The sequence below is a fragment of the Dendronephthya gigantea genome, unplaced genomic scaffold, assembly GCF_004324835.1.
Source record: "Dendronephthya gigantea isolate DGI-Jeju-01 unplaced genomic scaffold, DenGig_1.0 000082F, whole genome shotgun sequence".
Classification (NCBI taxonomy): Eukaryota; Metazoa; Cnidaria; class Anthozoa; order Malacalcyonacea; family Nephtheidae; genus Dendronephthya; species Dendronephthya gigantea.
Window position 1 is genome coordinate 51,039 of NW_021163092.1, and position 142,823 is coordinate 193,861.

The window sequence follows — 142,823 nt, forward strand, 5'->3', positions numbered from 1 at the left end:
GACACACTAAAATAGAAACGGAGCTAGTGAGCTTAATTTGGGGAACCGAGGAATTTTTATATATTAATGTTCAAATATGCGTAAAAACAATCGATATCAAAAGAAATAAGTAAGGCAAAAGACAAATTTATGAATATTTCCCCCCCCCCAAAAAAAAAATAGTTATACAAATAATTCTGCTAAGGACAATTACTTTCTTAGGCTAAATTAAAAACAGAAATGGTTAAACGTGATTCACAAATGGCATCTAAACAAAAAGCTCTTGAAATTTGTCTGAAGAAATATGGAGAAGATCATCCCAACACAGCTAACTGCTACAACAACATTGGATACGCACAAAATAAGATGAAAGATTTCAAGTCAGGATTAGTTTCGGATCAAAAAGCTCTTCACATCAGATTGAAACTATATGGAGAAGATCATCCCGACACAGCTAACAGTTACAACAACATTGGATACGATCAAAATGGGATGAAAGATTTCAAGTCAGCATTAGTTTCACATCAAAAAGCTCTTGACATCAGATTGAAACTATATGGAGAAAATCATCCTGACACAGCCATCAGTTACAGCAACATTGGATACGCACAAAATGAGATGAAAGATTTCCGGTCAGGTTTAGTTTCACATCAAAAAGCTCTTCACATCAGATTGAAACTATATGGAGAAGTTCATCCCGACACAGCGAACAGTTACCACAACATTGGATATGCACAAAATCAAATGAAAGATTTCAAATCAGCATTTGTTTCACATCAAAAAACTCTTCACATCAGATTGAAACTCTATGGAGAAGATTATCGCGACACAGCTATGAGTTATTACGAGATTGGATGCACACAAAATGAATTAAAAAATTTTAAGTCAGGATTAGTTTCGCATCAAAAAGCTCTTCACATCAGATTGAAACTATATGGAGAAGATCATCCCGACACAGCTAACAGTTACAACCAGTGGCGTCGCCAGGTTGCTCAGACTGGGGGGGACGAGGCACCAAAGCGCAAGACCTCTAGGGGGGTTCGGGGGCATTCACCCCCGAGAAAATTTTTATTTCTAGGGTCTCTAAAACGCTATTTCCCGCATTTTCAGCCAAGTTTTATGACAATCCGAAAGCCACAGATCGGAGATTTTTGTTATAAACAAACAGTTTTTACAAGGGGAACTTTTTGTTGTTAGCTAATCAGCCTAATCTAAATGTGTCAACAAGAGCATCCAACTCAATTTTATCAGCAATGTCTCTTTCTATATGCTGACTATGTTATTCTAATGCTATTCTTTACGTGATCAAAAGTAATGTTAATTCGAAAATTTCTTTATTTACTCTGCTGTTGGAAATTAGAATCATTGTACCCCCCCCCCCCTTTTCTCTTCAGATTTAGAAAAATCCCAAAAGTGGTCTTTAGAATAAGTGGGGGGGACGAGTCCCCCCCAGTTCCCCCCCTAGCGACGCCACTGGTTACAACAACATTGGATGCACACAAAATGAGATGAAAGATTTCAAGTCAGCATTAGTTTCACATCAAAAAGCTCTTCACATCAGATTGAAACTATATGGAGAAGATCATCCTGACACAGCTAACAGTTACAGGAACTTTGGATACACACAAAATAAGATGAAAGATTTTAAGTCAGGATTAGTTTCATATCAGAGAGCTTTCGAAATCAGTTTAAAACTATTTGGAGAAGATCATCCCAAGACAGCAAGTAGTTACTCCAACATCGGCTTTACACAACATGGGATGAAAAATTACAAGTCAGCGTTAGAATCGAAACAAAAAGCTCTCGAAGTCAGATTAAAAATATCTGGAGAAAATCATCCAGACACCGTAGAGACGTATCGTGCGATTGGTGTCACACAACGTTCAATGAGGAACCTCCACGCAGCACTTGACCTGCATCAATATGTCGTACAGGCGCGACTGAAAGTGCATGGTGAATACCACGACGATACTGTTGTAAGTTATCGCAGCCTTGGAATCACACAACGCGAAATAAAAGATTACAAGTCTGCTTTAGAATCGCATGAACATGCTCTGAGAATCAGTTTGAATTTACATGGAGAGAATCATCCTGACACTGCTGGTATTTACGGCGAGATGGGAGCCACACAATGTGACATGGGAGAATACAAATCTGCATTAGAGTCGCACCACAAATCTCTTCAAATTAGATTGAAATTGTTTGGAGAACATCATCTCGACACAGCTGATAGTTATACCCAAATTGGGATCGCACAACAGGAAATGAAGGATTACAAGTCAGCATTAGAATTTAAAGAGAAAGCTCTACAAATCCTAGTAAAACTCTTTGGAGAAGATCATCCTGAGATGGCTGAATATGATCTCGATATTTCTCGGGTAAAAGGTCTTTTGAATAATAAGGCCAGCCCTGGACAGATACAAAGGAGACCGCCAGTTTGGAGTGATTATTTGTAGAGAAGAGCATCTGAACATTAAAAAAAATTCAACTACATTTTTTGTTTCTTAAGCAATATTAGAATATATACAGAGTATCTTATCTAAAAATCAATCTAAATCCCAATTTTTATTCGCCAATGTTAGTTTATATACTCGCCCATATCTATTAGAATTCTGTTATGGTCCTCTCTAAGATTGTGTTATATGCAGCAGAAATGTCATGTACGAGCGCATGTGAGGTAAATTATATATGTGCAGATGACACGCACATAAATGAGACAAGAAGAGAGATGTAATACGAGTAGATGTCAGATACTGGTTAAAGATATCGGTTGTTGATTTAGAATGTTGATTCAGATTCTAATAATAGAAATAAGGTATTGGAGTAAAATGTTGATTATTGTGTCCAACTATACCATAACAACCTGTGGCCATGAGGCTGACACATGCCAATAAACAAACTATTATTAGTAAATATATAGTGTTGAGTTGAAATACAGAGTAACTAAATTTGTAACATAAACTTTTTAGGTTGAAATACATAGGGTAGAACATATCATATTATCGCACAAGAGTAGTACTCCTTGTTTTTCGTTGTTAAGAATTATACTGTTTTCTCTCTTGATTAGTTTGAGTGCATGGGATTCCAAAAACATTTCGAATCAGATTATTCATCAGTACCTAAATGAATTTAGTGGATTGTGTAAAATAACTCGCAGGTAGGCATGCAGCTGCTGATGGGGGTTTGGAGCGAAATGTCACAACACCTATGTTTAACACAACTATCTTAACTTCTATTTTTTTATCAATTACGATCTTTCCAAAAATAAGGCGTCAACTACGGTAAAAAATTACGATTGCATAAGCTCTTTTATAAATTTTAATATTGCTTGCACTTTCACAGATATACAAATTCAAAAATCACGTATGCCTCCAATATTTGCCTACGCCGTGTGGTTTGGGGTTTTCCCCCATGAGGGAGGATGGCAATATCGGCACAATTTAGAAAGGATTCTAGTTTGTCGTTTACATGTGGAGAAAAAATTGAGATCGATGTGACGGATGTTGATATCATCCAGTCATAATTAACGTGGGTAAAAGCCCTCGTGTCAGTAGCATGTGCGGAACAGATTGTATTTGTCTGCCAGACAGACTCTATGAAATGCGTTCAGGAATGCGTTCAGAATTGCCAGTTCTCCACCACCATGCATCATAAAATTTCTTGTCTTAGATCGATCTATTTTTGATCAATTTCATTTCTGTAAAAACAACTAAACTGAAATTGGTTGTTTATCTGAGAGAACCAAATAAATTGGTTATGCTGTTTTTATAGTGTGCATTACTTTCCTACCTTCTTTCGTACCTCTCCCTATCTTTCGGACCTCTCGTTCCAATGTATGTAAATTTGAAACAGTTCTTACCGAGCAAACAACACTCGCAATAAAATTAAAATGTACCTGCATTTCTATAGCTTCAACTGCCCGACTCATTTTCTGTATGATACGAAAATAAATTTTGATACTCTGACCGCGAAAGCCTTGCTGATACAAGTTCAAAGATTATCCTTTTCCCTCACGCAGCGGCGCAACTGCAGATCATGAACATAATCGCCCCTGCTTAGAGAAAATACGTGGGAAAATACGAGATGAAAGATTACAAATCAGCTTTAGAATCTCATGAAAAAGCGGCTGTTGAAATCAGATTGAAAGTGTATGGAAATGATGACCTTGCAACATCCGACAGTTATTACAATATTGGATACGCACAACATGATATGAAAAATTTCATGTCAGCATTGAAGTCAGATTATCCTGAGACAGTTGACAGTTACTATAGTATTGGAGTCACACAACATGAGATAAGAGAGTACAAATCAGCATTATAGTCATATCAAAAAGCGCTTGAAATGAGATTAAAAATTTAGGGAAAAGATCATGCGGCAACATCTGATAGTTATTACAATATTGGAGTCACACAGCACGAGATGAAAAGTTAGCATTACAAGTCAGAATTATACTCAAATCAAAAAGATCTTGAAATTAGATTGACACTATATGGAGAAGATCACCCTGACACGGTTCAAATCTATTACACAATTAGTGCGATACAGCGTGAGTTCCAAAAAACATCAAATTCAAACGAGAACAGTTACTAAAATCAGTTTTGAGAAACTAAAATAACCGCAGGACGAAAAATATTGTCTGAGGGGTGTAGCGGGGTGCTAAACCCCCTAGTTTTGGCAACGTGGTGGGTTAAACGCGACGTCGGTCGGTAAAAAGTAAATTTTTTTTCAACCTGCTTAGTTGCTTGCAATAATTTGACAAATCGTCTTACTCGTCTGCTGATATATCGTCAAACAGATTCTCAAGCTTTTGCATGTAGCTAATGTCCAATCAAGAATTATTTGCCAGTATAGTATTGACTTTACTAGTGATATCGAAACATGCTACAGTTTAAGTAAGTGGATAATATTTATATACACTATATATATAGCTACTTAAGCAATTTATTTTAATCTATAATAACTAATGATAATAACTTTTAATCTCTGATAACTAATTGAAACTTGCACCAATCGACCAACCAAGAGGCTATAATTATATGCTTTCTTTATAGACGCGCTTTACGGGTTGCACTCCCAAGTTAAGGTAGTCACGTTACGTCACTGGAGGAAGATCTCCAAAAAATTCACCATGAAAAAAGTTAGTCAAATGACCTCGTTATATACTGAGAAAACAGCGTCAAAGTCATATAAATTGACCATATATGAAACCAGTACTGGATTATTTCGAACAAGTTTAGGTGTTAGTCTTATTTAAAAAAGACCAAATAAAACTCCGCATAGAAGGAGCTCACCAAAGTTCAGGATCACATGACCTCCCTGAATCCTATCTCGCTCGCCATCTGCCCCCCCCCCTCCCGCTTAAGGAAAGAGAATGACTTACAGTCACAGATAGTAGTCTCAGGCATTATACTAGAAGTAAACATTTTTTGTGGGCCAAAAATCTGTAATGGAAGTCTGCGTGTAAAAAGTCTGTCTCTTGCTGGTCAATTTGTGGATTGAAATTATAAAGAGACTGATTAGAAGTGCAAAGATTTATAATGCAACAGCCGAAAATGTAAAAATTTATATCTAATATATATAGCAATATATAATTATATCAACACTCGTAGAAAAAGATGGAAGAATTTCTCCGTTGAGTCCTTTCTCATTTCGACTTTTGCGGTTATAACAATATTTTTCGGAAACATTGGAGCCACATAATGTGAGATGGGAAACTACAAATCTGCATGGAGTCGCACAAAAAAATATATATATATATATATATATATATATATATATATATATATATATATATATATATATATATATATAAATATATATATATATATATATATATATATATATATTTATATATATATAAACGTTGCGGCCAACGTTTTTGCAAATGGGTGTATATATATATATATATTTGTATATATATATATATATATATATATATATATATATATATATATATATATATATATAGTTCTTCTTGTTGCAGGTCATTATATAAAAGTCTATTTGTATTATAGTAAACCAGTCTATCTACACAGTATATATATACACACAAAAACACACAAGTTGTGACAAATGCAGCAGAGTAGCGTCTATAGCAACAACGGATTCTACAACGGATTATTCTAACAAGCTGATATCAAGTTGTGTTCGAAGTTCGAACACAACTGTTGACAATGGCTACAAACCCGCAGCAGGCTAGCTACAAGCTTGTAGACTCTGGCGAGAGATTTGAGACAAGATGGGAGATTTTTACATGTGTACGTCAAAATAACCAGTGCATTTAGTCACGAGTATAAACACGTGATATGTAATTTAAGACTTGATGTTGTAGACAGTCGTCGAGAATAAACAATATTATTATGCTCTCAAGACTGAGAAAATCATTCCTAATCGACGCTCAAATGCAATATGATCGACATTTGAGGTATCATTTTATAGTATGTATTTGCGTGAACAGTATATAGCATTTTGGTCGGATATTTTAGTTTTTTGCAACAATTTTGAGAGTACTTTCATTTATATAATATTCCTTGTTGGAGTTCAAATGTATTTCGAAATTGTCATATTTCAGAGGTCATAAATATGATGGAATCTCAAAACAACATTCAAATTACAGTATTTTCGTAATATCCATGCCATTTGGATTGCATCAAACCGCAGCTCTTTGTAATGGTGGTTTAGACATAGAAATATTTTGATATATAGATCGGGACAGAGCTCGCCGGATTACATTCTCTTTGAAGCTACAATTCGTGTCCGATGAGCTTTATATGTTTACCGTAATGTTCTCTATAATTTTGCTAATAATATAAACTTTGCATAATTTGAAGTATAAATGTTACCAAGTTTTCGTTAATATTATGTGCCTGCTTCACAGTTAACGAGCTATAGCGGACCGAACAAATTATTTTTCAAAAAGATTATCGCCAGAGCCAAACATTTTAGTCAAGCTGATGGCACGCTTGCATAATACGATAATTACAATAGAAATTTTTGATATCAAATTCCGATCAACGATAATATACAGGGATAATTATTATACAAAACTATTGAAATCACCTATAACAATGTAATAGTTAAAGTTTGAGTGCCCAAGCACCCTGTTGGGACCTACAAGTCTATTAGTGTTTGGCATAATCAATTTTATGCATGACGACAATAAAATTTTTTTGTAACCACATATGATCACAGGTAGCCCGCTATTGGATTTCATTTTAGTTTTAAAATATTAAATAAATTCTATGCAAAACGACATGAAGTGTCACCTTCCTTCATTCACTACTGACATATTATCGCAGGCGCCAATTCGTGCGGTGCAGTGTACCTTTATGTATATATTAATATAAGGTTGGCAACTCTTTGTCGTTTTTTCACATTTACGAATTACATACACAAACTTACACATAAAAATACTTGTATTTAAACACAAAAATATACGCAAAAAACTAAATCTATGTGGGAACTGACTCTTCTAAAACATTTCCGAAACATTTGTTTGTCTTTAAAGCCATTGCAAATATGTGAAATTTACGAAAATACAAACACCTTTTGGTTGAATTTTTTGAAAAGCCGTCGGGATCCCATCACCCTGTCCTACGTCACAGCAAACACGCAATATGATTGGCTTAGCTTTGAATTTGAAATTTGTTTACGTTAACGGGACTCAACCAGCGATATGATTAACAATATTTACCAATATGGATAACAAAATTTAAATTTACAACTCCAGTACGATGACCTTCATTGAACATGTCCCTTATCTGTGGCAATTTGTTTGCATCATGAGTATTTTATCATGAGTTGCATTAATCCTCAAAGGGAAAAATTCGCGAACAAGTCATTCAAATTTTAACAATAAGTGTTAATGATTTCAATGGTTTTGGGATTTTTTGGGACACCATGTTTTCCTCCTTGCAAGACTAAATCTTAGGCTAGGCAATAGTTATATCTAAGAAAACTTTGTTTACGTCAACGATAAATACTGCTCTACCATAATATTTGGTATTCTAAATGCAGCATTGTCGCTAGTGTTATCTTATGCGTTGAAATACATATCTACTGATCTACATTATAGCAGGTGTTATGAAACTTGGTCATTTCAAAATACAACCATACGCCTTACGCTAAAGTACTAACCTTGTTTGTGGTAAAAGTCAAAATTCCAAACGCGTGTAGAACAGATCGATTCAGCAGCTTTTTTACAGTCAATCAATTCAACATACAATCCGTGGCTGTCAACCTAGAGCGATATAAATTACAATTTGCAACTCGTAAGGGCTATTACTCAAACTACTGTCCACGAAACTGGCAATAAACTGAAATGTACCAGTATTTCTTAAATTCGAGCCTTTGTTTGATGTTCTCAGCTTTACAGTAGCTACGTCAATAATATTTTGAAAGTCTGAAATACACGATATTTTGATGCCTCGCTTCTCCCAGTTATACATGTGATCATCCCTAGTCCCTAGCGCCGTCAGCAAAGTGCCAGAGCAGGCCTGGGCTCTAATTAGTCGCTATTGTCGTAAACATCTCATTGATGTCAAGGTGGCCGATGTAATGGAAAATTTCTACTTAGGTGCATTTGAGGACGACAGATTTAATCCTGTTAAATATAAAGACTAATTACTTCGCTATGGCTGCATTAATTCAACCGGTACCAGATTCGTTTGTCACGACAGCTTCGTTTGCCCTTACGAAGCAACGATTATTACCAAGTGATTATTAATTTATTGTATTTCGCGGCTATATTTATTCAGATCTCGGACTTTAAAAATATCCACTGTCTTTTTTTAACTTCAAAATTTGACCTGTTCTGGTCCGATTATCACTGTTAACAGTGATAAACTTTCAGAATATTAAATTGTAACTCTTAAATATTAGACTGTAGTATGGCTTAGAAACTTTGGTAGAATTTCGGGTTTAAAAACAGGTAAATATGGGCAATTTCCATTCAAATCGTAGCTACTTTATATCTGGTCGACGGTCGTTCTGCATGATAATTCTGTAAGGATGCATGTGAATTGTTCGGTGGTGAGTGAATTTGAACTTTGCTTCATTGGTGATTAAGAGCGCACAGTTTCAAAATCTTTGTCTAGAAATAGACAATTTTTCTAAGGATTTTCATAAAATACAGTACCAATTGTGTTTTGTATTCTCTTACAAAAATACAGCCAGACTTCCACATGTAAAGAGAAGTTTAATCTTTATACAAAGCTGTGCATATAATGCACAAGTGCATATCAACAAATCCATTTTCCAATTCACAAGATATCATTTATTGTAAATTAAAAAAAATATTATCAGCTGGACTCAGACTTTTGACCCCCACTGTTTATTATTATTGTCAAAATACCAAAAATTAAATCTTGTAGGTGGGTTTGCTGTAACATATTAGTTTTTATTTCTGAAAATAAAACCAGCGATATGTTGTAGTATATTTTGTAGTATAATAGTGTTGCTCAGTATACGTATAAAATCATTACGAAAGCAGAAAAAGCAGAAAATATTTCAAGGATTGTATAAAGTAATTCTGAGTTCCTCCGATGACGTGAGGTAGCGCCAAATGTCTCACACAAATTCTTTACGCTCTGAACTTCTCTATTGTTTTTTAGTTTGTTGTCTCGAATATCCTGAATGGCAGTTCTTCGGCAGTTAGACACGTTATACGAGGGGGCGGATCCCTTTTCGGTTTAAAATTTTTTTTCCATATCGAGACAGACAATGTGGAAGTGGTAGATAAATTTGAACACAGTCAAACTAGGTCTGGGTCTCGGCGCTCTGTATGCTGGTTATAAATTACTGAGACCATTAGTGGACCTTGCAGTGCAAAATGCTCTTGGTGGCAACCACGATGGTCAAGATCCTCCTGACGTTAAACCTGGATCTTTGCGTGTTGTGTTACATTGTTTCACAGACATCAGGTTTCTGGAAGTCTTAGAGGATTATGAATCAGGAAGAATTAAGGAACGCTTGCAAGAAGAGTTTTCCAAAGTTGGAATTAAAGTGGAAGGACTGAAGGTGAAGATTGAAAACATTGAGGAGGTGAATGAAACAAAGGAAGTAATTATGAAGAGGTAAATGTCTGATTATTACGAAATTATTATGCAATCTATTACCGAGAATAATTTATAGCCCAATGGACGATTCGCGCTTTAGACTAATTTTTGATCGAAGTAACAAGAAAATAAATCATCACATGCAGTTAAAAAGATCTTTCTTAAATTAGTGCAAATGCAAAGTTTATCTGCGAAATTTTGTAAAATACGGAAAATATAGGCATGCGAAGATGGCATATTTTCTATGCTTTTGTATTACGTGCATGGAAATGCGTAACTAAATTAGGGACACACTTCCGGCCGTATCAGAAAGTATACAAAATTCGTAAACTTCGCATGGCTATATTTTCCGAAATTTACAACAATTCGCAGCCAAACTTGGCAGTTTTACTAAGTTTAATGAGTTCTTTCAGAAAATGTCCTTTTTATTGCCGAGGTGATAAATTTGTCTAAAGCGCAAGTCGTCCAATATAGCCCATATTTTTCTTGGAAGGGGTGGGGAGAAGGGTGGTGACAACGAAATGCTTTGTAACTATATGTATAATGAATAGCATGGTTTCGAGTTCAATTTGGATATAACATGAATATACACGAGTGAGTTTTTCAAAGTCACAAGAAACTCCGATTTGAAATTTTGAACCACCCAAGTAACAAATCTCTCGCACATTCCCTGATAAGGCCATATTAAACAGTGTAATTTTTATGCAACTTGCATTACAATTCATGATTTTAATGGATTTATATATGGCAATTGCGGAAGTTTTGCGCTTATTACACTACTGTTTTTAGACTACAATGACTTTTCGGTAATTAACATTTCGTAGAAGCAGAATTACGTTGCGAGTGCATCGAACCGCCGCAGGGGGCATTAAACCATGTCACACTTTAATAACTCTTACATAAAATATAACCACAAATTATGCATGTCACAATCAGGCAAAATGCCCTGGGTACGAGGTGGTGTCACAATGCAAATTATGCACGCTTAATTTTTGGAACGTAGGCAAAAGAAATTGGCACCATGCACAGTGTGTTTAAACGGAATTTTTCTTTCTCATCTCGCGCGCCACAAAATCCTAAAAGCGCTCAATATGATACTTTTGGCACCCATAACCAAACGCCGTTTCTATATATATAAGTCAGCCGTGCACTACCATTCTCTGGCAGGAAACTTAAATGGTGGGTATTAACAACGCAGAGAAGCAACAATTAAATCAAATAGCCATGGCTTAATTGAGGAAAAGAAGGAATTGGAGACAAAGCTTTAGGCCATGGAGTAAAAATGTGATAAAATCATGCGTTGTTTAAAAAACAAATCTCTTTGTTTTAGTTTCGGTGTTTTTGTTTATCATAACGTGTTGAATGACTTCGTTACCCCAAGCTTCTATTGAATCCTTCGTTTCCACATCCGACCATTTTTTTCCCCTGCTGTTCTTTGCGTTCCTTTTGCCGGGCTATTTTTGGCTTTAAAGTATCTTTACAATGTTTAGATACACCCGTTATAAATAGCTTTGAGAAAACGACTGTCATGATGTTAAGTGCTTCCGGAAGTCAAGTCCGTATGTAAACAAACGGTTCGTTTGAAATTTGAGCATCATACTCTTTATATCTAAAATTATTTAGGTTCGTTACGTTACGAAACATTGGAACTTTCACGCACTCACATGTTGCGAGCAGAACCGATGCCCAGAACGGGCTTCACCTCCACTTTAAAAGGACAGCTTGGTATATTATCAGCTACTATACGAGGTAGCTTGACCAAACAATAACGCGCTAACTTTCTTAATAGAGAATTACACTGTTCGAAGTATAGTACATACCACTTATTAACCGAATTTGAGGTCTGTACAAGAAAAATATCAGACCGAGGTCTTGACAGTATGGACCGAGCGATAGCCAGGTCCGTACATAAAAGACCGAAGTCTGATATTTTTCCAGTACGGACCGAATGTATTCGGTTAATAAGGGATTTATTATATGGCATACAGTATTTAGTTTATTTATTTATACAATGCGCTGCAACATTCTTGCCGGCTCTTTCGCCAGCCAGTCGCCAAGCAAGAACTGAAGTGGCTTCCAAAACTTTGTTTTTTACTCGTTAAATAAGAATGGTACAGTAATATAAACAAAAATCAAAGATGAATAAATATAATATTCACATGTACCAAAATTAATAATGCTCTTCTTCGTCCATTCTCCGTCGATATTTTTCGGGTCAAAAATGAAAGTGCAAGCTTGTTTTTGTTCAATAATATGAGAGTTGGACCGTTACCACGACAACAGTCTAATATGGGGGCATTCCAGACCGGCAAAGAACCAATCAGCGCACGCCATTTAGTCACAAGACCGCGTGCCATATAATAATATATTATAGTCGATATTGTAATTTTTAACTTCATCTATTCATAATAAACGCAGGTCCCGGACCAAGAATATTTCTGTTAGCGACATCAAAAGTCTTGTTATTAGTGATGTGGAGGATGGTAATAAAGATAAAGAGGTAGGAAAACTGAAGGCAGTTAAATTTTGCGATTGTTTTCTTATAACCGATGAGTGTGTTAGAGGAATCTTCGAGCCTAATTGCGGGGAGGGAGAATTTTTTACATATTAATGTTGAAATAGGCGTAAAAACAATCGCTATGAAAAGAAATAAGTGAGGCACAAGACGAATTTATGAATATTTAACCCCCCCCCCAAAAAAAAGTATACAAAAAACTCATCTAAGGGCAATTACTTTCTTAGGCTAAATTACAAACAGAAATGGTTAAACGTGATTCACAACTGGCATCTAAACAAAAAGCTCTTGAAATTAGTCTAAAGCAATACGGAGAAGATCATCCCGACACAGCTAACAGTTACAGCAGCATTGGATGCACACAAAATGCGATGAAAGATTTCAAGTCAGCATTAGTTTCACATCAAAAAGCTCTTCACATCAGATTGAAACTATATGGAGAAGATCATCCCGACACAGCTAGCAGTTACCACAACATTGGATACGCACAAAATGAGATGAAAGATTTCAAGTCAGGATTAGTTTCACATGAAAAAGCTCTTCACATCAGATTGAAACTATTTGGAAAAGATCATCCCGACACAGCTGACAGTTACAACGAGATTGGATATGCACAACATGAATTAAAAGATTTTAAGTCAGGATTAGTTTCACTTCAAAAAGCTCTTCACATCAGATTGAAACTATATGGAGAAGATCATCCCAACACAGCCAGCAGCTACAACAACATTGGATACGCACAAAATGAGATGAAAGATTTCAAGTCAGGATTAGTTTCACATCAAAAAGCTCTTCACATCAGATTGAAACTATATGGAGAAGATCATTCCGACACAGCTAACAGTTACAACGAGATTGGATATGCACAACATGAATGAAAGATTTTAAGTCAGGATTAGTTTCACTCAAAAAGCTCTTCACATCAGATTGAAACTATATGGAGAAGATCATCCTCACACAGCTACAGTTACACAACATTGGATACGCACAAATGAGATGAAAGATTTCAAGTCAGGATTAGTTTCACATCAAAAAGCTCTTCACATCAGATTGAAACTATATGGAGAAGATCATCCCGACACAGCTGATAGTTACCACAACATTGGATGCACACATAATAAGATGAAAGATTTCAAGTCAGGATTAGTTTCACATCAAAAAGCTCTTCACATCAGATTGAAACTATATGGAGAAGATCATCCCAACACAGCCAGCAGCTACAACAACATTGGATACGCACAAAATGAGATGAAAGATTTCAAGTCAGGATTAGTTTCACATCAAAAAGCTCTTCACATCAGATTGAAACTATATGGAGAAGATCATTCCGACACAGCTAACAGTTACAACGAGATTGGATATGCACAACATGAATTAAAAGATTTTAAGTCAGGATTAGTTTCACTTCAAAAAGCTCTTCACATCAGATTGAAACTATATGGAGAAGATCATCCTCACACAGCTACCAGTTACCACAACACTGGATGCACGCAAAATGCGATGAAAGATTTCAAGTCAGCATTAGTTTCACATCAAAAAGCTCTTCACATCAGATTGAAACTATATGGAGAAGATCATCCCGACACAGCCAGCAGTTACCACAACATTGGATACGCACAAAATGCGATGAAAGATTTCAAGTCAGGATTAGTTTCATATCAAAAAGCTTTCGAAATCAGATTAAAACTATTTGGAGAAGATCATCCCGACACAGCTAACAGTTACAACAGCATTGGAGTTACATATCATGAGAAGAAAGATTTCAAGTCAGCATTAGTTTCATATCAAAAAGCTTTCGAAATCAGATTAAAACTATTTGGAGAAGATCATCCCGACACAGCAAATAGTTATTCCAACATCGGCTCTACACAACATACGATGAAAAATTACAAGTCAGCGTTAGAATCGAAACAAAAAGCTCTCGAAGTCAGATTAAAAATATATGGAGAAAATCATCCAGACACCGTAGAGACGTATCGTGAAATTGGTATCATACAACGTTCAATGAGGAACCTCCACGCAGCACTTGACCTGCATCAATATGTCGTACAAGCGCGACTGAAACTGTATGGTGAATACCACGACGATACTGTTGTAAGTTATCGCAGCCTGGGAATCACACAACGTCAGATGAAAGATTACAAGTCTGCTTTAGAATCGCATGAACATGCTCTAAGAATCAGTATGAATTTACATGGAGAAAATCATCCTGAAACTGCCGGTATTTACGCCGACATTGGAGCCACACAATGTGAGATGGGAGACTGCAAATCCGCATTAGACTCGCACAACAAATCTCTTCAAATTAGATTGAAATTGTTTGGAGAACATCATCCCGACACAGCTGATAGTTATACCCAAATTGGGATCGCACAACAGGAAATGAAGAATTACAAGTCAGCATTAGAGTCCAAAGAGAAAGCTCTACAAATCCTAGTAAAACTCTTCGGAGAAGATCATCCTGAGATGGCTGAGTATGATCTCGATATTTCTCGGGTAAAAGGTCTTTTGAATAATAAGGCCAGCCCTGGACAGATACAAACGAAACCGCCAATTTGGAGCGATTATTTGTAGAGAAGAGCATCTGAACATTAGAAAAATTGAACTACATTTTTGTTTGTTAGGGCATATTAGAGGATATACAGAGCATCTTGTCTAATATGTAATCTAAATTCCAGTTTTTATTCGCAAATGTTAGTTTAATAGACTCGCGCATATTTATTAGAATTCTGTTATGGTTCCTCTATATGATTGTGTCATATGCAGCAGAAATGTCATGTACGAGCGCGAAACAAGCATGGTTGTCATTGAGAGTTGTCATTAATTAAGTATAAGTATAGATTAATAAGCGCATTAGATAGCTAGACGGTGCATGTGCGGTAAATTATATATGTGTGCAGATGACACGCACATAAATGAGACAAGAAGAGTGATGTAATACGAGTAGAAGTCAGATACTTGTTGAAGATATCGCTTGTTGATTTAGAATTTTAATTTAGATTTTAATAATAGAAGTAAAGTATTGCAGTAAAATGTTGATTATTGTGTCCAACTATACCATAAAAACCTGTGGCCGTGAGGCTGACACATGCCAATAAACAAACTATTATTAGTAAATATATAGTGTTAAGTTGAAATACAGCGTAACTAAATTTGTAACATAAACTTTTTAGGTTCAAATACATAGGGTAGAACATATCATATTATCGTACAAGAGTAGTACTCCTTGTTTTTCGTTGTTAAGAATTATACCGTTTTCTCTCTTGACTAGTCTGAGTGGGATTCCAAAAACATTTCGAATCAGATTATTCATCAGTACCTAAAAGAATCTAGCGGATTGTGTAAAATAATACCATGATCACCTCGGGTTCTTTTGTTCTCACCAGGTGGTTTAATTGCGAAATTCCCGGCTTTAGCGGGCAGAACTCGAAATCTCCCGGCAAAGCCGGGCAGATTTCTAATTTCTCCCTGATTAAAATTCATGAGCCAAAATTCGAAGACACGACAAAGAGTTTTCTTAATACGTTTTACACAACAAAGAAAATAATTAAACCACAATGTTAATGACACTAAGATAAAGTGTTAATTACCCTATATACTGATTAATATTCACTTTTCACTAAACATTTCACACAATTATATCATAAAGACAGTGATTTATTTACTGATATTAATGTTGATGTTCACAGTTCCACAACTAGCTCCTTGTAGTAGCCCGCTGAAATCTAGTTTCGAACTTGCACGTTCTTCATAATCTATACAAGCCTTAATTGCTTATTCACAAACAAATTTCCAAACAATGGAAAATTGTACAATACATCACTGATCATGCATTGTACTACACAATACTCCTACTATCAATTAATTATGAAAACACTAGTTTCACCTCGGTGATCATGGTATTACAAACTAATACCATGGTTTTTAAGAATATAGTGATTAAATCTCTCGCAAACCGAGGACTGTTAGTGAAAGTCCCTCGGGACGCCTTTGGGCTTCGCCCGCTGGCTTTCCCTCGGGACTTTCACAAACAGTCCTCGGTTTGCGGGAGATTTAATTACTATATTCTTAAAAACCATGGTATTACTTATAATAACTCGCAAGTAGGCATGCAGCTGCTGACGGGGGCTTGGAGCGAAATGTCACAACAGTGACAACACCCACGTTTAATACCATTATGTTAACTTCTATTTTTTATTTACGATCTTCCCGACTACGGTCACAAATTACGATTGCACAACATCTGTAGGAAGCTCTTTTATAAATTTTAATATGCATGCACTTTAACAGATATATAAGTTCAAAAATCGCATATGCCTCCAATATTTGCCTTCGCCGTGTGGGTTGAGGTTTTTCCCCATGAGGGAGGATTGCAATATCAGCACAATTTAGAAAGGATTCGAGGTTTGTCGTTTACATGTGGAGAAAAAATTGAGATCGATGCGACGGATTTTGATATCATCCAGTCATAATTAACGTGGGTAAAAGCCCTCGTTTTAGTTGCATGTGCGGAACAGATTGTATTTGTCTGCCTGACAGACTCTGTGAAATGTGTTCAGGAATATGTTTAGGCGCGGGCCTTTCGGCGCAATGACTACAATTGCCAGTTCTCCACCAACATGCATCATAAAATGGGTTGTCTTAGATCGATCCCTTTTTGATTAATTTCATTTCTGTAAAAACAACTAAACTGAAATTGGTTGTTTATCTGAGGGAACCAAATAAATTGGTTATGCTGTTTTTACAGTGTGCATTGCTTTCGTACGTTCGTTCGGATCTCTCCCTATCTTTCGGACCTCTCGTGCCCATATATGTAACTTTGAAACAGTTCTTACCGAGTAAACAACACTCGCAATAAAATTAAAATGTACCTGCATTTCTGTAGCTTCAACTGCCCGACGCATTTTCTGTATAATACGAAAATAAATTTTGATACTCTGACCGCGAAGCCCTGCTGATACAAGTTCCAAGATTATCCTTTTCCCTCACGCAGCGGCGCAACTGCAGATCATGAATATAATCGCCCCTGCTTAGAGAAAATACGTGGGAAAATACGAGATGAAAGATTACAAATCAGCGTTAGAATCCCATGAAAAAGCGGCTCTTGAAATCAGATTGAAAGTGTATGGAGATGATGACCTTGCAACAGCCGACAGTTATTACAACATTGGATACGCACAACATGATATGAAAGATTACATGTCAGCATTGAAGTCAAAGCGAAAAGCTCTTGAAATTCGATTAGGACTACGTGGGGAAGATTATCCCGAGACAGCTGACAGTTACTATAGCATTGTAGTCACACAACATGAGATAAGAGAGTACAAATGAGCATTAGAGTCATATCAAAAAGCGCTTGAAATCAGATTAAAATTTACGGAAAAGATCATGCTGCAACAGCTAACAGTTATTACAATATTGGAGTCACACAACACGAGATGAAAGATTACAAGTCAGCATTATCAGGGCCGTAGCTAGAAGCTTAATTGGGGGGGTGCATATTCATATATTCGTCATATGCCCGAATGATTTCTTTTGTATGCTATTGTTCCTATGGTATATAAACATGAATATATGAATATACACCCCCCCAATTAAGCGGTCTAGCTACGGCCCTGAGCATTATATGCGAATCAAAAAGCTCTTGAAATCGACACTATATGGAGAAGAATACCCTGAATACCCCCCCCCCCCATTATATTAAAATAGACAGTAATAGACTAATAGTCAACCGTAGAATAGCATAGAGTAGCATCGAAGGATCTCGAGAACAAATAAACTATACCGGGGGAATCTTGACACAGGTTAAAGTTATTCCGATGATGGATACACTGATCGAACAATGGCCAGAAGGGCACGGACTTGGAATATGCAGATTGCCGTAAATAATTTGTTCAAATATCTTTCAGTTGCGGCACCATAAATTACATTGCGCATTTTTAAATTTGAGAAATTCATTGAATTTTTACATTTTGCCCTGTTTGTTTCTTGTAAATCAAGGCATACCAAAGTTCCTCCAGGTAATATTTTGCCAGCGCTCAGCATGGGTTTTTAGCAAATCCGCAATTTTAGTTTATTTTTACCAAACTTATTTGTATATTATTCGACGTGATTAATGGTTAAAATTTTGGCTTGGAAAAGCAGGACGAATACTATTGTCTGAGGGGTGTGGCGGGGTGCTACAACCCCTAGTTTTGGCAACGTGGTGAGTTAAACGCGACGTCGGTCGGTAATAGCACACAAGCGTTGGTAAAAAGTATAACTTTTCTCAACTTGCTTAGTTGCTTGCCGTAATTTGACAAATCGTCTTACTCGTCTGCTGATATATCGTCAAACAGATTCTCGAGCTTTTGCATGTAATGTCTAATCAATAATTATGTGCCAGTAATAATATTGACTTTACTAATGATATCGAAACATGCTACAGTTTAAGTCAGTGAATAATATTTATATATACTATATATAGCTACTTAAGCAATTTATTTTAATCTATACTAACTAATGATAATAACTTTTAATCTCTGATAACTAATTGAAACTTGCACGAACCGACCAACCAAAAAGCTATAATTATATGCTTTCTTTAGACGCGCTTAGAATTCCCCGGGTTCGCCGGTAAAACTTAGAGGTTGCACTCCCGAGTTAAGGTAGTCACGTTACGTCACTAGAGGGAGATCTCCAAAAAATTCACCATAAAAAAAGTTAGTAAAATTACGTCGTTATATACTGAGAAAACAGCGTCAAATTCAAATAAATTGACCAAATATGAAACCAGTACTGGATTATTTCGAACAAGTTTTGGCGTTAGTCATATTTAAAAAAGACCAAAAACTCCGAATGGAAGGGGGTCACCAAAGTTCAGGATCACATGACCTCCCTGAATCCTAGCTAGCTCGCCACCTGCCCCCCCCCCCGCTTGAGGAAAGAGGATGACTTACAGATAGCAATCTCAGGTATTATACTAGAAGTAAACACTTTTTGCGGGCCAAAAATCTGTAATGGAAGTCTGTAAAAAGTCTGTCTAATGCAGGTTTATTTGTGGATTGAAATTATAAAGAGACTGATTAGAAGTGCAAAGATTTATAATGCAACAGCAGAAAAGTATGTATAGCTATATATGATTATATCAATACTCGTAAAAAAAGTTTGAGAATTTCTCCGTTGAGTCCTTTCTTCATTTCGACTTTTGCGGATATAGCTAACAATATTTTACGGAAACATTGGAGCCACACAATGTGAGATGGGGGACTACAAATATGCATTGAGTCACACAACAAATATCTTCAAGTCAAAGTGAAATTGTTTGTAGAAGAATATCGTCCCCAGACACGGGGTGACATGTGCGTTCAGCTTTAGTCGAGCAAAGTTTAATTAATTCATATTTTGCATATCTCGTATTTTGCATATTTTAGAGACATTCCGAAATGGTTACCGATTTTAAAAAGTAGGTAATATCCCTAGATTTTCTTTCAAAATATAACTATAACATATCAAAATCTAAGCAAGTATTTCAACTAGTTCTTCTTGTTGCACGTCATTATATAAAACTAAAATAAAAGTCTATTTGTATTATAGTAAACCAGTTAATCTACACAGTATATATATATATATATACACACAAAAGACACAAGTTGTGACAAACGTAGCAGAGTAGCGTCTATAGCAACAACGGATTCTACAACGGATTATTCTAACAAGCTGATATCAAGTTGTGTTCGAACTGCTTTGTTGACAAGTTGCTACAAATCCGCAGCAGACTAGCTACAAGCTTGTAGACTCTGGCGAGAGATTTTAGACAAGATGCGAGATTTTTACATGTGTACGTCAAAATAACCAGTGCATTTAGTCACGAGAATAAACACGTGATATGTAATTTAAGACTTGATGTTGTAGACAGTCGTCGAGAATAAACAATATTATTACGCTCCCAAGCCAGAGAAAATCATTTCTAATCGACGCTCAATGCAATGATCGACATGAGGTACCATTTATTGTTAAATTTGCGTGAACAGTATCATTTTAGTTTTTTGCATGAATTTTGAGAGTACTTTCATTTATATAATATTCCTTATTGGAGTTCAAATGTATTTCGAAATAGTCATACTGTATTTGAGAGGTCATAAATATGATGGAATCTCAAAACAACGATAAAATTACAGTATTTGCGTAATATCCATGCCATTTGGATTGCATGAAACTGCAGCTCTTTGTAATGGTGTAGTGTAAATATAGAAATATTTTGATATATAGATCGGGACAGAGCTCGATTACGGATTACATTCTCTTTGAAGCTACAATTGTGTCAAGCCAGTATACATAATACATTTCAAAGCTTAAAGGGGAAGTCATTGCTCAGGACAACTTAGGCTCAGATGAAAGATAATATCATTCTTACTATACATACGAAGTTTTAAATCGCAAGGTTAAATAAAATTCAAGATATAAAGCAATAAAAACGCAACTTTTGCCATATTTGCCGCAGAAATTAAATACATGCGAGCGAACCTGCGATCTGGCAGCGGATTTACTCCGTGACGTCACTGCGCGGTTTCGCGGGAGCGCTTCATATTCAAATATAAACAAAGCTATAAAATACAGCAACATTTTACAAGCGATTTCTAAAATTTCAAAAAATGCCATATTGTATGGTTCCGGGTTCTACGAACTGCTCGAAGAAGACGAAAGGGAGCGAGGTATCGTACCATCGTTTGCCAAATGAGTTGCGCAAAATATGGCTCAGGCGGATTCGACGCGACAACCTACCGAAAGCAAACTCATGCTATGTTTGTAGCGCGCATTTCGCCCCTGAATGTTTCGAAAGCTCTCTTAAAGAGTTATTTGGCATGAAAACAAAAAAAGCACTGAAAGCTGGAAGTGTACCATCGATATTTCCATTTGTACATCGAAAACCAGGACGGGAATCATCACAAAAAAGGGAAATAAACAGAGAGAAAATTAGAAGAGTCGAGGTACGTACTAACTACATTATTACAAGGCCTTAGCTCTTTATATGCTAATCCCAATATTTTTTTAATCCCAATAAATATTAGTAAAAATTCCCAAAATTGTAGGCAAAGTATCCTATAAAGTAAATACTGGGTTAGTTAGTCTTTCACCCTAATTTATAAATTAGTTGGTTTTACAGGAAGTAGCAACCTTGTTAAACACTGAAGAAAATGATGAGTTCACTGACACAAGCACTGAACATGACACTGGTGGATTTTCAACTCGAGATGCAGAAACATATTGTGATCATATTATATTGCTTGATGCAGAAACTCAGTGTGAGAAGCCATTACAGAGGTCCATTCAGGTACAAACTCTTGCCATACGGAAGAAGAAATCCACACCCATGACACCTGCCCAGGCAAAAAACAACAGTGGCATTGTCACTCCACCTACAACACCTATTACCATTCTTGAAGCAACCGCTTCTACTGAATCAGAACAAGATGCGGAATACAGTTCAAGCAGCACAGATGAGTTTTCAGATAGTGATGATGACTATGTCTGTCCAAAACTGAACACCAGTGATGACTCTGAAGCTGAAGACCAAAAAAATGAAAGAAAATTTATTGTGTTTGAGAGCATGCTAGATCAATTGTTTATTTCATGTAGAACATGTGGCTCCTTATGTGAGATTGAAAAATCTAATAAAGGTGCATGGTGACAGTTAAAGCAACATGTTTAACAACCATACTTACCAGTGGAATTCACAACCAGAGTTGCACAACAAGCCAGCTGGAGACATTTTGATCCCTGCTGCAACTGTAATCACTGGTGGTTCCTATGAATCGACCAAACAGTTTGCTAGTGCCCTCAATCTCAATTTTGTCAACAAACAACAGTTCTATAATGTACAAAAGGAAATTGTTTTTCCAGTAATCAAAAAAGTTATAAGAGGCAACAGAAAGAAATTGTGGAAAGTATAAAGAAGGAGAATAATCCAATTGATTTATGTGGCGACGGTCGATCGGACAGTCCAGGTCATAGTGCTAAGTATGGCACATACACATTGATGGATGAAACTTCAGGGAAAATTGTTGATTTCTCACTTGTTCAAGTCTCTGAAGTTTCATCCTCTAATGCAATGGAGAATGAAGGGTGTCAAAGCTCCATAAACAAAATAACTGGTCAAGGCATTAAAATCAGATCTTTGACAACAGATCGGCACACACAGATTACAGCAGAGATGAGAAAAAAATACCCGCAAATAGTTCACCAATATGATGTTTGGCATCTTTCAAAATGGGTGACAAAAAATTGACAAAAAAAGCAAAAAAGAAGGGGAATGAGATCTTACTGAAATGGATTCAGTCAGTGTCCAATCATCTGTGGTGGTGTGCACAGACTTGTGCTGGTGATGCTGAAGTGCTTCATGAGAAATGGGTGTCAATCTTGTACCATGTTGTAAATAAGCACAGATGGAGAAATTGCAAGCACTTTCGTAAATGTGTACACGGGCGCTTATCTAGAAACAAGGAACGTAAAACCAAATGGTTGCAGGCTGGATCTGCCCACACATAGCCCTGGAAGAGGTGGTATTAAACAAAAAACTATTAAAGGATATTGCCAAACTTACTGAGTTTCACCATACAGGTAACCTGGAAGTATACCACTCCTTGCTGCTGAAGTATGTTCCAAAACGCACCCACTTTTCATATCCGGGAATGGTAGCTAGAACGCAGTTGGCGGTAATTGACCATAACTCCAACACTGGAAGAAACCATGCAACTGTTAAACAAGGGAAAAACAAGGGTGAGAAGAAATATAAGATCACATTTCCTAAAGGTCGCAAGAATTGGGTCGCAAAACCAGTGTTGGAAAATAAGGCATTTAATTTCATTCAGCATTTGATGGATGATGTGATGTTATTTCAGCAAGACCTGACGGAAAAAACACCTAGCATCATTCCAAAGAACATTGCACCTCCAAGGCCTGACAAAGATGATGTGATTGCAGCACATAGATCACGTATGGGGAAAACTTGAAGCAGATAACTACCATAAACAGTTGAGGTAGATACCTACCATAAGCTCCATTCGCAGCCTGCTGGTTATGATTATGGCACAATCTGAATAAAAAGCTAGCTGAATAAAAACTCAACAACTTACCATATTATTCACCTGCATGTCTAAAACCTTCAAATACCATATCATCTTCCAACCCTGGTGGTGGGAAATGTGCTCTAATGCAGCTTACTGCACAAGAAGGAAGAGGAACCCTTATTTCTTTACCTATTATCCCAAAACACCACCGAACAAGCTGCCTGTAGGCAACATGTCTATGTTTTTTGTGTTCTGGTCCCTCATAGGCACTTGTGCCATATTGTTGTTTGTACTGATTCCAGGCAGTCTGTAGCACCCAGTAATTGAGGCATACAGCCTAGAATCCTGAGTTATCAGTGATACAAGCTGGAATGGGTGTATTTTCAAACTGTGCCACTTCTTCATTTTTTCCAACACATGCTGAGACCTCTTGGCAGCATACACATTCCTCTTCTCTGTCCATAATCTGGCAGTTACTACAAAGACACCTGAAAGCCACAATAAATTTTTAGAGCGGTTTCATTATTTTATGGTAATTTGGGTGTATTTAAACGTTCTAAATATACGACAAACAGTATTATATTGGAAGAAACAAAATGACGGTTCATGATTGTATTTATAGTATATATTAAAAACGCCAACATATTGTAAATTATCAACTCATAATTATAATTCACCACTACGATTCCTACGGTTTTTTAAAATATAGAGTAAAATTACCAGTCTTTGTCTATATCCGCGAGTCTGCTTGTTACATTTCCAGATCCCGATTGTGATGATTCATCATCAATAGCCATGTTGTCTGACTCCGAATCTGTTTCTTCAACGGGCTCAAATGCGTACGGTTGAATTATTCCTTCATGGTCTTCAACTTGGAACTCGTCCCTGCTGTCTTCTGAACCAGAACTTAATGAGTTTTCGCTTGAAGATCCGTTTGAAATATCCATTTGTTCTTTTGTAAAGCTTTTTCAATAGAAGCAACTTGGCGTGGACTCTTAGTTATGTTTTCAACCGCGCAGTGACGTCACGGAGTAAATCCGCTGCTAGATCGCAGGTTCGCTCGCATGTATTTAATTTCTGCGGCAAATATGGCGAAAGTTGCGTTTTTATTGCTTTATATCTTGAATTCTATTTAACCTTGCGATTTAAAACTTCGTATGTAAAGTAAGAATGATATTATCTTTCATCTGATTCTAAGCTTTTCTGAGCAATGACTTCCCCTTTAAAATTCACAAACGAGCCATACAAATGTTTATGTTTCGACCTAGGCTTAGCTCTAAACCGTGACCATGTGAACGCATGGGTGTTTTTCAGTTCGTCGATTTTATGCCAAATAGCTCTCAGTAGAATTCCTATATTGTTTTTGTTAGATTATATGGTTTATTTAGAATAATAATGTATAGTATACAGCGTGAGTAAAAAAACCTGACACCTTTGAAATTCAAATTAGGCTGTAATGTGACAGAAGTTGCCTAAAATACCTCATGGGTATACGACGAATATCAAATAATTCAACTAAAACATAAAGTTTGTTCCCTTTGGAAGTTAATTAAAAAGCATTCTAAGCTCTGTAAATAAAAAATATTTTTTTAGCACACGCGCCAGGTTGAATTAGTTTAATTGGTTTAAACACTTTCGCATTAATTAACCACGTCCTGTTGATTGTACACATGGTTCTGTCATGGGAATTGTCAAATTCCAGCCATAAGTTCGCGGCGAATTTGAATTTCAAAGGTGTCAGGTTTTTTTACTCACCCTGTATTTAACACAATTGTCTTTTGTTCCCGCTAACAAACAATGTTCGATAATGGCGGACAATTAGCGTTACAGCAACGTACGATAAACGTGTGCGATGAGCTTTATATGTTTACTGTAATGTTCTCTATAATTTTGCTAATAATATGAACGTAGCAAACAACGTTTATTTTTCAAATTATCGCCAGAGCCAAACATTTTAGTCAAGCTGATGGCATGCACGCGCATGCATAATAAGATAATTATAATAGAAATTTTTTAGATCAAATTCCGATCAACGATAATTATACAGGGGTAATTATTATACAAAACTATTGAAATCACCTATAACAATGTAATAGTTAGAGTTTGAGTGCCTAAGTACTTGAGTGTTGGGACCCACAAGTGTATTAGTGTTTGGCATAATCAATTTTATGCATAACTCACAATGCAACTCCACTCATGCAGGCAAGCTGCGTAGTACATATATAGTGTGTGTTACCACAGGCAGCCCGGTCACTGCTGTTACGTCATGCTATTATATAGGTATATAATTACAATAAGGCAAAAAATATAATACATACATTAATACCACCGCTTAAAACAAAAATACTACGCTAGTTTCTTAAAAAAAAAACAGATACAAAACACCTTGGATATATTGACTATATTTATCTGTCGTTTTTAGACTTGAAAAAAACTCTAAAATGCTGAAATTTTGCGAATTAAAAGTGTATTCTCGTTAAAATTTTGCGAAACAGAGGCGGGATGCAATTTACTCGACAAACGTCATCATCGGAGAATTCGTCGGCAAACTTCTGATTGGCTGTGGCAAGTTCGGAAAATTACGAAGGTCAACTCAATCAAGAAAAAAGATCTTCGTAATTTTCCGAACTTGCCACAGCCAATCAGAAGTTTGCCGACGAATTCTCCGATGATGACGTTTGTCGAGTAAATTGCATCCCGCCTCTGTTTCGCAAAATTTCAACGAAAATACACTTTTAATTCGCAAAATTTCAGCATTTTAGAGTTTTTTTCAAGTCTAAAAACGACAGATAAATATAGTCAATATATCCAAGGTGTTGTATCTGTTTTTTTTTTAAGAAACTAGCGTAGTATTTTGTTTTAAGCGATGGTATTAATGTATGTATTATATTTTTTGCGAGGGAGTTGCCAGCCTTATTACTCGTGCTCTAGGAGGGCACGAGTCTAGGTTTCGTCGTGTGTCGGTCGCGTTTTGGACCCCGATGACCCAGAATGCATTGCGCGCTTGACCCAGTAATGTATGACGAAATGTAATTATTCGACAATACAAGCCACTTTTACAAACAATACGGCAAAATATATTGCACAGAAGACATTACTACGGTGCGCGATGTATATTACGAGATATAATTATCCGACAATACAAACCACATTTTACAAACAATACGAAGGATGCAAAAAATATATGCATAGAAGACATTACTACGGTGCAACATTTAATGCATATTCCTTGGTGCGATGTATATTTTAAATTCCTATATGAAAGCAAGATATATGATCGATGTTTTCGCTGTTTTAGACCTACAAATGCTTATAAATCACACTTATTAATACCTAAATGTTTGAACCGTCGACTGACATTACGAACAATGCGAATCAATACCATTACAACTAGATTTTTGAAAGCTTTCGTCGGAACTAAAACACTGCAGTCTGCAGTCAATATATAATAGAAGCATTGACACAGTAATATGTCACGCCGTGCGGATTGTTTATGGGCTACCTATAATCGGCATTTGTGAATTGTGATAATAATGTAAATGTATTATTTTATACTTGTGTGATACATTTTTGTCGTGTAAGTCCTCCCAGGCCCAGGGTAACCACAAAGCCTTAACTTACGCTATAGGTTCCCACAACACGCCATAATTGTGTCCCTCAAGTAATGCTATTAAATCCCTAGAACACAATCCCTAGAGCACGAGTGTACGCCTAAACCGGCGTCTTGTTGTAATTATATACATATATAATAGCATGAAGTATAACAGCAGTGACCGGGCTGCCTGTGGTGTTACTGGGATTTCTTCATCATGGTAAGCCTTATTCTGATACTATATCATTTGTGATGTCGTGGTGCTATATCATTTGAATATTGACTGGTTTAGTGCTTTATGATTCAAGATAATACATTTCTTTCTTTTAGCAGTTCCTGTTTAGCCATGCATTAAAACTCAAAGTATATACTGGTTTCGTGTTCACCGCGATTGGACTGCATCATATTCGACAATATTGACTTAAGTGTGGTATGTATATAGACAATAGTACTGTATTTCTTTAACTGAAAATACGGAATACGAATCAGAATTAAACAATAGTAGCTAAATACAGAAATTTTAGCCAAACTCTGTATAAATAATACAGGCAATTTTCGGGCAATTAAAATGACTGAATAAAAAACATTTATTTTAAAGCATCGAGGGAATTTCGGTTAAAATTAAAAGAACTAAACTTGCGGTGATGTACAGCTGAAAATATGTGTTTCGAAGTTCGAACATGAAGTCTTACTGTAGATTCGGACACTAATAAAGTCGTCGTATAGGCCTGAACTATACAATAATACTATGCCGTAAATAATAATAGTAATAATTTAATACTATACAGGATTTAACTCCGGCTAGCGTGACACTCTTGTCTGAAAAATAGCAAAGATGGGCACCCGCCCCTGTTGTTACTGATTTACGATTTGCAGTGACATTAATGGGCTTCACTGAAGAGCTATCATCAATAGGTTTATTTACATCTGTGTCCATTGCTCTGTAACTTCTGTGCTTTATTTGATAGAAAATCCTTAAATTAAGATTGACCAATTAAAGAGCTGGGTGACTACCACGTGATCATGAGGTTTGGAAAATTAAACCCTGTTTTTTTAGCCGGGGCATGCAATTTAAAGGTGAATTACCCGCGAGGGCGGGTGATTCCATTTTAAATCACCTACAAAGCTTTCATCCCTGCGGGTAATTTCTCGTGGTATCACTCTCGTTCCAGGTTGATAACTGATAAAAATAAGGACGGTGGCGGAATTAATCCAAATAGTTTATCCTATATGCTAAAAATTGTGGAAAGTATTGCGAAGTCGTTTTTATTTCAAGTAACAATATATCGTATACATGGAATCACGCCATCATCGCATCGAAACTAGAAAATATAATTGCATTTTAGGAAAAACATGGCATTAATCTAATTGGCCGTCATTGTCCGCTTCAGTTCCATTCCTAGAGTAAAGATTTACTAAATGGCGGAAGCGTTTTTCGGAGAGGCTTTTCGAGCAAGTGCTTCGTTCACTGGCGGAAAATTTGTGATAGCTATCGGCACTGACAATGTAGAAGTTGCCAAAGAAGTGTGCAGAACTGCCGGTAAAGTAGCATTAGGTCTAGGCGCTCTGTATGCTGGTTATAATTTGGTTAAGCAATTAATCGACAGCGCGTTCACAAGAAGTGTTGGTGGCGATCGCGATGATCAGGACTCTCGCGACATTCGACCAGGAAGTTTGCATGTTGAGTTACATTGTTTCACAGACGAAAGGTTTCTGGAAGTCTTGGCGGATTACGAATCAGGAAAAATGAAGGAACGCTTGCAGGATGAACTTTTACTGGTTGGAATTAAAGTGGAAGGACTGAAGGTGAAGATTGAAAACATGGAGGAGGTGAATGAAACAAAGAAAGCTATCAACAAGAGGTATATAAATATACACTTTTAGCCTAAAGAACGAGGCGCGCGAGATTAGCAAAAACTTTCAGCAATTTGAAGGTACTTTGATGTCCTCTGGTACAGCTAGCATTGAAATTTCTAGCTTTTTCATTCGCAGGATAGATCAAACTAGGTCAAAATATGAACTGTGCTGCCCCAACTATAAAGCTTTTAATAAATTCGGTGAACGGCAGCTAAACACAATGCTTTAAAGTCTAGAATGATTATCTTTCGTTTTGCAAATCCGAACCGGTTCTTTTCAGAATTTAGGACTGATTTTACGCTCGCGTGTTTGCATACTTAGGAAATAAATTAATAATGGTAATTGCACTGAGTGGAGTGCAATCTGGTGTGAAATCAAACGCGCGAGGTGCAATTTCCCCTTTATTATATTCATTTTGAAATCATACAAAAAATTAAACAAATTCAAAACGATTTATTGGCTGAAAGAACCGTGTAAAATGCAAGTATTTGTGCCATTTTCCCCTGCCATGTGATTGGATAGTTATACTGAAATAGTAAATCTGATTGGTTATTGTAGTGCAGGCTTCAATCTTATTGGCTTATAAATGATGTGATTATTGCTCAAAAATAGTGCAATTTGGGAATTAATCACACTATTTTTAACCCATCAGATTGCAAGAAACATCATTGATTTCAAAATGAATATAATAAACAATTCAATTCCCAAGACTTCAGAAATGTATTAAGTTGTTACCAGTAAGTCACCTTCAGCAACAATGGGGGATTTCGTTTTAGAACAACCAGCAAGTTTGTTTACCATTTCAGTAACATTTCATTTTTTACCATTTCAGAATGCATAAATTTTTACTACTTCCGGTAAAACGGTACATTATTTACCATTTTACATTAAGTATTAAAAATTTAGGAATTCTGTTTGGCTTTGCCTAAATAATGTAAAGAAATATGGCGTAATGGCGATTAGATTAAACGGAATTCTTCCTTGTTACCTTCAGCAGCCTGGCAATATCACCGTTCAAACCTCAACAAAAAGCATTCTTTAAAATATGGCGATAACTGGTCTCAAAAATAGGCGAATATTTTCATTGATTAAGGTTTATGATCGTAATCAGCACAACCTCGTCTCCAGGGAATTCCTCAGGGTGCGTGGCGAGACATTCCGATTTTAAGTAATTAAAATTAATCTTTTCTTCTGAATGTGTGATGCTTTAAAATTAGTCTTAGCTATAGCTTGTTGTAGAGATGCATCAAGCACTTTTACATAAAAGAAACAACTTTTTCCTTCAAACCAGATCTTATAAAGGCGAAGATCTTCACAAGATGATGAGGAATATCGACGTTAATGCAGTGGCGAGTGGGGAATTAAAAAATGTTCCGGTAAATACATATTTGTAAATAACTTCCAAGAAAAATGATAAACAAAAATTCCAAATTGCTACATCTTATGTAAGAGAAGACATCTTGAAGACAACTCAAGATATGAAGTATATAAGAAAAAGACAACCTTTTGCGTTGATATTTCGACTTAATTTTTTGCAAAGACATTTTCACACCAACGTATTCTACTTATTTTCTATTCACAAGCCGTAGCTAAAAGCTTAATTGGGGGGGGGGGGTGATTAGGAATTACACCCGGAAATTGTGACAGAACATAGCGGAATGCAAAGTTGTCCAAATTCTATGCTATGGACCATGGACGTTCAATGGTCATGGCACTTGTGCGCACGCGCGAAATTTAAACGAGTACGGACTGGTGATTAGCAACTTGCTGATTGGCTAAGACAAAATGTTTGTATTTCAATTAAAAGCGTCAGCAATTTAACTGAAATTTTGCAAACTATTTTTTTAAAAAATGTCTCGTAAACACAATATGAAATGCGGATCAAATAATGTATGTAAACACTGGGGAGAGATTAAAATATAAGCAGAACTGGAAAAGTTAAGCGGTGAAAGTTAAGCGGTGAACAACTCGTACTTTATAATCCTTGAAATGGTAGGTGTCTATCTTGTTTATTTCGTGTTTGCAGTAAGAATGCATTTTATGAGCTCGGTATGTCGTTTTGCAAAGACCTAACCGACTATTTAAGGCTTTACATCATGGTTTTAACTTGAAAAACAGTTCCTGAAAGTGTAATTCGGAGATTTGATGTAATTAACAAATATCACTTTGAAGCTTTTATATAGAGTCGACCGCAATCACTGTATGATTTCAATAAACGAAAAGCAATATTCGACACTTAGTGTTTGGGAATTTAAATTATTTTTGCTGTTTTGAACGTTTAGCTATACTGAAGTATTAACTAAGTCAATATGCAACGCCTGCAGCAGATAAACGGTGATGACGAAAAATGTGAAACATCAGCTAATATATTGAGATGATGACGAAAAATGTGAAACGTCAGCTATTATATTGAGATCTGGCTAGCTGAGGAAAAAATTTGCTTCGTTTGAAATGGCGAGGGGTTGCTGCATGCATGTATTTCTAGTTAAACATTATTTTGTTTCACTAAGGACGATCTTCTTTACAATTGCCTGTAAAAATTACTTCTTCACAATTGACATTGTCACTGTCATATGTCACTGTCACTGTCGATACTGATGTCACTGTATCGATTGTACTGCCAAATTTCTGATTTATTCATTTGGTGTACTAATCTACAAGCTTATGATAATGAGATATACACCGTAATTTTTTTAGGGAAAAATAGATAATGCTGATCAGACTGAACGTCACTACGACCTAATTACCAAAGACAAGGACGAAGACTACAAATCAGCATTAGAGTCGTATCGTAACGCTCTTGAACGCAGATTAAGACTATATGCAGAAAATCATCCTGCAACAGCTTACACTTGGTACCATATTGGAATTATGCAACATGAAATGACAGATTACGAGTCAGCTTTGGAATCCAAGCAAAAGGCTCTTGAAATCAGGTTAAGTTTATATGGAGAAGATCATCCTGAAACAGCCGACAGTTATTACAGCATTGGAATCACGCAACATGAGATGAAGGATTACAAATCAGCATTACATTCGAATAAAAGAGCTCTTGAAATCAGGTTAAGATTACATGGAGAAGATCATCCTGACACAGCTGACAGTTATTACAGCATTGGAATCACGCAACATGAGATGAAAGATTACAAATCAGGATTACGTTCGAATAAGAGAGCTCTTGAAATCAGATTAAGATTATATGGAGAAGATCATCCTTACACAACTGACAGTTATTACAATATAGGGATCACACAACACAAGATGAAAGATTACAAGTTAGCAATAGAGTCTTATCAAAAAGCACTTGAAACCAGGTTAAAATTATACGGAGAAGATCATCCTGACATAGCTGACAGTTATTACAACATTGGAATCACACAACATGCGATGAAAGATTACAAGTCAGCATTAGAATCGTATCAAAAAGCTCTTGAAATCAGGTTAAAAGTACACGGAGAAGATCACCCCTTGACAGCTTCCAATTATCACACCATTGGACTCATACAGCATGTCATTAGAGATTATCAGTCAGCATTAGTTTCAAAGCAAAAAGCTCTTGAAGTCAGATTCAGACTATATGGAGAAGATTGTTCTGACACAGCTGACAGTTATTACAGCATTGGCATAACACAACATGCTATGAAAGATTATAAATCAGCATTGGATTCAAAGGAAAGAGCTCTTGAAATCAGACTAAGATTATACGGAGAAGATCATTCTGACACAGCTGACAGTTATTATGGCATCGGAATCACACAACATGCGATGAAAGATTATAAATCAGCATTAGATTTGAAGAAAAAAGCTGTTGAAATTAGATTAAGACTATACGGAAATGAACATCCTGAAACAGCTGACAGCTATTACAGTGTTGGAATCACACAACTTGCGATGAATGATTACAAATCAGCATTAGAGTCGTATCAAAAAGCTCTTGAAATCAGATTATACGTCCATGGAGAAAACCACCCCTTGACAGCTTCCAATTATCTCACCATTGGAGTCATTGAACATTTGAGTAAAGATTATCAGTCAGCATTAGAATCGTATGAAAAAGCTCTTGAAATCAGACTAAGACTATACGGAGAAGATCATCCTGCAACAGCTGACAGTTATTACAACATTGGAATCACACAACATGAGATGAAAGATTACAACTCGGCATTGGAATCGAATAAAAAAACTCTTAAGACCAGATTGAAACATTATGGAGAAGACCATCCTGATACAGCTGACAGTTATTACAACATTGGAATCACGCATCACGCAATGAAAGATTACAAATCAGCATTAGAGTCGTATCGAAAAGCTCTTGAAACTAGAGTAGGAATATATGGAGAAGACCATCCTGACACAGCTGACATTTACTACAACATCGGAATCACGCAACACGAGATGAAAGATTACATATCAGCATCGCATTCGAATAAAAAAGCTCTTGAAATCAGACTAAGAGTATATGGAGATCATACTGACACAGCTGACAGTTACTTTAACAATGCAATCACGCAAGATGCGATGAAAGAATACAAATTAGCATTAGAGTCGTTCCAAAGAGCTCTTCAAATTAGACAAACACTGTATGGAGAAGCCCATCCTAAGACAGCTGACTGTTATAGTGGCATTGGGGTCACGCAACATAAGATGAAATATTACGCGTCAGCATTAGAGTCACATCAAAAAGCTCTTACAATCAGAATAAAATTACATGGAGAAAACCATCTTCAAACTGCTGACAGTTATCACAACATTGGGGCCTCACACTATGAGATTAAAGATTACCCATTAGCCTTAGAGTCGCATCAAAAAGCTCTGCAGATTAGATTGAAACTGTATGGAGAGGTCCATCCAGGGACGGCGGACAGTTTTTTCAAAATTGCAATGACGCAAGATAAAATGAATAATTACAAGGCATCGTCAGAATCGGCTAAAAAGGCTCGGGAAATCAGATCAAAACTAAACCCAGAAGACCTAGATGAATCAGACGGAAACTATTACACGTCAGCAGTAGATTTACGGCATAAAACCTGCGGAATTGCATTGCCATTATTCGAAGGAGAAGAACCGCACCTTGCTCACCGTTATTACAATATTTAAATCACATTCATTGAGGATTTAGAGCGCCAATTTCAAACATTTTCGCAGACTTGTCATTTCTTCATTCGAATATAGCTCATACTTTGGACATATAGTTATGTTATATAATACTAATAATTAATAAAACGCTTGTTGCTAATGCAAGAGACGTATTGATATAACTCATTGCAAACGCAGAAATTTCGCACGCACTTTATAAAGTTAACAGCTATTTCATCTTTGTGCTATATCATAAAATACTTTAGACGACTATTCTGTGTTGATATTAGCTATAACATTTTTACATGAACAGTCGTTAAAATTTGAAAAAAATTGCATGTGTAAAGCAATTTTTCGTATTATTCTGAACTCCACTCAAGGACGGATGGGTGGACACGTCACCTAGTATTTGGAGTAGGGAAATAATATCTAAGTACCCCCCGTATTTACGTATTTGATAGCAAAATATTAAGGATACAAAATCCACTTTTATATTGTATTGCCGTATGATTGCAGCTATATATGCGACGTTTGTGTTGGGATATATCCAAAGATGAGTAATTTCCACAGAAGATCGATATTTAACGTCTTCTTCGGACTAGATCAAAAACAAAATGGCGTTCACCAATAGTTAATACTGTTTAAAAACACCGTCAATCATAGGTTATTTGATTTTCACATAATTTATAATGTATATATACAATTTGTTTAACTTACATCTAAAGCGATTGGAAGGCAACTTTAATTAAAATTCTAGACATGTACTGACTTCAGTTACACGTTTCAAATCCATTTTGTATGGCAAATATGATACTGCTCACTTCATTCAGGACAATTATAAATCCGATTAAATTTTATCGAGAAAAAAATAACTAATTGCTCCTTTCCATGCAGTTCCAAAATTTCGGGTTTTCAACGAGCTCCCTTTTTCGTGTTGTTGCCAAATATTCCTAAGCAGCTAGTTAACCTGATAACGCGAAGTTTCAGTTGTGTTGTCATCCCCAGTCCCTCCACTGTAATGTTGCAGATCTCAAACTTCGAACTGGACTAAAAACTTTGCACGGAGGGGCGTTCTGATTTCAATTTTAAGGCAAGGATATTTAGCCAATGTAGGCATTTATCCATAAAATAATTAACTTTTAATTCCGGAGAGATTTTTCAATCAAGATGAAGTGATACACAACGAAAATTAGGCCGTGAATGAGTTCACGAGTTGTTATACAGGGTGTATCAGAAAAAACTAGAAGATTTTAAAATGTCCAGAAAACTATCATTTTATCAAAATATCTCAAAAATGTATTTAGGTCTAAGTATTTTAGCATCTCCTGGCTTATCTAACAGTAAAAACTACCAGAAAAATTAAGCTAAAAAAGCGGGAAAACGGTTTGTAAAAGCCTCATTTTCAACCGCTTGCGCAAAGAAATGAGAGGTTCAAAATCCAAGTTCATTTAAAGAGATGAAAGTTTGGACTCTTTTGTGCAATGTATTAAAATTTCAGGAAATTTGATAAACATTAAGTCCGCCGTGAAACGTTTCAAAATTGGACTTTTTTTCGTTTACTCCGCTCTCGCGTAACCTTTTTTCATGCAAGAATGATTACATGCATGAGTGATGGTTCGAATGACGTACTTACAATCCTATTGTTATACCTCCTTACATTGATGCTGTATCTAATAATGCTATTGTTAAAAAATAAACTACACAAAAACGTCAAACAGTACACAATTGCAAACAAGAGCAGAGTTTACAAAATTTGTTGTTAGTTCTCAACATGTCCTCCATTTCTTTGCACGCAAACTTCTGCCCTACTTTTGCATTCTCCAGGTGTAATTACCAGAACTCTTTGTTAAATAAAACAATGAAACAAGAGTATTCATTGTTGGACTTGTTGGTTATGTTTTAAGTACGTCATTTGAACCATCACTCATGCATGTAATCATTCTTGCATGAAAAACGGTTACGCGAGAGCGGAGTAAACGAAAAAAAGTCCAATTTTGAAACGTTTCACGGCGGACTTAATGTTTATCAAATTTCCTGAAATTTTAATACATTGCACAAAAGAGTCCAAACTTTCATCTCTTTAAATGAACTTGGATTTTGAACCTCTCATTTTCTTTGCGCAAGCGGTTAAAAATGAGGCTTTTACAAACCGTTTTCCCGCTTTTTTAGGTTAATTTTTCTGATAGTTTTTACTGTTAGATAAGCCAGGAGATGCTAAAATACTTAGACGTAAATATATTTTTGAGATATTTTGATAAAATGATAGTTTTTTGGACATTTTAAAATCTTCTAGTTTTTTCTGATACACCCTGTATATATAAGGAGTGTGGATGTAAAATTAGGTCAAGTAATGATGAAAATACAAGGTCTAAAAAATACAAAATTTACCAACGTTATAGAGCAAAACACTGCCCACTTTACAATCGTTTGTAGTAGCCAAAATGGTTGTTTTGAATACCTAAATTATCTGCATGCATGATATTCAGCCGGGTAGCCCCGTTTACACTACACTCAATTTATTGGCACGGCACGTCTAAAATGGGTACCCGTACCCAATTTTATTATTGTTCAGCGTACTAAAAAAAGGCCGGGCACAGATGAGATGGGCACGGGTCCCTATTTTAGCTGTGCCATGCCAATAAATTGGGTACAGTGTAAACGGGGCTAAAACCGTTGGTTTTACACACCCGACTTTGTTTAGACGGTTATGCCGGTAGATAATATTACAAGCAGGTTAGACCATAAGCCATGCAGGTAAATATTCTAACCATCCACGGATACACTCGCATAAAAACGGCAGTATTGTAAAATTAAAGATGGCATAAAATTTATGGACGGAAAAAAGATTTAAAGCATTTTAATGGCGCTGTTGGTTACTTCAACGGAAAGTACACTTGATGGCCCGTTTCTTATATCATTTTACAAAAATATTTTTACTAAAATTGCTTATTTTTGGTATATGAAAGGGATTCAAAACCGCTTTTCTTCGGGAGCATGAATGCTGCTAACTATCAAACGAATTTGAAATGTTTCTTTCACTTTTCACTTCAGACATATCATTAAGGATAGTTTCTTCCAAGAAAGAGACAACAAAAGTCGCTAATGCATAACAAAACACATTCAATGATTCTAAAGGCTTTTATAACACAGATTAAAGATGATGTAAAATCCGTTCTGCGCATATATTCTGCGCAGCAACACATTCCATCAGTGGGGCAGCAATTTTGGGGGAGCAATTTTGGGGGAGCAAATTTTGGAATGTTAATGATATGCGATATTAACGCGTTGTATTACAACACAATTATTTTATCTTATGTTAGGCTCGAATTGCGAGTGACGGAGATAAGGCTGCTAGATAAGAGCAATATTATGCTGAAAGGAATTCTTCAAGAATTTATTTGTTGAATGAGGACACGAGATGGCGAGGCTATTTGTCGTCGCTACAGACGCTACTTTCTCGCTTGTCCTACAATTACAAATACTGTATATAATATATAGTTTTAAATAACGGCCGGTTTTTTTAACAAGCTTCGCTTTATATCTTCTTCAAAATATAATAATATTTTCTTCAAAATATAATATAAAATAAGCATATTCAACACAGCCGGTCGAGCGAGAACGAGAAGAAAATAAGAAAATTGAAACGACACATACGTCATGTAAAGATTATATAACCAACGTAAACAAACATTGTTATGGGGAGAATATATGCGCAGAACGGACTTTACATCATCTTTAATAAAAAAGTATGTATATACAACGTTGAAAGCTAGCGTTCGTTTGAAGTCCTCACAATTCACATTCGTTTAAAGTTCTTTATGAAGGTGAGATAACTTTCTTTTTGCTTACGCGTCTATTTGCTAGCAGTTAGTATCTGACAACCTACACACATTTTCCTCGGAGAAATTATTTTTAAGCACTATAAGGCCGAAGCAGAGGTGATTATGTATACGGCATTTCCCCGCCACACAAAGACAATTTGATATTTGATCTCATGTGATCATTTTACAAGCTCGCTAGGCTCATATTCGATTCCTGAGTTGTAATAAGAACTAAAAGGATTCAAAACCGCTTTTCTTCGGTTGCTTGAATGCTGCTAACTATCAAACGAATTGAAAATGTTTCTTTCGCTTTCACTTCAGACATATCATTAACGATAGTTTCTTCCAAGAAAGAGACAATAAAGTCGCTAATGCATAAGAAACACATTCAATTATTCTAAAGGCTTTTATAACACAGCTTAATAAAAAAAGTGTGTATACAACGTTGAAAGCTCGCGTTTGTTTGAAGTCCTCACAATTCACATTCGTTTAAAGTTCTCTATGAAGGTGAGATAACTTTCTTTCTGCTTACGTCTATTTGCTAGCAGTGTGTATCTGACAACCTACACACATTTTCCTCGGAGAAATTATTTTTAAGCACTTTTAAAGGCCGAAGCAGAGGTGATTATGTATACGGCATTTCCGCGGCACACAAAGACAATTTGATATTTGATCTCATGTGATCATTTTACAAGCTCGCTAGGCTCATATTCGATTCCTGAGTTGTAATAAAAACTAAAAGGGATTCGAAACCGCTTTTCTTCGGTTGCTTGAATGCTGCTAACTATCAAACGAATTGAAAATGTTTCTTTCGCTTTCACTTCAGACATATCATTAACGATAGTTTCTTCCAAGAAAGAGACAATAAAAGTCGCTAATGCATAATAAAACATATTCAATTATTCTAAAGGCTTTTATAACACAGCTTAATAAAAAAGTGTGTATACAACGTTGAAAGCTCGCGTTTGTTTGAAGTCCTCACAATTCACATTCGTTTAAAGTTCTCTATGAAGGTGAGATAACTTTCTTTCTGCTTACGTCTATTTGCTAGCAGTGTGTATCTGACAACCTACACACATTTTCCTCGGAGAAATTATTTTTAAGCACTATAAGGCCGAAGCAGAGGTGATTATGTATACGGCATTTCCGCGGCACACAAAGACAATTTGATATTTGATCTCATGTGATCATTTTACAAGCTCGCTAGGCTCATATTCGATTCCTGAGTTGTAATAAAAACTAAAAGGGATTCGAAACCGCTTTTCTTCGGTTGCTTGAATGCTGCTAACTATCAAACGAATTGAAAATGTTTCTTTCGCTTTCACTTCAGACATATCATTAACGATAGTTTCTTCCAAGAAAGAGACAATAAAAGTCGCTAATGCATAATAAAACATATTCAATTATTCTAAAGGCTTTTATAACACAGCTTGATAAAAAAGTGTGTATAACAACATTGAAAGCTCGCGTTCGTTTGAAGTCTCCACAATTCACATTCGTTTAAAGTCCTCTATGAAGGTGAGATAACTTACTTTTTGCTTACGTCTATAGTTGCTAACAGTGTGTATCTGACAACCTACATACATTTTCCAAATTTTCCAACCAGAAAAGGGAATTGAAGACCATGCATAATTGAAATGCTCACCTGCTGCCAACACACGTATTTGCAGATTCTGTGAGAAGTGTGAAGACTTGCATTCGCCTAAAGAACCGTTTTTATCTTTTTGACGGTAAGATCATGTCCTTTGTCTCGCTAAATTCTAGTTAATTCTTGCAATGGCGATCTCACAAACGTTACATCTTGTGCAGGAACGTTTCTAAAAAGGATCGGCAGGTAGGAGTCGTGTGCAGATAATTCAATAAGGTTTGCCTTGAGAGCGCGATGGGTTATGGAATACTCGGAACTCTTAACTTAAAACCTCTATCACTGTATATGCACTCCATACACCACGATTTACAGACGGTATAAAATTTATAGATGAGGAAGCCTTGAAGCGGTCAAGCTTCGTCTAAATCATTCACGCGGGAGTGTATTTCAAAGGAATGATCGCTCGCTTAAATTTTACTTTCATTTTTAAAAATTCTTGTAGCTTAGTTATTTTTCTCTGTGTTTGAATGACTTTAAAATTTAGTAAAATTAACTTAATGTGCTGCAGTCATTTGAAACCTTAAATGCTACCTATACGATGTGTAAACTGGTTTTAAGCTTTGAATCGATGAATTTCTGATGCAAATTTCTTTCCGTTATATAGCTAAACTGTAAGTAATTATGATTATTCAGTCCCTTAGAATAGCAGCATAGCAGTTCTTTCCCGTTGGCGGATTTGGAGTTGATCAAAATATATTATATAGATAAATTATTATTACTTTTATTATTATTTTTATTATTATTTTTATTATTATTTTATTACTTTTATTATATTAGAGAAATTCTTAGCTGTATAACGTCTAGATGCTAGCAGTGTGTACGTATCTAAGAACAGACACGAGTTTCAAACGAAATTTATTCTTGTTAAGGTTGGCAGGGCCCATGCAGGACTGTCAAATGTCGACAATTATACAATCGCGATTGTAATTGAAAGCAATAACTTTGCGATTGAAAGCAGTAAAACAATGGTTCGGGCCAAGATTCTAGGGCATATTTTTTGTTTAACATATTTTGTCTGTTTAGAACTTCGAGTGCTAATTATAGTTTGTAATAAAGCCTTACGCGCCGCCACTGAAGTCAGGACAGAAACTGTCACTGATATTAAAATGTATAATGTTTTAAAAAACTAAAAATACATGCATGCAGCAACCCCTCGCTATTTCAAAGCAAGCACGCAATTTCCTGAACTAACTCGACCTAAGCTTATATTATTGTGAAATGACTCAATAGTCAAATCAGTTTTTACCATTCGGAACCAAGGTAGTCATAAAGTGTAAACATTGACCCCAGTCCCTCTATAAACAATGTTTATATAAGATTAGATGCGATGTTTTGGGCCGGTGGGGGTGGGGGGGGGTTGGTTACGTTTGATTTCTTTTGTACGTATACGCGTAAAAAATTAAACGGATTAATCCGTCGGGCAGAAATGGATACGCATTCCCTACCCAAATTATCTCGCAAGTTTCGGCCCTGAGTCCCCCAAAATGTTCTTCAAAACCAGGTGCATTCAGAAAAATAGCTCAGGTAGATTCGAAAAGGAGATAAAGAAAACTAAACAAAAACAACCTTTAAAAAAATATACTAAATAGAAAATTTGAAGGATTTCATTAGTTTATATCGACATTAACACATATTTGCATTTTTTTTCGGCATAAGTAAGCTCGTTTAGGATATAATTTTTGTGCACATATGTTGACATTAGGAATTTATGGAATAGAACATTGGACTTTTTATGTTCTAAAGATAACTAAAATCATACAGTAATTATTAGAAAAATGCAGACAAAAGTATTCATAAATTCATTCCATAAATTCCTCACGTACACATGTGTATGTGCACAAAATGTTTGTGAGCAAAATTTAAAAAAAATACAAGCCTAAAAGCCAAATTACATCATGTTTTCATGAAATAACAATTCAAAGAAACTGATATCATAACATGTTTATATTTCTTTACATGCTTTATACGATAAAAAGCCCCAAATTCAAAAGAAATCAGGAATAAACTTACCTCGCAGGCACGCAAAAATTTATTTTGGGATCACTTTCGATGGGAGCTTTGTAACCGTGCCTGTTTGAGTTATTTTCTACATTGAGCACTATAAATATACCTAAACTACGCTATGCTTCAGCGCTTCAGCAACGACTTGGTGGTCGAGAGGTCGTACTGCGTGCGAAATATCCCGGTTCAAATCTTGGTAAAGCACCATCATTTTACTTCATTTTTCCTTTTTTTTTAATTTTTTTTGAAATTGAACGTCTACAATACCATTTGGTTAGTTTCAAGGTTTATGTGTGGGACAGGTTTTATTTCTTTATTTGTTTCAGAATTTAAGCACTATATTTAAAATCCGAACGCAGAATTTAAGCTCCCAGCGAAAGTGATCCCAAAATAAATTTGTGCTGCAGGCACACCAGCAAAAGACGCCATGTTTACTTACTGCCACTAAATCACATCACCCAAAAGAAGGTTGAGAAATCCTCTATAGAACCATTACATAAAGTACTATTCAACAACATACACCCGATTCGAATAATATTCGGCGTCAAAATTGCGTTAAAGTTTGTGCACATATGTTACCGTTAAACCCCGAAAGCGGCACCATCAGAGCACTGATTTCTAAGAGCATTTAAAAATCTCTATGATATGATCGACCTGGCAAAAAAAAGAGAGTTCTGTTTTGAGTTCTGAGAGAAATGTTCTGTGTCTCTAATTTCTATATTAATAAAAGCATTTTTCAAACCAGCATGCGTACGATATTTGTGACGAAACTCGGCACTGGAATTCCGCATCTCCAGACTAATACAAGAATTACAGAATGTTACATGTTGTCTTCAATATATGTGCTTAAACTTTGCTTTAGTAATGAAATACAATATTGAAACAATATTGAATTGGATATTTTTCAGGGTACACTCACATTTTGACACTATAGCGAAAAATATTTGTCTGCTGTAACAACAAGTTTCATATTTAATTTCTTTTTAAATCAGAGGCCATACAAGTTGCTAAGATGAAGAAGAACATTTAATCATGGCGGAATCGCAAAATTTTACTGAAATGACTCAAAAGATTGACATTAAATCAACATCGGTAGATAGAAGTATTTTGCTCTCTATCAATAGTGAAAATGTCCAAATGGTCGGAGGCGTGAGCCTCAATATCAATGGAGCAAGACTACGAGATGTCTACCGCAGTAGTAAAGTTGTAATGAAAGTAATCGACGATGCTATTTTGAGAGGTTTTGGTGGCACCAGGCATGATCAAGAAGTTCAGAATGTCGACCCAGAGTATATTCTTGTAATCATGCACTGCTATACAGATGAAAGATTTATTGACGTATTGTCGAATTATGACTCAGGAAGAATGATAAATCGAATGCAAGAAGAATTTGCAAAGATTGGCCTTGACGTAAGAGAATTGGAAATTAAGATCGAAAACTTGAAAGAAGTGAACACACAGAAAACCAGGATTTTGAGGTATTTGGCATTTACTTGATAAAAATGTTACAGTAGCGATATTAAATCAGAAGAGAACTTTTTCCTTGGATACTGCATGTCTTAACAAACGTGTACCTCTATGAACCCTATCATCTAGCTAAAAGAGGAGTCTTTCGTACCCCTTAAGATAATATCACTCATTTTCTCAATGGTAGATACGATAACCAAAGAAGTGCATTTTTGCGACACCAATTTGCCTACGGCTAGCTGTACCATGCTATTATATTATTGAAGACAAATATTAAGGACAAATATGAATTGGTAGTTGATTTCTGAATACCTAAAAAAATGTTCTTTTACATGCAGTGCATTTTAAAATCACCGGTTCTGCTGGAATCTATCTTGTAAAAAGATTTCTTGCCCGAAATACTTAAAAAAGCATCGTTAAAAACAAATGTGCAGACTTTTGCCATGAGATAATTCTCCGTTAAATTGGCAAACTCAGTGAGACACACTGTATAGGCATTTATGTAAAACCCTTTCAGCAACAAGCTAATGACAACTGGCTTCGGCAATGTCATTTTTTCGCATTTTTTACTATAATTATTAGTTTATAGAGTGTAGCATCATAGTTTCGATTGTCATAATCGTCGATATAATAATAGCTCAACTGCATGATTTTTGGGAAAATCGTACTATTACCGTACATCAATACACAATTGACGCGGTTTTCTTTGTTTTCCTCAACTTTTATTTTGAATAATTACTTGACAACAATCTTAATTTAAGGCGCTTTTGACATGATGGCGGTTAGCAGATATTCAACGAAGCGTATGATATTCTGAGGTATTAAAATGAGCCTATAACGCAATCTTGGCAATCGTGTACCCCGACAATGGCATGTGCAGGTTTATAAATACGTGTCATAAATACTCATTTCCGGCTATAAATACATATGTAACTAACATCATTCAATTCATCAGAGCAAGTTTGTGTGGAATCATTTGAATTAACGCAGAAAAATAATCTTTACTGCTCTAGTACGCAGTAGTCCATTGCTTCGCCTAGTACACTTTCCCCATTTCAGTCTTAACAATATAATTTCATTTCGTTTAGATTAAGTAAACGCATTCTTTGAGGGATATTAGTGATTAAACGTCCTGCAAACCGAGGGAGGTTTAGCAAAGGAGGTTTAAGAGGTTTACTTTTATTAAAACTTCCCGAGGCTCAAGTGTACATTTGATCATTAATATCCCGCAAAGCATGCGTTTAGTTTGTGATAACATGGTCGCCGAGGAGAAAAAACAATGGATTAGATGGTTTTGTTTAGCGAGATGTCTTTATCAAAATGGTTCAGTGATTAGAACATTTATATCCCCCATCCCTGTACTTGGGGGAAATACGTCATTTGACGTCACTGTTGAAACAAAAGAAACCGAGGAGACCGTGTTATTACATAAATAAATATGCTTATATGAATTTTAGGCAGCGTTCAGATTAAGTCAGTGACCGAGGGCAATGCTGCACTGAACTTTTTCTGGCGCCAAAGTTGAACATGACCGCTTCCAAATGAAATTGGACACGGTGTCCAAGAACGGGCACAACCTCTAGAGGCAGTAGTCAACAAGGGCTCTGTGCTCAGCATGTTTCGACTTTGGGTACCGGTGCCGGGCACTTAATTACCAGAAGAAATCATCGCTCCACTTTCTTATTAGGGGTCCTAATATAAAAAGTCGGTTAAAAAATTAAATATCCAATTCCTCAGATACTTGGAACACGTGCACAAGGTGATGCGTTTTAGCTGACACACGAAATTGCTCCGGATTCCTCCCACTAAAATTATAACCATAAAAATCCTTGTGAGAATGAAAATAAACGTTACGTTCACTTCTTAATTAAAATAACTGATTTTCTGCAGATCAAGTGCTATGAATAATCCTTGTGAGGGGATGAAAGATCTTGCCATAGCTGATGCGAGGAAATATAATAGTGGTAACGAGGTAAGTAAACAGCGTGTTGGGGTGGGTGCAAGCAAGGTGGTCTGTTAAGCGTGTTTGTCGGTATAACGTCTTGCGAGCATCGGTAATAACAGCATTTATTTTAATGAAAATATCGCGGGTTTGATTCCTACCGTGGTCAAGATAATTTTTCAGCTTTTTCGCGCAATTTCTTTTCTTGGGCAATTTCTGCCATTAAAGAAGGAAAATATTTGCAATGTTACGTCATAAATAACTACAACGAAAAATTACTTTATAGACCAAAACGGAAACCGTAACCAACAACCACGATTCTGCTCTGGCATCAAAACGAAAAGCTCTTGAAATTACACTAAAACTTTACGGTGAAAATCATCTCAAAACAGCACGAAGTTACTACGATATTGGGGTCACGCAAGGAAAACTGCAAGATTACCAGTCGGCATTAGAATCCTATCAACATGCTCTTGAAATCAGATTAAGAGTGTTTGGAGAGAATCACTGCAAAACAGCTGAAAGTTACTTCAACATTGGCGTCACACAACATGAAATGAAAGAGTATAAGTCAGCATTAGAATCACATCAACGTGCTTTACAAATCAGATTACAGCTGAATGGAGAACACCATAGTGACACTGGTCATAGCTATCACAGGGTTGCTTTTGAACAAGAATGCTTGAAAGATTACAAATCAGCTTTAGCATCATATCAACATGCCCTCCAGATCAGATTAAAACTGTTTGGAGAGAATAATTTATCCACTGCAGTGGCTTATTACAATATTGGAATCACACAACACAAAATGAAAGATTACAAGTCCGCATTAGAGTCACATCAACGTGCTTTACAAATCAGATTAAAGCTGAATGGAGAACACCGTAGTGACACTGGTGATAGTTATAACTGGGTTGGCCTTGAACAAGAGTTTTTGAAAGATTACAAATCAGCTTTAGCATCATACCAACAGGCCCTCCAGATCAGATTAAAACTGTTTGGAGAGAAAAATTTGTCTACTGCATCGACTTATTTCAACATTGGCGTCACACAACATGAAATGAAAGATTACAAGTCGGCATTAGAATCACATCAACGTGCTTTACAAATCAGATTAAAGATGAATGGAGAACACCATAGTGACACTGGTGATAGTTATCACAGGGTTGGTCTTGAACAAAAAGGCTTGAAAGATTACAAATCAGCTTTAGCATCATATCAACATGCCCTCCAGATCAGATTAAAACTGTTTGGAGAGAATAATTTATCCACTGCAGTGGCTTTTTACAATATTGGAGTCACACAACACAAAATGAAAGATTACAAGTCCGCATTAGAATCGCATCAACGTGCTTTACGAATCAGATTGAAGCTGAACGGAGAACACCATAGTGATACTGGAAATAGTTATCATGAAGTTGGCCGTGAACAACACAAATTAAAAGATTACAAATCAGCATTAGAATCATATCAATATGCCCTCGAGATCAAATTGAATGTATTTGGAATGTATCATCACCAAACTGCGAAAAGTTATCGCCAAATTGGAGTCACACAATACAGCAAGCGCACAATGGAAGGTTACAAGGCAGCCTTAGAATCATATCAAAAAGCTCTTCGTATCAGATTACAAATATTTGGTGAGCTTCATGTTGATACTGCTCAAAGTTATCAGGATATTGGACTCGTACAAGATGCAATGAAAAATTACAAATGAAACGGATATTTAGTTTATTTCCAGTGGATAATTCGAGTTGAAGTAAACGAAGGTATTCTATACATAGGTAAAAACTTCATGAAACTAATTCTATAGTTGTAGAGCATACAATGCTTTGTCAGATTGCCGCCTAGTGTCTGGTATCTATATTGAGACAGTGGTTCGCGTACGCGTAGATGACTCTAAGTTTATGAAGGAAACAAAATTAGAGATGCATAATACAGATACTTAGACTTACCTAGCAGAAAAACACGTCGTAAATTTTGCTATTAAAATGGGAATTTAATCTTAACAGTTGATGAAACAATTAGAATATCCCCGCCAACATGAGTAGAACTTTACAGTAGTGTCAATCAATATACACTTTATGTGCAAATGAAAGTGGTAATGCATGTTATCACACTGGCCGCGCAAGCGGCTAGGACAATGGCCAAATAATAAATGTATTTTCATGAACATTGCTACGTCTTACGGCGAGCGAGATATACAAAGCTCAGCAATTTCGCACAGAATATCCACAGTTCATCATTACTATTAGATTAGATTGAAAATAAAATGGCGTACTCCTAATTATTACTGCAATCATATGTTATTTAATTTCTATATATCATATTCAGAATGTATATACAGTTTGCTTGATTTACGTTGAAAGGAAGCAACAATAAAATTTCAGACACGTACAAATTAACACGTACAAGTAACCCCGTTCTACAGAAACGACAAATGAATACAATATAATGTACATTGTATTTCTTGAACGAGTTTGCATCGTTTTGCGTTTCACCTGAACTGAAAACATGACCGAACTACAAAATGCTTTACGCCACTGGTTTTGACACCCGACTACATTTAGGTAATTGCACGGCTAGAATACGATGACAAGCTGCTTCAAATTCAAGGGCGTCATTTGGTTTGTAGGAGCCAGCAGTATCAAAAAGATCTTTCTCATAATATATAACGACGTCAAACGTGCGATTGAAAGGAAACTAGTGAACCAATCAAGCGTATTGTAACGTCAGATTTTCTGACGTCATTATTAAAAACGTCATTTTTATGAATAATTAGATCATCTGCGTGCGTGATGCTGTGGTGCTACAACTACATTGGTTTCTAGTGACTAGTAATGGCGTATTGTTTTAAATAGTTACATCCCCCCCGGCTTACGGGCTGAAAATTCATCCCGGTATTGTTATAAAATGCCAATAAAGTATACCTCGCGATTATATGACAATAATTTTAGCTCGGTTTAAGCTATTGTTGTCATTTAATCAAAAACAAACTTAAACCCAGACAGAAAGATTCGCTCTGACAATGCTTTTTCTTTTGTTTATTTCACTTTTATATGCAATCATACGCCTGTATTCAAAAAGCTCACTCACACTCACACTCATTGAGTGTGACATATAAATTTTGTTAATGCTGATCAATGAGAAAGTTTTCTCTCAATAGATGAAAAGATATAAGGTAAATCACTGAAAATCAAGCCCCTGTTCGGCTGAAAATACCGCCATTGAATCGTTATGAGAAGATTAAGATCTCCCACTCAATGAGTTTGAGTGTGAGTGAGCTTTTAGAATACAGGCGATAGTCTCTCAGTAAAGGTCAAGTTATTGTCATTCGGGATTTTAAAGCGCTCGAAGAATCGAGATAGGTCTACTACCAGCCTTTACAAACTCAGCCGGGGCTGAAATTTTAGCTCGGTCTTAAAATAATTCTGAAGCATAATAAACACAGCCCGGGCTGAAAACACACCATGTAATCAGCCCGTAATTATCATAGCACCAAATGAAAAAACATCCGCGTCAGCTTTTTTTAATTATCCAGTCATGCTGCAGCAACGGTAAACTCCAGTGATATAATGCCCCGGGGTTGAATAAAACGACTAGAGCCTTCTTGATTGAATTTCGTAGAAACATCTTTATTACAACACGATCCATACATGTCAGGATGACTACCAGGCATGCATCCGTAATGCATGGCATTCAAAGGATCATCATCAAACGGATAAAAACTGTTGAGAAAGTAACCGACGGTACAAAGACTCAATGGTTATTTCTATATTTGTAAATATGGCAGACCGCATTAAGGTAAGTATGGAATTAAGTGAGTTAACCTGTAAAGAGAGTCGAAATCAAGTACATATTTATCGTGTTGTAAATTTCTTTCCAAAATTTCAGAATATCGGCCGAAGCACATAGGCTCAGCGAAACGTTTTTACCAAAAGCTGTCTAGTTTGCAAGGTATTATCTATATGCTTTGGAATAAGACCTAGCTGAGTTGAGAGTTATGGGCTCACATGTAGTTCTTCTAAGAAACAATATACGCGCTGTTTTAATATTCACAGAAGCCTAAATTTAGAGCGATTAGCCGGAAAAACGAATATCGACTAAAATATTCCGGATGTTCGGTTTGCACAAAATTATCAAAAAGATTTGCGTTCAGGCCTTTCCAGGAGCAATCTGGGAAGCTGGGAAGCACGAGGGAAATAGAAATGCGCGGGAAAGTATGATTATTTCAATTAAGTTTAACAGAAAATTCTCAATAAGAACATATTATTTGACTACCGTCTACACGTAACCACTATAATTATACTATACAATTATTCTTCTTCATTCTTACACATGCAACCTGGAAGCTCTCGCAATTTAAATATGCAGACTTTTACGTTTGCGCGGTAGGATGCTTTATAATACCTGAGACAAATAACATTTGAAAAGAATATATTAGATATTCCTCCCTCCACTGGATACAGTCAGGCTTTCTAAGAAAATTTTCTTAGAAACAAGAACGCTGCCTAGAAGTGCAGAGAACAAAAGAGCGCAGGCTCACGTTCGCCTCGTGCGTACCAGCTTTTCTCTATTTGACGTTATGTAAAAGTGCATCGTCTGTATTCTAACGCTTACTCATACTCAAACTCATAAAGTGCATGGGAAATCTTAATTACGCTATTGCGGTAGTTCCACTCTATACTAAACATACTTGCAGGGAAGTGAGTCCGTGATTAACGCACGGGGGAGGCTGGGAGTTTCCCGGGAAACGTCCAGCCTCCCAAGTTCCGAGGTGCGTTAATCACAGAATCACCAAACCTGCAGGTATGTTTATAGTTTTTATCTCATGCCTTTTCAGGAAAAAGTGTTCAGAAAGTTACGAAAAATTCAGAAATTTTTGGTACATAATTCTTGTTCAAAAAACGAACATTTTAGTCGCAAAGCTTACCTGCTCGGAGCTAATCAGAATGTCAGCTTGACAAGAAAGGACTATCTCACTATCAAATCAGTGACAAAACAATTTCTAGGTACACGTAACGAGTGTGAGATAGCTTTTTGAATACAGAGGTATATATATGTATCACAGGCACCCTATCCGGCTATCAGTATATATTTTAACGGGATAGATAAAAGGATAGATAAAAAATCGCCCCGCTGTGCAACATGGTCACCAGATTTTAGATATCAATCAGTGTACGTCATCCATCTACGTCAAAGTAAGCACATGATATGTAATTTGAAACTTTGTGTTGCGGTAGTCGCGAATAGACAATATTGCTGCTCAGGCCAGAGAAAATCATTCCTTATCGACGTTCAAATGCAATGTGATCGACACTTGAGGTACCACTTTATAGCATGTATTTGTATGAACAGTATATAGCGTTTTGGCCGGATATTTTAATTTTTTGCAACTGATTTGTGAGCACTTTCGTTTATATAATACTCCTTGTTGTAGTTCAGATATGTTTTGAAATAGTCATTTGAGGGGTCATAAATATGATAGAACCTAAAAACAACATTCACGTTCAAATATCTACAGTATTTGCGCAAAATCCATGCCATTTGGATTACATCAATTGCAAACTCCAGCTCTTTGTAGTGGTAGTACAGACATACAAAAGTTAGCAATTTTATATATAGATCGGGACAGAGCTATTGAAGCTTCAATTGTGTCAAGCCAGTATACATTTGAAAGTTCAAAATCTACAGGCGAGCCATGTAATTGTATAATTTTCGATAATTCATCAACCTAGGCTTAGCTCTAAATCGTGACCATACGAACGGACAGGTATTTTAAAAAATCGGGTGTTCGTCGATTTTATTCTTTTACTTTGCAAATACAAATTGTAGACGATTTGACCTCTTAAACTGTGGCGTAGCCAGAACGATAATTGGGGGGGGGGCCAATATTCATATATTCGTGATACGCAGGATTAATTTCTTTTCAAATCAATTGTCTTTACACTCTGTTAACATGAATATATGAATATGGGCCCCCCAATTATCGATGCTGGCTACGCCACTGCTCTTAAATTTGCAATAATCTGAGTAATGCAAATTATAGTGTCACTAATTCGAAAGACTTAATAAAAGCGTTATACTTGAACGTGTGTGATACGAAGCTATGCTAGTGCAGTTGGTGTGACGCGACGACGTGCTCCACCATCTCAAAATTTCCCACCTTAACATTCGCTCGGCATATAGGCTACATAATTGTCCTACTGGAATCTTTCTGCCAGGGATTCAGCGAATCATTTAAAGATATCGATATAAATAGATCAGTGGTAATGATGCTAGTCTCATATGATCATTATTTTGTCAACCTTAATTCTTTAAAATATCATCCAGTCATTCCTAAATAGTTGTTAGGGGGCTATCTCATGGTCAAAGAAGACCAGATTACAAGAAAAAACTCCAATCCTCCATGGCGGACCTCTTTTAGAATTTAGAGGCCCAAAAATTCTACATTTTGCCCCTGTGGGGCCCCTGATACCCTTAAACGTGCTTGCATGCGCCCCCCCCCCGCCAAAGTCAGGGCGGTAGCTACGGCCCTGAAACCAGTCTATACAATGGGGCTCATTTGTAAACATTGATGAGGTAGAAGAAAACTAAAAGCGCTTTTCATTTATTCTTCAACATACAGTGGGTTGACAAAAAATGAAGCCCCCCCCTCATAAAAAGTATCAGCTTCAGTTGTTAGCAATTATATAAGAAGTCGCTAACACATCATGTCTGTTTGCCCTATATTTAATCAGTTTTGTGTCTCTTGTGATTTGGGGCAATAGGATATGAGGGAAACTACACGAATTGTTTTCTAGATTAAAACCCAAGATTGGCGGTTTTTAGCAGAAGTTCGGAGAGAAATGAATTTTGTCGTAGTTATACTTAGTGCCAAATGTTTCACATTATGTAATAATACCCAAAAAGATAACATAAGTTCACATAATTCAATACAAACTGGCCTAGAAAACTCAAACTAATTTTTGAAGATTTAATTTCATTTGTTATGATATTATTAAAAACAATGTGTAAAATGAATAATGATAAAAATAGGAATATTTACATATAGAAAGTTAAATTTAAAAAGTTCATAAAATTTAAAAGTTTATAGCATTTAACATGTTCGCTTCTGCACAGGCGAATTCAAAATGTTGTGTTACAGGAGCATAAAAAAAACAATGCGTAATGAATGAATGTTCTCCTAACACAGTCATGCAGCTTAAGGACGAAACATTTGCATCCAAATGTGTATGGGCGATTTAAAAGGTAATAACACCTGACAAAAAAGGTTTTCATGCAGCTAGTTAAAGGGAAACTGAGTGCATTTTTTACGTATTTGCCATGAATTATTTTGTCTCCCACCGAGATGCCAGGGGTTTTGGCCCACGTCATTTCTTTTTATATAATAGTAGCGATAAATATGACTTCCCAGGAGGGAAAATTTATACAATCTGGGAAGCACGAGGGAAATAGAAGTGCGCGGAAAAGAATTTTTTCAATTAAATTTAACAGAAAATTATTATTAAACATATTATATTAAAACATATTATTTGACTACCGTCTACACGTAACCACTATAATTATACTATACAATTATTCTTCTTCATTCTTACACATGCCACCTGGAAGCAGAGCTCTCACAATTTAAATATGCAGACTTTTACTGTGCGGTAGCATGCTTTATAATACCTGAGACAAATAACATTTGAAAAGAATATATTAAATATTCCTCCCTTCCCAAAAACGAAAACGCTGCCTAGAAGTGCAAAGAACAAAAGAACGCAGGCTCACGTACGCCTCTGCGTACCAGCTTTTCTCTATTTGACGTTATGTAAAAGTGTATCGCCTGTATTCTAACGCTTACTCATACTCAAAATCATTAACAACTCATTAAGTGCATGGGAAATCTTAATTACGGCATTGCGATACCTTTGCAGAAGTTCCACTCTATAGTAAACATACTTGCAGGGAGGTGAAAACGTGCTTAAGGTGGCTCGGGACAGTTTTCAAGAATTCCATTGTTCATCAGTTTTGACACGTTCAAACAACGCATTTTTGTGATTTATTCCAGAGATATTCGGGGTTTTATATATTTTGATGTCTCCACTTTTGAATCGTATTAGTTTTAGTAACAGATCGTCCGTTCCCATTGGGACGTTGGAAAACAAGCACGGTGACCCCCAATTTTTTTTCGTTCATTATTTTACTTGGAAGAAAAACTAACAATTGGCAAAATATAAAAAAATTCTATAATGCCAAATTTTTGAAAAATGTAAAAATGACATTTTTTTCGATAATTTTTTTTTGCCATTATAGAATATTTTTGTATTTTGCTAATTGTTAGTTTTTCTTCCAAGTAAAATAATGCACGAAAAAAAATTGGGGGTCACCGTGCTTGTTTTCCAACTATCCGAGGCAATTGGCCATTTTGGAGTGAATTATGTACACGTATGTCGCCATAGCAACGGACGATTTGTTACTAAAACTAATACGATTCAAAAGCAGAAACTTCAAAATATATAAAAACCCCGAATATCTCTGGAATAAATCATAAAAATGCGTTGTTTGAACGTGTCAAAGTGATGAACGATGGAATTTTTGAAGACTGTATCGAGTCACCTTAACGCACGGAGGAGGCTGGGAGGTTCTCGGGAAACGTCCAACCCATCAAGTCCCGATGTGCGTTTTTTTTTTTTCAGAATCATCAAACCTGCAATTATGTTCATAGTTTTTATCTCATGCCTTTTCGGGAAAAAGTGTTCAGAAAGTTACGAAAAATTCAGAAGTTTTTAGTACATAATTCTTGTTCAAACAGACTCTAGTCGCAAACATGCAACGTAAACAGATAAATTTACGCTCGAATTAAAGCTAAAAAAATCTAAAATGCTCCCTTATTTACGAAGGAGAAAATGCACATATTATTTTGCGAAAAAATTGCCAAGGTTTACTGATTTTGCCGAACAATTTTCGGCGGCCATCTTGAAAATCCCGAACTCACCGGTGAGCTCGAAAAAAGCTTACCTGCTCGGAGCTAATCAGAATGTCAGCTTGACAAGAAAGGACTATCTCATTTTACAATATTTTACAAGAAAGGACTATCTCACTATAAAAATCAGTGAAAAATCAATTTCTACGTACACGTAATGAGTGTGAGATAACTTTTTGAATACAGAGGTATATATATGTAACACAGGCACCCTATCAGGCTACCAGCATATATTTTAACGGGATAATAAGGATGTTTTAAAAGAATAAAAGGATAGATCAAAAATTGCCCCGCTGTGCAATATGGTCACCAGATTTTAGGTATCAATCATTGTCATCCATCTACGCGTCAAAGTAAGCTCATGATATGTAATTTGAAACTTTGTGTTGCGGTAGTCGCGAATAGACAATATTGCTGCTCAGGCCAGAGAAAATCATTCCTTATCGACGTTCAAATGCAATGTGATCGACACTTGAGGTACCATTTTATAGCATGTATTTGTATGAACAGTATATAGCGTTTTGGTCGGATATTTTAATTTTTTGCAACTGATTTGTGAGTACTTTCGTTTATATAACACTCCTTGTTGTAGTTCAGATATGTTTCGAAATAGTCATTTGAGGAGTCATAAATATGATAGAACCTAAAAACAACATTCACGTTCAAATATCTACAGTATTTGCGCCATAGACGAGCCATGTAATTGGATAATTTTCGATAATTCATCAACCTATCCTTAGGTCTAAACCGTGACCATACGAACGGACAGGTATTTTAAAAAATCGGGTGTTCGTCGATTTTATTCTTGTACTTTGTATATACAAATTGTAGACGATTTGACCTCTTCAATTTGCTATAACCTGAGTAATGCAAATTGTAGTGTCACTAATTCGAAAGATTTAATAAAAGCGTTATACTTGAACGTGTGTGGTACGAAGTTATGCTAGTGCAGTTGGTTTGACGCGACGACGTGCTTCACTATCTCAAAATTTCCCACCTTTACATTCGCTCGGCATATAGGCTACATAATTGTCCTACTGGAATCTTTCTGCCAGGGATTTAGCGAATCATTTAAAGATATCGATATAAATAGATCAGTGGTAATGATGCTAGTCTCATGTGATCATTATTTTGTCAACCTTAATTTTTTACAATATCATCCAGTCATTCCTAAATAGTTGTTAGGGGGCTATCTCATGGTCAAAGAAGACAAGGTTACAAGAAAAACTCCAATCCTCCATGGGGGACCTCTTTTAGAATTTAGAGGCCCAAGAATTCTACATTTTGCCCCTGTGGGGCCCCTGATACCCTTAAACGCGCTTGCGCCCTCCCCCCCGCCAAAGTCAGGGCTCAGTTGTAAACATTGATGAGGTAGAAGAAAACTAAAAGCGCTTTTCATTTATTCTTTAACATACAGTGGGTGGACAAAAAATGAAGCCCCCCCCTATAAAAAGTATCAGCTTCAGTTGTTAGCAATTATATAAGAAGAAGTCGCTAACACATCATGTCCGTTTGCCCTATATTTAATCAGTTTTGTGTCTCTTGTGATTTGGGGCAACAGGATATAAGGAAACTACACGAATTGTTTTCTAGATTAAAACCCAAGACTGGCGGTTTTTAGCAGAAGTTTGGAGAAAAATGAATTTTGCCGTAGTTATACTTAGCGCCAAATATTTCACATTATGTAATAATACCCAAAAAGATATTTCACATAATTCAATACAAACTGGCCTAGAAAACTCTAACTAGTTTTTGAAGATTTAATTTCATTTGTAATGATATTATTAAAAACAATGCGTAATGCAATGAATGTTCTCCTAACACGGTCAGGCAGCTTAAGGACGATACATTTGCATCCAAATGTGTATGGGCGATTTAAAAGGTAATAAATTGTAGATATATCGTAGGACTTGTAGGTATAACTCTTTATTAGGTGGGTCTTGGGTACATTCGCATCACCATAAAAACATCAAAAGTTGAGAGGGGTTGCATTCTATCATATAGTGTAAATGATAGAATGATAGAATGATAGAAATACAATTTTTCCCATGAACCAAATTCGCGGGAGGGGAAAATATCATATAGTAATTATAGTTTCTACCGATTTTGAAGTAGTTGCTCAAATGCAGTTCGTCTAAGAAACAAAAGCTATACGCGTTGTTTTATTATTCACAGAAGCCTAAATTTAGAGCGAATAGCCGGGAAAAGGGATATCGACTTTTCGGGTATTCCAAGAGCAACCTGGGCAGCACCAGGGAGAACTGCGCAGCCTGGAAGTAGCGCTTATCGACGTTCAATGTTGTGGTGGCACGAGCAAAAATGTAAATTGAATTTTAAGACAACAGAAATGCAACAAAGCAATATAACAAAAAATCGTTGATAATGACCCCCCATATATCATTAACATTGGAGTAATTAAGTCTCATTGACTTATTCAGACAACATACAAAGTCAACATTAACGACAGGCGTTTAAATTAAAACATGGAAATGCGCGGCAAATAATTATTTCAAATAAATTAAACAGAGAACTCTCAATAAGAAGAACATATTCGACTACCATCTACACGTCAAAGCTATAATAATACTGTACAATCATTATTCTTTATTCTTACGCATACAACCTGGAAGCTCTCGCAATTTAAATATGCAGACTTTTACTGTGCGGGAGGATGCTTTGAATAATCTTTGAATATTTGAAAAAAATATATTAAATATTCCTCCCACCCCTCGATAGAGTCAAGCTTTTGTAAGCAAATTTTCTAAGAAGTGAGGAATGCATGACAGGATATTCAGCTCCGGGTTCGTGGCTCCGGGTTCGAGCGAACGGGTTCGAGAGATCTTTTAGCATATCTCCTGTATGGCTGAGACACTTTTCGAAGCTGGAAAGGTTTTACGAACGAGTGCATCATGGAATATGTAACATCGCGTGACAACCAGGAAAAAGATTGTCGCATGTCATAACAGGATGTGATTCACGTTAGGCAATACTTAGACTTATAAAATGCGATAAAAAAGAGTTTGTAGACTGTAGTAGAAGCTATATGAAGATAAATTTAGTGCAAACTCGCAACAGTCAAAAATTTCCCGCGATTATTTTGCAGGTTTTTTTATTTTACGTTCACTTCTTAATAAAATAACTGATTTTGCGCACATCAAGTGCTATGAATAATCCTTGTGATGGGATGAAAGATCTTGCCATAGCTGATGAGAAGAAGTGTGATAAGGGTAACGAGGTAAGTAGACAGGGGCGTAGGGTGTGAGGGTGGGTGCAAGCAAGGTGGTTGATTAAAGGCGTTTGTCGGTAACAACAACATTTAATTTAACGAAAATCGATATCTGGTAAATTTCGCGGGTTTGATTCCCAACGTGGTCAAGATAATTTTTCAGCTTTTTTGGGCAATTTCTTTCATGGAAATTTCTGCCATTAAATGGGGACAATATCTGAAATATTACGTCATAAATAACTGCAACGAAAAATTGCTTTCTTAGACCAAAACGACAATCGAAAGCAACAACCGCCATTCAGTACTGGCATCAAAACAAAAAGCTCTTAAATTACATTGAAGCTTTACGGTGAAAATCATCTCAAAACGGCACAAAGTTACTACGATATTGGAGTGGCACAAGAAAAGCTGCAGGATTACAAGTCAGCATTAGAATTTCATCAACGTGCTTTACAAATTTTTAAGTTTTATGGATATTCGCCAAGCGAGCTCACTAAATTGTTTGACTCTTTAATTCTGTCATTATTCCACTATGGAATTGAAGTATGGGATCTGCATTACAAGGGAAATATATTGAAAAAATTAACAAGTTCTTCAATCGGGCATTCCGATATGGATACACTCAAAATAAATATTCCTTAGCCAAATGATTGAGGAAAAAGATCGGTCATTGTTTAATAAGATCATAAACAATCCTGAACATTGCCTTTATGAACTGCTACCGGAAAAACGAAAGCGATCTTTAAGAGAACGTGATCACCAATTCATTTTCCCGAAAGTTAATACAGAACGTTTTAAACAATCATTTTTAAATAAGTGCCTTTTTAATGACTTTTAATACCTTTCCTATATCTTACTATTATAATGTTTATAATGTAATGTAAATAATTTAGTTGAAATATAATGTAAATAATTTAAAAGTTATAGTAATGTTAATAATTTAGCTAAGTCTTATGCAATGTAAAGTCCCACGTTTGTTGTGACTCCTTTATGCAACATTCTAATTTTAATAAAGACTTATACATTCATACAAATCAGATTGAAGCTGAATGGAGATGACAATGGAGATAGTTATCATGAAGTTGGTGTGGCACAACATATGTTGAAAGAGTATAAGTCTGCATTAACATCATATAAGCATGCCCTTGAAATAAAAAAACTGCATGGAGAGAATCATTCATCTACTGCCTCAACCTATAATAGAATTGGAGTCACACAATATAAAATGAAAAACTACAAGTCATCATTAGAATCGTTTCAACGTGCCCTTGAAATCAGATTAAGAGTGTTTGGCGAGAATCATAGCAACACAGCTGACAGTTACTTCAACATTGGCGTCACAAACCATGAGATGAAAGATTACAAGTCAGCATTAGAATCACATCAACGTGCTTTACAAATCAGATTAAAGCTGAATGGAGAACACCATAGTGACACTGGTAACAGTTATCATGAAGTTAGCCTTGAACAAGAGTTCTTAAAAGACTACAAATCAGCATTAGAATCATATCAACGCGCCCTCCAGATCAAATTGAAACTATTTTGAGAAAATAATTAATCTACTGCAATGACGTACTTCAGGATTGGCGTCACAAACCATGGGATGAAAGATTACAAGTCAGCATTAGAATCACATCAACGTGCTTTACAAATAAGATTAAAGCTGAATGGAGAACACCATACTGACTCTGGAAATAGTTATCACTCGGTTGGTGTTGAACAACATTGCTTGAAAGATTACAAGTCAGCATTGGCATCATATCAACGTGCTTCACATATGAGATTAAAGCTGAATGGAGAACACCATAGTGACACTGGTAACAAATATCATGAAATGGGTCTTGAACAAACGTTTTTGAAAGATTACAAATCAGCATTAGTATCATATCAACATGCCCTCCCGATAAAATTGAAACTATTTGGAGAAAATAATTTATCTACTGCAATAACTTATTTCACTATTGGCGTAACACACCATGAAATGAAAGATTACAACTCAGCATTGGAATCACATCAACGTGCTTTACAAATCAGTTTAAAGCTGAATGGAGAACACCATAGTGACACTAGTAACAGTTATCATGAAGTTGGTTTTCAACAAGAGTTTTTGAAAGATTACAAATCAGCATTAGCATCATATTAACACGCCCTCCAGATCAAATTGAAACTATTTGGAGAAAATGATTTATCTACTGAAATGACTTACTTCAGGATTGGCGTCACAAACCATAAGATGAAAGATCACAAGTCAGCATTAGAATCACATCAACGTACTTTACGAATCAGATTGAATATGAATGGAGAACACCATTGTGACACTGGTCATAGCTATCATGAAGTTGGCCATGAACAACACAATTTAAAAGATTACAAATCAGCATTAGAATCATATCAATATGCCCTCGAGATCAATTTAAAACTTTTTGAGAGAATCTTCCTCAAACTGCGGAACTTTATCGCGAAATTGGAGTCGCACAACACAGCAAGCACACAATGGAAGGTTACAAGGCAGCCTTAGAATCATATGAGAAAGCTCTTCGTATCAGATTACAAATATTTGGTGAGCGTCATGTTGATACTGCTCAAAGTTACCAAGATATTGGACTCGTACAAGATGCAGTGAAAAATTACAAATGAAACGGATATCAAGCTTATTTCAAGCAGATAATTCGAGATAAATTTATCAAAATTTCCTATTCACAATTCTTACGATCATACCCAGTCAAATTAAGTAGGGGTAATGGTGATCCAGTGCCTAAACAAGGCTTGACGAGCATGGCTTAGGGGGAGCTAGATCTAAGGAATTCCCCGCAGCGCCGTAAAATACGTGGGATTGCTCAGCCAAGCGTATATGGTAGTCTTCTTCTTAATTTTTACTTCGCATATAATTATGAGGGTTGTGAATAGCTATTTTAGCGTAGGCATTTCATGAAACAATAGTTGCAGGGCAAACAATTGCTGTGGTAGACCGTGGAGTAAAACAGTCGTGTTTGAAATTTGATATTTTCTTGTTATATATATTCACATATTTAATAAAATTAAAGTTTTAGAACGTTGGCCAGATCAGTCATACACTGTACATGTCTTCCGTAAGTCTCACATTTAAACTTCGACGAACAACTGTGAGTGTATGATTAGGAAAGAAATGAAAAAAGATCAGGACGAGCTGATAAAATACGATTTATCTCTGAAGAGTTTGGACTAATACGAATGGAGAGTCAGTCACCTAACTCTTTTAAACAAAAGCTTAAAACCTTTTTTCTTCAATTAAACAATGAAGTAGACCATGTTAATGAATAGCTGCACTGTATGCAAGCATATCATTCGTTGCCAATGTTTCTCGCGATGAAATCTTTCATATTACCTTTCGAGGGCCATTGGGAAGAATACCTTAAGGTAACAATGTGAACCCCTCATGAAATAAAGTTTTAATAATAATAATAATAATAATATCAATGACGATCAAGAAATAACCAACGCATTCTTCCAGATACGGAGGCAAAAAAATTCTATATTACAATACCAACACTAAAGGTGTTTTAGTTATTTAGTAGCAGTCACATTTTAGTTTTGTAATATTCTAATGTAATAAATATGTTTTATTTATCATTATCCAATGACCTAAACTATAAGCGCCAGTCAATATGTTCTCTTCTCAACAGAGGTTGGGATGAAATTAAGAGAGCAAGGGGGGGGGGGTGTTGGTAGAGAAGAGAGAACGATTTTCAAATTTCATGTTCATCACGCACAAGGCCGTAGCTAGACCGCTTAATTGGGGAGAGGGTATTCATATATCGTGTTACAAAGAAGTCAGTCTGGCATAAAAGAATATGCAAACCTCCCCCTTTTGCAAATAGTCTGGGCCAAGCATAAAATAAATGTATTTTGACATACATACTTATCATCTAATTTTGTCGGTTTTTCATTACCAACGTTTTATAGCGACATACAAAGCTAAGCAACTTGCACAAGCGATCGACAGTTCATGATGAGCGCTAACGAACTGACTAAAAACAAAATGGCGCACCCTTATTATTGCAATCATATGTTATTTGATTTTTATATATCATGTTCAGAATGTACTCGGTTTGGTTAATTTACGTTCAAAGGAAGGAAAACTTGATTTCACACGCGTACAAATTAACATGTACAAGTAATTACGTTTTTGCTGATCCATTTTGTCCCGGCAAATATAGAAATTTCCAGTTTAGTCAGGACTATTTTGTGAAATGAAATACATTCTACAGAAACAATAAATATGCATAAAATGTACCTTGTATTTCTTTAATTTCCAGTTTCAATGAGCTTACTTTATAAATTATTTCCAAATATTCCAAACGCCTAAAACAGGAAACGAAGAACGCGATGCTCTCAATATTGTTATCTTCCCCAGTCCCTACCCCTGTAATGTCGTAGATCTCAAACACGAACTGGATCAAGAATATTTTCTACAGTCCAACCTAATTTCAAAAGATATTGATCCATGAGGGAATTTATTTGCGAAAATTAAACTATATTAGATTTAGCCTTATTAAATTAAACCATATTAGACGCTCCATGTTTGGATCAGGTAAGGTGATCAGGTGTTTTTTTTAAAAAACAACTTACTTAATGGTTTCCGGTGCTTGGATGGCCTGATCCAAACACTTGGGAATGTTTGTTGGAGTTTGAACAATGTTAAAAGTTGTTGTTTCGAGACTGATGTGTCAGTAGGGCGTTCTAGACTGATGTTTCAGTAGTAATTGGTTTTTAAAATGTTGTAGAGTTCCAGCCGTTCCATTTTTGTTGTGATGTGTTGCATTGTACAGTAACGTATCATGTATTATATCGTATCGTGCCGTAAGTGTATCACATTTGTGTGTTGTATAATATTTTATATAATAACGTTAAGGATTCAAGCAATTTCATAGGTCGAGACCCATGATCTATAAGAGGACAGACGCAGGGTAATTTTAGCGAATTTAATCAGTAATCTTTGTTTTATTTTTGTCAGCCAATCACCGACTTTAGCACGTGTCTTAAGCTAGCCAATAGCATTCTTCAATCTTATAGATCATTTACGCATGATATCTGCAAAATTTTTACTTTGACAATTTTCCAAATGTTGGGGAAACTATTTGCCAGTTTAATTTCGGAATTTTTCCGATTTTATTATATAAACGGCGGCTCGTGGCCACTTTGTTTTGTTCTTATCACAAATGACGTCATCTGGGTATCTCTCTCTAACTGAACAGACAACGGTTCAATGTTATCTATTTGTTAAATATCTTGTAATTTTATCATATGTAATTTTGTCATATTATAAGTTTTATAAATAAAACTCCACGCAGAATTTCTAATCTTTGTGCTTTCGATATATTTGGTGATAAATATACACAAGAAAAAGTCAAGACGACACGGTAGCCGTTCGGAGAAAAAAAACTACTTGCTTTATAGTCATCCAGTGAATCTATGCTTAAACAAATTTCGTATCTAGGGGTGGTTTAATTTGCAAAGAGAGTTTGCGTTAAAAGCATAGGCAACATGGTCACCAAATATTATATAATCAGTGTCTGATATCAACATAAACCATAAGTCATAGTAAACCAGTGCATGTAGTCCCAGAGTAAACACGAGATTTGTGATCAGAAACTTGCAGATATCATTGAGAATAGACAACATTATACTGCTCAAGCCAGAGAAAATCGTTCCTTGTCAACATTTCAACACAAAGTTTTCGAAACTTTAGGTACATTTGCATATAGTCCCAGAATAAACACGTGATTTGCAATTTGAAACTTAGCGGACGATGACCAAGAGCAGGCAATATTATCAGGGGCGTAGCGTCCGGTGGATGTGGGTGGGGCTACACCCCCGCAGTTTTCGTCAGGTCGTCAGCCCGATTCTTATATGTCACCGACGGTCGGCGATGGCTATTGTCGGTGATCACTAGAGAATAAAACGCTTAGTTATTTTATATAAATTTTCTTCGTGAACGACCACAAACAATACATCGTTGAACGTCAATGACATATGAGAATCAGGCGATTCTTGGATTTTCAAGGCGATTCTGCGATCATTACGTCCGCTCCACCCGGAAAAGCTTTTCAAAGCGGATGAAGTGCACGGTGATAGAGAATCGCCTTAATTAACAGCACATAAGTGTCAGTAAAAAGCACAACCTGACTCTTAAGCTCGACTTGCTTAAGCCCCGTTTACACCACACTTGATTTATTGCCACGGCACCTGTGCCCATTTCATCTGTTCTCAGCCTTTTTGGTAGCCTGAACACTAATAAAATTAAGTACAGGTGCCAATTTTAGCCGTTCCGTGCCGATAAATTGACTGTGGTGTAAACGAGGCTTAACAGATTCTCAAAATTTTGCATGTAATGTAATCTAATCAATAATTATGTGCCAGTGATATCGGCTTTACCAGTGATATCGATACATGCTACAGTGAAAGCCAGTTGTTAATTATAATGTTTGTATATACTGTAGATAGTTACTTCAGCAATTCATTTTAAATTATAAATGATACAATAATTAAACCTTGCACCAACCGAGCAAAAGGCTGTATGCTTTCTTTACAGGGGCTTCAAGTGTGACGTGTTTGTCGGTAAACTTAGGTGTTGCCTCCGCCCCTCCTTCAGTTAAGAAAGTCACGCTTCGCCTCTGAATATTATGCTGCAAATAAGCCAGAGAAAATCATTATTTATTGACGTTTACACACAAAGTATTCGAAACTTGAGGTACCATTTTATAGTATGTAATTGCATGAACAGTATGTAGCGTTTTGGTTTGATATATTACTCTTTAGTAACTGATTTGAGCATACTTTTGTTTATAAAGTGTTCGTTGTTGTGGTAGAAATACCGTAATTCACTATCAAAATACCGTAATAGATTATCGAATTTCACTTCGGCAATAGAGTTAAAAGATCAATTTTCGCAACTCACGATCGAAGCTCTTGGAAGAGGTAGTACTGACTCTAATAGAGCTGTCGGAAATTTTATACATCGGGAACTATATATGCTTCTAACGGATGTGCCAAGTCGATATATGTTTGGAAGCTTTAAGTCAATGAAAGCCATGCAATTGTTCACTTGCCGACGATGATGAATCAACCTTGAGAAGATATGTTTGTGGTCATTTTAAAATGACACAAAAAACTTCGCATTTACGATATAGAATAGCGATACTTCTATAGAGATACTTTGCATGAATAATAAAAACATGCAAAGTGCTTCGCCTTGGTTACCTGACATCAAACTTAAACTCGATCGTATCATAACTATCCTATATATTGTTGATAAATTCCCAGACGCTGGAAATTGCTGAATTTCCACAACGTTTGCGAACCCATGGTTTCGAATAACATAAAATAGAAAAAAACGCACGGATTCAGTCGACTATAATAAAGCATATTATGTCAAAGACTTAAGACGTCATCGCTGACCTTACAGTGAAAATTTCATTCAGAAGATAGATAAGCAATTAATATCGGTTATTAGGAACTGCCGTGAGTCGAAAAAATCCTCAAATTTTTTTAACTAGAGTGGATATTCAAAATCTTTGAAATATTGTTAGCGTCAGGTTATAGAGGAGAAATCCGGATATCAATGAGTTTCACATGAGATTGCTCTTTGTGAGGTGATTGAATGTTTCAGTTGACTGCGTGTCTCGGGAGATAATCATCAGATTTAGCTTGAAGACGGGAATATATACATGTTTTAGCTTAGTTTTTGGGCGGATTAGAACCCTGGCATGGCGCTTACTCGCTCGGAGAGTATTGTACTTTGTTATGAAGACAGACAGCCCAAAAATAAGCGTGCGACATCAATGTTTATGTTCCTATATAACGCTAAGGAAAGCAACTTCCGCTCGAGCTTACGAATTAACCATGTAAAAGAGAAAGGCAAAAATATCAAAAGAGTCTAGTTGAAATTATAGGGCGTTTTCCTTTATACTGTTAAAACAGCTAGACCGGCACTATTGTATTATAGTACTGATAGATTACCACATGTATTCTAGAAAGTGTTTCAAGAAATCTGCATTCAAGTTAATCGTTATTTACGTCTGTCTGACACATTTTTTACGTATATGACGTGAATTATTTTGTCCCCCACCAGGATGCCAGAGTTTTAGGTCACGTCATTGTCTTTATATAATATAGTATAGCGAAAAATGCGACTTCCCTGTTTTTATGCCAATCACTTTCATGCATTAGTGAAAAAATGACGTGGGCCACAACCTCTGGCATCCAGGTGTGTGGCCAAAATAATTCACGGCAAATGCGTATTTCAATTTTTTTTCCCTCAGGGATCAGGGAAGTTATCATTCTTTGGTATTTTTAATTTCAAGTTTCTATTTGTGTATATTGATGTTTGTGGCATTTATTTATATGGTTACTTCGTAGGTCTTAGCAGAGCCCATACCTTAACATTAGTCATGTACGATGATAAACATTGATGGCACACGCTTATTTTTGGGCTGCTTATGTTATAATATCTTTTAATATATTTTAATATATATTATAATATCTTTTAGCATATCTCCTGTATGGCAGAGACATTTTCGGAAGCTGGAAAAGTTTTACGAATTGGTGCATCATTATTTGGTGGTTTATTTGCGTTCACTGTTGCCACGGACAATGTAGAAGTAGCAAAGGAGGTGTGTGGAACAGCGAAAACGCTAGGACAAGGACTGGGACAAGGACTAGGAGCAGGACTGGGAATAGGATTAGGTCTGGGAGCTGTGTATGTGGCTTATAATTCATTAAAACCAATAATCGAAGGTGCAGTTGAAAGAGGTGTTGGTGGCGAACGTGATGATCAGGACGTTCGTGGCATTCGACCAGGAAGTTTGCATTTTGAGTTACATTGTTTCACAGACGAAAGGTTTCTGGAAGTCTTGGCGGATTACGAATCAGGAAGGATGAAGGAACGCTTGCAGGAAGAACTTTCTCTGGTTGGAATTAAAGTGGAGGGACTGAAGGTGAAGATTGAAAACATGGAGGAGGTGAATGAAAAAAAGGAAGCTATAAACTTGAGGTACATGACAAAATCTTCTATCCATAGAGATATAAAAAATGGTTAGGATTTAAACGTGTGCATTCTGTGTTTCGTTGGTTCAAAGCCTTACGTATAAGAATCCAAACAAATAATTGAAATAATTAAACTCGAGCGTTCAGTTTGTTTAACTTTCAAGAAATTTATTACCATGCCTTTGACTGTTCACAGCTCTCCAATTGCGAGTTCAGTGACATCATTAACTTCATATCAAGGGTCTTCATTACGCACGGCGAGAACCTTGGTATTAGTTCGCCACGTTCTTCCCAAAATCTGGGACGTGACAAAATACTATATTTGGCACAGTTGGGCGGTGAAAAATTCTGAAAAACAAACTTCATCTGGGCGTCAGATAAAATAGGAACTTTAAGATTGACGTTTATGGCGAACCGATAACCGCAAACAGGTCCAATTCTTTAGTCAAGTATTATCTGGTTGAAGACAATTTATTCATTAAAATTGAAGCATTAAATGTGGACTGTTCAAAACCTGTAGAAATTACTTTCAAAGCGATGTAAGGTTGAACGTTTGTGGTTAGCGTTCTGTGGTGTTTGCCGTCAACGTCAATCTTAACGTCCATATTTTTAACCATCCATGTATTTTTGTTTTCATTACACAATAAAAAACTCTTTTTTGAAAATTTTTATCCCCCAGGGGCGTATACCTGATTCCTAATTGGTGGATCAAACACGATAATTCCAACTGTATTATTTTCATTAATAGTTGCGCTTTACAATGGCGCGCGCGGATTCGCCAATAAAACGCTAGCTGCATATTGTATAACAAACATTGATATCTTAAGTCGCGTTTACATTACGTACAAAACCTGGCCTGGACCAGGCCTAGGCCTAGACGTGAACGTTGTTTATCCGGCCTAGACCAGGCCTGGACCTGACCTGTGGCAAGAGTTTGGTAATGCGAACAGGCTTTACCCTGACAATTTTGGACTTAATAGTATAATTTGTATAGGACACACATAGTTTAACCACTTTTCGGCGTGTTTTGGGTCTTTTCCAAGTATTTTGTCAATTACTTTGGCTATCCGATATCATCAACAAGGAAGACCTTGGCACATATTACCTAGACTTGGCCTAGACCTGGTCCAGGCCAGCTCCAGGCCTGAAGTGTAAACGCGGCTTTAGGAACACAAATTCAGCATTAATTCTCTGAACAATATTTTTTTTGAATGATAGAATATAACATTCTCACGTTTTTTTTCGCGCAACACAGATCTCATATCAACAAGGATCTTGGCGAGATGGTAAAACATATGGATGTTGATGGTGATGCAAGTGATGAAATAAAAAGTAATCAGGTAAATATTTATTTTGAATCTGTTGCATTGGGATCGTACAATTAGCAACTCGAAATCTCATACCTACAGCGCAATTCAAAGAATTGTATTATATCTATACGTCTTACAAATTCTTAGAGAAAAACAGATGATACCGACACGTGTACGACTGAATGTCACTACGACCTTGAAGATCATCCTGAAATAGCTCAAAGGTACTTCAACATTGGTTACATTCAATATCACATGAAAGATTATCAGTCAGCATTAGAATCGCATATGAAAGCTCTCAAAATCAGATTAAAGGTATACGGAGAAAATGACCCTGCAACAGCTGACAGTTATTACAGCATTGGAGCCGTGGAACAGGACAGGGGGGATTACAAGTCTGCATTAGAGTATTATCAAAGAGCTCTTGAAATTAGTTTAAAACTATATGGCAAAGATCATTGTGACACAGCCGACACATATTACAGCATCGGAATCACACAACATGCGATGCATGACTACCAGGCATCAATAGAATCAAATAGAAAAGCTCTAAATATCAGATTAAGATTACATGGGGAAGGCCATCCCTCGACAGCTGATAGTTACTACTGCATTGGAATCGCGCAGCATGAGATGAAAGATTACAAATCAGCGTTAGAATCCCATAAAAAAGCTCTTGAAATAAGATTGAAAGTGTATGGAGATGATGACCTTGCAACAGCCGACAGTTATTACAACATTGGATACGCACAACATGATATGAAAGATTATATGTCAGCATTGAGTCAAACGAAAAGCTCTTGAAATTCGATTAGGACTACGTGGGGAAGATTATCCTGAGACAGCGGACAGTTACTATAGCATTGGAGTCACACAACATGAGATAAAAGAGTACAAATCAGCATTAGAGTCATATCAAAAAGCGCTTGAAATCAGATTAAAAATTTACGGAAAAGATCATGCTGCAACAGCTGACAGTTATTACAATATTGGAGTCACACAGCACGAAATGAAACATTACAAGTCAGCATTATATTCGAATCGAAGAGCTCTTGAAATCAGATCGACACTATATGGAGAAGATCACCCTGACACAGTTCAAATTTATTACACAATTAGTGCGATACAGCGTGAGTTCGCAAATGACATCAAATTCAAACGAGAACAGTTGCTAAAATCAGTTTTAAGATACTAAAATCCCCCCCGGGATTTTAATATAGACAGTAATAAGATCTCGAGAACAAATAAACTATACCGGGGGAATCTTGAAGCAGGTTAAAGTTATTCCGATCATGGATACACTGATCGAACAATGGCCAGAAAGGCACGGACTTGGAATATGCAGATTGCCGTAAACAATTTGTTCAAATATCTTCAATTTCAATGTTCAATGTTCAATTGAAGTATTATAAATTACATTGCGCATTTTTAAATTTGAAAAATTCATTGATATTTTACAATTTGCCCAGTTTGTTTTTTGTAAATCAAGGAATACCAAAGTTCCTCCAGGTAATATTTTGCCAGCGGTTGTAATTTAGCAAATCTGCATCTTTAGTTTATTTTTACCAACCTTATATGTATGTTATTCGACGTGATCAATGGTTAAAACTTTGGCTTGGAAAAGCAGGACGAATACTATTGTCTGAGGGGTGTGGCGGGGTGCTACACCCCCTAGTTTTGGCAACGTGGTGAGTTAAACGCGACGTCGGTCGGTAATAGCACACAAGCGTTGGTAAAAAGTATAATTTTTCTCAACTTGCTTAGTTGCTTGCCGTAATTTGACAAATCGTCTCACTCGTTTGCTGATATATCGTCAAACAGACTCTCAAGCTTTTGCATGTCCAATCAATAATTATGTGCCAGTAATATTGACTTTACTATAATGATATCGAAACATGCTACAGTTTAAGTCAGTGAATAATATTTATATATACTATATATAGCTACTTAAGCAATTTATTTTAATCTATACTAACTAATGATAATAACTTTTAATCTCTGATAACTAACTTGAAACTTGCACCAACCGACCAACCAAAAAGCTATAATTATATGCTTTCTTTAGACGCGCTTAGAATTCCCCGGGTTCGCCGGTAAAACTTAGAGGTTGCACTCCCGAGTGAAGGTAGTCACGTTACGTCACTAGAGGGAGATCTCCAAAAAATTCACCATGAAAAAAGTTAGTAAAATTACGTCGTTATATACTGAGAAAACAGCGTCAAATTCAAATAAATTGACCAAATATGAAACCAGTACTGGATTATTTCGAACAAGTTTTGGCGTTAGTCATATTTAAAAAAGACCAAAAACTCCGCATGGAAGGGGTCACCAAAGTTCAGGATCACATGACCTCCCTGAATCCTAGCTAGCTCGCCACCTGCCCCCCTCCCCGCTTGAGGAAAGAGGATGACTTACAGATAGCAATCTCAGGTATTATACTAGAAGTAAACACTTTTTGCGGGCCAAAAATCTGTAATGGAAGTCTGTAAAAAGTCTGTCTAATGCAGGTTTATTTGTGGATTGAAATTATAAAGAGACTGATTAGAAGTGCAAAGATTTATAATGCAACAGCAGAAAAGTATGTATAGCTATATATGATTATATTAATACTCGTAAAAAAAGATCGAGAATTTCTCCGTTGAGTCCTTTCTTCATTTCGACTTTTGCGGATATAGCTAACAATATTTTACGGAAACATTGGAGCCACACAATGTGAGATGGGGGACTACAAATATGCATTGAGTCACACAACAAATATCTTCAAGTCAAAGTGAAATTGTTTGTAGAAGAATATCGTCCCGACACGGGGTGACATGTGCGTTCAGCTTTAGTCGAGCAAAGTTTAATTAATTCATATTTTGCATATCTCGTATTTTGCATATTTTAGAGACATTCCGAAATGGTTACCGATTTTAAAAAGTAGGTAATATCCCTAGATTTTCTTTCAAAATATAACTATAACATATCAAAATCTAAGCAAGTATTTCAACTAGTTCTTCTTGTTGCACGTCATTATATAAAACTAAAATAAAAGTCTATTTGTATTATAGTAAACCAGTTAATCTACACAGTATATATATATATATATATATATATATATATATATATATATATATATATATATATATATATATATACACACAAAAGACACAAGTTGTGACAAACGTAGCAGAGTAGCGTCTATAGCAACAACGGATTCTACAACGGATTATTCTAACAAGCTGATATCAAGTTGTGTTCGAACTGCTTTGTTGACAAGTTGCTACAAATCCGCAGCAGGCTAGCTACAAGCTTGTTCACTCTGCCGCGAGATTTTAGACAAGATGCGAGATTTTTACATGTGTACGTCAAAATAACCAGTGCATTTAGTCACGAGAATAAACACGTGATATGTAATTTAAGACTTGATGTTGTAGACAGTCGTCGAGAATAAACAATATTATTACGCTCCCCAAGCCAGAGAAAATCATTTCTAATCGACGCTCAAATGCAATATGATCGACACTTGAGGTACCATTTTATTGTATAAATTTGCGTGAACAGTATATAGCATTTTGGTCGGATATTTTAGTTTTTTGCATCAATTTTGAGAGTACTTTCATTTATATAATATTCCTTATTGGAGTTCAAATGTATTTCGAAATAGTCATACTGTATTTGAGAGGTCATAAATATGATGGAATCTCAAAACAACGATAAAATTACAGTATTTGCGTAATATCCATGCCATTTGGATTGCATGAAACTGCAGCTCTTTGTAATGGTATAGTGTAAATATAGAAATATTTTGATATATAGATCGGGACAGAGCTCGATTACTGATTACATTCTCTTTGAAGCTACAATTGTGTCAAGCCAGTATACATAATACATTTCAAAGCTTAAAGGGGAAGTCATTGCTCAGGACAACTTAGGCTCAGATGAAAGATAATATCATTCTTACTATACATACGAAGTTTTAAATCGCAAGGTTAAATAAAATTCAAGATATAAAGCAATAAAAACGCAACTTTTGCCATATTTGCCGCAGAAATTAAATACATGCGAGCGAACCTGCGATCTGGCAGCGGATTTACTCCGTGACGTCACTGCGCGGTTTCGCGGGAGCGCTTCATATTCAAATATAAACAAAGCTATAAAATACAGCAACATTTTACAAGCGATTTCTAAAATTTCAAAAAATGCCATATTGTATGGTTCCGGGTTGCACGAACTGCTCGAAGAAGACGAAAGGGAGCGAGGTATCGTACCATCGTTTGCCAAATGAGCCACAGTTGCGCAAAATATGGCTCAGGCGGATTCGACGCGACAACCTACCGAAAGCAAACTCATGCTATGTTTGTAGCGCGCATTTCGCCCCTGAATGTTTCGAAAGCTCTCTTAAAGGACATTGGCAACGAAAATTTTTATTGGCTATTTTAAAACGTTTGGGGTATCTAACAATAAAAAAAACAATAATTCTTTATCAAACTCTTTTATCGACCAGTTATTTGCATTCAAATTTGATACTTTGCCCGCCATCTTGGATAAAATTTTGAAAAATTATCTTCGGGTTATTTTGCCGGAAGTGACGTCATTGGCTGGGTTGAATCAAAACAACAGTGTATTTTTGTTTAAAAATTTGACTCGCTCGCTAGCTTCGAAAAGGTTTGTAGCTTTTTATTGTTATGATGGAAGATATACACAAAAATCAAGTAGAAGAAGTGTTGCCGTACCAGTATGAACCAGAAGTTGGGGCAGAAACAGGCCATTTAAGCGCTGAAAGCGGTTCCGAACAAGACAGTGAATTGTCTTCGTCTGACGAAGAAGTCGATCACGAGTTTGAAAGGGTAAATGCTTGGCGCCTTCAAACTCTTAGTTGGTGTAAATGCGGACTTTGCACTATATCGAACAAGACTATTGAGTGTTTTTGTTGCCACGAGAAAGCATTAGAATACGACGAATACGACGTTCTCCTTAACCAAACAGAAACACAAGACAAGCATTGTGTTACAACACATCGAGAATTCAATGAAAACATGCTTTCAGAAGGAGTGCTAAAAGTCGATGTGTGCCGTTACCTTGAGGAAAACTGGCCTCTTGATGATGAGGATCTAGAAAGAGTACACAAACTCTATCGACTAGTAGCGTATCAGAGGTGCTCTCGGTGGATTTTCCAGATCTTGGGGAAGAAAAAGCGAAGACCCTTCCCAGCTTGTGTATATGCAAAGATACGAGAACGCTTCGAGTCGCCTGACGGTTTATACACTCACTTTAAATACGCAAGAAAATCAAAACGGTAATATTTTACTTTATGGTTCTAATTCTTGAAGTATGTACAATTAAGAGCATATATATATATATATATTTGTGCGTGAAAGGAATACCTCATTCACGATTGATACATTTGGCCTCTTGGCACTTGCATTCATTATCACAGATTGTTCCCACTGCCCTGCAGTCACATTTTCGTGTTGCGCATTTACCTTTACATGCACAAGGGTTGACACCAGCTTTTCTTTTTACACTTGTAGGTAAAGCTGGCTTACTGAATCGTGACTTCTTGTTAGCTACGACTTGTTCTTTTGAGGGTCTCTCCTTTCCTGCCAAGTACTGTTGAACAAGTGATTGTGGCTCTGGAGGTAGTACATTGCTTGCATGTTCTTTGGCCTTCTTCAATGTAGGGTACTGCTTTCGGAGTTTTATAACTTGACTTAATATCAAATGTACATACTCTATAAAATTAGATTTAAAGTTTGTGAACTTATCAACATGGTATATAATAAATATCTGATTTTTTCCCCTGCTTAAAAGTGTGCTGTATATATGGCCTTTTAACAGGAAGATGAAATTCATACCATAGGTCGGTTTTTCTTTTAAAGGTTTTGCCACAGCTTTCTCTCCTTTAAAAGCCTTTGGATAAGATATGGCCCATCTCAGCTTTCCATCAGCAGTTGTTGCCTGCTTTCTGTTGCTGTTTTCATTGTAGTGCAAGTTTGAACAGTACAATCTGGTTTGAAATACACATAAGATAATAAAGCCTTTTGCATGTCACAATTTTCAAACAATTTTCAAACATTTTTCAAACTTAAAAATTTTACCTTGCACTCAATGAATGATAGGAATGATAAGTGTTCTTTGAGGCCAGTAAGTTGTCTAAAGCATGTTTGGCCTCCAAACCAGATGTCTGATGATATTTCGATAACTTGCGGATTGCAGAAATGAGCCGTGGCCTTGTTAACATCTCTTCCAATTTTTTGTGAGCAGCTGATCCTGTAATCATGTATACACACATTACAATAATTATATATTATATATATATTATATATATATATATATATATATATATATATTATATTATTCATCCATAGTGTTGCTATTTTTATATAACCTTTTTTAATCCAGTCTCTTTCAATTGTGCCATGGAGACATTTTACAAACACTTTATGGCCAGCATGTTCATGAACATTGATTATATGGTTTAGAATACTGCGCCATTTTTCCTCTCTTTCATCCTCAGTCTCACTGGAGTCACCAACCCAATAAATATGATTAATGATTGACTGTCAAGTAAATGAAAAAATATTAATAACTAAGATAACCAATGACAATTGTTTTTTGCTATGTAAACTGATACAGAATTATATTTATATAGATACCCCAATCCATGGCTGAATTTTCCTGAATTTCTTTTTCTTGGCGACTTTTGTTAGCTTCTTTTTTTCTCCTTGAAAATTAGAAATTCCTGATTTTAATTTCATGTTTATTATATTGGTATTGCAGGTCACCAAAAAGGGTATAATTGGCATATAAAGCGAATATTTTCAGATTTATTAGTTATAATGTTTTACTGTACCCTTTGCTACATGCCATACATCATAGGCATGCTCCACCTGTGGCTTCTCATTTGCCATGTATGCGGACACTTGGATATGCCTATCTGTAACAACTTGTCAACTTTAGTGCCATTGTCCTCCAAGTATTTCAACTGTCTCTTAAGGGATTCCAGTTCCATAGCGTTGGAATTCTTCACTTCAGTGGACTTAAAAAACAAGAATATGTAAAGAACTTAGATATCCAAAAAGCACATTTCTTATCCAATTTTATTTTACTGGGAATTTTATATTAAATTTCCCATATTCAGGTTTCAAACTTACTTTGATTACTTGGGTATCTAATATGATATTCCGTCCCATGTCCAGCGTACTGCCTGATCCAAAAAGCCCACTGTGACCAGGACTATCAACGCGCATATCCGATGCAATGACAATTCGTTCATCTCCTATATCCCGTAACCTAGCGGATTGTTCCCCTTTCCACACTTCATAAACTGAGGGAATGACATAATTCTTTAAGATATTCGACAGCTCCCGTTGCTTCAGGTTAGGAATGTTCAGCGAACGAAATAGACGAAGAACTTTTGAGGATTCCATTCCGGTTGCGAGAATGCCAGATGCTAGTAGCAGATGAAATACTGGCATTTTGGATAACGAGGGACCAGTCGTCCACTGAAAATTATGCTCAGGCTGGACCGTACATGTGACACCAATGCAACACGAGGAACCAATTTGACTTGCAATGGTCACAACACATTTTGCACCACACTGACCGCATTGACCAAAGACATCTAGAATCGCTTCTTCGAAGACAATAAATTTGATCTGGTCTTGTGGGGACTTGCCATGCTCTAGAACTCTTCGTTCGTCAGAATCGGTATCTTCTCCGCTGCTGTCGTCACTGAGAGTGGACGACGATTCCTCTGGAATGTCAAAGTCACTATGTAAGCCAACTGTTATGGGCTCTGCGCTTGAACTGCTGCTCTTCATGCTCTCAACGTCAACGTCTGTAATCGTAGATTGCACGAAATCTGGTGTTTCTGTTTCAAAATCACGTGAAGGCATGTTATCACTGTCGCTCACAACCGTTTGCGCTTCCAAAGAGGTCAAAAACGAAGTGGATGTCGTTTGTGTTCTGATCGACCTGGTCCCTTGTTTTTTCCTTGTTTGTGTTGACCTTTCTCTTGTGTTTAAAATCTTCATCTGTTTCTCCACTCGGTCTTCCTCTGTGCTTTGAATGTTGGGTATTTCGTCTAACGTCTCCAAATTAGAGAAACTTTGTGGCCCTTCGGCTTCGGATTCATTTTCACTTGAAGATGAATCGTTTTTGGAGATTTACTTGCTTCTAGAAGGTCTTCGAGTTTCTATAAATGATTACAAATGTTTGTGTTATTGGCGTAAAATTCAGTAATGCCTACCATGCTATATGTGTGAATAACTCTATTTTACCGCATATGTAAGCCTCTACGGCTCTCAACTATAATCTCTACACTTCCTAACGAAACGTTCTCGTCATATTTCTATATTACCTTTTTACGCTGTCTTTTTTCTGTAAAAATCCTTGTTTTACTTGAACCTGTTTCAGGCAAAGGTTTATTCAAGGTTGGCACAGCATCGCTTTTCAACTGAACGCGAAACGACTCCTGACACTCTATTTGCTTCAAAAATTGTGGCGAATGTCCAGGTTGGTAGGCGTCTTCAGCGAAATGAAGAGAACAAATTCTACTGTTCGCCAATGGCTCGAAACCTTTCCTCTTGCAAAAATCTATCCAAATTTTTCTTCTCTTCTGCTGAGCTGCCGATTTTCCACTTGGAAACCGAAAGAAATTGATAGCACTCGTTTTTTTTTGAAGTCGCTATTACAACCGTAAACCGGGCAATACATGTTTTCACCTTCGCATTTCGGACTGAATGCGAAAATGAGAAAGGATACGCTCTTTTTACAAGCGCTTCACAGCTATTTCGGCAGCAGCACCTGCATCCGGATAAACCATGAATGCAAACACATGTCAACATAATACCAACATATGATCTAATGTGCTGTCATTTTGTCATGCCGACTTGTATATTATTTCACAAGCTTTGCTTCCCGGCTTCCGATCAAAACAATTCACAATTGCGGCACAGCGGCGAAAGTGTTGCACATGAAGACTTTCCAAATTTGATTTGTTTGCGTTAAAATATTTCCGAAGATTACTTCGTCGGCATCGGAAGCGTTAGCGCGTTTAAAAGGCCACAGAGTCGAAAGTGTTGCACATAAACACTTGCTAAATTAGATATATTATTGCAGTCGGCATCTGAAGCGTAAGCGCATTTAACTATACACGTTTAATATACGCGCTTATTATAACGTATATACTAAGATTTGGAGCAAACTATTGCAGAGAACATCGCTACCTAATTGTTACACATTTTCCGTTATTTACGCTTCCCTATACTGCTTTTACCCTTTGTTATCATTACGGAATGTTGTATTCAACTGATATCTATTTGGCCGAACCCAGCCAATGACGTCAGTAATGTATTCCGACATAAATTAGCATGAACATCTTTTTTCAAAATGGCGGACAATAATTCAACTTTATTTCAAATTTTAGCGAAATCAAAACCTGATGGTAAGGCGAAAATGGGGAATTAAGTATTCCATAGGTACATATAATAGAAATGGGCAATAAAAATTTTCGTTGCCAATGTCCTTTAAAGAGTTATTTGGCATGAAAACAAAAAAAGCACTGAAAGCTGGAAGTGTACCATCGATATTTCCATTTGTACATCGAAAACCAGGACGGGAACAAAAAAGGGAAATAATCAGAGAGAAAATTAGAAGAGTCGAGGTACGTACTAACTACATTATTACAAGGCCTTAGCTCTTTATATGCTAATCCCAATATTTTTTTAATCCCAATAAATATTAGTAAAAATTCCCAAAATTGTAGGCAAAGTATCCTATAAAGTAAATACTGGGTTAGTTAGTCTTTCACCCTAATTTATAAATTAGTTGGTTTTACAGGAAGTAGCAACCTTGTTAAACACTGAAGAAAATGATGAGTTCACTGACACAAGCACTGAACATGACACTGGTGGATTTTCAACTCGAGATGCAGAAACATATTGTGATCATATTATATTGCTTGATGCAGAAACTCAGTGTGAGAAGCCATTACAGAGGTCCATTCAGGTACAAACTCTTGCCATACGGAAGAAGAAATCCACACCCATGACACCTGCCCAGGCAAAAAACAACAGTGGCATTGTCACTCCACCTACAACACCTATTACCATTCTTGAAGCAACCGCTTCTACTGAATCAGAACAAGATGCGGAATACAGTTCAAGCAGCACAGATGAGTTTTCAGATAGTGATGATGACTATGTCTGTCCAAAACTGAACACCAGTGATGACTCTGAAGCTGAAGACCAAAAAAATGAAAGAAAATTTATTGTGTTTGAGAGCATGCTAGATCAATTGTTTATTTCATGTAGAAAATGTGGCTCCTTATGTGAGATTGAAAAATCTAATAAAGGTAGCATGGTGACAGTTAAAGCAACATGTTTCAACAACCATACTTACCAGTGGAATTCACAACCAGAGTTGCACAACAAGCCAGCTGGAGACATTTTGATCCCTGCTGCAACTGTAATCACTGGTGGTTCCTATGAATCGACCAAACAGTTTGCTAGTGCCCTCAATCTCAATTTTGTCAACAAACAACAGTTCTATAATGTACAAAAGGAAATTGTTTTTCCAGTAATCGAAAAAAGTTATAAGAGGCAACAGAAAGAAATTGTGGAAAGTATAAAGAAGGAGAATAATCCAATTGATTTATGTGGCGACGGTCGATCGGACAGTCCAGGTCATAGTGCTAAGTATGGCACATACACATTGATGGATGAAACTTCAGGGAAAATTGTTGATTTCTCACTTGTTCAAGTCTCTGAAGTTTCATCCTCTAATGCAATGGAGAATGAAGGGTGTCAAAGCTCCATAAACAAAATAACTGGTCAAGGCATTAAAATCAGATCTTTGACAACAGATCGGCACACACAGATTACAGCAGAGATGAGAAAAAATACCCGCAAATAGTTCACCAATATGATGTTTGGCATCTTTCAAAATGGGTGACAAAAAATTGACAAAAAAAGCAAAAAAGAAGGGGAATGAGATCTTACTGAAATGGATTCAGTCAGTGTCCAATCATCTGTGGTGGTGTGCACAGACTTGTGCTGGTGATGCTGAAGTGCTTCATGAGAAATGGGTGTCAATCTTGTACCATGTTGTAAATAAGCACAGATGGAGAAATTGCAAGCACTTTCGTAAATGTGTACACGGGCGCTTATCTAGAAACAAGGAACGTAAAACCAAATGGTTGCAGGCTGGATCTGCCCCACACATAGCCCTGGAAGAGGTGGTATTAAACAAAAAACTATTAAAGGATATTGCCAAACTTACTGAGTTTCACCATACAGGTAACCTGGAAGTATACCACTCCTTGCTGCTGAAGTATGTTCCAAAACGCACCCACTTTTCATATCCGGGAATGGTAGCTAGAACGCAGTTGGCGGTAATTGACCATAACTCCAACACTGGAAGAAACCATGCAACTGTTAAACAAGGAAAAACAAGGGTGAGAAGAAATATAAGATCACATTTCCTAAAGGTCGCAAGAATTGGGTCGCAAAACCAGTGTTGGAAAATAAGGCATTTAATTTCATTCAGCATTTGATGGATGATGTGATGTTATTTCAGCAAGACCTGACGGAAAAAACACCTAGCATCATTCCAAAGAACATTGCACCAACTCCAAGGCCTGAAAAAGATGATGTGATTGCAGCACATAGATCACGTATGGGGAAAACTTGAAGCAGATAACTACCATAAACAGTTGAGGTAGATACCTACCATAAGCTCTATTCGCAGCCTGCTGGTTATGATTATGGCACAATCTGAATAAAAAGCTAGCTGAATAAAGACTCAACAACTTACCATATTATTCACCTGCATGTTTAAAACCTTCAAATACCATATCATCTTCCAACCCTGGTGGTGGGAAATGTGCTCTAATGCAGCTTACTGCACAAGAAGGAAGAGGAACCCTTATTTCTTTACCTATTATCCCAAAACACCACCGAACAAGCTGCCTGTAGGCAACATGTCTATGTTTTTTGTGTTCTGGTCCCTCATAGGCACTTGTGCCGTATTGTTGTTTGTACTGATTCCAGGCAGTCTGTAGCACCCAGTAATTGAGGCATACAAGCTGGAATGGGTATATTTTCAAACTGTGCCACTTCTTCATTTTTTCCAACACATGCTGAGACCTCTTGGCAGCATACACATTCCTCTTCTCTGTCCATAATCTGGCAGTTACTACAAAGACACCTGAAAGCCACAATAAATTTTTAGAGCGGTTTCATTATTTTATGGTAATTTGGGTGTATTTAAACGTTCTAAATATACGACAAACAGTATTATATTGGAGGAGACAAAATGACGGTTCATGATTGTATTTATAGTATATACTAAAAACGCCGACATATTGTAAATTATCAACTAATAATTATAATTCACCACTACGATTCCTACGGTTTTTTAAAATATAGAGTAAAATTACCAGTCTTTGTCTATATCCGCGAGTCTGCTTGTTACATTTCCAGATCCCGATTGTGATGATTCATCATCAATAGCCATGTTGTCTGACTCCGAATCTGTTTCTTCAACGGGCTCAAATGCGTACGGTTGAATTATTCCTTCATGGTCTTCAACTTGGAACTCGTCCCTGCTGTCTTCTGAACCAGAACTTAATGAGTTTTCGCTTGAAGATCCGTTTGAAATATCCATTTGTTCTTTTGTAAAGCTTTTTCAATAGAAGCAACTTGGCGTGGACTCTTAGTTATGTTTTCAACCGCGCAGTGACGTCACGGAGTAAATCCGCTGCTAGATCGCAGGTTCGCTCGCATGTATTTAATTTCTGCGGCAAATATGGCAAAAGTTGCGTTTTTATTGCTTTATATCTTGAATTCTATTTAACCTTGCGATTTAAAACTTCGTATGTAAAGTAAGAATGATATCATCTTTCATCTGAGCCTAAGTTGTCCTGAGCAATGACTTCCCCTTTAAAATTCACAAACGAGCCATACAAATGTTTATGTTTCGACCTAGGCTTAGCTCTAAACCGTGACCATGTGAACGCACGGGTGTTTTTCAGTTCGTCGATTTTATGCCAAATAGCTCTCAGTAGAATTCCTATATTGTTTTTGTTAGATTATATGGTTTATTTAGAATAATAATGTATAGTATACAGCGTGAGTAAAAAAACCTGACACCTTTGAAATTCAAATTAGGCTGTAATGTGACAGAAGTTGCCTAAAATACCTCATGGGTATACGACGAATATCAAATAATTCAACTAAAACATAAAGTTTGTTCCCTTTGGAAGTTAATTAAAAAGCATTCTAAGCTCTGTAAATAAAAAATATTTTTTAGCACACGCGCCAGGTTGAATTAGTTTAATTGGTTTAAACACTTTCGCATTAATTAACCACGTCCTGTTAATTGTACACATGGTTCTGTCATGGGAATTGTCAAATTCCAGTCATAAGTTCGCGGCTAATTTGAATTTCAAAGGTGTCAGGTTTTTTTACTCACCCTGTATTTAACACAATTGTCTTTTGTTCCCGCTAACAAACAATGTTCAATAATGGCGGACAATTAGCGTTACAGCAACGTACGATAAACGTGTGCGATGAGCTTTATATGTTTACTGTAATGTTCTCTATAATTTTGCTAATAATATGAACGTAGCAAACAACGTTTATTTTTCAAATTATCGCCAGAGCCAAACATTTTAGTCAAGCTGATGGCATGCACGCGCATGCATAATAAGATAATTATAATAGAAATTTTTTAGATCAAATTCCGATCAACGATAATTATACAGGGATAATTATTATACAAAACTATTGAAATCACCTATAACAATGTAATAGTTAGAGTTTGAGTGCCTAAGTACTTGAGTGTTGGGACCCACAAGTGTATTAGTGTTTGGCATAATCAATTTTATGCATAACTCACAATGCAACTCCACTCATGCAGGCAAGCTGCGTAGTACATATATAGTGTGTGTTACCACAGGCAGCCCGGTCACTGCTGTTACGTCATGCTATTATATATGTATAGAATTACAATAAGGCTGGCAACTCCCTCGCAAAAAATATAATACACAATTTACCATCGCTTAAAACAAAAATACTACGCTAGTTTCTTAAAAAAAAAACAGATACAAAACACCTTGGATATATTGACTATATACGAAGGTCAACTCAATCAAGAAAAAAGATCTTCGTAATTTTCCGAACTTGCCACAGCCAATCAGAAGTTTGCCGACGAATTCTCCGATGATGACGTTTGTCGAGTAAATTGCATCCCGCCTCTGTTTCGCAAAATTTCAACGAAAATACACTTTTAATTCGCAAAATTTCAGCATTTTAGAGTTTTTTTCAAGTCTAAAAACGACAGATAAATATAGTCAATATATCCTAGGTGTTGTATCTGTTTTTTTTTTAAGAAACTAGCGTAGTATTTTGTTTTAAGCGATGGTATTAATGTATGTATTATATTTTTTGCGAGGGAGTTGCCAGCCTTATTACTCGTGCTCTAGGAGGGCACGAGTCTAGGTTTCGTCGTGTGTCGGTCGCGTTTTGGACCTCGATGACCCAGAATGCATTGCGCGCTTGACCCAGTAATGTATGACGAAATGTAATTATTCGACAATACAAGCCACTTTTACAAACAATACGGCAAAATATATTGCACAGAAGACATTACTACGGTGCGCGATGTATATTACGAGATATAATTATCCGACAATACAAACCACATTTTACAAACAATACGAAGGATGCAAAATATATATGCATAGAAGACATTACTACGGTGCAACATTTAATGCATATTCCTTGGTGCGATGTATATTTTTAAATTCCTATATGAAAGCAAGATATATGATCGATGTTTTCGCTGTTTTAGACCTACAAATGCTTATAAATCACACTTATTAATACCTAAATGTTTGAACCGTCGACTGACATTACGAGCAATGCGAATCAATACCATTACAACTAGATTTTTGAAAGCTTTCGTCGGAACTAAAACACTGCAGTCTGCAGTCAATATATAATAGAAGCATTGACACAGTAATATGTCACGCCGTGCGGATTGTTTATGGGCTACCTATAATCGGCATTTGTGAATTGTGATAATAATGTAAATGTATTATTTTATACTTGTGTGATACATTTTTGTCGTGTAAGTCCTCCCAGGCCCAGGGTAACCACAAAGCCTTAACTTACGCTATAGGTTCCCACAACACGCCATGATTGTGTCCCTCAAGTAATGCTATTAAATCCCTAGAACACAATCCCTAGAGCACGAGTGTACGCCTAAGCCGGCGTCTTGTTGTAATTATATACATATATAATAGCATGAAGTAACAGCAGTGACCGGGCTGCCTGTGGTGTTACTGGGATTTCTTCATCATGGTAAGCCTTATTCTGATACTATATCATTTGTGATGTCGTGGTGCTATATCATTTGAATATTGACTGGTTTAGTGCTTTATGATTCAAGATAATACATTTCTTTCTTTTAGCAGTTCCTGTTTAGCCATGCATTTGTTAATGTATGTATATGTTAATTGGGCATGGCATGTATATATAAGCCCTTTAAGTATATAGTTAGAGTTCATATGTATTTGACTTGTGTACAGTGCACATTATAGCATACAACAAATATAACATGGTGGCAGCGGTGGGATTTTAGTTTATTAGTTATGTCTTCGGTTAACCTACCGTTTCCTATGCTAAAGGCTACTGGTGATGACAAATGTGATATAGAAGTATACATCGAGGATTTGATTGATTATAGTGTAATGAATAATTGGTACGATTCGTCTAAACAAACAGATGCTGAAAAATGGACTAAACCTGACAAAGTAATGGCTTGTTTACGAGCTTCTTTAACGAAGTCGGCGAGAACAGTTTTGAAATATAGTTTGGGCTTATCAGCAGCAGATCAGATGAAACCGCATTGTGTTGTTCAAGCGTTAAAGGATTATTATGGAGCGAGTATTGGTGTTTCTGGTGAGCGACAAAAGTTTCTTCGATTGATTCAACAAGAAGGCGAAAGTATAGGAGATTGGGAATCGAGAGTGAGAAATCAAGCAGCTCAATGCGAGTATGACAATTTTGAAGACGAACTTATGCGGGATCAATTTATAGCTGGTTTGGTGTCCGAGCAAATTCGGGTTAAATTAATCGGAAAAGGACATCGTCATAGAGATGGGGAACGACAGAAAGTTTCTTTACGAGAAGTGGTTGAGGTAGCTAAAGCATACGAAGCGACAACGATAACGAATAAGTTGATGAAAGATGCCAGGGGGAATCAACAAGAGCAAGTAAATTATTCAAGCAACCAGAGAAAGCAGTCAGCGAACCGCGACCGTGGGCGTGACGATTTTGTAATATCACAGCAAACAATGCCGAGATTATGTTCTTGGTGTGGTAATCAGCATAAACAGCCGCGACAACAATTTTGCCCTGCTTTTCGTAGAAAATGCAATAAATGTGGCGTAATGGGCCATTTTTCGAGAGTTTGTAGAAATAACAGTACCGGGAGAGTTCATCAAGAGAAAGCAAATCAAATTCAAGACGAGTCTGATGAAGAACTATTTGTCGTGGAAAGTAATAAAAGTAATGCGAATGCAAAGAAATTCTTTGCGAATTTAGCGTTGCTAAAAGGAGACAAAACCAGAAGCATTAAAGCTCAAATCGACTCAGCGTCCACTTGTAATACGATTCCTGTAGATTGGTTGGTGAGGAATTTTCCAGGATGCAAATTAAGGAAAACATTGGCGACAATATGCACATATGGAAGTCAGAAAATTGCACCAAAGGGACAGGTCACGTTATGTTGTGAAGTAAAGGGAAAATTTCATTTACTGGATTTTCTTGTTGTCGATGTGCCTAAAGGGAAACCAGCGTTACTGAGTAGGAGCGATGCCCAAAAGTTAGGATATTTGAAGATTTATGCTGATGAGGTTCAGGCTGTTGATGTTAGTGGTGAAGAAAAAACTGCAGGAGAATTTCCGCTGATCGGAAAGTTTACTAGAGAATCAGTTCTTTTACAATATAAGGAAGTATTCAAGCCTGGAAGAGGAAAACCCCTTGGAGATCCATTGCATATTGAAATCGATTCAGATGTAAAACCTGTACAAGCCCCTCGGAGAAGAGTACCGGTAGCGAAGTTGGAAAGAGTAAATGAAGAATTAAAGAGGTTATGCGAGGAGGACACTATAGCTCCAGTGACGCAGCCAACAGAATGGTTATCAAATATGCTTGTGCGCGAGAAGCCTGATGGGAGAATTCGAATATGTATAGACCCAAGTCGTACTGTAAATAAGGCCATACGGCGACCCGTTTATCCGATACCAACCATTGAAGAGCAATTGCCTTTTCTAACGAATGCTAAAGTTTTTACAGTGGTTGACGTTTCGGAAGCGTTTCACAATATTGAATTGGATTATGATTCATCTTTGCTTACAGCATTTCAAGGCCCGAATGGACGATATCGATATAAGCGAATGCCTTTTGGCATTTCATCGGGACCTGAGGAGTATCAGCGACGTCAACAAGAATTCCTTGAAGGATTAAATGGCGTGATTAATATCGCGGATGATATTTGCATTTTCGGACGTGGTGAAACAATAGAAGAAGCGAATGAAGATCATGATAGGAATCTGGTCGCGTTATTGAATAAATGTAGAGATGAAGATCTTCGACTGTCAGAAAAAAAAATGCAATTTAAGTCAGATTCGGTTACCTTTATGGGACACAAACTAACGAGTCAAGGAATTAAACCGGATTCTGAGAAAGTCAGCGCAGTTCGTGAGATGCCAAGACCTGTGGATAAAGCTGGTGTGCAGAGATTTTTGGGTATGTGTCAATATTTGTCTAAATTTTGTCCAAATTTAAGTGAGACGGTGTTACCATTGCGAAATTTAGTGAAACAAAGTGTTGAATTTAATTGGACAAGGGCTCAAGAGAATGCGTTTGTTGCAGCAAAACGACTCATTGCATCAAGTACAAGTCTGCGCTATTATGACGTTAAGTTGCCAGTTACCTTACAAGTGGATGCGTCAGACGAAGCTATTGGAGGAGTGCTTCTACAAGAAGGAAAGCCAGTTTGTTTCACGTCACATACATTAAACAATACAGAAAAGCAATACGCTCAGATCGAAAAAGAGTGTTTAGCGATTGTGACTTCTATGAAAAAGTGGCACCAATACCTCTTTGGTAAACAAGATATTGTTGTGCAGACAGATCATCAACCTTTAGAAACGATTTTTAAGAAGCCTCTAGGAAATGCGCCTCGAAGGCTTCAAAGAATGATGCTACAACTTCAACAATATTGTTTTGAGGTGGTATATAAAAGAGGAAAAGAGCTTTATATAGCTGACACCTTATCAAGAGCAGCATTAGAAAGAACTGGTTCCTCAGATTTGGAGACTGAAGTCGTATTTCGAATGGAACTTTTGGAGATGGATTTAAAACCGTCTATGATGTCAGATGATACATTCAAAAGAGTACATGAAGAAACGATGAAAGATTCAACATTGACGCAGTTGGTAGAAGTGGTAAAGAACGGTTGGCCGTTGGACAAGTCAATGTTATCACCGTGTCTTCGACCATTTTGGTCTTTCAAAGAAGAAATTACAGTTTATAAAGAAGTATTGTTGAAATCGCATCAAGTTATTATACCTGTGACATTAAGAAAAGAAATGTTGAAGAAGATTCATAAAGCTCACCAAGGAGCTGATAGCAGCATCCGACGAGCGCGAGAAGTTCTATTTTGGCCAGGAATGTCAGCTGATATTCGTCAATGTTGTGATGCGTGTGGAGTTTGTGCCCAGTTTCAGAGAGAGAAACCGAGGGAGCCGATGAAGTCACATGAAGTTCCTGAGTTACCGTGGATTAAGATAAGTGTGGACTTATTTCAGTTAGATGGAAAGAACTACATGGTGATGGTTGATCATTATAGCGACTTTATTGAGCTTGATTATTTGAAGAATACTACTGCCAATACAGTTATTAAAGCCATGAAAAAGAATTTTGCGAGACATGGAATCCCGAAGGAGTGCGTTAGTGATAATGGGCCACAGTTTGTAAGTTTTGAATACAAATCATTCGCGAAAGAGTACGGATTCTTATCAGTGACATCCTCCCCTTACTACAGCCAAGGCAATGGTAAAGCGGAATCGGCGGTTAAAGTGGCGAAAAAGATCTTGAAGAAGTCTGGACATGAAGATCCATATCTGGCGTTGCTAGCATATCGCAATACTCCACAACAAGGATATACATATTCGCCTGCTGAAAGATTGATGTCGCGAAGATTAAGGGATATTATTCCAGCAATATCGGCGCGGTTACGACCACGTTCAGTTGATGATTCCGTGGTTAAGGAAGATATTAGGAAGAGAAGAAGGCAGTCAAAGATCCAATATGATAAGAAAGCATCACAGCCAATTGAGGAGTTGGAAATTAAGGATCATGTTTGGGCGAAACCGCGAGAGAAGAACAAGCCATGGATCTATGGAAAAGTAGTTGAGAAACCTGGTGAAAGGTCGTGTGTTATGCAGACGCCGTTAGGATTAGTGCGGCGTAATCGTAAACACATACATAAGGTGAAGTTAGAAAAACAAGTCGATCAAGATATAGAGGTCATTTCGTTGCCGGAAAGTGATGGTGAAGATATTCTGGTGGAAAAAAATGTCGAAGGTGTGAGTGGTGAAAGCTCTGGTGCGGTGCCCGGAATAGAAGAACGAATAAATGAAGGAACAAATTCATTACGAAGATCGGGTAGAGTTCGTAATAAACCTAGTAAATATAAAGACTATATATTAGGTTGAACCTGATATAATTTGTTATTATAATTGGACCGGTGAAATAGGAACAATGAAAATAGTACATTATGTTTGTTATTATTTTATTATAATATTTTTCTTACGGCGTATAATAATTTAGTTAATAATCTTATAGTATTTTTTTTTGGAGGAGAAAGATGTTAATGTATGTATATGTTAATTGGGCATGGCATGTATATATAAGCCCTTTAAGTATATAGTTAGAGTTCATATGTATTTGACTTGTGTACAGTGCACATTATAGCATACAACAAATATAACACATTAAAACTCAAAGTATATATTGGTTTCGTGTTCACCGCGATTGGACTGCATCATATTCGACAATATTGACTTAAGTGTGGTATGTATATAGACTATAGTACTGTATTTCTTTAACTGAAAATACGGAATACGAATCAGAATTAAACAATAGTAGCTAAATACAGAAATTTTAGCCAAACTCTGTATAAATAATACAGGCAATTTTCGGGCAATTAAAATGACTGAATAAAAAACATTTATTTTAAAGCATCGAGGGAATTTCGGTTAAAATTAAAAGAACTAAACTTGCGGTGATGTACAGCTGAAAATATGTGTTTCGAAGTTCGAACATGAAGTCTTACTGTAGATTCGGACATTAATAAAGTCGTCGTATAGGCCTGAACTATACAATAATACTATGCCGTAAATAATAATAGTAATAATTTAATACTATACAGGATTTAACTCCGGCTAGCGTGACACTCTTGTCTGAAAAATAGCAAAGATGGGCACCCGCCCCTGTTGTTACTGATTTACGATTTGCAGTGACATTAATGGGCTTCACTGAAGAGCTATCATCAATAGGTTTATTACATCTGTGTCCATTGCTCTGTAACTTCTGTGCTTATTTGATAGAAAATCCTTAAATTAAGATTGACCAATTAAAGAGCTGGGTGACTACCACGTGATCATGAGGTTTGGAAAATTAAACCCGTTTTTTTAGCCGGGGGCATGCAATTTAAAGGTGAATTACCCGCGAGGGCGGGTGATTCCATTTTAAATCACCTACAAAGCTTTCATCCCTGCGGGTAATTTCTCGTGGTATCACTCTCGTTCCAGGTTGATAACTGATAAAAATAAGGACGGTGGCGGAATTAATCCAAATAGTTTATCCTATATGCTAAAAATTGTGGAAAGTATTGCGAAGTCGTTTTATTTCAAGTAACAATATATCGTATACATGGAATCACGCCATCATCGCATCGAAACTAGAAAATATAATTGCATTTTAGGAAAAACATGGCATTAATCTAATTGGCCGTCATTGTCCGCTTCAGTTCCATTCCTAGAGTAAAATGGCGGAAGCGTTTTTCGGAGAGGCTTTTCGAGCAAGTGCTTCGTTCACTGGCGGAAAATTTGTGATAGCTATCGGCACTGACAATGTAGAAGTTGCCAAAGAAGTGTGCAGAACTGCCGGTAAAGTAGCATTAGGTCTAGGCGCTCTGTATGCTGGTTATAATTTGGTTAAGCAATTAATCGACAGCGCGTTCACAAGAAGTGTTGGTGGCGATCGCGATGATCAGGACTCTCGCGACATTCGACCAGGAAGTTTGCATGTTGAGTTACATTGTTTCACAGACGAAAGGTTTCTGGAAGTCTTGGCGGATTACGAATCAGGAAAAATGAAGGAACGCTTGCAGGATGAACTTTTACTGGTTGGAATTAAAGTGGAAGGACTGAAGGTGAAGATTGAAAACATGGAGGAGGTGAATGAAACGAAGAAAGCTATCAACAAGAGGTATATAAATATACACTTTTAGCCTAAAGAACGAGGCGCGCGAGATTAGCAAAAACTTTCAGCAATTTGAAGGTACTTTGATGTCCTCTGGTACAGCTAGCATTGAAATTTCTAGCTTTTCATTCGCAGGATAGATCAAACTAGGTCAAAATATGAACTGTGCTGCCCCAACTATAAAGCTTTTAATAAATTCGGTGAACGGCAGCTAAACACAATGCTTTAAAGTCTAGAATGATTATCTTTCGTTTTGCAAATCCGAACCGGTTCTTTTCAGAATTTAGGACTGATTTTACGCTCGCGTGTTTGCATACTTAGGAAATAAATTAATAATGGTAATTGCACTGAGTGGAGTGCAATCTGGTGTGAAATCAAACGCGCGAGGTGCAATTTCCCCTTTATTATATTCATTTTGAAATCATACAAAAATTAAACAAATTCAAAACGATTTATTGGCTGAAAGAACCGTGTAAAATGCAAGTATTTGTGCCATTTTCCCCTGCCATGTGATTGGATAGTTATACTGAAATAGTAAATCTGATTGGTTATTGTAGTGCAGGCTTCAATCTTATTGGCTTATAAATGATGTGATTATTGCTCAAAAATAGTGCAATTTGGGAATTAATCACACTATTTTTAACCCATCAGATTGCAAGAAACATCATTGATTTCAAAATGAATATAATAAACAATTCAATTCCCAAGACTTCAGAAATGTATTAAGTTGTTACCAGTAAGTCACCTTCAGCAACAATGGGGGATTTCGTTTTAGAACAACCAGCAAGTTTGTTTACCATTTCAGTAACATTTCATTTTTTACCATTCAGAATGCATAAATTTTTACTACTTCCGGTAAAACGGTACATTATTTACCATTTTACATTAAGTATTAAAATTTAGGAATTCTGTTTGGCTTTGCCTAAATAATGTAAAGAAATATGGCGTAATGGCGATTAGATTAAACGGAATTCTTCCTTGTTACCTTCAGCAGCCTGGCAATATCACCGTTCAAACCTCAACAAAAAGCATTCTTTAAAATATGGCGATAACTGGTCTCAAAAATAGGCGAATATTTTCATTGATTAAGGTTTATGATCGTAATCAGCACAACCTCGTCTCCAGGGAATTCCTCAGGGTGCGTGGCGAGACATTCCGATTTTAAGTAATTAAAATTAATCTTTTCTTCTGAATGTGTGATGCTTTAAAATTAGTCTTAGCTATAGCTTGTTGTAGAGATGCATCAAGCACTTTTACATAAAAGAAACAACTTTTTCCTTCAAACCAGATCTTATAAAGGCGAAGATCTTCACAAGATGATGAGGAATATCGACGTTAATGCAGTGGCGAGTGAGGAATTAAAAAATGTTCCGGTAAATACATATTTGTAAATAACTTCCAAGAAAAATGATAAACAAAAATTCCAAATTGCTACATCTTATGTAAGAGAAGACATCTTGAAGACAACTCAAGATATGAAGTATATAAGAAAAAGACAACATTTGGCGTTGATATTTCGACTTAATTTTTTGCAAAGACATTTTCACACCAACGTATTCTACTTATTTTCTATTCACAAGCCGTAGCTAAAAGCTTAATTGGGGGGGGGGGGGTGATTAGGAATTACACCCGGAAATTGTGACAGAACATAGCGGAATGCAAAGTTGTCCAAATTCTATGCTATGGACCATGGACGTTCAATGGTCATGGCACTTTTGTGCACGCGCGAAATTTAAACGAGTGGGAATTTAAATTATTTTTGCTGTTTTGAACGTTTAGCTATACTGAAGTATTAACTAAGTCAATATGCAACGCCTGCAGCAGATAAACGGTGATGACGAAAAATGTGAAACATCAGCTAATATATTGAGATGATGACGAAAAATGTGAAACGTCAGCTATTATATTGAGATCTGGCTAGCTGAGGAAAAAATTTGCTTCGTTTGAAATGGCGAGGGGTTGCTGCATGCATGTATTTCTAGTTAAACATTATTTTGTTTCACTAAGGACGATCTTCTTTACAATTGCCTGTAAAAATTACTTCTTCACAATTGACATTGTCACTGTCATATGTCACTGTCACTGTCGATACTGATGTCACTGTATCGATTGTACTGCCAAATTTCTGATTTATTCATTTGGTGTACTAATCTACAAGCTTATGATAATGAGATATACACCGTAATTTTTTTAGGGAAAAATAGATAATGCTGATCAGACTGAACGTCACTACGACCTAATTACCAAGACAAGGACGAAGACTACAAATCAGCATTAGAGTCGTATCGTAACGCTCTTGAACGCAGATTAAGACTATATGCAGAAAATCATCCTGCAACAGCTTACACTTGGTACCATATTGGAATTATGCAACATGAAATGACAGATTACGAGTCAGCTTTGGAATCCAAGCAAAAGGCTCTTGAAATCAGGTTAAGTTTATATGGAGAAGATCATCCTGAAACAGCCGACAGTTATTACAGCATTGGAATCACGCAACATGAGATGAAGGATTACAAATCAGCATTACATTCGAATAAAAGAGCTCTTGAAATCAGGTTAAGATTACATGGAGAAGATCATCCTGACACAGCTGACAGTTATTACAGCATTGGAATCACGCAACATGAGATGAAAGATTACAAATCAGGATTACGTTCGAATAAGAAAGCTCTTGAAATCAGATTAAGATTATATGGAGAAGATCATCCTTACACAACTGACAGTTATTACAATATAGGGATCACACAACACAAGATGAAAGATTACAAGTTAGCAATAGAGTCTTATCAAAAAGCACTTGAAACCAGGTTAAAATTATACGGAGAAGATCATCCTGACACAGCTGACAGTTATTACAACATTGGAATCACACAACATGCGATGAAAGATTACAAGTCAGCATTAGAATCGTATCAAAAAGCTCTTGAAATCAGGTTAAAAGTACACGGAGAAGATCACCTCTTGACAGCTTCCAATTATCACACCATTGGACTCATACAGCATGTCATTAGAGATTATCAGTCAGCATTAGTTTCAAAGCAAAAAGCTCTTGAAGTCAGATTCAGACTATATGGAGAAGATCGTTCTGACACAGCTGACAGTTATTACAGCATTGGCATAACACAACATGCTATGAAAGATTATAAATCAGCATTAGATTTGAAGAAAAAAGCTGTTGAAATTAGATTAAGACTATACGGAAATGAACATCCTGAAACAGCTGACAGCTATTACAGTGTTGGAATCACACAACTTGCGATGAATGATTACAAATCAGCATTAGAGTCGTATCAAAAAGCTCTTGAAATCAGATTATACGTCCATGGAGAAAACCACCCCTTGACAGCTTCCAATTATCTCACCATTGGAGTCATTGAACATTTGAGTAAAGATTATCAGTCAGCATTAGAATCGTATGAAAAAGCTCTTGAAATCAGACTAAGACTATACGGAGAAGATCATCCTGCAACAGCTGACAGTTATTACAACATTGGAATCACACAACATGAGATGAAAGATTACAACTCAGCATTGGAATCGAATAAAAAAACCCTTAAGACCAGATTGAAACATTATGGAGAAGACCATCCTGATACAGCTGACAGTTATTACAGCATTGGAATCACGCATCACGCAATGAAAGATTACAAATCAGCATTAGAATCGTATCAAAAAGCTCTTGAAATCAGGTTAAAAGTACACGGAGAAGATCACCCCTTGACAGCTTCCAATTATCACACCATTGGACTCATACAGCATGTCATTAGAGATTATCAGTCAGCATTAGTTTCAAAGCAAAAAGCTCTTGAAATCAGACTAAGATTATACGGAGAAGATCATTCTGACACAGCTGACAGTTATTATGGCATCGGAATCACACAACATGCGATGAAAGATTATAAATCAGCATTAGATTTGAAGAAAAAAGCTGTTGAAATTAGATTAAGACTATACGGAAATGAACATCCTGAAACAGCTGACAGCTATTACAGTGTTGGAATCACACAACTTGCGATGAATGATTACAAATCAGCATTAGAGTCGTATCAAAAAGCTCTTGAAATCAGATTATACGTCCATGGAGAAAACCACCCCTTGACAGCTTCCAATTATCTCACCATTGGAGTCATTGAACATTTGAGTAAAGATTATCAGTCAGCATTAGAATCGTATGAAAAAATTCTTGAAATCAGACTAAGACTATACGGAGAAGATCATCCTGCAACAGCTGACAGTTATTACAACATTGGAATCACACAACATGAGATGAAAGATTACAACTCAGCATTGGAATCGAATAAAAAAACTCTTAAGACCAGATTGAAACATTATGGAGAAGACCATCCTGATACAGCTGACAGTTATTACAGCATTGGAATCACGCATCACGCAATGAAAGATTACAAATCAGCATTAGAGTCGTATCGAAAAGCTCTTGAAACTAGAGTAGGAATATTTGGAGAAGACCATCCTGACACAGCTGACATTTACTACAACATCGGAATCACGCAACACGAGATGAAAGATTACATATCAGCATCGCATTCGAATAAAAAAGCTCTTGAAATCAGACTAAGAGTATATGGAGATCATACTGACACAGCTGACAGTTACTTTAACAATGCAATCACGCAAGATGCGATGAAAGGATACAAATTAGCATTAGAGTCGTTCCAAAGAGCTCTTCAAATTAGACAAACACTGTATGGAGAAGCCCATCCTAAGACAGCTGACTGTTATAGTGGCATTGGGGTCACGCAACATAAGATGAAATATTACGCGTCAGCATTAGAGTCTCATCAAAAAGCTCTAACAATCAGAATAAAATTACATGGAGAAAACCATCTTCAAACTGCTGACAGTTATCACAACATTGGGGCCTCACACTATGAGATTAAAGATTACCCATTAGCCTTAGAGTCGCATCAAAAAGCTCTGCAGATTAGATTGAAACTGTATGGAGAGGTCCATCCAGGGACGGCGGACAGTTTTTTAAAATTGCAATGACGCAAGATAAAATGAATAATCACAAGGCATCGTCAGAATCGGCTAAAAAGGCTCAGGAAATCAGATCAAAACTAAGCCCAGAAGACCTAGATGAATCAGACGGAAACTATTACACGTCAGCAGTAGATTTACGGCATAAAACCTGCGGAATTGCATTGCCATTATTCGAAGGAGAAGAACCGCACCTTGCTCACCGTTATTACAATATTTAAATTACATTCATTGAGGATTTAGAGCGCCAATTTCAAACATTTTCGCAGACTTGTCATTTCTTCATTCGAATATAGCTCATACTTTGGACATATAGTTATGTTATATAATACTAATAATTTATAAAACGCTTGTTGCTAATGCAAGAGACGTATTGATATAACTCATTGCAAACGCAGAAATTTCGCACGCACTTTATAAAGTTAACAGCTATTTCATCTTTGTGCTATATCATAAAATACTTTAGACGACTATTCTGTGTTGATATTAGCTATAACATTTTTACATGAACAGTCGTTAAAATTTGAAAAAAATTGCATGTGTAAAGCAATTTTTCGTATTATTCTGAACTCCTCTCAAGGACGGATGGGGGGACACGTCACCTAGTATTTGGAGTAGGGAAATAATATCTAAGTACCCCCCGTATTTACGTATTTGATAGCAAAATATTAAGGATACAAAATCCACTTTTATATTGTATTGCCGTATGATTGCAGCTATATATGCGACGTTTGTGTTGGGATATATCCAAAGATGAGTAATTTCCACAGAAGATCGATATTTAACGTCTTCTTCGGACTAGATCAAAAACAAAATGGCGTTCACCAATAGTTAATACTGTTTAAAAACACCATCAATCATAGGTTATTTGATTTTCACATAATTTATAATGTATATATACAATTTGTTTAACTTACATCTAAAGCGATTGCAAGGCAACTTTAATTAAAATTCTAGACATGTACTGACTTCAGTTACACGTTTCAAATCCATTTTGTATGGCAAATATGATACTGCTCACTTCATTCAGGACAATTATAAATCCGATTAAATTTTATCGAAAAAAAAATAACTAATTGCTCCTTTCCATGCAGTTCCAAAATTTCGGGTTTTCAACGAGCTGCCTTTTTCGTGTTGTTGCCAAATATTCCTAAGCAGCTAGTTAACCTGATAACGCGAAGTTTCAGTTGTGTTGTCATCCCCAGTCCCTCCACTGTAATGTTGCAGATCTCAAACTTCGAACTGGACTAAAAACTTTGCACGGAGGGGCGTTCTGATTTCAATTTTAAGGCAAGGATATTTAGCCAATGTAGGCATTTATCCATAAAATAATTAACTTTTAATTCCGGAGAGATTTTTCAATCAAGATGAAGTGATACACAACGAAAATTAGGCCGTGAATGAGTTCACGAGTTGTTATATATATAAGGAGTGTGGATGTAAAATTAGGTCAAGTAATGATGAAAATACAAGGTCTAAAAAATACAAAATTTACCAACGTTATAGAGCAAAACACTACCCACTTTACAATCGTTTGTAGTAGCCAAAATGGTTGTTTTGAATACCTAAATTATCTGCATGCATGATATTCAGCCGGGTAGCCCCGTTTACACTACACTCAATTTATTGGCACGGCACGTCTAAAATGGGTACCCGTACCCAATTTTATTATTGTTCAGCGTACTAAAAAAAGGCCGGGCACAGATGAGATGGGCACGGGTCCCTATTTTAGCTGTGCCATGCCAATAAATTGGGTACAGTGTAAACGGGGCTAAAACCGTTGGTTTTACACACCCGACTTTGTTTAGACGGTTATGCCGGTAGATAATATTACAAGCAGGTTAGACCATAAGCCATGCAGGTAAATATTCTAACCATCCACGGATACACTCGCATAAAAACGGCAGTATTGTAAAATTAAAGATGGCATAAAATTTATGGACGAAAAAAAGATTTAAAGCATTTTAATGGCGCTGTTGGTTACTTCAACGGAAAGTACACTTGATGGCCGTTTCTTATATCATTTTACAAAAATATTTTTACTAAAATTGCATTTTTGGTATATGAAAGGGATTCAAAACCGCTTTTCTCCGGGAGCATGAATGCTGCTAACTATCAAACGAATTTAAAATGTTTCTTTCACTTTTCACTTCAGACATATCATTAAGGATAGTTTCTTCCAAGAAAGAGACAACAAAAGTCGCTAATGCATAACAAAACACATTCAATGATTCTAAAGGCTTTTATAACACAGATTAAAGATGATGTAAAATCCGTTCTGCGCATATATTGTGCGCAGCAACACATTCCATCAGTGGGGGAGCAATTTTAGGGGAGCAATTTTGGGGGAGCAAATTTTGGAATGTTAATGATATGCGATATTAACGCGTTGTATTACAACACAATTATTTTATCTTATGTTAGGCTCGAATTGCGAGTGACGGAGATAAGGCTGCTAGATAAGAGCAATATTATGCTGAAAGGAATGCTTCAAGAATTTATTTGTTGAATGAGGACACGAGATGGCGAGGCTATTTGTCGTCGCTACAGACGCTACTTTCTCGCTTGTCCTACAATTACAAATACTGTATATAATATATAGTTTTAAATAACGGCCGGTTTTTTTAACAAGCTTCGCTTTATATCTTCTTCAAAATATAATAATATTTTCTTCAAAATATAATATAAAATAAGCATATTCAACACAGCCGGTCGAGCGAGAACGAGAAGAAAATAAGAAAATTGAAACGACACATACGTCATGTAAAGATTATATAACCAACGTAAACAAACATTGTTATGGGGAGAATATATGCTCAGAACGGACTTTACATCATCTTTAATAAAAAAGTATGTATATACAACGTTGAAAGCTAGCGTTCGTTTGAAGTCCTCACAATTCACATTCGTTTAAAGTTCTTTATGAAGGTGAGATAACTTTCTTTTTGCTTAGGCGTCTATTTGCTAGCAGTGTGTATCTGACAACCTACACACATTTTCCTCGGAGAAATTATTTTTAAGCACTATAAGGCCGAAGCAGAGGTGATTATGTATACGGCATTTCCCCGCCACACAAAGACAATTTGATATTTGACCTCATGTGATCATTTTACAAGCTCGCTAGGCTCATATTCGATTCCTGAGTTGTAATAAAAACTAAAAGGGATTCAAAACCGCTTTTCTTCGGTTGCTTGAATGCTGCTAACTATCAAACGAATTGAAAATGTTTCTTTCGCTTTCACTTCAGACATATCATTAACGATAGTTTCTTCCAAGAAAGAGACAATAAAAGTCGCTAATGCATAATGAAACACATTCAATTATTCTAAAGGCTTTTATAACACAGCTTAATAAAAAAGTGTGTATACAACGTTGAAAGCTCGCGTTTGTTTGAAGTCCTCACAATTCACATTCGTTTAAAGTTCTCTATGAAGGTGAGATAACTTACTTTTTGCTTACGTCTATAGTTGCTAACAGTGTGTATCTGACAACCTACATACATTTTCTAAATTTTGCAACCAGAAAAGGGAATTGAAGACCATGCATAATTGAAATGCTCACCTGCTGCCAACACACGTATTTGCAGATTCTGTGAGAAGTGTGAAGACTTGCATTCGCCTAAAGAACCGTTTTTATTTTTTTGACGGTAAGATCATGTCCTTTGTCTCGCTAAATTCTAGTTAATTCTTGCAATGGCGATCTCACAAACGTTACATCTTGTGCAGGAACGTTTCTAAAAAGGATCGGCAGGTAGGAGTCGTGTGCAGATAATTCAATAAGGTTTGCCTTGAGAGCGCGATGGGTTATGGAATACTCGGAACTCTTAACTTAAAACCTCTATCACTGTATATGCACTCCATACACCACGATTTACAGACGGTATAAAATTTATAGATGAGGAAGCCTTGAAGCGGTCAAGCTTCGTCTAAATCATTCACGCGGGTGTGTATTTCAAAGGAATGATCGCTCGCTTAAATTTTACTTTCATTTCTAAAAATCCCTGCAGCTTAGTTATTTTTCTCTGTGTTTGAATGACTTTAAAATTTAGTAAAATTAACTTAATGTGCTCCAGTCATTTGAAACCTTAAATGCTACCTATACGATGTGTAAACTGGTTTTAAGCTTTGAATCGATGAATTTCTGATGCAAATTTCTTTCCGTTATATAGCTAAACTGTAAGTAATTATGATTATTCAGTCCCTTAGAATAGCAGCATAGCAGTTCTTTCCCGTTGGCGGATTTGGAGTTGATCAAAATATATTATATAGATAAATTATTATTACTTTTATTATTATTTTTATTATTATTTTATTACTTTTATTATATTAGATAAATTCTTAGCTGTATAACGTCTAGATGCTAGCAGTGTGTACGTATCTAAGAACAGACACGAGTTTCAAACGAAATTTATTCTTGTTAAGGTTGGTAGGGCCCAGGACTGTCAAATGTCGACAATTATACAATCGCGATTGTAATTGAAAGCAATAACTTCGCAATTGAAAGCAGTAAAACAATGGTTCAAGCCAAGATTCTAGGGCATATTTTTTGTTTAACATATTTTGTCTGTTTAGAACTTCGAGTGCTAATTATAGTTTGTAATAAGAGCCTTACGTTACGCGCCGCCACTGAAGTCAGGACAGAAACTGTCACTGATATTAAAATGTATAATGTTTTAAAAAACTAAAAATACACGCATGCAGCAACCCCCTCGCTATTTCAAAGCAAGCACGCAATTTCCTGAACCAACTCGACCTAAGCTTATATTATTGTGAAATGACTCAATAGTTAAATCAGTTTTTACCATTCGGAACCAAGGTAGTCATAAAGTGTAAACATTGACCCTTTACTTTTTGCTGCATTATGCCATGAAGCAGGCAGTAGAAAGATTTAAATTGATATATTATTTGCCAATGTTTATATAAGATTAGATGCGATGTTTTGGGCCGGTGGGGGTGGGGGGGGGGGGTTACGTTTGATTTCTTTTGTACGTATACGCGTAAAAAATTAAACGGATTAATCCGTCGGGCAGAAATAGATACGCATTCCCTACCCAAATTATCTCGCAAGTTTCGGCCCTGAGTCCGCCAAAATATTCTTCAAACCCAAGTGCATTCGGAAAAATAGCTCAGGTAGATTCGAAAAGGAGATAAAGAAAACTAAACAGAAACAACCTTTAAAAAATATACTAAATAGAAAATTTGAAGGATTTCATTAGTTTATATCGACATTAAGAAAAATAAACTCGATTATTTATAGCGGATTGCTTAACCCTTTAAGGCCTGAGGCTAAACTAACAATATCAGCAATGGAAAAAATGATGTGTATATGTAAATTCATCTTGACGAACACATATTTGCATTTTTTTTCGGCATAAGTAAGCTCGTTTAGGATATAATTTTTGTGCACATATGTTGACATTAGGAATTTATGGAATAGAACATTGGACTTTTTTTTTTCTAAAGATAACTAAAATCATACAGTAATTATTAGAAAAATGCAGACAAAAGTACTCATAAATTCATTCCATAAATTCCTCACGTACACATATGTGCACAAAATGTTTGTGAGCAAAATTTAAAAAAAATACAAGCCTAAAAGCCAAATTACATCATGTTTTCATGAAATAACAATTCAAAGAAACTGATATCATAACATGTTTATATTTCTTTACATGCTTTATACGATAAAAAGCCCCAAATTCAAAAGAAATCAGGAATAAACTTACCTCGCAGGCACACCAGCAAAAGACGCCATGTTTACTTACTGCTACTAAATCACATCACCCAAAAGAAGGTTGAGAAATCCTCTATAGAATCATTACATGAAGTACTCTTCAACAACATACACCCGATTCGAATAATATTCGGCGTCAAAATTGCGTTAAAGTTTGTGCACATATGTTACTGTTAAACCCCAAAAGCGGCACCATCAGAGCACTGATTTCTAAGAGCATTTAAAAAATCTCTATGATATGATCGACCTGTCAAAAAAAAAGAGAGAGTTTAATTCACTCCTTTCAAATGTTCTGTGTCTCTAATCTCTATATTAATAAAAGCATTTTTCAAACCAGCATGCGTACGATATTTGTGACAAAACTCGGCACTGGAATTCCGCATCTCCAGACTAATACAAGAATTACAGAATGTTACACGTTGTCTTCAATATATGTGCTTAAACTTTGCTTTAGTAATGAAATACAATATTGAAACAATATTGAATTAACAACAAGTTTCATATTTAATTTCTTTTTAAATTAGAAGCCATACAAGTTGCTAAGATGAAGAAGAACATTTAATCATGGCGGAATCGCAAAATTTTACTGAAATGACTCAAAAGTTTGACATTACATCAACATCAGTAGATAGAAGTATTTTGCTCTCTATCAATAGTGAAAATGTCCAAATGGTCGGAGGCGTGAGCCTCAATATCAATGGAGCAAGACTACGAGATGTCTACCGCAGTAGTAAAGTTGTAATGAAAGTAATCGACGATGCTATTTTGAGAGGTTTTGGTGGCACCAGGCATGATCAAGAAGTTCAGAATGTCGACCCAGAGTATATTCTTGTAATCATGCACTGCTCTACAGATGAAAGATTTATTGACGTATTGTCGAATTATGACTCAGGAAGAATGATAAATCGAATGCAAGAAGAATTTGCAAAGATTGGCCTTGACGTAAGAGAATTGGAAATTAAGATCGAAAACTTGAAAGAAGTGAACACACAGAAAACCAGGATTTTGAGGTATTTGGCATTTACTTGATAAAAATGTTACAGTAGCGAAATTAAATCAGAAGAGAACTTTTTCCTTGGATACTGCATGTCTTAACAAACGTGTACCTCTATGATTTCTATCATCTAGCTAAAAGAGGAGTCTTTCGTACCCCTTAAGATAATATCACTCATTTTCTCAATGGTAGATACGATAAGCAAAGAAGTGCATTTTTGCCACACCAATTTGCCTACGGCTAGCTGTACCATGCTATTATATTATTGAAGACAAATATTAAGGACAAATATGAATTGGTACTTGATTTCTGAATACCTAAAAAAATGTTCATTTACATGCAGTGCATCTTAAAATCACCGGTTCTGCTGGAATCTATCTTGTAAATAGATTTCTTGCCCGAAATACTTAAAAAAGTATCGTTAAAAACAAATGTGCAGACTTTTGCCATGAGATAATTCTCCGTTAAATTGGCAAACCTCAGTGAGACACACTGTATAGGCATTTATGTAAAACCCTTTCAGCAACAAGCTAATGATAACTGGCTCCGGCAATGTCATTTTTTCGCATTTTTTACTATAATTATTAGTTTATAGAGTGTAGCATCATAGTTTCGATTGTCATAATCGTCGATATAATAATAGCTCAACTGCATGATTTTTGGGAAAATCGTACTATTACCGTACATCAATACACAATTGACGCGGTTTTCTTTGTTTTCCTCAACTTTTATTTTGAATAATTACTTGACAACAATCTTAATTTAAGGCGCTTTTTACATGATGGCGGTTAGCAGATATTCAACGAAGCGTATGATATTCTGAGGTATTAAAATGAGCCTATAACGCAATCTTGGCAATCGTGTACCCCGACAATGGCATGTGCAGGTTTATAAATACGTGTCATAAATACTCATTTCCGGCTATAAATAGATATGTAACTAACATCATTCAATTCATCAGAGCAAGTTTGTCTGGAATCATTTGAATTAACGCAGAAAAATAATCTTTACTGCTCTAGTACGCAGTAGTCCATTGCTTCGCCTAGTACACTTTCCCCATTTCAGTCTTAACAATATAATTTCATTTCGTTTAGATTAAGTAAACGCATTCTTTGAGGGATATTAGTGATAAAACGTCCTGCAAACCGAGGGAGGTTTAGCAAAGGAGGTTTAAGAGGTTTACTTTTATTAAAACTTCCCGAGGCTCAAGTGTACATTTGATCATTAATATCCCGCAAAGCATGCGTTTAGTTTGTGATAACATGGTCGCCGAGGAGAAAAAACAATGGATTAGATGGTTTTGTTTAGCGAGATGTCTTTATCAAAATGGTTCAGTGATTAGAACATTTATTTTCCCCCCATCCCTGTACTTGGGGGAAATACGTCATTTGACGTCACTGTTGAAACAAAAGAAACCGAGGAGACCGTGTTATTACATAAATAAATATGCTTATATGAATTTTAGGCAGCGTTCAGATTAAGTCAGTGACCGAGGGCAATGCTGCACTGAACTTTTTCTGGCGCCAAAGTTGAACATGACCGCTTCCAAATGAAATTGGACACGGTGTCCAAGAACGGGCACAACCTCCAGAGGCAGTAGTCAACAAGTGCTCTGTGCTCAGCATGTTTCGACTTTGGGTACCGGTGCCGGGCACTTAATTACCAGAAGAAATCATCGCTCCACTTTCTTATTAGGGGTCCTAATATAAAAAGTCGGTTAAAAAATTAAATATCCAATCCCTCAGATACTTGGAACACGTGCACAAGGTGATGCGTTTTAGCTGACACACGAAATTGCTCCGGATTCCTCCCACTAAAATTATAACCATAAAAATCCTTGTGAGAATGAAAATAAACGTTACGTTCACTTCTTAATTAAAATAACTGATTTTCTGCAGATCAAGTGCTATGAATAATCCTTGTGAGGGGATGAAAGATCTTGCCATAGCTGATGCGAGGAAATATAATAGTGGTAACGAGGTAAGTAGACAGGGGCGTGTTGGGGTGGGTGCAAGCAAGGTGGTCTGTTAAGCGTGTTTGTCGGTATAACGTCTTGCGAGCATCGGTAATAACAGCATTTATTTTAATGAAAATATCGCGGGTTTGATTCCTACCGTGGTCAAGATAATTTTTCAGCTTTTTCGCGCAATTTCTTTTCTTGGGCAATTTCTGCCATTAAATAAGGAAAATATTTGCAATGTTACGTCATAAATAACTACAACGAAAAATTACTTTATAGACCAAAACGGAAACCGTAACCAACAACCACGATTCTGCTCTGGCATCAAAACGAAAAGCTCTTGAAATTACACTAAAACTTTACGGTGAAAATCATCTCAAAACAGCACGAAGTTACTACGATGTTGGGGTCACGCAAAGAAAACTGCAAGATTACCAGTCGGCATTAGAATCCTATCAACATGCTCTTGAAATCAGATTAAGAGTGTTTGGAGAGAATCACTGCAAAACAGCTGAAAGTTACTTCAACATTGGCGTCACACAACATGAAATGAAAGAGTATAAGTCAGCATTAGAATCACATCAACGTGCTTTACAAATCAGATTACAGCTGAATGGAGAACACCATAGTGACACTGGTCATAGCTATCACAGGGTTGCTTTTGAACAAGAATGCTTGAAAGATTACAAATCAGCTTTAGCATCATATCAACATGCCCTCCAGATCAGATTAAAACTGTTTGGAGAGAATAATTTATCCACTGCAGTGGCTTATTACAATATTGGAATCACACAACACAAAATGAAAGATTACAAGTCCGCATTAGAGTCACATCAACGTGCTTTACAAATCAGATTAAAGCTGAATGGAGAACACCGTAGTGACACTGGTGATAGTTATAACTGGGTTGGCCTTGAACAAGAGTTTTTGAAAGATTACAAATCAGCTTTAGCATCATACCAACAGGCCCTCCAGATCAGATTAAAACTGTTTGGAGAGAAAAATTTGTCTACTGCATCGACTTATTTCAACATTGGCGTCACACAACATGAAATGAAAGATTACAAGTCGGCATTAGAATCACATCAACGTGCTTTACAAATCAGATTAAAGATGAATGGAGAACACCATAGTGACACTGGTGATAGTTATCACAGGGTTGGTCTTGAACAAAAAGGCTTGAAAGATTACAAATCAGCTTTAGCATCATATCAACATGCCCTCCAGATCAGATTAAAACTGTTTGGAGAGAATAATTTATCCACTGCAGTGGCTTTTTACAATATTGGAGTCACAACACAAAATGAAAGATTACAAGTCCGCATTAGAATCGCATCAACGTGCTTTACGAATCAGATTGAAGCTGAACGGAGAACACCATAGTGATACTGGAAATAGTTATCATGAAGTTGGCCGTGAACAACACAAATTAAAAGATTACAAATCAGCATTAGAATCATATCAATATGCCCTCGAGATCAAATTGAATGTATTTGGAATGTATCATCACCAAACTGCGAAAAGTTATCGCCAAATTGGAGTCACACAATACAGCAAGCGCACAATGGAAGGTTACAAGGCAGCCTTAGAATCATATCAAAAAGCTCTTCGTATCAGATTACAAATATTTGGTGAGCTTCATGTTGATACTGCTCAAAGTTATCAGGATATTGGACTCGTACAAGATGCAATGAAAAATTACAAATGAAACGGATATTTAGTTTATTTCCAGTGGATAATTCGAGTTGAAGTAAACGAAGGTATTCTATACATAGGTAAAAACTTCATGAAACTAATTCTATAGTTGTAGAGCATACAATGCTTTGTCAGATTGCCGCCTAGTGTCTGGTATCTATATTGAGACAGTGGTTCGCGTACGCGTAGATGACTCTAAGTTTATGAAGGAAACAAAATTAGAGATGCATAATACAGATACTTAGACTTACCTAGCAGAAAAACACGTCGTAAATTTTGCTATTAAAATGGGAATTTAATTTTAACAGTTGATGAAACAATTAGAATATCCCCGCCAACATGAGTAGAACTTTACAGTAGTGTCAATCAATATACACTTTATGTGCAAATGAAAGTGGTAATGCATGTTATCACACTGGCCGCGCAAGCGGCTAGGACAATGGCCAAATAATAAATGTATTTTCATGAACATTGCACGTCTTACGGCGAGCGAGATATACAAAGCTCAGCAATTTCGCACAGAATATCCACAGTTCATCATTACTATTAGATTAGATTGAAAATAAAATGGCGTACTCCTATTATTACTGCAATCATATGTTATTTAATTTCTATATATCATATTCAGAATGTATATACAGTTTGCTTGATTTACGTTGAAAGGAAGCAACAATAAAATTTCAGACACGTACAAATTAACACGTACAAGTAACCCCGTTCTACAGAAACGACAAATGAATACAATATAATGTACATTGTATTTCTTGAACGAGTTTGCATCGTTTTGCGTTTCACCTGAACTGAAAACATGACCGAACTACAAAATGCTTTACGCCACTGGTTTTGACACCCGACTACATTTAGGTAATTGCACGGCTAGAATACGATGACAAGCTGCTTCAAATTCAAGGGCGTCATTTGGTTTGTAGGAGCCAGCAGTATCAAAAAGATCTTTCTCATAATATATAACGACGTCAAACGTGCGATTGAAAGGAAACTAGTGAACCAATCAAGCGTATTGTAACGTCAGATTTTCTGACGTCATTATTAAAAACGTCATTTTTATGAATAATTAGATCATCTGCGTGCGTGATGCTGTGGTGCTACAACTACATTGGTTTCTAGTGACTAGTAATGGCGTATTGTTTTAAATAGTTACACCCCCCCCGGCTTACGGGCTGAAAATTCATCCCGGTATTGTTATAAAATGCCAATAAAGTATACCTCGCGATTATATGACAATAATTTTAGCTCGGTTTAAGCTATTGTTGTCATGTAATCAAAAACAAACTTAAAGATTCGCTCTGACAATGCTTTTTCTTTTGTTTATTTCACTTTTATATGCAATCATAGTCTCTCAGTAAAGGTCAAGTTATTGTCATTCGGGATTTTAAAGCGCTCGAAGAATCGAAATAGGTCTACTACCAGCCTTTACAAACTCAGCCGGGGCTGAAATTTTTGCTCGGTCTTAAAATAATTCTGAAGCATAATAAACACAGCCCGGGCTGAAAACACACCATGTAATCAGCCCGTAATTATCATAGCACCAAATGAAAAAACATGCCGCGTCAGCTTTTTTTAAATATTCAGTCATGCTGCAGCAACGGTAAACTCCAGTGATATAATGCCCCGGGGTTGAATAAAACGACTAGAGCCTTCTTGATTGAATTTCGTAGAAACATCTTTATTACAACACGATCCATACATGTCAGGATGACTACCAGGCATGCATCCGTAATGCATGGCATTCAAAGGATCATCATCAAACGGATAAAAACTGTTGAGAAAGTAACCGACGGTACAAAGACTCAATGGTTAATATTTCTATATTTGTAAATATGGCAGACCGCATTTAGGTAAGTATGGAATTAAGTGAGTTAACCTGTAAAGAGAGTCGAAATCAAGTACATATTTATCGTGTTGTAAATTTCTTTCCAAAATTTCAGAATATCGGCCGAAGCACATAGGCTCAGCGAAACGTTTTTACCAAAAGCTGTCTAGTTTGCAAGGTATTATCTATATGCTTTGGAATAAGACCTAGCTGAGTTGAGAGTTATGGGCTCACATGTAGTTCTTCTAAGAAACAATATACGCGCTGTTTTAATATTCACAGAAGCCTAAATTTAGAGCGATTAGCCGGAAAAACGAATATCGACTAAACTATTCCGGATGTTCGGTTTGCACAAAATTATCAAAAAGATTTGCGTTCAGGCCTTTCCAGGAGCAATCTGGGAGGCTGGGAAGCACGAGGGAAATAGAAATGCGCGGGAAAGTATGATTATTTCAATTAAGTTTAACAGAAAATTCTCAATAAGAACATATTATTTGACTACCGTCTACACGTAACCACTATAATTATACTATACAATTATTCTTCTTCATTCTTACACATGCAACCTGGAAGCTCTCGCAATTTAAATATGCAGACTTTTACGTTTGCGCGGTAGGATGCTTTATAATACCTGAGACAAATAACATTTGAAAAGAATATATTAGATATTCCTCCCTCCACTGGATACAGTCAGGCTTTCTAAGAAAATTTTCTTAGAAACAAGAACGCTGCCTAGAAGTGCAGAGAACAAAAGAGCGCAGGCTCACGTTCGCCTCGTGCGTACCATCTTTTCTCTATTTGACGTTATGTAAAAGTGCATCGTCTGTATTCTAACGCTTACTCATACTCAAACTCATAAAGTGCATGGGAAATCTTAATTACGCTATTGCGGTAGTTCCACTCTATACTAAACATACTTGCAGGGAGGTGAGTCCGTGATTAACGCACGGGGGAGGCTGGGAGTTTCCCGGGAAACGTCCAGGCTCCCAAGTTCCGAGGTGCGTTAATCACGGAATCACCAAACCTGCAAGTATGTTTATAGTTTTTATCTCATGCCTTTTCAGGAAAAAGTGTTCAGAAAGTTACGAAAAATTCAGAAATTTTTGGTACATAATTCTTGTTCAAAAAACGAACATTTTAGTCGCAAAGCTTACTTGCTCGGAGCTAATCAGAATGTCAGCTTGACAAGAAAGGACTATCTCATTATACAAGATTTTACAAGAAAGGACTATCTCACTATTAAATCAGTGACAAAACAATTTCTACGTACACGTAACGAGTGTGAGATAGCTTTTTGAATACAGAGGTATATATATGTATCACAGGCACCCTATCCGGCTATCAGTATATATTTTAACGGGATAGATAAAAGGATAGATAAAAAATCGCCCCACTGTGCAACATGGTCACCAGATTTTAGATATCAATCAGTGTACGTCATCCATCTACGTCAAAGTAAGCACATGATATGTAATTTGAAACTTTGTGTTGCGGTAGTCGCAAATAAACAATATTGCTGCTCAGGCCAGAGAAAATCATTCCTTATCGACGTTCAAATGCAATGTGATCGACACTTGAGGTACCATTTTATAGCATGTATTTGTATGAACAATACATAGCGTTTTGGTCGGATATTTTAATTTTTTGCAACTGATTTGTGAGTATACTTTCGTTTATATAATACTCCTTGTTCAGGCTTGTTGTAGTTCAGATATGTCTCGAAATAGTCGTTTGAGGGGTCATAAATAAGATAGAACCTAAAAACAACATTCACGTTCAAATATCTACGGTATTTGCGCAAAATCGATGCCATTTGGATTACATCAAACTCCGGCTCTTTGTAGTGGTAGTACAGACATACAAAAGTTAGCAATTTTATATATAGATCGGGTCATCGGGACAGAGCTATTGAAGCTTTAATTGTGTCAAGCCAGTATAAATTTGAAAGTTCAGAATCCACAGACGAGCCATGTAATTGTATAGTTTTCGATAATTCATTAACCTATAGGCTTAGCTCTAAACCGTGCCCATACAAACGGACAGGTATTTTGAAAAATCGGGTGTTCGTCGATTTTATTCTTTTACTTTGCAAACACAAATTGTAGACGATTTGACCTCTTCAATTTGCTATAATCTGAGTAATGCAAATTGTAGTGTCACTAATTCGAAAGATTTAGTAAAAGCGTTATACTTGAACGTGTGTTGTACGAAGTTATGCTAGTGAAGTTGGTTTGACGCGACGACGTGCTTCACTATCTCAAAATTTCCCACCTTAACATTCGCTCGGCATATAGGCTACATAATTGTCCTACTAGAATCTTTCTGCCAGGGATTTAGCGAATCATTAAACTTCGTTTTACTTTGAATAAAGATATGGATATAAACAGATCAGTGGTAATGATGCTAGTCTCATGTGATCATGATTTTGTCAACCGCAAATTTTAGAAAATATCATCCAGTCATTTCTAAATAGTTGTTAGGGGGCTATCTCATGGTCAAAGAAGACCAGATTACAAGAAAAAACTCCAATCCTCCATGGCGGACCTCTTTTAGAATTTAGAGGCCCAAAAATTCTACATTTTGCCCCTGTGGGGCCCCTGATACCCTTAAACGCGCTTGCATGCGCCCCCCCCCCCCGCCAAAGTCAGGGCGGTAGCTACGGCCCTGAAACCAGTCTATACAATGGGGCTCATTTGTAAACATTGATGAGGTAGAAGAAAACTAAAAGCGCTTTTCATTTATTCTTCAACATACAGTGGGTTGACAAAAAATGAAGCCCTCCCCCTCATAAAAAGTATCAGCTTCAGTTGTTAGCAATTATATAAGAAGTCGCTAACACATCATGTCTGTTTGCCCTATATTTAATCAGTTTTGTGTCTCTTGTGATTTGGGGCAATAGGATATGAGGGAAACTACACGAATTGTTTCTAGATTAAAACCCAAGATTGGCGGTTTTTAGCAGAAGTTCGGAGAGAAATGAATTTTGTCGTAGTTATACTTAGTGCCAAATGTTTCACATTATGTAATAATACCCAAAAAGATAACATAAGTTCACATAATTCAATACAAACTGGCCTAGAAAACTCAAACTAATTTTTGAAGATTTAATTTCATTTGTTATGATATTATTAAAAACAATGTGTAAAATGAATAATGATAAAAATAGGAATATTTACATATAGAAAGTTAAATTTAAAAAGTTCATAAAATTTAAAAGTTTATAGCATTTAACATGTTCGCTTCTGCACAGGCGAATTCAAAATGTTGTGTTACAGGAGCATAAAAAAAACAATGCGTAATGAATGAATGTTCTCCTAACACAGTCATGCAGCTTAAGGACGAAACATTTGCATCCAAATGTGTATGGGCGATTTAAAAGGTAATAACACCTGACAAAAAAGGTTTTCATGCAGCTAGTTAAAGGGAAACTGAGTGCATTTTTTACGTATTTGCCATGAATTATTTTGTCTCCCACCGAGATGCCAGGGGTTTTGGCCCACGTCATTTCTTTTTATATAATAGTAGCGATAAATATGACTTCCCAGGAGGGAAAATTTATACAATCTGGGAAGCACGAGGGAAATAGAAGTGCGCGGAAAAGAATTTTTTCAATTAAATTTAACAGAAAATTATTATTAAACATATTATATTAAAACATATTATTTGACTACCGTCTACACGTAACCACTATAATTATACTATACAATTATTCTTCTTCATTCTTACACATGCCACCTGGAAGCAGAGCTCTCACAATTTAAATATGCAGACTTTTACTGTGCGGTAGCATGCTTTATAATACCTGAGACAAATAACATTTGAAAAGAATATATTAAATATTCCTCCCTTCCCAAAAACGAGAACGCTGCCTAGAAGTGCAAAGAACAAAAGAGCACAGGCTCACGTACGCCTCTGCGTACCAGATTTTCTCTATTTGACGTTATGTAAAAGTGTATCGCCTGTATTCTAACGCTTACTCATACTCAAACTCATTAACAACTCATTAAGTGCATGGGAAATCTTAATTACGGCATTGCGATACCTTTGCAGAAGTTCCACTCTATAGTAAACATACTTGCAAGGAGGTGAAAACGTGCTTAAGGTGGCTCGGGACAGTTTTCAAGAATTCCATTGTTCATCAGTTTTGACACGTTCAAACAACGCATTTTTGTGATTTATTCCAGAGATATTCGGGGTTTTATATATTTTGATGTCTCCACTTTTGAATCGTATTAGTTTTAGTAACAGATCGTCCGTTCCCATTGGGACGTTGGAAAACAAGCACGGTGACCCCCAATTTTTTTTCGTTCATTATTTTACTTGGAAGAAAAACTAACAATTGGCAAAATATAAAAAAATTCTATAATGCCAAATTTTTGAAAAATGTAAAAATGACATTTTTTTCGATAATTTTTTTTTGCCAGTATAGAATATTTTTATATTTTGCTAATTGTTAGTTTTTCTTCCAAGTAAAATAATGCACAAAAAAAATTGGGGGTCACCGTGCTTGTTTTCCAACTATCCGAGGCAATTGGCCATTTTGGAGTGAATTATGTACACGTATGTCGCCATAGCAACGGACGATTTGTTACTAAAACTAATACGATTCAAAAGCAGAAACTTCAAAATATATAAAAACCCCGAATATCTCTGGAATAAATCATAAAAATGCGTTGTTTGAACGTGTCAAAGTGATGAACTATGGAATTTTTGAAGACTGTATCGAGTCACCTTAACGCACGGAGGAGGCTGGGAGGTTCTCGGGAAACGTCCAACCCATCAAGTCCCGATGTGCGTTTTTTTTTTTCAGAATCATCAAACCTGCAATTATGTTCATAGTTTTTATCTCATGCCTTTTCGGGAAAAAGTGTTCAGAAAGTTACGAAAAATTCAGAAGTTTTTAGTACATAATTCTTGTTCAAAAAACGAACATTTTAGTCGCAAACATGCAACGTAAACAGACAAATTTACGCTCGAATTAAAGCTAAAAAAATCTAAAATGCTCCCTTATTTACGAAGGAGAAAATGCACATATTTTGCGAAAAAATTGCCAAGGTTTACTGATTTTGCCGAACAATTTTCGGCGGCCATCTTGAAAATCCCGAACTCACCGGTGAGCTCGAAAAAAGCTTACCTGCTCGGAGCTAATCAGAATGTCAGCTTGACAAGAAAGGACTATCTCATTTTACAATATTTTACAAGAAAGGACTATCTCACTATAAAAATCAGTGAAAAATCAATTTCTACGTACACTTAATGAGTGTGAGATAGCTTTTTGAATACAGAGGTATATATATGTATCACAGGCACCCTATCAGGCTACCAGCATATATTTTAACGGGATAATAAGGATGTTTTAAAAGAATAAAAGGATAGATCAAAAATTGCCCCGCTGTGCAATATGGTCACCAGATTTTAGGTATCAATCATTGTCATCCATCTACGCGTCAAAGTAAGCTCATGATATGTAATTTGAAACTTTGTGTTGCGGTAGTCGCGAATAGACAATATTGCTGCTCAGGCCAGAGAAAATCATTCCTTATCGACGTTCAAATGCAATGTGATCGACACTTGAGGTACCATTTTATAGCATGTATTTGTATGAACAGTATATAGCGTTTTGGTCGGATATTTTCATTTTTTGCAACTGATTTGTGAGTACTTTCGTTTATATAACACTCCTTGTTGTAGTTCAGATATGTTTCGAAACAGTCATTTGAGGGGTCATAAATATGATAGAACCTAAAAACAACATTCACGTTCAAATATCTACAGTATTTGCGCCATAGACGAGCCATGTAATTGTATGATTTTCGATAATTCATCAACCTAGGCTTAGCTCTAAACCGTGACCATACGAACGGACAGGTATTTTAAAAAATCGGGTGTTCGTCGATTTTATTCTTTTACTTTGTATATACAAATTGTAGACGATTTGACCTCTTCAATTTGCTATAATCTGAGTAATGCAAATTGTAGTGTCACTAATTCGAAAGATTTAATAAAAGCGTTGTACTTGAACGTGTGTGGTAGAAAGGTACGAAGTTATGCTAGTGCAGTTTGTTTGACGCGACGACGTGCTTCACTATCTCAAAATTTCCCAACTTAACATTCGCTAATTCATAATTTCTTGTATAAAGGGACAATAAAGGTCGGCAATGCATGTAGGCTAATAGCTTTCATAATATATTTCATGAAAATTGTGTAATGTTTTATAATATTTTCATAATGTTTCATAATGTTTCGTGTATTGCTAGTTTCATATTCGCCTAAATAAAGGTCGGCAATGCATGACAAAACACATTGATTCTAGGCTTTCATAATACATTTTATGAAAAGTGTGTAATGCATTGCTGTTTCATATTCACCTAATTATAAATTCCCACCGGTACGTGAAATAAACTCTTAGCTTTAATGTCTAGATGCTAGCAGTGTGTACGTATCTAAAAACACACACAAGTCTTCAACGAAATTTATTCTTGTTAAGGTTGCCAGGGCCCAGGACTGTCAAATGTCGACAATTATACAATCGCGATTGCAATTGAAAGCAATAACTTCGCGATTGAAAGCAGTAACACAATGGTTCGGGGCAAGTTTCTAGGGCATATTTTTTGTTTATTTACATATTTTGTCTGTTTAGAACTTCGAGTGCTAATTACAGTTTGTAATAAAAGCCTTACGCGCCGCCACTGAAGTCAGGACAGAAACTGTCACTGATATTAAAATGTATAATGTTTTAAAAAACTAAAAATACATGCAAGCAGCAACCCCCTCGCTATTTCAAAGCAAGCACGCAATTTCCTGAACTAACTTGACCTAAGCTTATATTGTGAAATGACCCAATAGTCAAATCAGTTTTTACCATTCGGTACCAAGGTAGTCATAAAGTGTAAACATTGACCGTTTACTTTTTGGTGCATTATGCCATGAAGCCGCCAATAGTGTCTGGTAGATATATTGAGACAGTGGTACGCGTAGGCGTAGATGACTTTAAGTTTATGAAGGAAACAAAATTAGAGATGCATAATACAGATAATTAGACTTACCTAGCAGAAAAACACGTTGTAAATTTTGCTATTAAAATAGAAATTTAATTTTAACAGTTAATGAAACAATTAAATTAAAATATCCCCGCCAACATGAGTAGAACTTTACAGTAGTGTCAATCAATATGCACTTTATGTGCAAATGAAAGTGGTAATGCATGTTATTACACCGGCCGCGCAAGGAGTCTAGGACAATGGGCAAGAATAAATGTATTTAATGAACATTTACATGTCTTACGGCGAGCGAGATATACAAAGCTAAGCAATTTCGCACACGAATATCCACAGTTCTTCACTACTATTAGATTAGATTGAAAACAAAATGGCGCACTCTTAATTCTTATTGGAATCATATGTTATTTAATTTCTATATATTATGTTCAGAATGTATAGAGTTCGCTTGATTTACGTTCAAAGGAAGCAACAATAAAATTTCAGACACACGTATACAAATTAACACGTACAAGTAACCACGTTCTACAGTAACCACGTTCTCTTTTTTCATTATATAGGCACCAACGAAATTTTTGTTCGCACCAGATTTCCAAGGTAAAAGCCCCAGATTCTCATTTTAAACAAAAGCAAGATAAGTTTGAAAGTTGTTATAGTTGCCACGGGAAGGGAAAATATGATATAGTAATTATACTTTGTACCGATTCTGAGGTAGTTGCTCACACGCAGTTCTTCTAAGAAACAATATACGCGTTGTTTTATTAGTCACAGAAGCCTAAATTTAGAGGGATTAGCCGGAAAAACGAATATCGACTAAATTATTCCGGATCTTCGGTTTGCACAAAATTATCACGAAAGATTTGCGTTCAGGCTTTTCCAGGAGCAATCTGGGAAGCTGGGAAGCACGAGGGAAATAGAAATGCGCGGGAAATAATTATTTCAATTAAATTTAACAGAAAATTTTCAATAAGAACACATTATTTGACTATCGTCTACACGTAACCACTATATTTCTACTATACAATTCTTCTTCTTCATTCTTACACATGCAACCTGGAAGCAGGGCTCTCACATTTTAAATATGCAGACTTTTACTGTGTGGTAGCATGCTTTATAATACCCGAGACAAATAACATTTGAAAAGAAAATATTAAATATTCCTCCCTCCCCTGGATAGAGTCAAGCTTTCTAAGGAAATTTTCTAAGAAACGAGAACGCTGCCTAGAAGTGCGAAGAACAAAAGAACGCAGGCTCACGTACGCCTCTGCGTACCAGCTTTTCTCTATTTGACGTTATGTAAAAGTGTATCGCCTGTATTCTAACGCTTACTCATACTCGAACTCATTAAGTGCATGGGAATCTTCTTAATTACGCCACTGCGATACCTTCGCGGTAGTTCCACTCTATAATAAACATACTTGCAGGAAGGGGAGAACGTGCTTAACGCACGGGGGAGGCTGGGAGTTTCTCGGGAAACGTCCAGCCTCCCAAGTCCTGAGGTGCGTTAATCACAGAATCATCAAACCTGCAATTATGTTCATAGTTTTTATCTCATGTCTTTTCGGGAAAAAGTGTTCAGAAAGTTACGAAAAATTCAAAAATTTTTGTTGAACAAACGAACATTTTAGTCACAAACATGCAACGTAAACAGACAAATTTACGCTCGAATTAAAGCTAAAAAAATCTAAAATGCTCCCTTATTTACGAAAGAGAAAATGCACATATTTTGCGAAAAAATTGCCAAGGTTTACTGATTTTGCCGAACAATTTTCGGCGGCCATCTTGAAAATCCCGAACTCACCGTAGAGCTCGAAAAAAGCTTACCTGCTCGGAGCTAATGAGAATGTCAGCTTGACAAGAAAGGACTATCTCATTTTACAAGATTTTACAAGAAAGGACTATCTCACTATTAAATCAGTGAAAAATCAATTTCTACGTACACGTAATGAGTGTGAGATAGCTTTTTGAATACAGAGGTATATATATATATATATATATATATAATATATAATTATATTATATATATATATATTATATATATATATATATATATATATATATATATATATGTATCACAGGCACCCTATCAGGCTACCAGCATATATTTTAACGGGATAATAGGGATGTTTTAAAAGAATAAAAGGATAGATCAAAAATTGCCCCGCTGTGCAATATGGTCACCAGATTTTAGGTATCAATCATTGTCATCCATCTACGCGTCAAAGTAAGCTCATGATATGTAATTTGAAACTTTGTGTTGCGGTAGTCGCGAATAGACAATATTGCTGCTCAGGCCAGAGAAAATCATTCCTTATCGACGTTCAAATGCAATGTGATCGACACTTGAGGTACCATTTTATAGCATGTATTTGTATGAACAGTATATAGCGTTTTGGTCGGATATTTTCATTTTTTGCAACTGATTTGTGAGTACTTTCGTTTATATAACACTTCTTGTTGTAGTTCAGATATGTTTCGAAATAGTCATTTGAGGGGTCATAAATATGACAGAACCTAAAAACAACATTCACGTTCAAATATCTACAGTATTTGCGCCATAGACGAGCCATGTAATTGGATAATTTTCGATAATTCATCAACCTATCCTTATATAGGTCTAAACCGTGACCATACGAACGGACAGGTATTTTAAAAAATCGGGTGTTCGTCGATTTTATTCTTTTACTTTGTATATACAAATTGTAGACGATTTGACCTCTTCAATTTGCTATAATCTGAGTAATGCAAATTGTAGTGTCACTAATTCGAAAGATTTAATAAAAGCGTTGTACTTGAATGTGTGTGGTAGAAAGGCACGAAGTTATGCTAGTGCAGTTGGTTTGACGCGACGACGTGCTTCACTATCTCAAAATTTCCCAACTTAACATTCGCTAATTCATAATTTCTTCTAAGAAAGGGACAATAAAGGTCGGCAATGCATGTAGGCTAATAGCTTTCATATAATATATTTTATGAAAATTGTGTAATGTTTTAGAATATTTTCATAATGTTTCGTGTATTGCTAGTTTCATATTCGCCTAAATAACGGTCGGCAATGCATGACAAAACACATTGATTCTAGGCTTTCATAATACATTTTATGAAAGGTGTGTAACTGCTGTTTCATATATTCGCCTAATTATAAATTCCCACCGGTACGTGAAATAAACTCTTTGCTTTAATGTCTAGATGCTAGCAGTGTGTACGTATCTAAAAACACACACAAGTCTTAAACGAAATTTATTCTTGTTAAGGTTGCCAGGGCCCAGGACTGTCAAATGTCGACAATTATACAATCGCGATTGCAATTGAAAGCAATAACTTCGCGATTGAAAGCAGTAACACAATGGTTCGGGGGCAAGTTTCTAGGGCATATTTTTGTTTATTTACATATTTTGTCTGTTTAGAACTTCGAGTGCTAATTACAGTTTGTAATAAAAGCCTTACGCGCCGCCACTGAAGTCAGGACAGAAACTGTCACTGATATTAAAATGTATAATGTTTTAAAAAACTAAAAATACATGCAAGCAGCAACCCCCTCGCTATTTCAAAGCAAGCACGCAATTTCCTGAACTAACTTGACCTAAGCTTATATTGTGAAATGACCCAATATAGTCAAATCAGTTTTTACCATTCGGTACCAAGGTAGTCATAAAGTGTAAACATTGACCGTTTACTTTTTGGTGCATTATGCCATGAAGCAGGTAGTAGAAAGACTTAAATTTATATATTTGCCAATGTTTAGATACAATTAGATACGATGTTTTGGGCCGGCGGGGGGCACATTTGATTTCTCAGTTTTGTACGTATACCTTTTTGAAAAAAATAAACGGATTAATCCATCGTGCAGAACAGAATATATGGATACGCGCATGCCCTACCCAAATTATCTCGCAAGTTTCGGCCCTGAGTCCGCCCAAATGTTCTTCCGGGAAACCCAGGTGTATTCGGAAAAATAGCTCAGGTGGATTCGAAAAGGAGATAAAGAAAACTAAACAAACTGAACAACCCTTAAAAAATATTCTAAATAGAAAATTTAAGGAATTCATTAGCTTATATCGACATTAAGAAAAATAAACTCAATTATTTAAAGCGGATTGCTTAAACCCCAAAAGCGGTACAATCAGAGCACTGATTTCTAAGAACACTTAAAAAATCTCTATGATATGATCGACCTGTCAAAAAAGGGAGAGAGTTTAATTCACTCCTTTCAAATGTTCTGTGTCTCTAATTTTTATAAAGCATCTTCCAAACCAGCATGCGTACGATATTTGTGACACCTTTCTGCACTAGAGTTCTGCATCTCTAGACTAATACAAGAATTACATAATGTTACATGCTGTCTTCAATATATGTGCTTAACCTTTTCTTTAGTGAATAAATACAATATTGAAACAATATTTTTCAGGGTACACTCACATTTTTACATGCACTATAGTGAAAAATATTTGTCTGCTGTGACAACAAGTTTCATATTTACTTTCTTTTTAAATCAGAAGCCATACAAGTTGCTAAGATGAAGAAGAACCATGGCGGAATCGCAAAATTTCACTGAAATGACTCAAAAGTTTGACATTACATCAACATCGGTAGATAGAAGTATTTTGCTCTCTATCAATAGTGAAAATGTCCAAATGGTCGGAGGCGTGAGTCTCAATATCAATGGAGCAAGACTACGAGATGTCTACCGCAGTAGTAAAGTTGTAATGAAAGTAATCGACGATGCTATTTTGAGAGGTTTTGGTGGCACCAGGCATGATCAAGAGGTTCAGAATGTCGACCCAGAGTATATTCTTGTAATCATGCACTGCTCTACAGATGAAAGATTTATTGACGTGTTGTCGAATTATGACTCAGGAAGAATGATAAATCGAATGCAAGAAGAATTTGCAAAGATTGGCCTTGACGTAAGAGAATTGGAAATTAAGATCGAAAACTTGAAAGAAGTGAACACACAGAAAACCAGGATTTTGAGGTATTTGGCATTTACTTGATAAAAATGTGACAGTAGCGAAATTAAATCAGAATAGAACTTTTTCCTTGGATACTGCATGTCTTAACAAACGTGTACCTCTATGAACCCTATCATCTAGCTAAAAGAGGAGTCTTTCGTACCCCTTAACATGATATCAATCATTTTCATAATGGTAGATACGATAAGCAAAGAAGTGCATTTTTGCAACACTAATTTGGCTACAGTTAGCTGTACCATGCTATTATATGATTGAAGACAAATTTTAAGGACAAACATGAATTGGTAGTTGATTTCTGAATACCTTAAAAATGTTCTTTTACATGCAGTGTATCTTAAAATCACCGGTTCTGCAGGAATCAATTTTTAAGTGGATTTCTTGCCCGAAATGTTTAAAAAAGTGTCATTAAAGACAAATGTGCAGACTTTAAAATGAGATAATTCTCCGTTAATTTAGGAATCCTCTGTGGGACACACTGCATGTATAGGCATTTATACGTATAAAACCCTTTCAGCAACCAGGTAATGACAACTGGCTCCGGCAATGTCTTTTTTTCGCATACTATACTATGATTAACTTATAGAGTGTAGCATCATAGTTTTGATTGTCAATCGATTTAATAGCTCAACTGCATGATTTTTGGGAAAATCGTACTTAATTTAAGGCGCTTTTTACATTATGGCGGTTAGCAGATATTCAACGAAGCGTTTTCCGGCTATAAATACTATTTGTAACTAACATTATCCAATTCATCAGAGCAAGTTTGTCTGGAAAAAATTTGAATTTACGCAGAAAAATCATTTTTATCGCTGTAGTACGCAGTAGTCCATTGCTTTACCTAGTACACTTTCCCACCTTTCAGGCTTAACAACAATATAATTTCATTTCGTTTATTATAAGCAAACGCATTCTTTGAGGGATATTAGGGATTAAATGTCCCACAAACAGGGAGGTTTAGCAAAGGACGTTTAACATGCGTTTAGTTTGTAATAACATGGTCGCCGAGGGAAAAAACAATAAATTAGATGGTTTTGTTTAGCGAGATATCTTTATGGAAGTGGTTCAGTGATTAGAATATTTATATCCGCCATCTCTGTACTTGGGGGAAATACGTCGTTTAACGTCCCTGTTGAAACAAAAGAACCGAGGCGACCATGTTATTGCATAAATAAATATGCTTATATGCTTATAGGCAGCGTTCAGATTAACGCTTGTATTCTAAAAGCTCACTCACACTCAAACCCATTGAGTGGGAGATCCTAATCTTCTCATCATGTTTCAATGGCGGTATCTCCAGCCGAAAAGTGGCTTGATTTTCAGTGATTTACCTTTACCTAATGAAAGAAAACTTTCTCATTGACCAGCATTAACAAAATTTATATGCCACACTCAATGAGTATAAGTGTGAGTGAGCTTTTTGAATACAGGCATAAGTCAGTGACCGAGGCAATTTTGCCCGGCACTTTTTCTGGCGCCAAAGTTGAACATGATCGCCTCCAAATGAAATTGGCCACGGTGCCCAAGAACGGGCACAACCTCCAGAGGTAGTAGTCAACAATGGATCTGTGATCAGCATGTTTCGACTTTGGGTACCGGTGCCGGGCACTTAATTACCAGAATAAATCATCCCTCCACTTTCTTATTGGTGGTCCTAATATAAAAAGTCGGTTCAAAAATACCCAAATTCCTCCGATACTTGGAACGCGTGCACAAGGTAATCGCGGTAGCGCGTTTTAGCTAACACACGAAATTGCTCCGGATTCCTCCCACTAAAATTATAACCATAAAAATCCTTGCGAGTATGAAAATAAACGTTACGTTCACTTCTTAATTAAAATAACTGATTTTGCGCAGATCAAGTGCTATGAACAATCCTTGTGATGGGATGAAAGATCTTGCCATAGCTGATGAGAAGACGTGTAATAATGGTAACGAGGTAAGTAGACAGGGGCGTGTTGGGGTGGGTGCAAGCAAGGTGGTTGGTTAAACGCGTTTGTCGGTATCCTATAAAGGCACACGAGCATCGGTAATAATAACATTTAATTTAACGAAAATCGATATCTGGGTAGATTCCCACCGTTGTCAAGATAATTTTTCAGCTTTTTTGGGCATTTTTTTTCATGGCAATTTCTGCCATTAAGTGGGGACAATATCTGAAATATTACATCATAAATAACTGAAAAGAAAAATTATTTTCTTAGACCAAAACGAAAATCGTAACCAACAACTGGCATTCAGTACTGGCATCAAAACAAAAAGATCTTGAAATTACACAGAAGCTTTACGGTGAAAATCATCTCAAAACAGCACAAAGTTACTACGATATTGGAGTGGCAAAAGGAAAGTGTCAGGATTACATGTCAGCATTAGAATTTCATCAACGTGCTTTACAAATCAGATTGAAGCTGAATGGAGATGACACTGGAGATAGTTATCATGAAGTTGGTGTGGCACAACACATGTTGAAAGAGTATAAATCTGCATTAACATCATACATGCATGCCCTTGAAATAAAACTGAAACTGCATGGAGAGAATCATTCATCTACTGCCTCAACCTATAATAGAATTGGAGTCACACAATACAAAATGAAAAACTACAAATCATCATTAGAATCGTTTCAACGTGCCCTTGAAATCAGATTAAGAGTGTTTGGCGAGAATAATTTATCTACTGCAACGACTTATTCCAACATTGGCGTCACACAACATGAAATGAAAGATTACAAGTCAGCATTAGAATCGCATCAACGTGCTTTACAAATCAGATTAAAGCTGAATGGAGAACACCATAGTGACACTGGAAATAGTTATAACTGGGTTGGTCTTGAACAACATTTCTTGAAAGATTACAAATCAGCTTTAGCATCATATCAACATGCCCTTCAGATCAGATTAAAACTGTTTGGAGAGAATAATTTATCGACTGCAGTGGCTTATTACAATATTGGAGTCACACAACACAAATTGAAAAATTACAAGTCCGCATTAGAATCACATCAACGTGCTTTACAAATCAGATTGAAGCTGAACGGAGAACATCGAAGTGACATTGGAAATAGTTATAACTGGGTTGGTCTTGAACAAGATTGTTTGGAAGATTACAAATCAGCTTTAGCATCTTACCAGCAAGCCCTACAGATCAGATTAAAACTGTTTGGAGAGAATGATTTATCTACTGCAATGTCTTATTTCAATATTGGAGTCACACAACACAAAATGAAAGATTACAAGTCAGCATTAGAATCGCATCAACGTGCTTTACAAATCAGATTAAAGCTGAATGGAGAACAGCATAGTGACATTGCTGATAGTTATAATGAAGTTGGTCTTGAACAAGAATGCTTGAAAGATTACAAATCAGCTTTAGCATCTTACCAGCAAGCCCTACAGATCAGATTAAAACTGTTTGGAGAGAATGATTTATCTACTGCAATGTCTTATTTCAATATTGGAGTCACACAACACAAAATAAAAGATTACAGGTCCGCATTAGAGTCACATCAACGTGCTTTACAAATCAGATTGAAGCTGAACGGAGAACACAATAGTGACATTGGAAACAGTTATCGTGAAGTTGGCGTTGAACAACATTGCTTGAAAGATTACAAATCAGCATTAGCATCATATCAACACGCCCTCCAGATAAGATTACAACTGTTTGGAGAGAATAATTTATCCACTGCAATGACTTATTTCAATATTGGCGTCACACAACATGAAATGAAAGATTGCAAGTCAGCATTAGAGTCACATCAACGTGCTTTACAAATCAGATTGAAGCTGAACGGAGAACACAATAGTGACATTGGAAACAGTTATCGTGAGGTTGGCGTTGAACAACATTGCTTGAAAGATTACAAATCAGCATTAGCATCATATCAACACGCCCTCCAGATAAGATTACAACTGTTTGGAGAGAATAATTTATCCACTGCAACGACTTATTTCAATATTGGCGTCACACAACATGAAATGAAAGATTGCAAGTCAGCATTAGAATCGCATAAACGTGCTTTACAAATCAGATTAAAGCTGATTGGAGAACATCATAGTGACACTGGAAATAGTTATAACTGGGTTGGTCTTGAACAAGAGTGCTTGAAAGATTACAAATCAGCTTTAGCATCATATCAACACGCCCTCCAGATAAGATTAAAACTGTTTGGAGAGAATAATTTATCCACTGCAACGACTTATTTTAACATTGGCGTCACACAACATGAAATGAAAGATTACAAGTCAGCATTAGAATCGCATCAACGTGCTTTACAAATCAGATTAAAGTTGAATGGAAAACACCATAGTGACACTGGAAATAGTTATAACTGGGTTGGTCTTGAACAACATTTCTTGAAAGATTACAAATCAGCTTTAGCATCATATCAACATGCCCTTCAGATCAGATTAAGACTGTTTGGAGAAAATAATTTATCCACTGCAGAGGCTTATAACAATATTGGAGTCACACAACATGAAATGAAAGATTACAAGTCAGCATTAGAGTCACATCAACGTGCTTTACGAATCAGATTGAAGCTGAACGGAAAACACCATAGTGACAATGGAAAAAGTTATCGTGAAATTGGCCTTGAACAACGCAATTTAAAAGATTACAAATCAGCATTAGAATCATATCAACATGCCCTCGAGATCAATTTAAAACTTTTTGGAGGGTATCATCCCCAAACTGCGGAACTTTATCGCCAAATTGGAGTCACACAACACAGCAAGCACACAATGGAAGGTTACAAGGCAGCCTTAGAATCATATGAGAAAACTCTTCGTATCAGATTACAAATATTTGGTGAGCGTCATGTTGATACTACTCAAAGTTATCAGGATATTGGACTCGTACAAGACGCAATGAAAAATTGCAAATGAAACGGATATTTAGTTTATTTCCAGTGGATAATTCCATGTGAAGTAAACGAAGGTATTCTATACATAAGTAAAAACTTCATGAAACTAATTCTATAGTTGCAGGGCATACAATGCTTTGTCAGATTGCCGCCTATAGTGTCTGGTAGATATATTGAGACCGTGGTACGCGTAGGCGTAGATGATTTTAAGTTTATGAAGGAAACAAAATTAGAAATGCATAATACAGATAATTAGACTTACCTAGCAGAAAAACACGTCGTAAATTTTGCCCTTAAATTAGGAATTTAATTTTAACAGTAAATGAAACAATTAAATTAAAATATCCCCGCCAACATGAGTAGAACTTTACAGTAGTGTCAATCAATATGCACTTTATGTGCAAATGAAAGTGGTAATGCATGTTATTACACCGGCCGCGCAAGGAGTCTAGGACAATGGGCAAGAATAAATGTATTTAATGAACATTTACATGTCTTACGGCGAGCGAGATATACAAAGCTAAGCAATTTCGCACACGAATATCCACAGTTCTTCATTACTATTAGATTAGATTGAAAACAAAATGGCGCACTCTTGATTATACTGGAATCATATGTTATTTAATTTCTATATATCATGTTCAGAATGTATAGAGTTCGCTTGATTTACGTTCAAAGGAAGCAACAATAAAATTTCAGACACGCGTATACAAATTAACACGTACAAGTATCCACGTTCTACAGAAACAACAAATGAATACAATGTACATTGTATTTCTTGAACGAGTTTGCATCGTTTTGCGTTTCCCCTAAACTGAAAACATGACCGAACTACAAAATGCTCTACGCCGCTGGTTTTGACACCCGACTACATTTAGATAATTGCAGGGCTAGAATACGATAACAAGCAATTCAAATTCAAGGCCGTCATTTGGTTTGTAGGAGCCAGCAGTGTCAAAAAGATCTTTCTCATAATAACGACGTCAAACGCGCGATTGTAACGAACAGAAAGTTTGATTGACTCCACAAAACTAGTGAGCCAATCAAACGTCTTGTACGTCAGATTTTCCGACGTCATTATTAAAAACGTCATTGTTATGAATAATTAGATAATCTGCGTGCGTGATCCTGTGGTATTACATTGCTACAACAACATTCGTTTCTAGTGACTAGTAATGGGCGTATTGTTTTGAATAGTTACATCATGTGCGTGCGTCATTTCTTAAGCCCGGCTTACAGGGCTGAAAATTCATCCCGGTATTGTTATGAAATGCCAAAAAAGTATACCTCGCGATTATATGACAATAATTTTAGCTCGGTTTAAGCTACCTGGGCTGCCGGGCTGAAACTAAGTGTTGTTGTCATGTAATCGTAAACAAACGTAAACCCAGACAGAAATATTCGCTTTGACAATGCTTTTTCTTTTGTCTATTTTACCTTTATGTGCAATCATTGCCTCTTAAAGGATACTTAAGGAGTTATTTGCCGTAGCGAAAAATAAGTTTATTGCTTGCGTGTATTATTACTAGTTTATTTGTAGTTTGTAGATAACGTTATAGCTATATAGGGTAGCGCACGCGTAGAGCAATGGAGGGAAACTCGTTTGTAAACTGGCCTATCTATAGATTTGAGTGCAGGAAAACTTTGTTACGTTTTGGAGAACGTGCTCTCCTGATTTACTCCTACCGGAATTAGAAAGTTCAAGGCTATTTGCACTTTGCTACAGTTATAAGTAATATTCCTCTCACGTGCATTGAGCATGTTTCACGTGCACATTTAGCATACCTACATAAAGCGATCCGAAAGGTTCAAGGTCATTTTATATTTGATCTCGTCGAAGCAATTTCGGAAGTTTTCACCCGATCCTCCCTCCCTTTCTCTAGGTTATGAGCTACGATAATTTCTGTGTAATTATGATGGTGTGGGCGTTTTTTATCACCCCACCTTTTCTGTGCTGTACTAAAATACGAACACTGTAACAATTAGCTATAATTTGTTACTTTTGGTTGAATTAAATCGGCATGTGCTCTGGCACATTGCCATTATTTTATCCAAAAAGTGTTATTGTTCATTGCAGTTGCATGCCTTTAATTTGCCCAGAAAACAGAGCTCACAAGTTTCGGAAACCGCCAGCACTTCCTATAGGGTTTGTAGTTGAAACGGAAGCGATAAAGGTCAAGTTATTGTCATTTGGGATTTTAAAGCGCTAGAATCGAAATAGGTCTACTACCAGCCTTTACAAACTCAGCCCGGTCTTAAAATAATTCTGAAGCGTAATAAACACAGCCCGAGCTAAAAAGACGCCATCCCATCCAGCCCATAAGTTATAGCACAAAATGAAAAAACATGGCGCGTCAGCTTTTTTTAATTATTCAGTCATGCTGCAGCATCGGTTCTAATCAATATCGCGTAACCATTTATAAATGCGGTCTGCCATATTTACAAATATAAAATAACCATTGAGTCTTTGTACGATCCTTTGAATTCCATGCATTACGGATGCAAGCCTGGTAGTCATCCTGACATGTGTGGATTGTGTTATAATAAAGATGTTTCTACGAAATTCAATCAAGAAGGCCCTAGTCGTTTTATTCAACACCAGGGCACCATTATATAACTGGAGTTTACCGTAGACACAAGGTAAGTATAGAATTAAGTGAGTTAACCTGTAAAGAGAGTCGAAATGAAAAACATACATGTGGAATAATTGCGCACAAATTTTTTTATAAGTGCATGTTTATCGTGTTGTAAATTTCTTTCTAAATTTCAGAATATCGGCCGAAGCAGATAACCTCTGCGAAACGTTTTTACCAAAAACTGTCTAGTTTGCAAGGTATTATCTATATGCTTTGAAATAGGACCTGAGTTGAGAGTTATGGGCAAAAGTTTATCCAGATCCGGAAGACACTCGCACACAGGCCGTGAAACACAAATTACAATTTCTCTTTTTTCATTATACAGGGTGCATCAAAAAAATGTCCCAAATGTAAAATTTCCGTTTTTCAGGATATTTTGCAGAATTTGGCAAGTTTTTGTGTTCCTAGAGATAGTTAAGACTTATCTGGTATACCTAGGCCAAGTTTGGTTTTTCATTAACAAAATTATGTTACCGGGGGGGTGGTTCCTTTCCACTAATATTGAGAGGGCTTGCGCGTGAAAATGTGAAGCTGAAATTGAGATATTATTTAAATGTCTAAAACTAGGAAAGCTTTTTAATAAACTGTCAAAGTTTCAGGAAAAATAATGCAAACTGCGAGCAACGCGCGATCCCTAAAAGCGACAAATATTTCATTGCGCGCAGTGAATTAAATGCATCGTTGATTTTAGCGTGACTGATCTCATGCAAGGCTGGGAAAATGAATAAATTAAAGCGAGAAACTGAACAAGAAGACGAAGCGATTTAATAACAAGATTTTTATTCTTGATGTAAATCCTCAACATTTCCACCATTTCTTTCTAAGCAAACTGTGGCTCGTCTGAGCATGGTAAACACTGAACGGCGAACCACATTTGTTTGTCCTGCCTCAAATTATCCGTTTCGTTCGAAATTCTTTCTTGCAAATCGCTTACGCTACCACCGGCAAATCTAGGCGAATGGACAGACAAATGGTTCGCTATTCAGTGTTTAGTATGCTCAGACAAGCTGCAGTTTGCTTGCAATGAAATGGTGGACATGCTGAGGATTAACATCACAAATAAATCGCTTTGTTTTTGTGTGCAGTTTCTCGCTTTAATTTATTCATTTGCCCAGCCTTACATGAGATCGGTCACGCTAAAATCAACGATGCATTTAATCCACTGCGCGCAATGAAATATTTGTCACCTTTAGGGGTCGCGCGTTGCTCCCAGTACGCATTATTTTTCCTGAAACTTTGACAGTTTATTAAAAAGCTTTCCTACTTTTAGGCCTTGTTCATATGACCCGGGCTGGCCCGCTTTGCCGGGCTAGCTCGCTTTGCCGGGCTAGCTCGCTTTGCCGGGCTAGTTTATTTTCTTATTCACATGAGGCGGGCTAGCCCGGTAGCGTTACATAATTTGTTGATGCTTCACAAATCGAAAAATGTTGCTTGCATCGATTACAACGGTTTGGGGCAGATATATTTTGTTAATTTTTGAAATGTGTTGTGTTCTTTTGGTTTGCAAATACATATAAAATGGCGAAATGATACTATGAAGGTATAATTGTAGAGAAAGCGATCGACCATTTTCAGCCCGGTTTACCGGGCTAGCCCGCCCAGTGCGTTCATATGAGCCCGTTTTGCCGAGATCTCGCCTCGCTCAAGCGAGATCTCGCCAAAGCGGGCTGGCCTGCTTTCCATGTGAATCAAATTTCAAAAACATATAGAAACAACTTAGGAAGCGGAATCTCGCCTCTAGCGAGTCAGCCCGGCAAAGCGGGCCAGCCCGGCTCATATGAACAGAGCCTTAGACAGCTAAATAATATCTCAATTTCAGCTTCACATTTTCGCGCGCAAGCCCTCTCAATATCAGTGGAAAGGAACCACCCCCCCGGTAACATAATTTTGTTAATGAAAAACCAAACTTGGCCTAGGTATACCAGATAAGTCTTAACTATCTCTAGGAACTCAAAAATTTGCCAAATTCTGCAAAATATCCTGAGAAACGGAAATTTTACATTTGGGACATTTTTTTTTAAACACCCTGTATAGGCACCAACGCAATTTTTGTTCGCACCAGATTTCCAAGGTAAAAGCCCCAGATTTTCATTTTAAGCAAAAGCAAGATAAGTTGACAGTTGTTATAGTTGCCACGGGAAGGGAAAATATGATATAGTAATTATACTTTGTACCGATTCTGAAGTAGTTGCTCACACGCAGTTCTTCTAAGAAACAATATACGCGTTGTTTTATTAGTCACAGAAGCCTAAATTTGGAGGGATTAGCCGGAAAAATGAATATCGACTAAACTTCTCCGGATCTCCGGTGTGCACAAAATTATCACGAACGATTTGCAATCAGGCCTTTCCAGAAGCAATCTGGGAAGCTCGAGGGAAATAGAAATGTGCGGGAAATAATTATTTTAATGAAATTTAACAGAAAATTCTCAATAAGAACATATTATTTGACTACCGTCTACACGTAACTATGCACTATAATTATACTATACAATTATTATTCTTCATTCTTACACATGCAACCTGGAAGCAGGGCTCTCACAATTTAAATATGCAGACTTTTACTGTGCGGTAGGATGCTCTATAATACCTGAGACAAATAACATTTGAAAAGAATATATTAGATATTCCTCCCTCCACTGGATACAGTCAAGCTTTCTAAGGAAATTTTCTTAGAAACAAGAACGCTGCCTAGAAGTGCAGAGAACAAAAGAGCGCAGGCTCACGTACGCCTCTGCGTACCAACTTTTCTCTATTTGACGTTATGTAAAAGTGCATCTCCTGTATTCTAACGCTTACTCATACTCAAACTCATAAAGTGCATGGGAAATCCTAATGACGCCATTGCGATAGTTCCACTCTATAGTAAAGATACTTTGCAGGGAGGTGAGTCAACCTCGTTCCCAGGGCCTTTTGGGACTTTACGATGAAGAAGAGCCGGGAAAGGCTCTGGGGTCGGCCGTTCGGTATTTTGAATAAGCATAATTTATCATAAAATTTTGCCTACTATTTTCAAAATGGATAATATTGTCGCATTAAAGCGTATTGGAATTGTACTATTTCGGAAATTTCGGAATAAAAATATTCCGCCAATTACAGATAAATAAGGAAAAATTATTTAACCAATCAGAAGTCAGAAATGGCTGGCCGATCCGAGGGCCTTTTACTCCAACCCAGCATCAAGGTAAAACGCCCTGGGAGCGAAGTTGGGAGGCGAGTCCGTGATTAACGCACGGGGGAGGCTGGACGTTTCCCGGACCAAGTCCCGAGGTGCGTTAATCACGGAAACACCGAACCTGCAAGTATGTTTATAGTTTTCATCTCAAGCCTTTTCGAGAAAAAGTGTTCAGAAAGTTACGAAAAATTCAGAAATTTTTGGTACATAATTCTTGTTCAAAAAACGAACATTTTAGTCGCAAACATGCAACGTAAACAGACAAATTTACGCTCGAGTTAAAGCTAAAAAAATCTAAAATACTCCTTTATTTTCGAAGGATAAAATGCACATATTCTGCGAAAAAATTGCCAAGGTTTACTGATTTTGCCGAACAATTTTCGGCGGCCATCTTGAAAATCCCGAACTCACTCTCACCGGTGAGCTTGAAAAAAGCTTACCTGCTCGGAGCAAAAACAGAATGTCAGCTTGACAAGAAAGGACTATCTCATTTTACAAGATTTTACAAGAAAGGCCTATCTCACTATTAAATCAGTGAAAAAACAATTTCTACGTACACGTAATGAGTGTGAGATAGCTTTTTGAATACAAAGGTATATATATGTATCACAGGCACCCTATCAGGCTATCAGCATATATTTTAACGGTATAATAGGGATGTTATAAAAGAAGTAAAAAATAGGTCAAAAATCGCCCCGCTGTGCAACATGGTCACCAGATTTTAGGTATCAATCATTGTCATCCATCTACGTCAAAGTAAGCACATGATATGTAATTTGAAACTTTGTGTTGCGGTAGTCGCGAATAGACAATATTGCTGCTCAGGCCAGAGGAAATCATTCCTTATCGACGTTCAAATGCAATGTGATCGACACTTGAGGTAACATTTTATAGCATGTATTTGTATGAACGTTATATAGCGTTTTGGTCGGATATTTTAATTTTTTGCAACTGATTTGTGAGTACTTTCGTTTATATAATACTCCTTGTTGTAGTTCAGATATGCTTCGAAATAGTCATTTGAGGGGTCATAAATATGATAGAACCTAAAAACAACATTCACGTTCAAATATCTACAGTATTTGCGCAAAATCCATGCCATTTGGATTACATCAAACTCCAGCTCTTTGTTGTGGTAGTACAGACATACAAAAGTTAGCAACTTTATATATAGATGGGGACAGAGCTATTGAAGCTTCAATTGTGTCAAGCCAGTATACATTTGAAAGTTCAAAATCCAAAGGCGAGCCATGTAATTGTATAATTTTCGATAATTCATCATCCTAGGCTTAGCTCTAAATCGTGACCATACGAACGGACAGGTATTTTAAAAAATCGGGTGTTCGTCGATTTTATTCTTTTACTTTGCAAATACAAATTGTGGACGATTTGACCTCTTCAATTTGCTATAATCTGAATAATGCAATCTGTAGTGTCACTAATTCGAAAGATTTAGCAAAAGCTTTATACTTGAACGTGTGTGGTAGAAAGGCACGAAGTTATGCTAGTGCAGTAGGTTTGACGCGACGACGTGCTTCACTATCTCAAAATTTCCCACCTTAAAATTCGCTCGGCATATAGGCTACATAATTGTCCTATTGGAATCTTTCTGCCAGGGATTTAGCGAATCATTTAACTTCGTTTTACTTGGAATAAAGATATCGATATAAATAGATCAGTGGTAATGATGCCAGTCTCATGTGATCATTATTTTGTCAAATGTAAATTTTTGAAAATATCATCCAGTCATTCCTAAATAGTTGTTAGGGGGCTATCATGGTCAAAGAAGACCAGATTACAAGAAAACCTCCCCTGATACCCTTAAACGCGCTTGCGCCCCCCCCCCCCCCGCCAAAGTCAGGGCGGTAGCTACGGCCCTGAAACCAGTCTATGCAATGGGGCTCAGTTGTAAACATTGATGAGGTAGAAGAAAACTAAAAGCGCTTTTCATTTATTCTTCAACATACAGTGGGTGGAAAAAAAATGAAGCCCCCACATAAAAAGTATCAGCTTCAGTTGTTAGCAATTATATAAAAAGAAGTCGCTAACACATCATGCCCGTTTGCCCTATATTTAATCAGTTTTGTGTCTCTTGTGATTTGGGGCAATAGGATGTGAGGAAAACTACACGAATTGTTTTCTAGATTGAAACCCAAGGTTGGCGATTTTTGGCAGAAGTTCGGAGAAAAATGAATTTTGTCGTAGTTATACTTAGCGCCAAATATTTCACATTATGTAATAATACCCAAAAATATAACATAAGTTCACATTATTCAATACAAACTGGCCTAGAAAACTCTAACTAATTTTTGAAGATTTAATTTCATTTGTTATGATATTTTTAAAAACAATGCGTTATGCAATGAATGTTCTCCTAACACTGTCATGCAGCTTAAGGACGAAACATTTGCATCCATATGTGCATGGGCGATTTAAAAGGTAATAAATTGTAGATATATCGTAGGACTTGTAGGTATAACTCTTTATTAGGTGGGTCTTGGGTACATTCGCATCACCATAAAAACATCAAAAGTTTAAAGGGGTTGCATTCTATCATATAGTGTAAATGATAGAATGATAGAATGATAGAAATACAATTTTTCCCATGAACCAAATTCGCGGGAGGGGAAATTATCATATAGTAATTATAGTTTCTACCGATTGTGAAGTAGTTGCTCACATGTAGTTCGTCTAAGAGACAAAAGCTATACGCGTTGTTTTATTATTCACAGAAGCCTAAATTTAGAGCGAATAGCCGGAAAAAGGGATATCGACTTTTCGGGCATTCCAAGAGCAACCTGGGCAGCACCAGGGAGAACTGCGCAGCCTGGAAGTAGCGCTTATCGACGTTCAATGTTGTGGTGGCACGAGCAAAAATGTAAATTGAATTTTAAGACAACAGAAATGCAACAAAGCAATATAACAAAAAATCGTTGATAATGACCCCCCATATATCATTAACATTGGAGTAATTAAGTCTCATTGACTTATTCAGACAACATACAAAGTCAACATTAACGGCAGGCGTTAAAATTAAAACATGGAAATGCGCGGCAAATAATTATTTCAAATAAATTAAACAGAAAACTCTCAATAAGAAGAACATATTCGACTACCATCTACACGTCAAAGCTATAATAATACTGTACAATCATTATTCTTTATTCTTACGCATACAACCTGGAAGCTCTCGCAATTTAAATATGTAGACTTTTACTGTGCGGGAGGATGCTTTGAATAATCTTTGAATATTTGAAAAAAATATATTAAACATTCCTCCCACCCCTCGATAGAGTCAAGCTTTTGTAAGCAAATTTTCTAAGAAGTGAGGAATGCATGACAGGATATTCAGCTCCGGGTTCGTGGCTCCGGGTTCGAGCGAACGGGTTCGAGAGATCTTTTAGCATATCTCCTGTATGGCTGAGACACTTTTCGAAGCTGGAAAGGTTTTACGAACGAGTGCATCATGGAATATGTAACATCGCGTGACAACCAGGAAAAAGATTGTCGCATGTCATAACAGGATGTGATTCACGTTTGTTATAATGTTCTTTAATTGATACGCGAGGTACGAGATCTTTACAATAGTTTTAACTAAAGTTCGCTAATGTTCTCTTTCTTTTCTCCGTTCTTCTCTTCTCTACTTCTCGATCTCCGTCGTTTTGCGTTCTTGTCTTTGGTCGTCTGTCCTGTAGGTTGAGCTTCCTAACGTTTCATAACTTAATCTTTACTCCGTCAGTCCACTGAAGGTTCAGGTGCTGTGCACGCCCTTTTATAATGAGGGTTCAGTGACTCTTGCATACGTCATCAACCATAGTGGGCTGATCCTTATCCAGCCAATCAGCGTTGTACATGTAATCAGTGGGTTGGTCTTAGAAGCTCGCTCCAGCTCTCATATTTTGTTTATTTAAGGCGTTGTCGCAGTGGTCGAGTTGATCTTCTGCTCAATCGATCGATGCTTAAAAATGTCCACAACTCAAAACATCCACCACCAACATGCATTAAAACTATCAAACATTGTTTCTGTGAACCTTATTTTATAACTTAACTATTTATACTACTACTTTAATCGATTTAAACTTTCTCTGACGTAACCCATAAAATGCTCGACCGCGCATTATTTTTTACACAATCGACTGACATACGAACTTTGCAGCTGCCTAAGGCATCCTGTTTTTTTTTAAGATAAAATTTCGCTTCGCTTGGGCTTTTAAGGTATGTAAACTTTACATGTTTACCCAAACCCACTGTTTACCTAAAAACGACAGATCGGTCAAACTGATGGACACTAAGATTAATACTACATTAATTATTTACTCAAACTGTCAAGCTTGCAGAAGGAAAAATAATTGATATTTGCGAAAGGCCAAAATTATATTTACCCATGCATTTTGTGGCAATAATCAATTACTCATCCATGCACGGCAGGTGATATTTCCTATTTTTATACTATTTTTGTATGCATATAACTAAACATAATAAAGCCTTGCGTAACACGTTAGGCAATACTTAGACTTATAAAATGCGATAAAAAAGAGTTTGTAGACTGTAGTAGAAGCTATATGAAGATAAACTTTGTGCAAACTCGCAACAGTCAAAAATTTCCCGCGATTATTTTGCAGGTTTTTTTATTTTACGTTCACTTCTTAATAAAATAACTGATTTTGCGCACATCAAGTGCTATGAATAATCCTTGTGATGGGATGAAAGATCTTGCCATAGCTGATGAGAAGAAGTGTGATAAGGGTAACGAGGTAAGTAGACAGGGGCGTAGGGTGTGAGGGTGGGTGCAAGCAAGGTGGTTGATTAAAGGCGTTTGTCGGTAACAACAACATTTAATTTAACGAAAATCGATATCTGGTAAATTTCGCGGGTTTGATTCCCAACGTGGTCAAGATAATTTTTCAGCTTTTTTGGGCAATTTCTTTCATGGAAATTTCTGCCATTAAATGGGGACAATATCTGAAATATTACGTCATAAATAACTGCAACGAAAATTGCTTTCTTAGACCAAACGACAATCGAAAGCAACAACCGCCATTCAGTACTGGCATCAAAACAAAAAGCTCTTAAATTACATTGAAGCTTTACGGTGAAAATCATCTCAAAACGGCACAAAGTTACTACGATATTGGAGTGGCACAAGAAAAGCTGCAGGATTACAAGTCAGCATTAGAATTTCATCAACGTGCTTTACAAATTTTTAAGTTTTATGGATATTCGCCAAGCGAGCTCACTAAATTGTTTGACTCTTGAATTCTGTCATTATTCCACTATGGAATTGAAGTATGGGATCTGCATTACAAGGGAAATATATTGAAAAAATTAACAAGTTCTTCAATCGGGCATTCCGATATGGATACACTCAAAATAAATATTCCTTAGCCAAATGATTGAGGAAAAAGATCGGTCATTGTTTAATAAGATCATAAACAATCCTGAACATTGCCTTTATGAACTGCTACCGGAAAAACGAAAGCGATCTTTAAGAGAACGTGATCACCAATTCATTTTCCCGAAAGTTAATACAGAACGTTTTAAACAATCATTTTTAAATAAGTGCCTTTTTAATGACTTTTAATACCTTTGCTATATCTTACTATTATAATGTTTATAATGTAATGTAAATAATTTAGTTGAAATATAATGTAAATAATTTAAAAGTTATAGTATAATGTTAATAATTTAGCTAAGTCTTATGCAATGTAAAGTCCCACGTTTGTTGTGACTCCTTTATGCGACATTCTAATTTTAATAAAGACTTATACATACATACAAATCAGATTGAAGCTGAATGGAGATGACAATGGAGATAGTTATCATGAAGTTGGTGTGGCACAACATATGTTGAAAGAGTATAAGTCTGCATTAACATCATATAAGCATGCCCTTGAAATAAAAAAAAAACTGCATGGAGAGAATCATTCATCTACTGCCTCAACCTATAATAGAATTGGAGTCACACAACATAAAATGAAAAACTACAAGTCATCATTAGAATCGTTTCAACGTGCCCTTGAAATCAGATTAAGAATGTTTGGAGAGAATCATAGCAACACAGCTGACAGTTACTTCAACATTGGCGTCACAAACCATGAGATGAAAGATTACAAGTCAGCATTAGAATCACATCAGCGTGCTTTACGAATCAGATTAAAGCTGAATGGAGAACACCATAGTGACACTGGTAACAGTTATCATGAAGTTAGCCTTGAACAAGAGTTCTTAAAAGACTACAAATCAGCATTAGAATCATATCAACGCGCCCTCCAGATCAAATTGAAACTATTTTGAGAAAATAATTAATCTACTGCAATGACGTACTTCAGGATTGGCGTCACAAACCATGGGATGAAAGATTACAAGTCAGCATTAGAATCACATCAACGTGCTTTACAAATAAGATTAAAGCTGAATGGAGAACACCATACTGACTCTGGAAATAGTTATCGCTCGGTTGGTGTTGAACAACATTGCTTGAAAGATTACAAGTCAGCATTGGCATCATATCAACGTGCTTCACATACGAGATTAAAGCTGAATGGAGAACACCATAGTGACACTGGTAACAAATATCATGAAATGGGTCTTGAACAAACGTTTTTGAAAGATTACAAATCAGCATTAGTATCATATCAACATGCCCTCCCGATAAAATTGAAACTATTTGGAGAAAATAATTTATCTACTGCAATAACTTATTTCACTATTGGCGTAACACACCATGAAATGAAAGATTACAACTCAGCATTGGAATCACATCAACGTGCTTTACAAATCAGTTTAAAGCTGAATGGAGAACACCATAGTGACACTGGAAATATTTATCACTGGGTTGGTCTTGAACAATATTGCCTAAAAGATTACAAATCAGCATTAGAATCATATCAACACGCCCTCCAGATCAATTTGGAACTGTTCGGAGGAAATAATTTATCTACTGCAATGACTTACTTCAGGATTAGCGTTGCACAACATGAAATAAAAGATTATAAGTCAGCATTAGAATCACATCAACGTGCTTTACAAATCAGATTAAAGCTGAATGGAGAACACCATAGTCACACTAATGATAGTTATCATGAAGTTGGTCTTGAACAAGAGTTTTTGAAAGACTACAAATCAGCATTAGCATCATATCAACATTCCCTCCAGATGAAATTAAAGCAATTTGGAGAAAATAATTCAACTACTGCAATGACTTACTTCAGAATTGGCGTCACACACCATGAGATGAAAGATTACAAGTTGGCATTAGAATCAAATCAACGTGCTTTACAAATCAGATTAAAGCTGAATGGAGAACATCATAGTGACACTGGTGATAGTTATCACTGGGTTGGTCTTGAACAAAAGTTTTTCAAAGATTATAAATCAGCATTAGCATCACATCAACGTGCTTTACAAATCAGATTAAAACTGAATGTAGAACACCATACTGACACCGGTAACAGTTATGATGAAGTTGGTCTTGAACAAGAGTTTTTGAAAGACTACAAATCAGCATTAGAATCATATCAACACACCCTCCAGATCAAATTGAATCTATTTGGAGAAAATAATTCATCTACCGAAATGACTTACTTCAGGATTGGCGTCACACACCATGAGATGAAAGATTATAAGTCCGCATTAGAATCACATCAACGTGCTTTACAAATCAGATTAAAGCTGAATGGAGAACACCATAGTGACACTAGTAACAGTTATCATGAAGTTGGTTTTCAACAAGAGTTTTTGAAAGATTACAAATCAGCATTAGCATCATATTAACACGCCCTCCAGATCAAATTGAAACTATTTGGAGAAAATGATTTATCTACTGAAATGACTTACTTCAGGATTGGCGTCACAAACCATAAGATGAAAGATCACAAGTCAGCATTAGAATCACATCAACGTACTTTACGAATCAGATTGAATATGAATGGAGAACACCATTGTGACACTGGTCATAGCTATCATGAAGTTGGCCATGAACAACACAATTTAAAAGATTACAAATCAGCATTAGAATCATATCAATATGCCCTCGAGATCAATTTAAAACTTTTTGAGAGAATCTTCCTCAAACTGCGGAACTTTATCGCGAAATTGGAGTCGCACAACACAGCAAGCACACAATGGAAGGTTACAAGACAGCCTTAGAATCATATGAGAAAGCTCTTCGTATCAGATTACAAATATTTGGTGAGCGTCATGTTGATACTGCTCAAAGTTACCAAGATATTGGACTCGTACAAGATGCAGTGAAAAATTACAAATGAAACGGATATCAAGCTTATTTCAAGCAGATAATTCGAGATAAATTGATCAAAATTTTCTATTCACAATCCTTACGATCATACCCAGTCAAATTAAGTAGGGGTAGTGGTGATCCAGTGCCTAAACAAGGCTTGACGAGCATGGTTTAGGGGGAGCTAGATCTAAGGAATTCGCCAATACTTGTATAGTCCCCGTAGCGCCGTAAAATACGTGGGATTGCTCAGCCAAGCGTATATGGTAGTCTCCTTCTTAATTTTTACTTCGCATATAATTATGAGGGTTGTGAATAGCTATTTTAGCGTAGGCATTTCATGAAACAATAGTTGCAGGGCAAACAATTAATTGCTGTGGTAGACCGTGGAGTAAAACAGTCGTGTTTGAAATTTGATATTTTCTTGTTATATATATTCACATATTTAATAAAATTAAAGTTTCAGAACGTTGGCCAGATCAGTCAAACACTGTACATGTCCTTCGTTAAGTCTCACATTTAAACTTCAACGAACAGCTGTGAGTGTATGATTAGGAAAGAAATGAAAGAAGATCAGGACGAGCTGATAAAATGCGATTTATCTCTGAAGAGTTTGTACTAATACGAATGGAGAGTCAGATATCAATGACGATCAAGAAATAACCAACGCATTCTTCCAGATACGGAGGCAAAAAAATTCTATATTACAATACCAACACTAAAGGTGTTTTAGTTATTTAGTAGCAGTCACATTTTAGTTTTGTAATATTCTAATATAATAAATATGTTTTCTTTATCATTATCCAATGACCTAAACTATAAGCGCCTGTCAATATGTTTTCTTCTCAACAGAAGTTGGGATGAAATTAAGAGAGCAAGGGGGGGGGGGGTGTTGGTAGAGAAGAGAAAGAGAGAACGATTTTCAAATTTCATGTTCATCACGCACAAGGCCGTAGCTAGACCGCTTAATTGGGGGAGGGTATTCATATATCGTGTTACAAAGAAATCAGTCTGGCGTAAGAGAATATGCAAACCTCCCCCTTTTGAAAATAGTCTGGGCCAAGCATAAAATAAATGTATTTTGACATACATACTTATCATCTAATTTTGTCGGTTTTTCATTACCAACGTTTTATAGCGACATACAAAGCTAAGCAACTTGCACAAGCAATCGACAGTTCATGATGAGCGCTAACGAACTGACTAAAAACAAAATGGCGCACCCTTATTATTGCAATCATATGTTATTTGATTTTTATATATCATGTTCAGAATGTACTCGGTTTGGTTAATTTACGTTCAAAGGAAGAAAAACTTGATTTCACACGCGTACAAATTAACATGTACAAGTAATTACGTTTTTGCTGATCCATTTTGTCCCGGCAAATATAGAAATTTCCAGTTTAGTCAGGACTATTTTGTGAAATGAAATACATTCTACAGAGACAATAAATATACATAAAATGTACCTTGTATTTCTTTAATTTCCAGTTTCAATGAGCTTACTTTATAAATTATTTCCAAATATTCCAAACGCCTAAAACAGGAAACGAAGAACGCGATGCTCTCAATATTGTTATCTTCCCCAGTCCCTACCCCTGTAATGTCGCAGATCTCAAACACGAACTGGATCAAGAATATTTTCTACAGTCCAACCTAATTTCAAAAGATATTGATCCATGAGGGAATTTATTTGCGAAAATTAAACTATATTAGATTTAGCTATATTAAATCAAACCATATTAGACGCTTCATGTTTGGATCAGGTAAGGTGATCAGGTGTTTTTTTTCTAAAACAACTCACTTAATGGTTTCCGGTGCTTGGATTGCCTGATCCAAAAAACACTTGGGAATGTTTGTTGGAGTTTGAACAATGTTGAAAGTTGTTGTTTCGAGACTGATGTGTCAGGAGGGCGTTCTGGACTGATGTGTCAGTAGTAATTTGTTTTGAAAATGTTGTAGACTTCCAGCCGTTCCATTTTTGTTGTGATGTGTTGCATTGTACGGTACCGTATCATGTATTATATCGTATCGTGCCGTAAGTGTATCGTAATTGTGTGTTGTATAATATTTTATATAATAACGTTAAGGATTCAAGCAATTTCATTGGTCGAGACCCATGATCTATAAGAGGACAGACGCAAGGTAAGTTTACCGAATTTAATCAGTAATCTTTGTTTTATTTTTGTCAGCCAATCACCGACTTTAGCACGTGTCTTAAACTAGCCAATAGCATTTCTTCAATCTTATAGATCATTCACGCGTGATATCTATAACTGAAAAGACAACGGTTCAATGTTATCTATTTGTTAAATATCTTGTAATTTTATCATATGTAATTTTATCATATTATAAGTCTTATAAGTAAAACTCCACGCAGAATTTCTTATCTTTGTGCTTTCGATATATTTGGTGATATAAATATACACAAGAAAAAGTCAAGACGACACCGTAGCCGTTCGGAGAAAAAAAACTACTTGCTTTATAGTCATCCAGTGAATCTATGTTTAAACAAATTTCGTATCTAGAGATGCTTTAATTTGCAAAGAGAGTTTGCGTTAAAACGCGACATGGGCACCAGATATTTATATAATCAGTGATATCAACATAATTGTAAAATACATCATAGTAACCAGTGCATGTAGTCCCAGAGTAAACACAAGATTTGTGATCAGAAACTCGCAGATATCATTGAGAATAGGCAATATTATACTGCTAAAGCCAGAGAAAATCGTTCCTTGTCAACATTTCAACACAAAGTATTCGAAACTTTAGGTACATTTGCATATAGTCCCAGAATAAACACGTGATTTGCAATTTGAAATTTAGCTGACGATGACCAAGAGCAGACAATATTATCACGGGCGTAGCGTCCGGTGGATGTGGGTGGGGCTACACCCCCGCAGTTTTCGTCAGGTGGTCGGCTAATCGCGACGTCAGGCGGTAAAGCCCGATTCTTATATGTCACCGACGGTCGGCGATGGCTATTGTCGGTGATCACTAGAGAATAAAACGCTTAGTTATTTTATGTAAATTTTCTTCGTGAACGACCACAAACATAACATCGTCGAACGTCAATGACATATGAGAATCAGGCGATTCTTGGATTTTAAAGGCAATTCTGCGATCATTACGTCCGCTCCACCCGGGAAAGCTTCTCGAAGCGGATGAAGTGCACGGTGATAGAGAATCGCCTTAATTAACAGCACATAAGTGTCAGTAAAAGCACAACCTGACTCTTAAGCTCGACTTGCTTAAGCCCCGTTTACACCACACTTGATTTATTGGCACGGCACGGCTAAAATGGGTACCCGTGCCCATTTCATTTGTTCTCGGCCTTTTTGGTAGCCTGAACACTAATAAAATTAAGTACAGGTACCAATTTTAGCTGTGCCGTGCCGTGCCGATAAATTGACTGTGGTGTAAACGAGGCTTAACAGATTCTCAAAATTTTGCATGTAATGTAATCTAATCAATGATTATGTGCCAGTGATATCGGCTTTACCAGTGATATCGATACATGCTACAGTGCAAGCCAGTTGTTAATTATAATGTTTGTATATACTGTAAATAGTTACTTCAGCAATTTATTTTAATTTATAAATGATACAATAATTAAACCTTGCACCAACCGAGCAAAAGGCTGGATGCTTTCTTTACAGGGGCTTCAAGTGTGACGTGTTTGTCGGTAAACTTAGGGGTTTCCCCGCCCCCCTTTCAGTTAAAAAAGTCACGCTACGCCTCTAAATATTATGCTGCATAAGCCATGGAAAATCATTATTTACTGACGTTTAAACACAAAGTATTCGAAACTTGAGGTACCATTTTATAGTATGTAATTGCATGAACAGTATATAGCGTTTTGGTTTGATATATTACTCTTTAGTAACTGATTTGAGCGTACTTTTGTTTATAAAGTGTTCGTTGTTGTGGTAGAGATACTGTATGTTTCAAAATACCGTAATTCATAAGTCAAAGATTATCGAATTTCACTTTGGCATTAGAGTTAAAAGATCAATTTTCGCAATTCACGATTTAAGCTTTTAGAAGCGGTAGTACTGACTCTAATAGAGCTGTCGGAAATGTTATAGCTACATCGGGACATATTATAGCTACTAACGGTTGTGCCAAGTCGATATACGTTTCGAAGCTTATTAGTCAATGAAAGCCTTGCAATTGTTCACTTGTCGACGATAATTAATCAACCTTGAGAAGATATGTCTGTGGTCGCTTTAAAATGACACAAAACAAAAAATAAAACGGCGTACGTAAAAAATTTGGCATTTACGATGTAGAATACGATACTTCTATAGATATTGAATAATAAAAAGTGAGCGCTTCGCTTTGGTTGCCTGACACCAAACTTAAACTCGTATCATGCATAGCTATCCTATTGTTGATGAATTCCCAGACACTAATTGTTGAATTTCCACAACGTTTACGAACCCATCGTTTCGAATAATATAAAATAAAAAAAACGCACAGATTCAGTTGACTATAATAAAACATATGTCAAAGACTTAAGACGATATCGCTGACCTTACAGTGAAAATTTCATTCAGAAGATAGATAAGCAATTAATATCGGTTATTAGGAACTGCCGTGAGTCGAAGAAATCCTCAATTTTTTTTAACTAGAGTGGATATTTAGGATCTTTGAAATATTGTTAGTGTCAGGTTATTGAGGAGAAATCCGGATATCAATGAGTTTCACATGAGATTGCTCTTTGTGAGGTGATTGAATGTTTCAGTTGACTGCGTGTCTCGGGAGATAATCATCAGATTTAGCTTGAAGACGGGAATATATACATGTTTTAGCTTAGTTTTTGGGCGGATTAGAACCCTGGCATGGCGCTTACTCGCTCGGAAATTTTGTACTTTGTTATGTAGACAGACAGCCCAAAAATAAGCGTGCGACATCAATGTTTATGTTCCTATATAACGCTAAGGAAAGCAACTTCCGCTCGAGCTTACGAATTAACCATGTAAAAGAGAAAGGCAAAAATATCAATAGAGTCTAGTAGAAACTTATGGGGCGTTTTGCGTCTGTCTGACACATTTTTTTACGTATATGACGTGAATTATTTTGTCCCCCACCAGGATGCCAGAGTTTTAGGTCACGTCATTATAATATAGTAGAGTGAAAAATGCGACTTCGCTGTTTTTATGCCAATCACTTTCATGCATTAGTAAAAAAATGACGTGGGCCACAACCTCTGGCATCCAGGTGTGTGGCAAAAATAATTCACGGCAAATGCGTATTTCAATTTTTTTCCCTCAGGGATCAGGGAAGTTATCATTCTTTGGTATTTTTAATTTCAAGTTTCTATTTGTGTATATTGATGTTTGTGGCATTTATTTATATGGTTACTTCGTAGGTCTTAGCAGAGCCCATACCTTAACATTAGTCATGTACGATGATAAACATTGATGGCACACATTTATTTTTGGGCTGCTTATGTTATAATATCTTTTAATATATTTTAATATATATCATAATATCTTTTAGCATATCTCCTGTATGGCAGAGACATTTTCGGAAGCTGGAAAAGTTTTACGAATTGGTGCATCATTATTTGGTGGTTTATTTGCGTTCACTGTTGCCACGGACAATGTAGAAGTAGCAAAGGAAGTGTGTGGAACAGCGAAAAC

The 142,823-nt window shown here is 36.4% G+C and overlaps 15 protein-coding genes and 2 pseudogenes across 15 annotated transcripts; 14 read left to right on the forward strand and 3 right to left on the reverse strand.

Moving 5' to 3' along the window:
* The first annotated feature begins 1,613 nt into the window (after positions 1–1,613).
* LOC114532892 (nephrocystin-3-like) lies at positions 1,614–2,435 on the forward strand. The gene has a single exon (XM_028554479.1). It carries the CDS (start codon positions 1,614–1,616, stop codon positions 2,433–2,435), a length of 822 nt encoding a protein of 273 aa, XP_028410280.1.
* Positions 2,436–6,316: 3,881 nt separating this feature from the next.
* On the forward strand, positions 6,317–13,430 carry LOC114532893 (nephrocystin-3-like). The gene is made up of 4 exons (XM_028554480.1): positions 6,317–6,406; positions 9,594–10,055; positions 12,456–12,537; positions 12,780–13,430. Exons 2-4 carry the CDS (start codon positions 10,048–10,050, stop codon positions 13,428–13,430), a joined length of 741 nt encoding a protein of 246 aa, XP_028410281.1. The 5' UTR covers positions 6,317–6,406; positions 9,594–10,047.
* Positions 13,431–14,178: 748 nt separating this feature from the next.
* LOC114532894 (nephrocystin-3-like) lies at positions 14,179–15,126 on the forward strand. Its single transcript, XM_028554481.1, has one exon. It carries the CDS (start codon positions 14,179–14,181, stop codon positions 15,124–15,126), a length of 948 nt encoding a protein of 315 aa, XP_028410282.1.
* Positions 15,127–21,185: 6,059 nt separating this feature from the next.
* Positions 21,186–22,222, forward strand: LOC114532895 (THAP domain-containing protein 1-like). Its single transcript, XM_028554483.1, has 2 exons — positions 21,186–21,521; positions 21,698–22,222. The coding sequence occupies exons 1-2, from the start codon at positions 21,186–21,188 to the stop codon at positions 22,220–22,222; spliced, it is 861 nt and encodes a 286-aa protein (XP_028410284.1).
* Positions 22,223–22,800: 578 nt separating this feature from the next.
* On the forward strand, positions 22,801–23,543 carry LOC114532896 (annotated as a pseudogene).
* A 394-nt stretch (positions 23,544–23,937) lies between these two features.
* On the reverse strand, positions 23,938–24,572 carry LOC114532897. The gene is made up of 2 exons (XM_028554484.1): positions 24,321–24,572; positions 23,938–24,088 (listed from the first exon to the last, which is right to left on the reverse strand). The coding sequence occupies exons 1-2, from the start codon at positions 24,545–24,547 to the stop codon at positions 23,938–23,940; spliced, it is 378 nt and encodes a 125-aa protein (XP_028410285.1). The 5' UTR covers positions 24,548–24,572.
* A 2,966-nt stretch (positions 24,573–27,538) lies between these two features.
* Positions 27,539–34,146, forward strand: LOC114532898. Its single transcript, XM_028554485.1, has 4 exons — positions 27,539–27,622; positions 28,539–29,054; positions 30,341–30,425; positions 31,747–34,146. Exons 2-4 carry the CDS (start codon positions 28,612–28,614, stop codon positions 34,144–34,146), a joined length of 2,928 nt encoding a protein of 975 aa, XP_028410286.1. The 5' UTR covers positions 27,539–27,622; positions 28,539–28,611.
* An 8,481-nt stretch (positions 34,147–42,627) lies between these two features.
* On the forward strand, positions 42,628–46,721 carry LOC114532899. The gene is made up of 3 exons (XM_028554486.1): positions 42,628–43,073; positions 44,953–45,034; positions 45,291–46,721. Exons 1-3 carry the CDS (start codon positions 42,628–42,630, stop codon positions 46,719–46,721), a joined length of 1,959 nt encoding a protein of 652 aa, XP_028410287.1.
* A 7,657-nt stretch (positions 46,722–54,378) lies between these two features.
* LOC114532908 (nephrocystin-3-like) lies at positions 54,379–104,151 on the forward strand. Its single transcript, XM_028554494.1, has 4 exons — positions 54,379–54,452; positions 100,339–100,824; positions 102,707–102,788; positions 103,048–104,151. The coding sequence occupies exons 2-4, from the start codon at positions 100,379–100,381 to the stop codon at positions 104,149–104,151; spliced, it is 1,632 nt and encodes a 543-aa protein (XP_028410295.1). The 5' UTR covers positions 54,379–54,452; positions 100,339–100,378.
* Positions 57,139–58,747, forward strand: LOC114532900 (nephrocystin-3-like). Its single transcript, XM_028554487.1, has 3 exons — positions 57,139–57,210; positions 57,544–57,744; positions 58,217–58,747. The coding sequence occupies exons 1-3, from the start codon at positions 57,139–57,141 to the stop codon at positions 58,745–58,747; spliced, it is 804 nt and encodes a 267-aa protein (XP_028410288.1).
* Positions 65,742–68,339, forward strand: LOC114532901 (kinesin light chain-like). Its single transcript, XM_028554488.1, has 3 exons — positions 65,742–66,232; positions 67,481–67,565; positions 67,683–68,339. The coding sequence occupies exons 1-3, from the start codon at positions 65,742–65,744 to the stop codon at positions 68,337–68,339; spliced, it is 1,233 nt and encodes a 410-aa protein (XP_028410289.1).
* Positions 72,206–72,817, forward strand: LOC114532903. The gene has a single exon (XM_028554489.1). It carries the CDS (start codon positions 72,206–72,208, stop codon positions 72,815–72,817), a length of 612 nt encoding a protein of 203 aa, XP_028410290.1.
* LOC114532904 lies at positions 72,903–74,447 on the reverse strand. Its single transcript, XM_028554490.1, has 6 exons — positions 74,371–74,447; positions 74,174–74,241; positions 73,906–74,077; positions 73,616–73,787; positions 73,373–73,524; positions 72,903–73,249 (listed from the first exon to the last, which is right to left on the reverse strand). Exons 1-6 carry the CDS (start codon positions 74,426–74,428, stop codon positions 72,903–72,905), a joined length of 969 nt encoding a protein of 322 aa, XP_028410291.1. The 5' UTR covers positions 74,429–74,447.
* On the forward strand, positions 78,466–79,211 carry LOC114532905 (annotated as a pseudogene).
* Positions 79,529–80,211, reverse strand: LOC114532906. Its single transcript, XM_028554492.1, has 2 exons — positions 79,960–80,211; positions 79,529–79,727 (listed from the first exon to the last, which is right to left on the reverse strand). The coding sequence occupies exons 1-2, from the start codon at positions 80,184–80,186 to the stop codon at positions 79,529–79,531; spliced, it is 426 nt and encodes a 141-aa protein (XP_028410293.1). The 5' UTR covers positions 80,187–80,211.
* Positions 88,644–94,090, forward strand: LOC114532907. Its single transcript, XM_028554493.1, has 3 exons — positions 88,644–89,086; positions 90,369–90,430; positions 91,329–94,090. Exons 1-3 carry the CDS (start codon positions 88,644–88,646, stop codon positions 94,088–94,090), a joined length of 3,267 nt encoding a protein of 1,088 aa, XP_028410294.1.
* Positions 104,152–117,818: 13,667 nt separating the features above from the next.
* Positions 117,819–123,148, forward strand: LOC114532909. Its single transcript, XM_028554495.1, has 3 exons — positions 117,819–118,267; positions 120,120–120,201; positions 120,467–123,148. The coding sequence occupies exons 1-3, from the start codon at positions 117,822–117,824 to the stop codon at positions 123,146–123,148; spliced, it is 3,210 nt and encodes a 1,069-aa protein (XP_028410296.1). The 5' UTR covers positions 117,819–117,821.
* Positions 123,149–142,823: the final 19,675 nt, after the last annotated feature.

What these genes read in the sequence shown, in the direction of transcription:
- LOC114532892 (XM_028554479.1), top strand. Translation starts at nt 1,614, where the DNA reads ATGAAAGATTTTAAGTCAGGATTAGTTTCATATCAGAGAGCTTTCGAA.
- LOC114532893 (XM_028554480.1), top strand. An exon ending in ATGGTAATAAAGATAAAGAG is followed by an intron (nt 12,538 to 12,779) that starts GTAGGAAAACTG and finishes TTACTTTCTTAG; the next exon opens with GCTAAATTACAAACAGAAAT.
- LOC114532894 (XM_028554481.1), top strand. Translation starts at nt 14,179, where the DNA reads ATGAAAGATTTCAAGTCAGGATTAGTTTCATATCAAAAAGCTTTCGAA.
- LOC114532895 (XM_028554483.1), top strand. Translation starts at nt 21,186, where the DNA reads ATGCCATATTGTATGGTTCCGGGTTCTACGAACTGCTCGAAGAAGACG. An exon ending in AGAAAATTAGAAGAGTCGAG is followed by an intron (nt 21,522 to 21,697) that starts GTACGTACTAAC and finishes TTGGTTTTACAG; the next exon opens with GAAGTAGCAACCTTGTTAAA.
- LOC114532897 (XM_028554484.1), bottom strand. Translation starts at nt 24,547, where the DNA reads ATGGATATTTCAAACGGATCTTCAAGCGAAAACTCATTAAGTTCTGGT. An exon ending in GCGGATATAGACAAAGACTG is followed by an intron (nt 24,089 to 24,320) that starts GTAATTTTACTC and finishes TGTGGCTTTCAG; the next exon opens with GTGTCTTTGTAGTAACTGCC.
- LOC114532898 (XM_028554485.1), top strand. Translation starts at nt 28,612, where the DNA reads ATGGCGGAAGCGTTTTTCGGAGAGGCTTTTCGAGCAAGTGCTTCGTTC. An exon ending in AAGAAAGCTATCAACAAGAG is followed by an intron (nt 29,055 to 30,340) that starts GTATATAAATAT and finishes CCTTCAAACCAG; the next exon opens with ATCTTATAAAGGCGAAGATC. An exon ending in GGGAATTAAAAAATGTTCCG is followed by an intron (nt 30,426 to 31,746) that starts GTAAATACATAT and finishes TAATTTTTTTAG; the next exon opens with GGAAAAATAGATAATGCTGA.
- LOC114532899 (XM_028554486.1), top strand. Translation starts at nt 42,628, where the DNA reads ATGGCGGAATCGCAAAATTTTACTGAAATGACTCAAAAGATTGACATT. An exon ending in CAGAAAACCAGGATTTTGAG is followed by an intron (nt 43,074 to 44,952) that starts GTATTTGGCATT and finishes GATTTTCTGCAG; the next exon opens with ATCAAGTGCTATGAATAATC. An exon ending in AATATAATAGTGGTAACGAG is followed by an intron (nt 45,035 to 45,290) that starts GTAAGTAAACAG and finishes ATTACTTTATAG; the next exon opens with ACCAAAACGGAAACCGTAAC.
- LOC114532900 (XM_028554487.1), top strand. Translation starts at nt 57,139, where the DNA reads ATGAATAATCCTTGTGATGGGATGAAAGATCTTGCCATAGCTGATGAG. An exon ending in AGTGTGATAAGGGTAACGAG is followed by an intron (nt 57,211 to 57,543) that starts GTAAGTAGACAG and finishes ATTACATTGAAG; the next exon opens with CTTTACGGTGAAAATCATCT. An exon ending in TATTCCACTATGGAATTGAA is followed by an intron (nt 57,745 to 58,216) that starts GTATGGGATCTG and finishes ATTTTAATAAAG; the next exon opens with ACTTATACATTCATACAAAT.
- LOC114532901 (XM_028554488.1), top strand. Translation starts at nt 65,742, where the DNA reads ATGGCAGAGACATTTTCGGAAGCTGGAAAAGTTTTACGAATTGGTGCA. An exon ending in AAGGAAGCTATAAACTTGAG is followed by an intron (nt 66,233 to 67,480) that starts GTACATGACAAA and finishes CGCGCAACACAG; the next exon opens with ATCTCATATCAACAAGGATC. An exon ending in ATGAAATAAAAAGTAATCAG is followed by an intron (nt 67,566 to 67,682) that starts GTAAATATTTAT and finishes ACAAATTCTTAG; the next exon opens with AGAAAAACAGATGATACCGA.
- LOC114532903 (XM_028554489.1), top strand. Translation starts at nt 72,206, where the DNA reads ATGGAAGATATACACAAAAATCAAGTAGAAGAAGTGTTGCCGTACCAG.
- LOC114532904 (XM_028554490.1), bottom strand. Translation starts at nt 74,428, where the DNA reads ATGGCAAATGAGAAGCCACAGGTGGAGCATGCCTATGATGTATGGCAT. An exon ending in AAATTCAGCCATGGATTGGG is followed by an intron (nt 74,078 to 74,173) that starts GTATCTATATAA and finishes TTTACTTGACAG; the next exon opens with TCAATCATTAATCATATTTA. An exon ending in TATCATTCATTGAGTGCAAG is followed by an intron (nt 73,525 to 73,615) that starts GTAAAATTTTTA and finishes ATTTCAAACCAG; the next exon opens with ATTGTACTGTTCAAACTTGC.
- LOC114532906 (XM_028554492.1), bottom strand. Translation starts at nt 80,186, where the DNA reads ATGGATATTTCAAACGGATCTTCAAGCGAAAACTCATTAAGTTCTGGT. An exon ending in GCGGATATAGACAAAGACTG is followed by an intron (nt 79,728 to 79,959) that starts GTAATTTTACTC and finishes TGTGGCTTTCAG; the next exon opens with GTGTCTTTGTAGTAACTGCC.
- LOC114532907 (XM_028554493.1), top strand. Translation starts at nt 88,644, where the DNA reads ATGGCGGAAGCGTTTTTCGGAGAGGCTTTTCGAGCAAGTGCTTCGTTC. An exon ending in AAGAAAGCTATCAACAAGAG is followed by an intron (nt 89,087 to 90,368) that starts GTATATAAATAT and finishes CCTTCAAACCAG; the next exon opens with ATCTTATAAAGGCGAAGATC. An exon ending in CGACGTTAATGCAGTGGCGA is followed by an intron (nt 90,431 to 91,328) that starts GTGAGGAATTAA and finishes CTAATTACCAAG; the next exon opens with ACAAGGACGAAGACTACAAA.
- LOC114532908 (XM_028554494.1), top strand. Translation starts at nt 100,379, where the DNA reads ATGGCGGAATCGCAAAATTTTACTGAAATGACTCAAAAGTTTGACATT. An exon ending in CAGAAAACCAGGATTTTGAG is followed by an intron (nt 100,825 to 102,706) that starts GTATTTGGCATT and finishes GATTTTCTGCAG; the next exon opens with ATCAAGTGCTATGAATAATC. An exon ending in AATATAATAGTGGTAACGAG is followed by an intron (nt 102,789 to 103,047) that starts GTAAGTAGACAG and finishes ATTACTTTATAG; the next exon opens with ACCAAAACGGAAACCGTAAC.
- LOC114532909 (XM_028554495.1), top strand. Translation starts at nt 117,822, where the DNA reads ATGGCGGAATCGCAAAATTTCACTGAAATGACTCAAAAGTTTGACATT. An exon ending in CAGAAAACCAGGATTTTGAG is followed by an intron (nt 118,268 to 120,119) that starts GTATTTGGCATT and finishes GATTTTGCGCAG; the next exon opens with ATCAAGTGCTATGAACAATC. An exon ending in CGTGTAATAATGGTAACGAG is followed by an intron (nt 120,202 to 120,466) that starts GTAAGTAGACAG and finishes TTATTTTCTTAG; the next exon opens with ACCAAAACGAAAATCGTAAC.